General features: G+C 46.1%; 9 protein-coding genes across 12 annotated transcripts in view; 7 read left to right on the forward strand and 2 right to left on the reverse strand.

Moving 5' to 3' along the window:
• The window catches only part of slc30a6 (solute carrier family 30 member 6), a 46,461-nt gene extending 29,142 nt beyond the window's left edge, over positions 1-17,319 (reverse strand). Inside the window, exons 1-4 of the mRNA XM_076742893.1 lie at positions 17,122-17,319; positions 16,231-16,277; positions 14,861-14,947; positions 8,144-8,228 (exon numbers count right to left, since the gene is read on the reverse strand). Of these exons, the coding sequence (XP_076599008.1) occupies positions 8,144-8,228; positions 14,861-14,947; positions 16,231-16,277; positions 17,122-17,305 (403 nt within the window). The 5' untranslated portion in view covers positions 17,306-17,319. The remainder of the gene's footprint in view (positions 1-8,143; positions 8,229-14,860; positions 14,948-16,230; positions 16,278-17,121) is intronic.
• Positions 17,320-19,841: 2,522 nt separating this feature from the next.
• Positions 19,842-27,220, forward strand: sult6b1 (sulfotransferase family, cytosolic, 6b, member 1). 2 transcript variants are annotated; one of them, XM_076743380.1, is made up of 8 exons: positions 19,842-20,170; positions 21,300-21,412; positions 23,618-23,707; positions 23,833-23,959; positions 25,099-25,193; positions 25,558-25,711; positions 26,492-26,653; positions 26,999-27,220. In XM_076743380.1, the coding sequence occupies exons 1-7, from the start codon at positions 19,981-19,983 to the stop codon at positions 26,617-26,619; spliced, it is 897 nt and encodes a 298-aa protein (XP_076599495.1). In that variant the 5' UTR covers positions 19,842-19,980; the 3' UTR covers positions 26,620-26,653; positions 26,999-27,220. The 2 variants fall into 2 exon arrangements, with proteins under 2 accessions (XP_076599495.1, XP_076599494.1); XM_076743379.1 differs by having other exon boundaries at positions 26,492-27,220.
• A 351-nt stretch (positions 27,221-27,571) lies between these two features.
• Positions 27,572-36,341, forward strand: znf365 (zinc finger protein 365). Of its 2 annotated transcripts, none has more exons than XM_076742974.1 (6): positions 27,572-27,683; positions 28,855-29,543; positions 29,750-30,059; positions 30,587-30,758; positions 31,009-31,055; positions 31,463-36,341. In XM_076742974.1, exons 2-6 carry the CDS (start codon positions 28,865-28,867, stop codon positions 31,686-31,688), a joined length of 1,434 nt encoding a protein of 477 aa, XP_076599089.1. In that variant the 5' UTR covers positions 27,572-27,683; positions 28,855-28,864; the 3' UTR covers positions 31,689-36,341. The 2 variants fall into 2 exon arrangements, with proteins under 2 accessions (XP_076599089.1, XP_076599090.1); XM_076742975.1 differs by having other exon boundaries at positions 27,597-27,723.
• An 8,881-nt stretch (positions 36,342-45,222) lies between these two features.
• adob (2-aminoethanethiol (cysteamine) dioxygenase b) lies at positions 45,223-48,130 on the forward strand. Its single transcript, XM_076743210.1, has one exon. It carries the CDS (start codon positions 45,284-45,286, stop codon positions 46,049-46,051), a length of 768 nt encoding a protein of 255 aa, XP_076599325.1. The 5' UTR covers positions 45,223-45,283; the 3' UTR covers positions 46,052-48,130.
• Positions 48,131-50,405: 2,275 nt separating this feature from the next.
• Positions 50,406-52,940, reverse strand: LOC143328194 (early growth response protein 2b-like). Its single transcript, XM_076743209.1, has 2 exons — positions 52,366-52,940; positions 50,406-52,171 (listed from the first exon to the last, which is right to left on the reverse strand). Exons 1-2 carry the CDS (start codon positions 52,538-52,540, stop codon positions 51,102-51,104), a joined length of 1,245 nt encoding a protein of 414 aa, XP_076599324.1. The 5' UTR covers positions 52,541-52,940; the 3' UTR covers positions 50,406-51,101.
• Positions 52,941-62,412: 9,472 nt separating this feature from the next.
• On the forward strand, positions 62,413-73,328 carry kif11 (kinesin family member 11). The gene is made up of 27 exons (XM_076743219.1): positions 62,413-62,561; positions 62,824-62,914; positions 63,887-64,016; positions 64,164-64,261; positions 64,366-64,444; positions 64,530-64,715; positions 64,884-65,008; positions 65,165-65,255; positions 65,925-66,070; positions 67,228-67,324; positions 67,433-67,528; positions 67,614-67,702; positions 67,828-67,915; positions 68,216-68,289; positions 68,462-68,576; positions 68,969-69,040; positions 69,607-69,742; positions 70,207-70,379; positions 70,510-70,635; positions 70,728-70,883; positions 71,089-71,228; positions 71,392-71,552; positions 71,642-71,760; positions 71,925-72,147; positions 72,292-72,458; positions 72,595-72,705; positions 73,021-73,328. Exons 2-27 carry the CDS (start codon positions 62,841-62,843, stop codon positions 73,132-73,134), a joined length of 3,186 nt encoding a protein of 1,061 aa, XP_076599334.1. The 5' UTR covers positions 62,413-62,561; positions 62,824-62,840; the 3' UTR covers positions 73,135-73,328.
• A 5,573-nt stretch (positions 73,329-78,901) lies between these two features.
• LOC143328020 (uncharacterized) lies at positions 78,902-81,179 on the forward strand. 2 transcript variants are annotated; one of them, XM_076742835.1, is made up of 2 exons: positions 78,902-79,921; positions 79,991-81,179. In XM_076742835.1, exons 1-2 carry the CDS (start codon positions 79,021-79,023, stop codon positions 80,182-80,184), a joined length of 1,095 nt encoding a protein of 364 aa, XP_076598950.1. In that variant the 5' UTR covers positions 78,902-79,020; the 3' UTR covers positions 80,185-81,179. The 2 variants fall into 2 exon arrangements, with proteins under 2 accessions (XP_076598950.1, XP_076598949.1); XM_076742834.1 differs by having other exon boundaries at positions 78,902-81,179.
• A 31-nt stretch (positions 81,180-81,210) lies between these two features.
• Positions 81,211-92,039, forward strand: slc22a15 (solute carrier family 22 member 15). Its single transcript, XM_076742833.1, has 13 exons — positions 81,211-81,396; positions 82,539-82,688; positions 82,836-82,968; positions 83,262-83,426; positions 84,108-84,237; positions 84,390-84,450; positions 85,410-85,576; positions 86,147-86,287; positions 86,579-86,664; positions 87,185-87,293; positions 87,437-87,509; positions 88,982-89,140; positions 89,615-92,039. Exons 1-13 carry the CDS (start codon positions 81,313-81,315, stop codon positions 89,657-89,659), a joined length of 1,503 nt encoding a protein of 500 aa, XP_076598948.1. The 5' UTR covers positions 81,211-81,312; the 3' UTR covers positions 89,660-92,039.
• A 1,183-nt stretch (positions 92,040-93,222) lies between these two features.
• LOC143328077 (TBC1 domain family member 12-like) lies at positions 93,223-110,224 on the forward strand. Its single transcript, XM_076742993.1, has 13 exons — positions 93,223-94,959; positions 100,382-100,517; positions 103,085-103,224; positions 103,423-103,505; positions 103,656-103,773; positions 103,986-104,092; positions 104,314-104,397; positions 104,520-104,611; positions 104,695-104,766; positions 104,980-105,108; positions 105,345-105,454; positions 105,755-106,013; positions 106,098-110,224. Exons 1-13 carry the CDS (start codon positions 93,542-93,544, stop codon positions 106,167-106,169), a joined length of 2,820 nt encoding a protein of 939 aa, XP_076599108.1. The 5' UTR covers positions 93,223-93,541; the 3' UTR covers positions 106,170-110,224.
• Positions 110,225-141,218: the final 30,994 nt, after the last annotated feature.

Here is a 141,218-nt window from a genome sequence, read left to right on the forward strand (position 1 = left end):
ATGAAAGACACGAAGGACGCCACCTCCACGCAGGAGCAGCCAATGAGTGACGGGCAGGACGTTCGATCAGGGAGAAAATAAAATGATCTGTGAAGCATGTATGTTCGTCTCAGGTCTGAACGTGTTCTGACGTGGCAGCGTGTGATGATGTGTGTTTTGATGACGTCAGGCTGCACAGAGAGCAACAGGCCTGATGTTATGACATCACACAGCACGCCGACATGTTGCTCTTTATTCACAAAGTCAGATGTGTTCATTTTCAACAGAAACTCACAAGGACACACACACACACACACACACACACACACACACACACACACACACACACACACACACACAGAGCTACAGAGTGAACAGCTGAATGTGCTAACCACAGCCAATAGCAGCTTAGTGTCATTGGTTCCGGTAAACAGTAAAGTGAGACCCAGAAAACGCACACACACGCACACACTTATATACACACACGCGCACACACACACATGCACACTAGGTCGTGGTGTCAGGTCAGCTCTGGTGTGCTGCAGATGTAAACTAAAAGCTTCTATCGAACGCCTCAACTGCTGCGGTGAGGAAGCTCCCCAGAGAGGAGGAGTGGTAGGAGGAGGAGGAGGAGGAGGAGGAGGAGATGAACCAGTGAGAGAACGATGAAGGATGGAAGGATAAAAGAGGAGGAGGAGAAAGAAGGAGAGGAGTAAAAGAGGCTGGGAGCGCTGACACTGTGGACCACTACAGGACTGGAACTGACGGCTACACACACACACACACACACACGCGCACACACACACACAGGCACACACTTAATATTAGCATGTAAACCCACACGTAAATACACACACGCAGACAAAAGTACACACCTGACAGACACATAAACACAAAATGGGAAAAATGCTGTTGTTTTGATGAAACATCTGTCACAAACACGCTGCCCTTCCTCAAACAAACGCTTCCCTAAATCATCAGAAACGATGGACATTGAGCCGAAACAAAACCACGCTCAGACCCTAAAACACACGAAAACAAGCTTGTCCAGAAACGATTAACACACACACACACACACACACACACACACACACACACACACACACACACACACACACACACACACACACTTCGTCATCCTCAGATACGACAAGCAGCTTCTGTCGATATGAAACCAGACCGACGCTCCGCTGCGTCCATTTGCGAAGTCAAAGGGATTCTCGTGTCTCCACGTGGGATTTGAGAGGCAGCTGGCAGCGATATGTTAAACCAAACACCGCCTTCGTGCCCCTCGTGCCCTGACCTGTACCCCCCAAACCCCCCCCGCTGATGATAATCAATGTAACATCATCTGTTAAGACAAACTGCCATTAGGAAACTACATGCTGGTTTGTTCAGGCTGCTCCTTCTGACCTCGGCCCTGCGTTTACCAAGCAGAGAGGAGAGATTAGGTTTGGGAATAAAAGCATTTTATCAAGTGTCTCACCCTGAAAATGACTCTGGTCTCTGAGTTTAACGAGCTCCAGAGGTGCTCTAACCTCAGTCATCTCAACATTTCAGAGCAGCTTAACAGCAGCTGAAAATCTTGTTTTTACTGACCTCCAGTGACTGAACTTTTAACTCTAATCTGTGATTTAGAAACGTACTCCAGCATCTGTCGGTCCGCCGTGACGCCGCTGCTGCGTTTCATTACACCCACAAACAATTTTTCCGAGCTTCAAAAATTTAGCCTTGTATTTTTCAGCTGTGTCATCAGGCCCAGAGGTCAGGGACGCGGAAATCCTCAAACTTTCTGTCACTAAAGCTGTGAAACAATGAAGCACCGAGACCAAAAACTCAACAGTCGTGACTTCAGGATGTCACAACTCAGAAGACGATCAATAAGAAATCAAACTTTGATCTATTCCACATAACATATACAGCATGAAGCCATTGCTAAAAGGTTATCTTATTAAAACCTGAACGGTCAATTCGTCATAATTCATGAAAAATGTCTCATTTGCTTGTTCGTTTGTCAATGTGACCATTTGCAGCTTTTCTCTGTTTTGCATCATTTTGAAACTGAACATATTTGGACTGTTGCTCAAGAAGAAGATGTAAGATGTTTTTTCCGTTAGTTTTTGACATTTTATCGACAGAAAATGCATCCAAACCTCTTTAAAGACCATAAATCTCTGATAAAATGGATCTGTCTTGCAGCGGATCGTCCCTTTAAAGGTGAGACCCCACGAGACGGATTCACAGACATCATCAGTCAGATCGTGTCACACTGAGAGCAAAGCAGATGTGGTGGCTGTTTGGGGAGTAAGAGGAGCTGATCACACACACACACACACACACACACACACACACACACACACACACACACACACACACACACAGGGTTACTGTGAGTGTGTGTTGGCTGTACTGAGGCCCCCGTGGGACGCACTGCTTCACCAGCTGTGTTCTGACACACAGGAACACCGAGGGCCTGGGGACAACACACACACACACACACACACACACACACACACACACACACAGCTCAGATCACATGTGCACACTCGACCGTCTCTGGATGAGAAACAAACAAACTAATGGATATGCACACAAACACTGCAGCAACACAAAACACGACGACGCAAACAAAAAGGAAAAATCAGTCAAAGACAAACGTTTTCACGTCACGCCTCCTCCGTGTGCTGATGTTCAGATATTCATGCTGAGCTGCTGATTCTCTACGTTTATTTATTGATCTTCAATCTTGGATTTTTTAGGAAGTTCGTCTTTTACTCCTGATTGTCCATCGTCTCTTCAGTACAGTGATCAAGAAATGTCTCACAGAAAAAAATGTACCGACAGGTGTTTCTATTATTTTGTCCACCCTGTTTCAATCATATCTAATATTCCAAAATGAAATCTCCCATCTCCGGGTCAGTTTCAATCTACGACGAGGATGAGGAGGAGAAAAGTGAAGAGGAGGAGGAGGAGGAGGAGGAGGAGTGTTTATTCGTCTGTGGAACAGACACTTGACCTGGTTTCTCAGTGATGCTCAGGGCCAAAAAACAGCTGGACACACACACACACACACACACACACACACACACACACACACACTAAAGTCATTATATTTCTGCTGATATTTCTTTAATCTTTGCTTTTTGTGAAATTCTGGAAACTTTTTCCTCTCAAAGTGTTTAAAATGAAACAATCAGAAAAGTTTTAATTATTTACGACTCGACATGTGAGCGGCTCACGTCTACGCTGGGTACGAGCCAGTTAAATTACATCCTCGCATCTTCATCCCACTGAAGACGAGGAGAGACGCGAGAAGAGACGGAAGGAAAGACGAGTGAACGAAGGACGTTTTTAGAGAAATAAGAGCTCCCTTCCTCCGAATCAGTTTCTGCGTCTCTCTGTATTCTTCCCCTGTATTTATAGTCCGTCCACAGCCGGTTTGAGTGATGTGGACAGGTTTCAATGTCCACACACACGGAGGCTACGGAGACGGACGACGGTCCATCCATCCATCCATCAGCTGGGAGCAGAGGAGGTGACAGGAGGGTGGGGTCAATGAGTGTTGGGAGACAGACAGGGGTGAGAAACAGGTGAAAGAGAGAGAGAGAGGTGAGTTCAGGTGAAAGACAGCTGAGAGGTGTGTGTGTGTGTGTGTGTGTGTGTGTGTGTGTGTGTCAGAAAAAGAGACGGGAAGAGATGGGATGTCTGTGTGTGTTGGAGTGGAAAAAAAGGGAAATAGAAAGACAGACGAATGGACACACAGACGCATCGACTGCTGCAGTGTGTGTGTGTGTGTGTGTGTGTGTGTGTGTGTGTGTGTGTGTGTGTGTGTGTGTGTGTTTGGTCCAGTGAGACAAAAAGCTGATGTCTTTACTTTGTAAAAGGCTGAAAGCTGATCCAGTTGTCCACTGCACAATTTGATACAAGATGAATCGTCTGACTGCACGCACGCACATACACACGCACGCGCGCGCACACACACACACACACAGTGTTCTGTAGATTCATCACCAGCTTATGTTTCAGCAACAGTGCAACAACAACTCTGCTTAAACAGCACTTGGACACACACACATACACACACACACACACACACACACACACACACACACACACACACACACACACTACTGGTAGTAGCCTGACGTGTTCGGCTGAGTCAACACGAGCAGAGTGAAATAAAGGAAAGTCATCAGTGAGTCCATCAAACAGCAGATTTCAAATCACATTATAGATAATGGAAGTATTTCTCCCTACAGAGGACAGCAGAGGCCAGTAATCAGCAGCTTTGTGTCTAACACAGCGTGAGGTTTGTGGTGTTGTTCGGCGGCTTTCTGATAAACCAACCTGCCCAGCACCAAACAGCAGACAGTCAGAGACCAAAAGCAAACCAGAACCAGAGGGAGAGCGACAGCTGGACTTCTGCTCACCGTGTGGCCACAAACACAACCTCACTGGGATGATAATTCTGCTTTGCGTCAGCTGGATCACTTCATGAGCCATTGTTGGCTGATTTGTGCACCTGAACAATTTTGTGAGGTGATAATATGCAGTGTTACATAAAAACATCCATAAAAAACCTCATTAATGCAGCTTTAAGGGACTCAGACTCACATACACTTCAACCATCCAACATCTCCAGAAGCAACTCATCAAAAGCTCAAAGGATAAACGGATTATGCTTCAAGAAGTCAAACTGAGAAGGCGACTGGTCGATAAATGCCCTGCTTCCCATTCAAAGGGGGGCGAGGCAAGATCGGCCTCTCACATTCAGCTTGTCAGAAAGCTCGCTGTCAGTCCACGAACATCATCTTCTCACTTCACCAAACTTTAAACACATTAGTGAATCTCAGAAAACACGTGAAAATACTGTCTGCACCATGTTCCCTCTGAAGCCAGTGGGCTGGAAAAGATAATGACACACACACACACACACACACACACACACACACACACACACACACACACACACACACACACACACACACACACCACAATCTGGTCCCATGTTCTCTTATCAACTACTGTACACACACACTCACACACAGGGACCGACACTAGAACAGTGAGTCTGGATAAGCTGCAGCCTGATTATCTCTTTGGCAGCTTCACAGGTCGACGAAGGGTTAACCGCATCAGCGCACAGGGAGGGCATGTATGGAGTCTATACCACCGCGCGTGTGTGTGTGTGTGTGTGTGTGTGTGTGTGTGTGTGTGTGTGTGTGCGTGCGCGTGTGTTTGCAAACAGGCTTAGAGCCAGGAGGAGAACGCTGGAACAGATTGCCGCGTGTGTATGTGCTTGTGTGTATATGGTATAGTGTGTGTATTTACACGTATGTTAAGCCATTAGTCATGAGCTAATGGGGCCAGAGCAGTGTGTGTGTGTGTGTGTGTGTGTGTGTGTGTGTGTGTGTGTGTGTGTGTGTGTGTGTGTCCATGCATGTGTTCCTGCAGCAGAGTGCAGGCGTGTACAGTATGTCCATATGAGGCTTTGTCAGTGTGGCAGTTGCTCTAGAACATGGTATTAGACTTGCAAAGGGGGGTCAACGGGGACGTGTGCGTGTGTGTGAGTGTGCGTGTGTGTATGGGGACAGACTTATATGTGGGTTATGCTTCATTTAAACTAAAGGCAGAAATGCACTGGAGGCGTTGGATGTACACATTTTCTAGCTGTACAAACAGTTCCAACTGACCGACATGCAGTGGAAAAAACAACAGACGCTGCATTAAATACTCAGTTTGAAGCTATTTTAAGGTAAACTGAGTGGAAATGTAATAAAATACCTGCAAATGAAGCATTTGATTTTGTTACGAGCATGTAGCTATTCAGTGTTTTGGCCTAAACAGGAACACGACGCAGCTAATACAGCAGGTACATTAGTTAAATCCACCACGTTTGGTATTTACACCTCGGAGCAGGTCATGGGGTAGAACTGATCATATCTTTATCATCTCCAGACATATGTGCAATATAAATAATCCAATCAGTGTCTGAATGATTCTGTTTTTATCCAGAATGAAATAATCATTATTGAGAAAAGAAGAAAACCTGATTCCTGACTTCTGAACAGTCACTGGATCTTTATATCATCCAACCTGAACAAATATTCCAGAAAATAAATCAAATTCTGATTTACAGACACACAAAATACACTCACTTGTCATGTAGAAACTCCCAAAAATCCCCCAATTTACCCCCCAGGTTTACAGTTGATGCTTTAAAACAGGAACATCAGCAGTGAGCTGGGAGGAAACATGGAGACTGTCAGTCTCTGAAATGAAAGTCCATCTTTATGTATCATAAATAAATATGACCAGCATATCAGAGGAAACAGATGCAATTCTGAAAGCGTTAATGTGCAAACAGTGTTTTAATGAAGGTGGCTCAGCTGACATTTGGTCTGACCGTGTAGAAAAGGTTAAACTGTGGGATGAGGCTTCATGATCTGAGCCTCAGAAACTCTGAGTGTGTGAATGAACCACTGACTGCTGCTGTCACTGACATGAAGGACATGAAGTCTCCAAACTGGAGAAACTCCAGCAGCAGGTGGATGCAGCTGCTTCCTCTCTGAATGTGCGAACGCCGGCTCTGCTGATCCTGGATCAGAGAGGAGGAGACTTCATGCATGGCGAGGAATCTGCCTGACACTATTGAGACCGGGCCGCTGTCTGCTCCTGTTGTTCTCATCGGGTCCGGGTATTGACGGCGGTGTCGCCTTCCCCCCGTTTGTTCGATACCTGTCCTCCGCTTCCTGTCTGCGCGACACCCGATGCGGTGCGTGTGTGTGGCTTACGCTGCAGTATCTGCAGGCAGAGCGGGCGAGCGGGGATAAGGTTGCATGTTGTTCTTTTCATGGCAGCATTTTCCTGAGTGATGGAATCCCTGAGAGGATTTAATGTTGGTGGCAGACACGAGCCGCGCTGACCATAAACACTCTGTCTTACTGTAGACCGTCTCACAGACGGGCAGGCAGACAGGCAGCGCTGAAGCATGTGCACGCTTCAGTCCAATTAACTGATGATAAACTGACTTCGTTTAGTCTTTAAGCCTCAACTTAAAACACTGTAAATCACACCTGACCCAGCATCTAACTAGTGACGCCACAATTCACCACGTCTGATCTGTGTGTGTGTGTTTGTGTGTGTGTCTTTTACTGTCCTAAATATAAGCTCGTCACATCGTCCAGAGCGAAACCAGTGGACAGCTCAGCTGAGGCAGAGAAATGGTTTTAAGTGCTGCTCTGCTCACACAGCACAACACGAACACACACTCAGGGCTAAGACCAACACTGATATTCATGGAAGCCACTGGCAACCAATACTTCATGCACATACTCAAAGTCTTTAAAGGACAAAACTCTCAGCGCTTCATGTTTCTGGAGCAGAACTGAATTTTCTGCAGCAGTATTTGAACACACCACGGGACACGAATCTGTCTGCCGGGACAAAAACACAGCAGGCGACTAATAAACTGCAGTTTTTTCTATCAGATTAACTTTTCAGTGCAGCAGCAAACTAGCAAGAAACTGCCAGCGTAACTCTGGTTCATGACAACTTGGACCATATTTTCATGTTTTCGGATGTCTTCTATGTTCATCAGCGGTGATAACGGCAACTTTATTTGGAGGTCAAACTCAGCGTCAATACGACAGGCGTGTTCTCCGTGTTGTAGCACCGGAGGCTGAAACGAAGGACTCTGTTTCTTCAACGTGGCCTTTAAAGTGCCATACTTTGACCGCGGCGACCCCCCTCAAACACACACCCCCGTACAGCAGCAGCAGCAGGATCAGTGTGAACCCCTGTGGTGAGACGTCACCGCTAACACAATTCCTAAAGACTTCTTCAGTGTGTGCGTAAAGCTGCAGCGCACACATACACACAGACACACACACACACACAAGCTTTGGTGTGCATGTGTTTAAGTGTGTGTAACTGTCAATCTGTGTTTAGTGTGTGTAGACAGGCATCTCCACCTGTTAGCGTCTGAGTCCGCCTCTCAAACTGTGGTTTTTTTCCCGTGTGTGTGTTTCTGTCAGTCTGTGTACATCTGTCTGTCTGCCTGTGTGTGTGTGCGTGTCAGTTTGCATGTGTCTCTCTGCATTTCCCTCTGTCACTGTGTTTGTTGCATGTGTGTGCATGTGTGTGTGCGTGTGTGTGTGCTCACCCATGCTGTTGGTGGAGCTGCACCACATCAGCAGACAGCCGGTGCACAGCAGGTTGAGAGCGCCAAACAGCAGGATCCTCCACGACTGAAAACGACAACAAACAAACAAAATAACTGTTAAAGAACAACAACAACAAAAGGAGCAGAGTGGCTCAACCTGTGGCTCGAGGCCCGACAGCGGTCATTCGTTACGCACACGGGGATCTACTGTTTTTACGTTTGCCTTCGAAACAGAAAAGCACATCATGTCCGGTCGAAATAGTGACTCAGAACAAGCGTAACCACAAAATGAAAGTTTGTTTTTACACTAATAAAAGTTCAGCACGCACTGAAGAATCCTCATCAAAAAACCTGTCGGCTAATCGATCCTTATTGGGTTTCCCACATAAAAATGACTCAAAATGCCAAAAGATAAGCTGAAAACTTCCTAATGGAAGCTGGAAAGCAACTAAAGACCACTTCAAAAGTCAAAATTAAAACAAAGAAAAACAATTTACAGATGAACGTGTGCAATCAGAGGTGTGAACGCCAAACCTTGAGGGCTGATTTGTCAATGAATCGATTGGTCGACTGGTAGAAAATTAATTGTCAGCTAGAACTAAAATCCCAAACGTTCTCTGGTTCCAGCCACGAAAGCTTGAATGTTTTCTGATTTTCAGAAGGGTTTCCCCAACTGTCAGTCAGGGTCCTGTAACAGCCGCTCTGGCTGGTAAACCCAAACCTACAGAGCTGCTGGGGTTTCGACCAGCCGCCTCTGGGATTCGGTCGAATCGTCTGACTGAACGAGGACCGGCCATGTGGCCCGACACGTTCACTACAGTCTGAATCAGTTCAGAGAAATACCCGCTCCGGGGAAGGTCACTTTCAGAGGACGAGGGAGCAGAAAACAGGCTTAGTGCTGACAAAGAGCAGCTCTGCTCATCAGTAGCACCTGCAGGTCACAGAAAGTCCAGCTCTTTATTCCAGATGTCACCGTTCTGAACATCACATTTACCAACGTGCAAAGAATGGAGCGACAGCAGCAACTCCAAAACACGGAAACAATCAACTATTAGGGGATTTCTGGATAATATAGTATTTAAAAAAAACTCAAACAGTGCACTGTGTGATTGCTGAAGAGTGCAAACAGGGAGGAATCATTCGTCATTGCACAGGTAAACAGAAAAGTTTGCATCTTAATTAACCACCAAAGCCCTCGTGTCCACATGCCGGCCCGCAGACGCATGCTGGGTCTGGCTCCAGAGCTCATGGAGGATAATCTAGTCATGGCTTCTTTGGGTGTGCGTGGCCTTTCTACAGTTTTTGATAAGCTCTGTCTCAGTAACGACTCATACATGCATTAAACAGCACGCGTGCGAAAAGTGAGGGCTGTCTTTTGTCTTTAATGTGACTGCTGGGCTGCAGCAGCTGTGGTATATATTTAGCTGTATAAGTAATACCACGCGATTTGATTCATGTATGTGTGCATGCTGCACGTGCCGCGGCACCTTTTTTACCTTCTGTTTGTCATTTTTGTTTAATTGCAAGAGTTTTGTGCTATTTTCTGGTTGAATCTACAGAGACAGCGGTGTATTTTTAAGTGGTCGCCTGCTGAATGCGTAGGCTGCCGGTCGAGAGGAAGGGAACTTCGTTCGACCAAAATGTGAATGTAAAGGTTTAATTAGGCATTTAATACGACTTGTTAAAGGTTTGGAGAAGACTGTGACGTGGTTAAAAGAACGGACACTGACGGCTGGTAGGAGACAGGACGTGAACACGGTCTCTGGTGTGGAAGTCTGCAAGGTTTTATTGGAAGATGCATCAAGGTCACTGAACTTCCTCCTTTGCTTCTGAGAGACAGACGTCATTCTGTAATAACCTCAGCTCAGAAACGGAAACGCAGTTTGTTTCAGGTGTTTGGACAAATGACTGATGTGAGATCAGTCTTACAGAATAACAAAGGCCGCTTCCCTCTTCTCTGTGCAGTCTGAGCCCATTCAACGCTGCTCCCACTCCGACTGGCTGCATGTAAATTCAGCAGAATTTTCAATGAAGGAAAAAAATAAAAAAATAAAACCTTGTGTCTAAACTCGCCCTCTGAGCAGAGAGAGAGAGAGAGAGAGAGAGAGAGAGAGAGAGAGAGAGAGAGAGAGAGTGTGTCAGAGGGAAGAGAAACAAGAAATGGAACAAGGGAACGAGAGAGAGTGTGTGTGTGTGTGTGTGTGTGTGTGTGTGTGTGTGTGTGTGTGTGTGTGTGTGTGTGTGTGTGTGTCCTGGCCTGTCACTTCGTGTTGGAGTCATATGCCGTGGTGGGGAGCGCCGAGTGCTGTGAAATCTACAATTACTGTGGTGTGCTGTGTTATGACAGCACTGGGGCGTCTGGTGACAGCACTAGCCAGCGACAGGCATGGGAGACCCAGTGTGTGTGTGCGTGTGTGTGCATGCGCATGTGTGTGTGTATGCATGTGTGCGTGTGTCTGTGTGTGCAAACAGAGAGACAACACTTGGTCCAAAACATTCCCAACCCCCCCGCCCCCGCCCCCCCCCCCCATCACGTACACATACACTCAGCGCCTGGAGGGGCGTGCGCGGTTGCTAAATCCTGACGCTCTGCTGCCCCCGTCTGTCCGTCAGCGGCGTCGCCCGGATGTCCAGCGGCACGACGGCGTGCCAGCGTATTGAGGTTACATGTGACATTGGAGTGACAGGGCTGCAGCGCTCGTACAGCGGCTCAGTAACCAGGTACTGTATTAAACAAGGGGCCCCTGCTGACGCCAGGCCTGATTACATCATTGTTGAGCGCCGTGCCACATCACAGAGCAGCGCCGAGCGAATGTGTGTCATCGTGGTGAGCAGAGGCGTGACTCATATCAGCCTCTGAAGAGGAGACGAAGAGCAGGACGGAGAGTTTCATGGTAACAGGCTGCGAGTGTGTGCAGGAGCATTTTTTTGGACCAAACTGAAACCTGCCGCACGCCGCCGTCACAACCTACCGGGACTCACTTCCGGTGGCAACGACCACACACAAAACATCCTCTCCCACTGTTTGGGCCGTCAGGGCTCCGTGTCTCCAGGGCGGCCGTGTTCTCCTCTCAAAATAAACCTACTTACATAATGAAGCGGCGGTGGCGGCGGCTGAGGCTGAGGCAGCCCGTTAACGCAGACGGAGGAGTTTCCGACCGGGCTGCTGCAGCAGAAGTGACACGAAGCCCAGCCTCCTCGCTCTCCTGTCCTCCAGGCACGTCTTTCCTCTGCTGACGGCCTGATGTCCCTGTTCTAGTTTTATTAGGACATTTTGTTTCAGCAACAGTGGCTCATGGGCTCAAGCACCACTGTCCTACTGTACGAGTCTGCTGCGACTCCAGAGCGGCTCTGAAAACACCGTGTTTGACAATTCATGTAATAAACATGACAGCTGCTGTAACTCAGTGCATTAAGGTTACAGTATGAAAGTTAAATGGGAATTTTTATGCTGGGAAATTTAACTACTTGTCAAGTCAAGCAGGGTCTAATGAACAGACACCACTGAGCTGCACTACGGGAGGCGGAGGAGCTAAGTTAAATCACTCAGGGCGTCTTTTCAGAGGCCTACACAGTTACTGGATCTACGTATTGAATCAATATGAGACATGTGACCTGCAGTACACTGCCCTGGGTCTGAGCCCTGCAGAGTTTAATCATTATTACTGAAGGATGTGAAGGACAGGGGCGTCTGCTGACACTCATTCACTTGTTTCTTCTTAAAGAGAAACAATGTGGGCAAATCTGCCTTCAGCTGCTACAGATGAGGTCAGAAGCACATGAGCGCGCTGTGATCCTGCTCACATGCAAATTCTTTAAAAAAGATTTAGAGCCTAATCATCGTTCCTGGAAAACCAACGGGTGCGGAGGGCTGATTGGGAAACACTGTTTTTCCTCCTTTTAACGGCTTTGTTAGGGCCCGATCTTCACCAGAGTTTCCTCCATCAATGAGAGGGCAGAGGCGACACCTCGGACTTAAACATGGTAATCATTAACAACTGTCCTCAGACGCATTCATGCTCGTTCACATGAAGCGACAGAAGCAGTTTTGACCAATCAGTGTGTGAAGTGGGCGTGCCCGTCGGGGTTCTCGCAAAGGTGCGCGAGGACGATGTTTCCAGAGCTGTTTAAGGTTTTTTAAGGCTCTTCTTCTTCTGAGGCTCTTAAACTTAACAGAAAACACTGACTTCATCTAATATTTCTGGCACAAAAATGTTGATATTCAAAAACAGATTTCAGCACAAAATGTCACCAATCAGCGACTCTGCTGTAAAAATCTGCTGCCGCATCGGTCAGACTGTACCCGAAACCAGATGTTGACAAGACTTTGTGTCATTTCACAACACAGAAGGTAAGAGGAGACGTGAGGTGAGGGCGACGGGGCGCTGAGGAAGCACATCTCAACTTTCGCCGGTTTGAACTACGTTTGGCCTCTAAGCCGTGTACGACACCGTGTAATCTAATCCAAGGCTCTACGGAGAAGCGACCCCCCCCCCCGCCAGCGTGTGGTCAAAGTGGATTATAGTACAATAACGCTGACACACATAGACACAAAACAATCATGTCTGAGGTCCTTTCAGCTTCATTATCATGTGGCCAGAGTTTTCTCTGTAATTTTTACATCCCAGGGTTGTTTGGAAGCATTTTTAGCTTCATCTGTCCCCGTTCAGCTGTGACGCACAGAGCACCACTACATTTTTTCATCTACTCTAATTTTAGAAAAAAAAAATCTTTCCAACTATTTCAACTAAACGTGTTTTTGAGAGGGAAATTAGGACAAACTCTGTTGTTGCTGCCTGTTTTCAGAGCAGTGAGTTTAGTTGTTGCTGAGCTGGAATATTTAATTTATGTTTATCAGGCAGATCACAGCCTGCAGTCACAGAAGTACCTTTGCTGGCGTTTAAATCGTCCTAAAGTACTGCAGTAAAAGTGTGAGAGATGCAGAGTATCCACCAACCAAAGGCAGCACAGGCAGCCAGCACGCTCCAAAAGGCAAAAAACGATCTGGGCATGTGTATTTACTGAAGGCTGCAAACAGCCAAATCTAAGAAGAAATATCTTCAATTGAGGCAACATATGCTTGTTTTTTCGTCCTTAATTCATTAAATTAATTAATTAAAGATATGACAATGTCTGAAAGGAGAATTTCCAAAATTAAAAAGCTGTTTGAAGACCGACGGGTCCAAACCTGCTCTGCTGAAGTCAGAATTTCTCTGAATGTAGACGAATGTTCTTGTTTGTCGTCTGCACTCCTTTGAAGATAACTGTGGGTTCTTTGTGACTCCATATTGGTTGTTTTTTCATAATCCTGGTAGTTAAAATTTTTCAAATAATTTTGCTCATTTTAAGTAATATTTCCCCCATTTGACTCCATTCCTTTCTTGTTTTTGAGAGCTGATTTTTTGCAGCAGACAAATGGAAAACTTGTAAAATCTTTGACTTTTCAGAAGTACTACAAGCTTTAAACTGCAGTTTTTGCAGTAACATTAAAACATTAAAACACGCAGTGAAAGCCCTATTTTCACTGGACCAGAACTGTTATAACTTATTTAACCAGGAAAGCTCCTGGTGGAGATTAAAAATCTCTCCACAGGTTTCGTGGCCAAGAATTGCCTGCAGACTTTATAAGATTTAGTTTTGTGGGCTGCTTTTGCTCTGGAAAACCTTTACTGCCATGCTGGTTTGAGCTTTCTCCCAAAAGTGGACCCAAAATGTTATCAAACTATAAATAAGCTCCCTAATTTCTAAATAACGTCAAACTTCCTCTGCACTCTAAATAATTACTGACCCAGAAAGAAGAACAATAATCAGAAGAAGTCGACATTTCACCACAGCGAGTATTATTACTGGAATTCATTGTAGCTGACACGAACTCAAGACGACGGCGACCGGTGTTTGATTAAAAAGTGTGAGTTTGGGTGAAGAACTGCATTAAAGTGCCACCGTATTTTATTCTTCCCAGCAGCGTGAAGGGTTCTCAAGTTCCAACTTCAGATTTAAAGACGCGACAGGTGAAAAACGACCTGAACGAATCTTAAAGCACCTCGTCGACTTCAAGCAGCCACAGCCAATGAAACACAAACACAGAGAGACGACAGGAAGCTCCCGTGATGACAGATCAACCTGCCAGACAAAGTGGGGCAGCGTTCAGCTCGTGGCTGATGCTGTTTCACTGTGAGAGCTTCATCTCTTCTGCGTTCACTGGAACATTGTGACCTGCCTGGAAAACAGGATTACCGCAGGTGTTTGGGTTCGACTCTGCGTACGAGACACAAAATCTAACCATTTCACAACAGAATGGGATTACGGAGTGAGGATTCTCCAGACGCTAACGACGGGGTTCAAACAGCTTTTAAAGAGTAAAACCAAAGGAATTTTAAAGTACCTGAAACAGAAACCTGAAGCCTTTATCGTCACATTTAAAAACGTGGAAATAAAGCTTTCAGAATTCCTCTAAACCTGCACCAGTGTGTCCTGAAACTTTGTTTATTTTGCCAGATGTTCATATTAACTCTGACTGTATGTTTTAATCAAGTTATTTGGTTTGTATGAGTCATTGTGGAGATGAAACGCCAGATTACGATGGAAAATAATCATTTTTCAAGGAGTACAATCAAATTTTAGCGTGGGATCAGGTGGATTCAGCTGGCTGATGATCAAAAACATGAAGCCAAAACACACGCACACACACGCACACACACACACACACACACTTACCCGTCTATCTGAGGAGACCAGTCTGAATTCTTGCGCAAGTTTTCCAAAGATGGACTTGTGTGTCTTCCTGAATGGATGAATGGTGCCCTGCAGATTAAAACATGTTATTAAGAATTATCAAAAATGACTGAATTGTTGACATGAACACACAGTGAAGACACAGTGTGCAGGACAAAAAGCTAAAACCGTTCTGTGTGTTGTCAGGAACGTCATTTATTTCATTTGAGAACAATCAGCTTCATCAAGTCTCTGAAAGCAAAGCAGTCAGAGGCAAAACGTGACCTACACTGCCACCATGTGGTGAGTCGCTGCATAACACCGACTGAAGAACAACTTCTTTCAAAACTCTGAGTGAAAGAGGATTTTTGGGTTAAGAAGACGACGAGATGAAGGACAAAATAAACAACTACCGAGGGACTCAAAACCAACAGTCTCTTTACGCAACACACGTTTTAAAGACACACAAATGTCTTATAAAGTCACTGAAGTTCTCAAATTAATTCAAAATGAATTTGATGGATGTTAATAATGTCCCTCACAATTTAAAGTATATTTATTCCAACATAATGCATCTCTTTAAACCCCAGAAGACCAAACAAAAATATGAAGACGAAGAAACATTGCACATCGTGCTGGGCTCGGTGGTGATGTGAGCTCAGGCAGAGCTGTGATTCATCTGCGCTGATGCACGTAAAATAATAAGCATGTAATCACATGTGTGCTCTCTTTTACTCAACGACAGCAGAGATCTTGTACAAAATGTTTGCCATGTGTTTTTATTCCATGTTCACAGATGCAATACACACAAACCAAAAAAGTAAACTAGAATCTTGTTGAGGATGATGTTAAGAAGCTTCAGCATTACAGTATTAAGATGATTCACTGGATTACCTGCTTTACCGCTGCACATAAAGTGGGCACTTGCTTTTGAAAGTGACCACCAAACATTACAGGCGGCCATGTTGAAGCCGAGACTGAAGCCGAGACGATCACATGAGCATTACGTGACAGGTAATAGTACTAATGTTTGGATTGGATTTATAAAGACTATTCTTTCCTCAGGGAGGATGAAATGGCCAAAATCATGATAGAAAGTGGATAAGTGGCATAAAACTGATGATGTTTGTAACATCATCAGTTTTATGCCTCGACAAAAATCACAGTGATGACACTGAACTTCCCTTCTTAATCTTCACAAAAAGTCCAGGAAACTTCACCACAAACCACAACTACCATAAGCTGTACGAGCTCTGAGTGTGTTTGTGTGCTTGTGTCCTTAAAGATTCTAAGATAAAAGAGTCATTAAACCTGGAACCCATCTAATTGATAAAGCTGCTATCAAAACCAATAAAACTCCCAGAGGCACTCACCAAGACGTACGTGTCGTGCTCATGCTTCTTCCTGTGCATGTGGACATCTGAGGAGAAACACAGGAACCACCGTCAACATGGAGCGACGACAAAACGCAAGGCTGAGCTGGACAGAGACGACTCAGCTGACTATTTCTGTGTTGCCATATCTCAGTTTATTCCATATATACCATCATATACAGGGACCCAATAAAAACCTCTTTACTATCTAGAACTTCCACCATCATCAAAGATCAATCATCAGTTTCATTCTGATTAAACACAATATGCACAAATACTGTACTGTAAAATAACGTGTCCAATACATAAGATTTCACGCAGGTTACACACTCCTAACAGAGAAAATATGACGACTCAGCGGGTAACTTCAGTTAAGATTTACACAAGTTTTCACCTCACTGATAAAGCTGGACAAATTAACTGACAATTAAAACCAAAACCTGTAACGTTAGTTAACTTGTTGACGTGTTGTTGTAATAAAATTAAAATTGAACTCCAGAAAATAATCTCTGGGCCCAGAGTACCGCCAAAACTGCATCACAAATTGCTGTGTGCTGGAGCATTTCCTACCGTTTATGCGTTTTTGTTAAATTAGACGTTAGACTGCTTACATCGGTTGACACTACGATCACTGCTAACAAGCTAGCTGGATTAGCCTACACACACGTCAACGCCAACAAACAAGGTACGGAGGACCAGACGGAGCACGAAGCTGGTTTAGACTGGCCATTAAAGACAACATTAATGTTGCCGTTAACTGCCGTTATAGTCAGCTAACAGCAGAATAAAATGAAGAACTTAGAGCCTAACTAACTCAGAACCAGCTGTTAGCTAGCAGAGCCGCCGGTTTGACTACGTGTTGTTAGCAGTTAGCTTGTTAGCATAACAAACCTGAATCGCCGATGTTAATGACATCCACTGACACCATGTCCGGTTTATCCAGCGGACCCACTTTCCTCTCGGTCACCCCGGACGGAACCACGTCCGGTTTCGGGCCGAACTTTCTGGGGTAAAAGTCCCCGACATTGTGGTAAGCCAGACCCGAGGACGTGGACATCACTCCGTCCATCGCCATTTTTGACTTCCTGTACCCATGAGCCTTTTCTGCAAACTGTGATGCGCATGCGTTGTTCCACAGCTCTGAATCAGCGCCTGTTCACTCCTTGTGATCAGATTGACCTGTGTCAGAGGGAAACCACTGAGAAACGAGCCTGTTCATTTGCTATAGAGATCTCTTTTTTATGGAAAATCATTGGTTAGTTTCTCAGAATTTAATGATGAAATTATTAAGGACTAACTCTTGACACAAAGTCATTTGAGCAGCAAAACAGATAAGCATGACATCCGCCATAAGATAGATCTACAGAAATGCAAAATAAAATAAAACCGAGTTAAGGTAAGTTTTAAAAAGGTTCTAAATGAGTAAAACCTGCCTGCGTCACTCCTCCTAAGTCAGTCACCTGGATGCTGTCTCATCCCACCTGGTTATGTCCGTGACCGGTTTCTTGCAGACTAGACCTTTGACCCCGAGGACTCCCAGTACACTCCACAGTGGAGGTTCCAAGCTCTCCATCTCCTCCGCTGGCTTTCGAGGATGATGCTCTGATATTGTCCAAGCTTACACTTTGTGCCCTCTCAAAGCCTTTCCTCCCAGGGTGCCATCAGCTCCAGAAGAGCACAGCTTTTGTTGTTCTTGAGTCTGAGGACAGCTCTCACCTCCCAGTTGTTTGCTGTAGTGTGGATCGCTGTACCCCAAACCTCCCTGCCTGCCTTCCCCCCTGGCCCGAGGAAGCTGATGAGCTGAGGGCCTGTGGCTTGGATCTTCTTTCCCTTCCTCTCTTCCTCCGATTTGTTTCCTCTCCTCGCATCCTTCCAGCTGGACCTGATGATGCAGCCCAGCCTCAGCCTCCCCTGGTTCACTGTACCGAGCATGTCAGCATGCTTAAGGCGCTCTTTGTCTCTTTGCCGTCTTGTACTCTACCACTCCTGAAATGCACAAACCAATAAAGCTTTTGTGGACAGATGGCCACCGCCTACTGCTGACAAGGGTATCTGGTACATGAGCAGTGGCCACCAGAGCGCAGGAAGGACTCCATGCTGGCAGCCCCAGGCCTTATACTTCCCTGGAAGGTCACTCATCTCCAGAGCTCTTAGCCCCATCTCTGCTTGGTTGAGCATTGCCTTCACAGCCGTCTTGTCATTCAGTTCGGCTCTGTGCCACCTCTCTTGGCTTTACAGGCTTATCGGTGACAGATGGAGTGTCATCCTTGCCTGTGTTAAATCAAAAACACAGCCCTGTTTGAGGACCAGGCCTCTGGATTTGGATGGTTTGAAGTCCATCCTGGCTGCTTTGGTGAGCTCTACCACGTCTTCCACCATCCACCTGCTGTTTGGAGACTGTTGGGAGGTTTCCCTGCTGACTTTACAAGGAGGTTCATCGCTGCTGCGAACAAATCACAGACGAGCAGACCTCCAGCTGTCGACAGTTGATGGCGAAGTTGCCAGAGGTGAAGCTCATCTTGAAGTAGTCTTGGAGAAGCTGCTGGAATTTTCCAGGCACACGGTAGGCCTTCAGTCCTGTAGGCATTAGTTAGATGCCATCACAGGACTGTCAGGTCTCCCTGATTCCACTTAGCATCCTCAGGATCTTGGAGATGACGCTCCATCAAGGAAGAAATCACAGAAGACATGTTTGTTTGTTTGTTTGTTTGTTTACTCAGTGATTATCATTAACTGACTGACTCCAGAGAACTTTATGAAACAGAGTCAGTGAACCATATGAAATGATTCCTGCTTGTTGCCACAGATCAAGAGAGGATGTGAAATTAAGTCTGCTGACACACACAAGTCATCTGTTCAGGAGGCCACAGCCTACACAACAAGCTGCCTTCACTGCAACTTCTAAACTTGAGCCCTGTCAAAAATACTGACCCTGAACTTCTCTTAAAGGTAAGCAAAGGGACAGTTTTAGGATGATGTCATGGTGATGCCATCAACAGGTTGATCTGTACCAAAGAGAAACAGTCAGGATGTTGTTTTGATTTTGACATTTTTTTCAGAACCTGCTCTGCAAGTACACCAAAGGTAGGAAGTACAACAGTAAATCGCTGGCACACGTTTAAAGATGTGAGGAATGTGGAAAACATTCAGAATCCGGTCAAGTAAATTTCCACATACAGGCGGTTTGGTGATGGTAATTCAGTGCACAACAATAAGCAAAGGGAAAACATAAGACGGTCATAAGCTCTTCTCTGGAGAGCAATTTAATGATTATTTTATTGCTTCAATCTTGTAGTAAAGTACAAGAGTGCACAGTTACACAAGAGGAAGGCCTGCAGAAAGTGAGGGAGGAAGACTCCTCTGCACCCCGAGCGTCTGGGGATCCGGCTTTCAAATGTCCCCCTTTCTTTCCTAATGTCTGAAGTTTTTGTGGAGGAGTTTCTCCTCGAGTTCTTACACACGAAATGACAAAGTGAAAAAAAGTGATTGCTGATTGAGCTGAGTTTGACAGAATATTGTGTGTGCGTGTGTAGGAGGAGGAGGAGGAGGAGCCGGCCTCCTCCTCTTAAAGCACTGCACACAGACTCTCAGAGCATAGCCACAGTCACAGCTGCACCGAAAGTATTCGTCACTTTTTTCCGGCTACACCCTGTTTACTCTGTGAAAGCTGCTCTTGGTTTATTTCCTTTGATTTCCTTTGAAAAGACGCCAAAGTTTCTCGTCTGTGCTGCTTCAAATCACTGACTCAGAATGAGCGACTCAGTCGTCACCTTGGTCTCCAAGACAGAGATGGCGAAGAACGTCAGTGAGGAGGATAAGCTGTACAGATACAAGGGGGTGCTGTACCCCCACATCATGTGTCCCGAGGATCATCTGAAGCGTATGGAGAGCTTCCAGGCCCGAGAGGATGACATCGTGCTGGTGGCTTATCCAAAATGTGGTGAGCAGGGATCCAATTACAACATTTACTCATGAACAGAAGCTGCACAGGCAGACATCTGTATAAGTCATTGATAAAGTTTTTTTAAGACAGCTCAGGTGAGTGGAGTCAGGTGGGCAGGATCAGGAGTGGAGGTAGAAAAGTCGGGGAGCATCCGGTGGAGAGGTAAAGAATAATGAGTGTATAAAGAGAGGTGACGTGACAAATCTGCCTCCTTATCATCAGCATGTGAGCCCTTCACTGACATCACTTTGCAGGAATTCTGAGCACTGCGGTCATACCTGACTGACTTTGGTCATGATTTGATCTTTAAGAGCTCCATGTTAACACCACCTGTAACGTCGCAGCACTCACTGTGTACTTTTCACCTTCCTGCTGCGGCGGTGCATTCGAGGAATGTGGCATGTTTTCTTTTTGTTGTGTTACTTTTTGAGACGTGTTGGAACAAGAACTGACTAATGGAGAGACGACGTGAAGACAGATGAGTTAATCCTCTCTGGAGGAAGTTCAGATAGCACATCTCCATGCATGAGGGCCAGTTTGGACTGTGGATAACAGAACTGTGTATCTGTGGGAGTGTGACCATAGGTACGTGCCCTCCATCAGTTTAGCCAATGGGAGCCTGTTTGTCTCTTTCCATATAAAGGCTGCCTCTGTGAAACATGGAGGAGGTCGAAGAGGTTTAGCCCAACCTTCACCTCAGCACTCACATTGACCTGCTGCTGTTTACTGGCCTGTAATATTTCCTGCTGTCTGTGTGTGCAGCAGCTGGGTTTTGTCACCTCTTTCTGTCCCCACATCCCATTTTTTAAGCACAAACTAATTCTCACCACTGACTGACTGGAGATGCTGCAAATTCATGTTTAATTAGCCCCCAAATCACATGTCAAGGATGCTGTTTTTCACTTTAACCTGCCCCTAAACACGTTTAAATGATCCAGACTGATGTTTCCACAGCTGCTAAATGTGAACCATAATTGAAGAGCCGATCAGTCAGACAGACAGAATCAAAGAAGGAGTTTGGTGGTTTTTAACTGTGAGTCTGACTGCAGTGGGTCTAAGTATGTGTGTGTGTGTGTGTGTGTGTGTGTGTGTGTGTGTGTGTGTGTGTGTGTGTGTGTGCGTGCAGGTTTTAACTGGATGGTCGGGGTGCTGAGGAAGATCATTGCAGCGACCAAAGGGATGAACCTGGAATCCAAGATGCCTCCACTGATCGAGTTTTTTGGACCAGACGCCTTAAAGGTACTCACTGGAGGTGTGTGTGTGTGTGTGTGTGTGTGTGTGTGTTGCAGATAGTGTTTGCGTGACACATGCAGATGCACAGACAGAGATAGTGTGTGTCTGTGAGTCAGCATTCTGTTATCTGAGCTATAACTGACAGATTAAAGCGTCACTGATTATTTTTCTAATAACATTTCTCAGATAACTTTCTGTAGCGTGAACAGAGTCACTGACCATCGTACGGCCACATCAACAAGGTCAGAAACCCTCCACTGAGGATTAGAGGAGACGCTGTGGTGGAGCGGTGCAGGTGGAAAAGGTGTTGATCTGTGATGATGATTGATGAAGTGCTGCAGGTGAGCTGGTGGAGTCACGGCAGCTCGCTGTGGTTGGTGCTCGTCCTCTCTGCAGTATAAACCTCAGCACACTGACACGCGCTTGAGAAACCAGGTGTTAATGTGACGATACGTTCGCCTGCGCTGTGCTTCAGATCCGTGTGTACATGCAGGCTGACGGTCATGTTTCAGCTGCAGCAGCGCTGGGCTGAACCATCTCTCTACAGGACCATATAAAAGCTGAATAAAGCTGCACTCTGAGTGGATAGTGCACGACAAGATTCCTCATTTTGGTGAAAAAGAAAGAAATATGTAAACTTACGATCGGCATCAACATTTTGCAAGTCGCCGGGTCCATAAAATAACAGCATCTCTCACGTCATCACCTACAGCACAGCAGTAGTGGTGGTTGCTGTACGTGTACTTGTACTGTGATTTCAGTGTGCGTTTGTTTGCTCTAGTTTCTATTTAATCAGCTCTTATCTCGGCCTACTTACAATCGTTCACGTCTATCTGTACTCATTAATCTGTACTTTTTTTTCCCCCTGCGGTGAATCAATAAAACATTATCTTATCTGGTGTTTCTTCTCGAATGGAGCAAATCAAACCTCGTTAAACTCATGTTCCGGTTGTAGATCTGTTGACAGTCAGATGTCAGCCAGAGTTCAGTGTCGCTGCAGTCAGAATAGGATAATGTTCCCGTGTGAGGCGGCCATGAACGAACGCATCAATCAGACTCACACCTCATTTAAGAAAAATCAGCAACTAAAACAAGAAGAAGAAGAAGCCTTCGTCTAGTACAAGTTCAAGTACCACAGAAACAGAATATTTTCATATTTTCTTTCATTTTATATTGAGGAGTTCTCCAAAAAAAAAAAAGGCAATTCACCACGTTCACTAATATAAATATTCATGTTCATTAAATCTTGATGATCTGAGGTGATGAACGCTGTAAACAATCCACTGAAGTGACGTATCGGTGTCTTATGTTTAAGTTTCCAAGGTGGGAAAAGTCAGAAATAGTAGCTTTGTTTATCTTTGCTGCTGCCAGTGTGTACAGTGACACACACACACACACACACACACACACACACACACACACACACACACACACACGTGTCAGATTAGGTCTGTCCATCTGACGTCTGTTTCCTCCATGTTTGTTTTCTCTGTTCTCTTTCTTTCTGAGTCCTCAGACTAAAATCTCTTTATGTCAGTGGGAAGAAGCTGTCATATGTGGCATCTGTCGACCGTCTCTCCGCTTAGATTACGTTTAAACTCTTAATCTGGAGTCACGTTCAAGACTTTGACTTTAATCTGAGGGAAAGTTTGTGGTTTTATGTTAATAAAGTAAACACGTTGGTCACTGTTGATCTTTTCAGGATCAAACTCAGGCCTCAGTCTTTAACTGAGTACAGACACATGAAAACTGCATTTCCTGCTTCAGCGTTGAAGTAAAACAAATGAAATCTGTCTTCCTCTTCATAAACTAACCTGAGCAGCATGTTCTTTCTAACACTTGGATGTTGCTGTTGGTAGCCATCCTTTATTTTCTGTCGAACAAAATAATCTACAGGTCCAAACAGCCAGTGGGTGGATGTGAAGGCTTAGATTATTTTATTGATCCTCAGAGGGGAAATTCAGATGTTGCATCAGCATAAAGACAGAAATAATTACAGATAAATAAAGAAGAGTAAAAAAAAATGAATTCCAAATACATAGAATACATGAAAAGAATAAAAATAGAAGAGAAATAGAAAGTAGAAACTGTTCAAGAGGAATTTAAGTACCCACAGCCAGTGTTATACTGCAGTACTGGAGGGTGAAATGCAGTAATATAGAATAATAATAATAAAGCTGACTCCTCCTGTCCAACTCCAACCCCCCCCAGATTGTGGAGGACGCTCCCTCTCCGAGGTTTCTGGGGACTCACATGCACCCCGACAACATCCCGTCCTCCTTCTACGCAAAGAAAACTAAAGTAAGTTTATTTCTTGCTTTGGATGTTCTTCCCTGCTCCTCTGTCCTCGCCTGGTTCCTCGTCTGGTTCCTCGCCTGGTTCCTCGTCTGGTTCCTCGTCTAAAATGTGTTTCCCTCCTCGTGCAGATGATGGTGATCTTCAGGAACCCTAAAGACACTTTGGTGTCCTACTATCATTTCTTCAGAAACAACCCGGTCCTCCCGTCCGGACAGTCCTGGGAAACCTTCTACTCCAACTTCATGAGTGGAGACGGTGAGACATTCAGCAGCTCAGCAGTCCCTCTTTGTTCTGTGTCCGTTGGACCACGTTTGAGGACGAGGCAGTACGTTAAATCAAAAGTCTGTTTGTTCAGAGGAAAACTCAAAAACTTTCAAATATGGTGGAAAGTTCAGCCTGATGGCTGAGGAGCAAATTTTATTTTAATGACAAACAGAGAATTGGTCAAACCTGAAGTTGACTGATCCAAATATTTAACTCTCGACAGCTGCTGGACAAAGTTAGCAGGTTTTTCCTCCTCAACACTGAAATATCAGCGTTTGTGTTGCACGTAGTTTGACTTCATGAGTCTGAGCTCTGTTGTGTTTATGAGCTAATAAACGGCTGACTCAGCAGGGTCACTGCAGACATGCTGCATGGATTTACACCCAAGTGGAATTAAAACAACTGGTGCTTCATTCAGAGAGTTTACGACATCAAGACACGCAAGACGTCTCTGATCTTCTCGGTCACGACCTGATTCTGAAACAGTCCAGTCGTTCTGTGTAAAACATCAATAAAACAATCCAATCCTCTGTGACACTAACTCACCTGAAACCAGCACAAACACAATATAGTTAATGTTTGAGCTCATCAGCCTCACTGATTTTTGTAAATACAAGTATTGTAATGTAAAAACGCACAATTACAGGTAAGTGTACATAAATAGAGTAACTGTTAAGCGGACAGTGCACTTAAAGCAGAGCTGGAAAATAAATCAGTGCAGCATCCTGATGCAGATTCAGGGCTGTCTGAGATTTAGTTATACGCAGAAGCATCTTAGGAATCATCCTGTCCACGTCGAACAGGTAGAAAGCAGCGTGAGGAGCTGTGGAGCCTCTGTGACACGTCGCTCCAGCTGCCTGAACTGTGCTCCGTCAGTCTCCTGTAGCTGTGAGTCACCATCACCGCCCACAGATCACAGATCTGTACAGAGGTTAACTGTACAGCTTCACAGCTTCAGGTGCTGCCACTCCCAGCTGCTCTGCAGTAACCCTGACCCTGCCATTCCCCATCACCGGCCTTCAACGCCTGAACACTGCACAGCTATTCCCCCATCAGCCCTGCAGAAAACAGCATATGTGAGCCACCTCCTTCATTTCCTGACAGATTGTCTGCGTTGTTTTCTGCTCTAGTTCCCTGGGGCTCATACTTTGACCACGTCCTGGCCTGGGAGAAGAGGCTGGACGATCCCAACGTCATGGTGGTCACCTATGAAGAGCTGAAACAGGTAGATCAGACACACACTGTTTGGTTGCGGCTCTATAATGCAGAAGATTAATCATCTGATTTGAACCTGTGAAATGTTAAAGCATGTGAGACTTTGCTGTTTTCAGCTGTGATAAACGAGCACATGCTGCCTCCAGTCAACGTGTAATGTGATAAATTCAAATTGCTTTCTTAAAGTCTCTGCTGACTGTTTTTTAATCATCGTCAGTGTTTAAATAGATTTCCTTTCTTCCACTCAGCCGTCGGCTTCAGTTAATTTCTCAGAAAAATCAGCCTGCAGGGAGAAAATCGATCAGTCCAAAGCGTTTCGGGTAGAACTTCAGTGTCTGTCTGTGACGGCTCTGCTTCTGTTTCCCGTCTTACAGGACTTGAGCAAGGGCATCCGTCTGATCTCCACCTTCTTTGGCTGCAGCCTGACGGAGGCTCAGGTCCAGCAGATCACAGAGGAGAGCTCCTTCAAGGCCATGAAGCAGAGCTCCTCCGGCTTGCACTCTCTGGGAGACGTCGTGTTCAGAAAAGGTGACCCAGAGAATTCAAACATGTCAGGAGTTCTGTTTTTACTGGAGTTATGACCCGTTTCATCCTTTCTACTCTTCTTTATTTAAAAAACTCAAACTCTACTGCAGTGAGCACATTCACTGCACGTACAGCACATGTTCTGTGTTCTGCATCTGCATCACTGTCTGTCTGTCGTCTTTTCCTGTAATCTAACATATGGATATTTGTCTCTCTGGTCTCGGCTGCTTGGCTTTGCAACATGTATTTGTGTAATGAGTCCAAGAAAGCAGCAGAGTGTTCTGAAAGCAAACAGGTGGACTACAGGTCAAATAACTCATATTTACACACGTCTGCGTCCTGGAAGGTGACACCATGTTGAAAAGCATCATTGCTTGTTCGTGACCAGGTATTCTGTGAGTGCAGGGAGGACAGGTAAATTATTCACAGGGACTTCATGTCATAAAGTTCACTTATCTCATGCCTGTAGTAAAACAGAGCTGGAGCCTTAAAGAGTGAAAGGAGAGGAACACACACACACACACACACACACCTTTCTATACGTACCGAAACTCACGTGCTTAATCTCTACACAAACAGAAATGTACAGCCAGCAGTTTGTGGTTTTAATGGAGATACAGACTGGAACTGAATCAGTACTGATGTCAATCTTCTCATCTCAGAGAGTGAATCAGAATATTTGAACTACAGTCTTGCACATACAATGTTTTTGTTTTAAAGCTATATTTCAGGGAAAATCAGGACGCAGGAGTTTAACGGTGTGATGTTTTTGTCCCCGAGCAGGCGAGGTCGGGGACTGGAGGAACCACTTTACAGCAGAACAAAGCCAGAAGATGGACGACGCCTTCAACAAACACCTGGCAGGAACGAGGCTGGGAGCCAAGCTCAACTACCAGCAGCACTGTCAGTAGGACATTCACTGCGGTCAGCAGGAAGAGAGCAGAGGTTTGTGGAGTTCAGACTTTATGTGTCAGCTTCTAGAGGCAGAAAGTCCCGACTGGCTCTCAGAGTCTGGAGAGAAAACAAGGAGCAATGCAGGGAAGCGTGAGCGGCTGAGGGATGACTTTATGTAGGAGTCAAACTTTGGTGCCCCCCAGTGCTGGAAGATTGTTATGACATCTGAATGATTTGAAAGATGCTGTAATTAAACACAAATTCAACATTTTAGAGTTACTTGTGAAAAGAAGAATTTAACCTAGCTGATGAATTTTGAGAGGATTGGTCTTTCTCAATAACACGAACTGCAGCTTCAGGCTCCTTGTTCTGGTTTTAACAGCAGTTTTTTCTCAGCAAATGCAGATTTGTATTGAGACCACAGTTCATCAGATTCCCCTGTTCACCTTCTGGCTTGGATTTTCTGCCAATGACACCTGAGCGCACCTGACCGCTACTCACGGGCTTCACCTCTGGCTCTGAAGCTGTTCCTTTGAAACAAAACTTTGATGAGATAATGAGCTATTAGACATAGACACAATCACTGTTTGTGTGTATATATTACATACAGTACATCACTGGACATGATCATGATGAGAAATAAAACTCTTTTCAAACTGTTTGGCTCCATCTTTGTTGCTCAGCACTCTTCCCCAGAGACGACCTACCAAACAGTGTGCATGAGACCGGATTTATGTTTGATTCAGGGTCAGTTTGAGTGTTCCCATCAGGCTGGAGGATGAGGAGGGTGTCACTCTTCTTCCTTTATAACTTCTGATCGTCATGAATTTTTTCTCTGGGCTCAATTATTAAGAGAGAGAACATAAGAAGAAAAAAGGCACAACGAAATTAAAAAGGAAGTGGAAGTGTAGTCCACTGTTACGGCCTCCATTGTCTTAATTTTGAAAGGCTAACCGGATGTCGTGCTGCTCTCGCTCGGTGGCTAACCTGACGATGGTCCATGGTGTGTCTCCTGAATGAATGACATCATGCGGGCTCCTGTCTATCTCCATCTGCGACATGACGCTGCCAGACATTAACGGTTAGAGGTTTATTTACAATCCGCCGTTAAACCGCACGCGGTAAGAGCAGCACGTTCACCGTTTTCTGTCCGGTCGTGATTCAGCGATTGTTTCTCGCTGCTAGCTAACGTTAGCCTCCGCTGCCCAGCGGCTAACGTTACGGCGGCTAATGATGCTAAAGCCTGTGAGGGATGACCTGTTACGCAGGACTGAATGGACCCTGAAGGGAGAGTGTAAAAGGACAAATGTCCTGTTTGTTTCGTTTGTGTCCGGAGAATAAAGCCGCTGTTTGGCAGCTCGGGTCAGCTGCTGTCATCCGGGCTGTCCTCCTGGCTCACGGAGAGATGACACTGCTGTCCTGCTGCTGCTAACTGACGCTACTCTCACCCAGATTACAGCATTTACAGATTTATAAAATGTGCCTGTCAACCAGCTGCGCATCATTTGATTTGATGCTCATTTTTCGACAAGGTGCAGGTTAACGGGAGATTTTCACTTGTTTTTCCGCGTCAGTGTGTTTACCTGCTTCAGGTAATCAGAGGACTCCAGTCAACCAATAGCAGCTCAGTCAGTCCTCAGGTGTCTTTCCCTCAAACACTTTCAGTCTCTCGTGGACTTTGAACTGAATTACTCTCAGCATGCGGATCTTCATGCAGAGATTTGAGATTATGATGTATTAATCTGGATTAATCTCACTGGCAGCACATTAAAAGTTTCATGATGGAGGATGAATATTTATACCTGTGGTACCTAAAATACATTTTGTTTGTTTGGGTCACTGTAATATTTCTTTTTCATCCCCTTGTTGACATGATTGGCTCCACTTTCAGTTATTATCTGTAATTTTTAGTTTTTAGGCAGTTTTAGGGCTTCAACCAAGAAAATGGTCATTATTTGTCCATTTTTCTGTTATTTTTCCCAATAAATGTCAGAAAATAATGCAAAGTGAGTATTATCACATAACACAAAAACAGACAACATTGAACTAAAGAATATTTTGTTTTCTCAATGATCATCAAAATAATGAGGTTTCTGTTAATTGACAAGTTGATTAATCGGTTATGTTTCTGAGTGTTTTTGGTGTTTTTATTTCATAAAGGACTTAAATGAAAGATCAAATCTCAACGTCGTCTCTTGTAAATGGAGTAAACGCATCAGACCGCCGTCTTCTTCTGTGTTTCTGTGCTCCAGGTGTGGAGTGATGCAGCAGAAGTTGTGTTCCAGAGGTTCTGGTTCTTTCCTCTTGGAGAGGAATGGCCAGGCCTGCGGCGCCGTCACCGTCACCTCCTGCGACCTCCCCTTCCGCTGCCCCCGCTGTGGTGAGCAGGAGCGCTTCCGCAGCCTGGCCTCGCTCCGCGCCCACCTGGAGTACCGCCACTCGTACCGCTCACCGGACGTGATCACCGGCGGCTTCAGCATCACCGGCAAACTCCCCGACCCGTTGACGGCGGCGATCCCCTGGCACGACATGAGCCTCCCGACCCGCAGGGGGCAGCAGGGCGCGGGGCGGCCGCCTCACGCCCGCTCCCTCAGCGACAGCAGAGACAGCGGTTACCTCCACTCCTACAGCTCCGTGAGGAGACGCACCCAGAGCGTCGGGGTGGGGACGCAGGCTGAGGAGGATGACGAGGAGGACGAGGATGAAGAGGAGGCGGGCACAGAAGATGAAGATGCGGGAGAAGAAGAGGTGGAGGAGGAGGATGAAGCTGAAGAGAAAGATGGAGGCAGAAATGAGGAGGACTTCAAAATGTCCATCAGAAAGTCGAACACAGGCCATCACCTCAACCACCATCACCTCCCCTTCCCTCCTCCAGCTCCTCTTGGCCTCCCTTTAGACCCGGACTTAGACCTGGACCTGGACCTGGACCTGGGCCTAGTCGGTGCGTTCAGGTTTAGATGCTGGAGTCTGATCTGTGTCTTTGTTCGTCACGCTGGTCTTTAGTGTTTTCTTGGCGTTGAGCGGTCTCGTCTGTGAGCTGCCGTCTTGTGTGATATTAATATTTAATATTAAGAACAAGCAGCCAGACGATCAGACACGGTCGTGAGTAAGCAGCTAAAACTTTGTCTCCTTTCCTGTAACCACCAGAGCAGAACTCGTACTCTGGGCTGGAGACGGCCGCGGCCTCGGCCGCCGTGCGCCGACGGCTGGCCAGCATCCTGCGGGCGGCCGACACCACCATGCAGCGCCGGCTGGCCAAGGTGAGCACGGAGCTCGCCCAGACCGACACGGAGCTCCTGTGTGAGCGCGCCCACTCGCAGCACCTGGCCCAGGAGAGGCAGGAGGTCGCCGAGAGGGAGAGGTCGCTGAGCCGGCAGGTGGACGTGGCTGTCATGGTGATCGCCGCGCTGAGGGAGCAGCTCAACGCCTCGGAGAACGAGCTGGAACGACGAGAGAGGTAAACAGGGAGGCCTTAAAGGGGAGCGTCCGCAGCAGCTCGCTTAGAGGGTTCTTTCCCAATTAGCCTTCACTTTGTCTCAATTTGTCACGCAGAGGCCCAGTGGAACGCCGGGTCCCGGGTCAGGCACCCCGGACCCCCCGACGGTAGATCTGCTCATGCATCAACGCCGCATTGAAATGTCAACTCAGTCTGCCAAAAATCTTTGAATGTGACTTTAAGAGACGGCTGGAAGCATAACGTAAACCCTCAGCCGTGACGCTGCGGACTGAACGGCTTCTCCAGCCATTCGCGTGAAGTCGGGGCGCTCACGGGAGACAGAGTTTTAAAAAATGGTCAACATTGAAGCAGCAGAGGCTGAAATTACTCGATATTCAGTCTCCAGTGAGGGTCAAATGCCGTAACATCCACGATGAAGCTCAGTAACATGTTCCATCAGACTCCTCCAAACCGAACGCCTGCTTTTCTGTAAAGCTGAAACGTGTGTTTCTCCAGCTGCTGTGCTGAAGTCTGCTTTTGTTTTCCAGGGAGGTGATAACCATCCAGAAGTTTCTGGAAGCGGCGGCTCGACAGGAGACGTGCGGTAAAGTTCGAATCCAGCGCTTCATCGAGAATCTGCTGAGGCGCATCGCTCTGGCTGAGAGGCTGGTGGAGTATTACCAGGTCAACGGCAGCCCGCAGCAGTGCAACCACTACAAGGTACGACGCACACACACACAGGTGTGTTTAGTGACACCTGTGGCCAGGTGAGGGGTTGGTGGTGCTCAGCTGGAAGTCACAGGACAGGGTGACCTGGGTGAGGAGTTCCGGTGGTTTTTCTCTGTGTTTTTGCCCTTTTTTCTCAAGTAAACACTGAATTTTGAGCCACTTTCAGCTCGTTTTTGGTCCGTTCGTGAGCACTGGCCTGAAAACATGACCTGACCTTTGACCTTTTCTGTGTCCTCGTCAGCACCAGCAGCCGACTGATAATGGACCTCACAGAATCACTAAAAGCAGGTGAGTCCCTCGTCGTCGGCTCACGTGAGGTAGCACAGACGGGCTGAACGCTCGGCAGGTGAACAGCTGCTCCGCTCCGCCGTCGGCCCGAATCAACGCCAGACACCGACAGAGCGGCTGATCAATCATTGACGAGGGCCGACGTGTCGCCTGTCAGATTTCTGTCTCGCCGTCATGTTTAATTCATCGTTGAACATGTGACACTTTGTCCGTCCACTCAGGCACTGGAGTGGGATTACCTGTGTGTGTGTGTGTGTGTGTGTGTGTGTGTGTGTGTGTGTGTGGAGCTGAACGTAGAGGCAGTGGTCTTGTTCGAGCGCCCTCTGGTGGTCCAAACTGGTTTATATTCACTGCGGCCTCCCTCCTCTCCCTCTGTGTGTCTGTTCACGTTCGTTTGACATGTCCAGGTCGGCGGGATGTCAGCTCTCCTCGTCTGGTCTTCACGACAACAGGACCCAGTCCTCCTCCAAGTTCGGCGGCCGTCCTCTGTTGTCCAAAGCGGGCGGGGAGCGAGACCGGGAGCGGGAGCACCGGGAGCGGCTGGCCCAGTCGTCCCGGCTGTTCTGCAGACCCGAACACAGAGACGACATCTGGAACCACCAGCGGCGCCGGTCGGCCGGGTACGAGGCGTAGAACTGTGGAGAGGCTCCGAGGAGAGGGGGGGTCAGCGGTAAAACTGTATTTAACCACGACTTTGTTCCAGTGTGTGAAACTATGGAAAAGTACTGCGAGGGCACGTCGACAGCAGGCGTCTCTGCACCGATGCTCCCGTTCAGGCCTTTCAAAGTAAACTCGACTAAAATCTGTGAGTCGGCAGTAAATTCTGTCTCACGGTGACATTTTGAAATGACTGAAGCAGAAACAGGAAATGAAGTCGCTGTGAGTGACTGTCCTGCAGCTGGAGCACGAACGGAGCGACTGCTGAGCTTAATTTGACAAACTTGACTCGTTCTTGGCGTAAGTGTGAAAAATCCAACACATTTTAAGCTGAGAGGGACTTTTTGTCTGATGGACAGAAAACGTTTCCTTTGCGTGATCTAAAATCACCTTTGAAATATTTGAGTTGTTTGGAGGCAGCTGCTCCTCCTGAGTGACGCTCCCTCAGCAGTTTCTAATCCATTATTTTTATAAATGGAAGAAAAGCAGAGAAAATGAAAGTCCAGATGAATCGTGAGCGCGAGCTGTTCGGTTTGAAGCGATCTGATCCCTGATGAGACGATAAAAACTAAAAGCAGCAACAGTAACTTTTCCAGTTTCTTCAAATTGAAGAAAACTCCTCACAGTAAGTATTACTGCATAACAGGGTTTGAGATCTTAATGCAATAACAAATATTACTGCGTGGACACTTTGGCATCATGTTGTTTTTTCCGCCAGTCTTTGGTACTTTTCCATAGGTTACTGCACTGAAATGGAGCTTTGTGAAGTGTTACACTGGGCGTTTCCAGCTGGATGTGAGCGTGGGTCAACTTCAGTATTCAAACACAGAAATGATTGACAGCTTCTCGTCTTTTGTCTCATTTGTCAGCACAAAGCATCATATTTAGTGCAGTCTAACAGGTGATCAGTCGTTAGTGATCCTTCAGCGTTCTGAATCCTCTCCTCTGTATTTTAGAGACACTTCAGGTGAAAATGTGCTTTTGTATTCATCTTCTGATTTGAGGTTTAGTCACAGCTGAGGTCTGATGGTGGAAACAGTTTTCTTCCTGCATCAGATGGAATGAGGATCAGTATTTCCCGGTGACGTCGACGACTCGTCCTCTCCTCTGGTTGAACCTTCACGTCCCGGCCTGGTTCCCAGAACCTCCCGACCCGTCCGGTCATCTCGTCTCTGTCTGTGCTTTCAAGGCCAAACGGCAGCCATCGCTGCCTGCGATCGTCCGGATCGTTGACACGGATCCTCGAGTGACCAATCGTAGCTCAGCTTTGAGTTTGTCCACGTGTTGACGCAGTGAGCATGGGGCAGCAGAACGGGAGATGCTCCATGTATGGAGACTTTGGGTGGTGGAAGAGTGTGTTTGTCTGCTCTAATGTGAGCTGCAAACGTTAGCATGTTCAGCTAGCTGACTGCCTACGGTGATGAGTTTCCTCCGAGGCAAAGCAGCTTTTCATTTTCTGTTTATTAGTTCAGTCACGGCTCGCTCATCCAGCGTGTCGCATTTCCCCGCCGTGTGCGAGATGCTCCAGGATGCATGGATTGGACTTTAGGCTAACGCTAGCAGGTTTGTCGTGCTCTTTGCTGGATTCTAGAGAGTTTAATCTCCAGCAACCTCTCCAACCTGAAATACCTGAATGTCACAAACCATCAAACAAACTGGTTTATCCTGATCTTAAAAGTTTGAAAAGAAGAACTAGCAAGCTAACGGTTTCTTTGCTTCCATGGCTTCTACTGAGGAAGACTGAGGATGCTGACTTTTCCTGTTAGCTTTAGCCTCAGTCTTAGCATGTAGCCATCAGATCATCAGACGCATATCATGTTAAAACAAGTCAATTCTGAAGATTAAAAAGGCAGTCGGACACTGTGTCAACTCATAGATTTAACGTTAGCTTAATTAGCTTGCTAGCTAGAGATGAAGAGCCTGCTTTTATCCACAATTAACAATGTGAATGGTAAATCCGCCCTTGTTGTCATCATCATCAGCTCCATTTGTACTGAAAGCTCGGTAGCATGAAGTCCAGCCTGCACCACGTGCACCACCACCAGCATCAAGACTCCATCCAGAGTCCGGGGTCACAGGGTTCATCCTCACAGACGGAGTCAGTGAGCCAGAGTCTGTATCCACACATCACTGACATGTTGTGCACTTTTTGTCGCGCCCTCACAGCTCTGGTGGGTTTGTAAAGCACAGACAGGAGCTTGATGACACCAGACCTGAGTCAGATTAACTCTGCGTCTAATTCTTGGCTGTTGTTTGAAGAAGCTTCTAGGTTCACGACACGAGGACCAATCCAGCGACTGCCTGGTACCTGTACATAGAGCGAAACCTTAGATATATTCACTTGGTAAACTTTGTTGTGATTTTAATTTAGTGGCAGTCGTGGTCTTATGTTGCCAGCCAGCCACCAACCTGCTGCCTCAGCAGGGTGAAACCAGAGATGTAGTGAAGGATAAACTCTGACAGAAGTGAACCCACTTCTTGTTTTGTATAATGTTCCACTTTCTGTTAAAGGAGCAGTACAACATTTTGGGAAGTATGCTCCTTGTAGCATGTGTTAGCCTAGCTTAGCACAAAGACTGGAGAGCAGGGAGAAACTGCTAGCATAGCTCCATCACAGGTGAAAACAATACACCTTCAAACAGAAGAGGCACCGGTTACTTAAAGGGAGAACTGGTTTTATTCAGACTCAAACTAGCACTGAATGCTAACCGCTAACAGCTCAGTGTGTCACAGCTGATAGATCTCCTTCATCACCACGAACACACACACACACACACACACACACACACATCCCGTCCTGCTGCCACAAACACTCATTACACCACCACATGTGGATTCATCCGCTGCTGAAAATAGTCCCTACAAAGGCTCTATTTCCTCCTGTTTCCTCCTGATTTACAGACAGGAAGTCAGAAGGTATTGAGAGACAGACGGACACGTGGTTGGTTCTGGTCTTTAAATGGGATTTGTCGACAATAACAAAAAGAAACTTTAACGTCAGTCCAGCGTGTCAGTGAAGCTTATGGGAAGGTGTTTGTTTTTTCCACTTTTGGTGGCGCTCGGCACTTTTCTGCCTCCAGTCTTTGAGAAATGTTACCCTCCACTACATCGCCGGATAAAACAGGCCACGCCCGTGCAGGTGGAGCTGGCTCAGGTGTGGAGGACGCCACACGTATAACGAATGTACTCGAGTTAACGTATAGCTCATCCTGAAGAGCTGCCGTGCTTTAAGGCCTCGTCGTTCAGGCTCCAGCCGGCGCTCCTTCACACAGAAACGGGTGGAGATTCTCCGATCACACACGAATGACGTCGTATCAACGCTTTCATCCAAAGTGACTTACAGTGCCGTGAATGCAGTACAGCACAGTACATTTGCAGTAAACTAAGCAGCTCATGACGGCTTGTTTGATAGAATCATTCCTGTCTGCATCGTTCTGTTTACACGTCATCTTTGCACTCATCCAATGACATGAATGTAAATGTAAAAGATGGTATTCGGTGTAAAATGTATCTTTGGTGTCGGTGGTTTAGGTTTCGTTGACGGTGTTGATAGATATTTTGTATACAAAGCTATTCCGTGTCGTCGAGTGGAAGTAGTAGTCCTACAGTACTTTAACTTGGCAGAACATTTACCTGAGTCACATCCTTCATTTCTTTATTTTAAACAGGGTGTCTGCAGGTCCTGGAAAGGTCCTGGAATATGTTATGTAAATTCAAGGCCTTTCAGGGTTTGTCTCAGTGATGAATGCAGCTGCTAAACGTACCCGACGGTGGTGAAGTGGCGCCATGCAGACTCCTCTGATGGGTCACATGATGATCTTTGATTAGATTTTAGTTCATATTTCTAATTGGCATCAATGAAGATTCTAAAAAGTCTGAAACGTAGGTGAGCAGAGCTTTCAGGCACCTTTTTCAAAGACCTGACCAGTGTTATGATTTGTTCCAAATTAAGGAAAGTGGCCATCTTTGAAGCCAAATGTTATTCTCTCCTTTCTGTTATCAGACGGTCGCTGAGAGGCGTTAGCCAGCTTTATGGGCGTAAGCTTGAATTTTGTCAGGTTTACTCTCCGCTGCTTCTTACCACATGAAACCCTGATCCAGGTAGATCTGACAGACTGAGTGTTCCAGAGATCCACGTGTGATCAGAGTCCTTTAGCACTGATGATGGAAGCCCGAGTGTTACCGCTGCTGTCCGTTAAAAAGCCCCTTTCTGTTTTCTTTCCAGCATCGAAAGAACCGAGAACCAATAAACGAATCCTCTGCAGATATGAAGAGCATGAAATATGTTTGTTTTTCAGTTCATCGGTCAACGTGGGGTTTTTATGCAAACAGCAGCCTAACTCTATACAGGGTGTGTGTGTGTGTGTGTGTGTGTGTGCGTGTGCGTGCGTGCGTGCGTGCGTGCGTGCGTGCGTGCGTGCGTGCGTGTGTGTGTGTGTGTGTGCGCGCGTGTGCGTGCGTAGTGCTTCAGTTTGTCTGTGCTTCCTGTTGTGTGCTCATGGCGCTCAGTCATTGGACGCTGGTGGAAGATGCATGAAGCAGCCCGACTACTACTACTACATATGTAGCTGTTGTGTTACTGTGAAAGCATGCTTCATATGTAGCCAAAAAAAAAAAAAAAAAAGCAAAGTACTTATAAAATACTGTTATCTTGTACTACTATGTGTACTTTTGTAGCAGAGCGAGGTCTATTTTAATGGGATAGTATTTGAGGGAGTTGCACTAAAGCAACCGGCAGCGCTTGGCGTGGAGCTGTCGGACTGTTGCTCACTGGACAATCAGGGTTCAGGCGCACGTCTGGAGGTCTGGAAAACCCGTTTGAGTGCTTCTGTGTTTTGAAACGTTTTTGGAAAATGTGCAAAAGCTCTGAAACGAGGAGAGAAAAGCTCGAGAAGCGTAAGTGGAGTTAAGGTGGGCTTGAAGACGACACTACTACCTTTCATGCCGTGAGTCGGTGGAGATGAAGTTAGTTTTATGTGTGAACTGTTTCCGCCACGCGTTCGATATCCGTCACTCATCACGTTGGTCTGTAGGGATTTCCTTTGCAGAAGTAATCTCTAGTTTTGTGCCTTCACTCAAAAACTCTGTAGTCTGTATAACACTGTGCAAAATGCAATACTGTGAAGAACTGGAATACTTTTCATGTTGAAACTCGTCGGTCTGTGTGAAAACTTCGAAGATTAAAGAGCAAACATGACCCCAACGTTATGACCGCATTGGTTTTTATTCATCACTGAGAATGAATCCTAAAAGATGCTTTGACTTTTCATTTAGCGCCACCAGCAGGTCAAAGTTCCCTCTTTATACTTGACTGCTTTCGTTTTGTCCTGTTTTTTTTATTGATGATTAACCTTTAATTTCTTCTTTGTGTTTTGTTGTTCAGTATGAGACACAGTGATCTGTATATTGTTGAATGTCACTAAAGTTAGATGAGTTTAAAGAAGCTTTCTGTCATCACTGTGTGGTTTTTCCCCCTCTCTCTGGAGGCCTGGATTTTAATTGTGTTGTTGCAGTACCCACAAGTGACCAGGTGGTGTCGCTGTCCTGCTGCAGGAGTGCAGGCACAGGTGTGTTTCCCTGCTCATGAGGGGTCACATCGAGATTCACAGAGTTTTCTGCACTTTGTCTCAACATAACTCGACTTCTTCTTCTTCTTCTTCTTCTTCTTCTTAAGTAATTAATTTAAAATATTTCCCAGAATGCCTCCTGCGACCTTTTTGTGTCCAGCTGGGGTTCATGTTTGTGGATCTGCTTTGCTGTTGCCAAAGTTTGTCCAACACTTTGGTTTATGACCAAATGTCTGCAAAGCTGATGATATCCCATCAGCCTCAGCTGTACATTAGTGATAAAAATCAACTATTAACACGCTAAGCTGACATGATGAACATGGTAAACATTACATCTGCTAAACGTCAGCATGTTAGCATGCTGTTAGCATTCAGCTGAAAACATGCCTAAATCCTGATTGGTCAGCTGTGAGGTGACGAGGAAGGAGCTCTGAGCCTTCCTCAGGTGAAATACCAGGATACCAGCTGAACCCAGAGGCTCTTTAAAGGGTTTTTTAGAAGTATACAATTACATAAAATGGAAAGACTCAAGTAAAAGTACTTCAGATTTGTTTTTAAGCATTTACTTGAGTAAATGTACTTAGTTACATTCCACCACTGGGAGTGTTTCTGAGTCAAGACCTGTCATGTGTCTAAGAGCACGAGAGCGGCCAAACTTTTTATTTGGGACGATGATGATGATGATGATGATGATGATGATGATGATGATGAAAACAGCGTGTTCATCAGCAGACACAAACACAAACACCCCCCTCCCACACACACACACACACACACACACACACAGAGGAACCCACATGATGATGACGGCAGTGTGTCCACGCTGGCTTTATTTGCTGCTAATTATATGACAGCCCACGCGCACACACACACACACACAGACTGTATGGAAGTCAACGTCGTTCTCGGTTCTTCACTGACAGAACAAACAGGCTGCGCTTTGTGTCACGTGGTGTCATTTGATTTATTGTAACTTTATTGATAAACAGATCATTACAGCAACACATCAGCTGAAGAGTCACGGCCTTTAAAGAACATCAGTGTTACCTGAGTGTCAAAATGTGCTTTAAAAAACCAGGAGAGCAAAGCAGACTGTAGCTCTGAGATCAATACTGGTATTGATCTTTGACCGTTTGTGTTAACGGCTGATATTTAGGGTGAAAATATAAGAAACGTTACTGAGAAGGAAATTTAAGTTGTTCATCTTCATTTAACAGCTGAAAAATCATAGATAGACATAAGATGAAGAGCAAATACAACATTTAAACAGTAAACTACAAACAACAACAACAAAAATGATTAAGGTTGATTTAATTGATTAGAGATCAGAAAAATGAACCAATCAGCGTCAATCAGTCATTTTTCACAGCTTTAATCACTGGTGGTGTTTATCGTGGAGAAGCTTTTATTAAGAAGCTTAAATGAACTTCAGTTGATTTCTGATGAATTTATCCTCTGTGTGTGTGTGTGTGTGTGTGTGTGTGTGTGTGTGCGTGCGTGCGTGCGTGTCTGTGTGTGTAAACCTCAGTCAGTTTCTTCATCTCGCCCGCGAGGCCGTTTGTGGAGGCTTCCTCTTCTCTGCCGTGCGGCGTCAGAGCAGTTTGAAAACACTGACGTACACCGATTGTCACCTGCCAGGTGTGGTCGAGCTCCTCTTCCTCCTCTCGCTGAGCTTTTCCCTCCAAACGTCTGACAGCCGTCGGCCTTGAAGCGGCCTCTGGTCACTGCCAGGCTGGTTCTTCTCACCAGCTGTCAGCTTCATCTCTGCACGTGTGTTTTTATCTCTGTCTTTTGGCCTGATGGAGGAAACCGTCTGTGTGCTGGTGGGAGATGAACTCGAGGCCGCGGCAGAATGTTAAATGACTTGTTGTGTTACGGTTCCTAACTGCATCACAGCGTGTCAATAAACACTGCGGGCTGCTGTTGATCCTCCGTGGAGAGAGTCAACACGGTAACACGACGCTTTGACGTCACCGCGCTCTCAGTCCACACGCTCGGCCGTCGAATCGTGGCTCTGACGTCGGACGGTCGCTGCCGAGCAAAAATGTTTTCTGAAGCTGTCACGCGGTCGTATCAGCGTGAGCATCTACAGATTGTCGCCCTGCAGGCCGACCACCGTGCGGGGCCATGTGGGCCGCAGATAACAGACTTCAGCCAGCAGAGACATGAAGACAGGGAACCCAGAACAACACAGGAAGCAGTTTGTGGAGGCAGCTTCTGGACATCAAGCAGAAAACATAGAGGACGTACAGCGAAGCCATGAATGCTGTCGTCATTACTGAGCCAACAACTGTGCAACTGTTAGTGGGATGAACTCCAGTTCAGCCGGGGTTATGTGTGATGTCAGCGGCTGCATGTGAAGGTTCCCTGTGGGACTCTTTGGCCTCCAGATCCAGTTTCCTGTCTTTACCCTGTGGACTCCAGCCTCTGTCCAAAGACACATTTGGATCCAGTCAAGCTGAAGTGTCTGAGGGACAAAAGCACGCAGCCCCCCGATCAGCCTGTTCAAGAACAGACTGTGATCCGATCAGAGAACATCAGAGGAAGTGAAAGGGCTGCGTGAGGCGGCGCTCAGAGGCTGATGTGATGGATGATCGGAAATGTCTTCAGCGCTGCGACTTAGAAACTGGACTCTGTTTAAAGCATGAATGGAAACAGATTCAGTCATTAACAAACAAACTGTGTTCACTGACAGCAGTTTTCTGAAGCGTCCACGTCATTGTGGAACTGAGCTCCACCAGAACAGCCGTTACTGTGGCTCCTTATAGCACCTGAAGCACTAATCCATCACATGCACCTGTAAACCATCAGACATTTCACTCAAACCCACAAAGATCAGCCTGCCTCCAAACTGGTTGTGATGTCACAACACCCTGCAGGTGTGAAGCGGAGATTGAAGGTGAGCTCGGGGGAACTTTCCGTCTTCAGTAGATGAAGGTAAAAAAACAACAGAGCATTAAACCTGCAGCCACACCCTAAAGCTGCAGTGTGGCAACCATTGACTCACATCTTCACTCATTACAAGAAGATTCACGATCCTGCACGTGTGTCAGTAGTCAGGAGTCTTTATCCTGCTCCTCTTTGAGTATAATTTTCTTCTACAATGTTTGTGACTTTGGCCTTCAGAAAACCTTCCAGAGGACCGCCGTCACTGACAGGATGTCCCTCTCTGCACCTTTTACGACGCATTCATGGTGAAACAGTTCCAAACCTGCTTCGTATTAACACTGTTTTATTACGTGACTCAGATTTAAAGAGCACCTCTGCAATAAAACATCACCAGGAAGTGTTAACTATTAGCCAATCAGAGGCATCTGGGCCAACTTTCGAGCACGTGGACCAGCCTCTGGCACGGCACCATGTTTGCTTGCAGCGCAGAGGCCAGTTCATCGTGTTTCATCCACCTCAGGGTCATCAGCTCTGACAGCGAGTCCAGCAGCCAACAGCAGACTGAGAGACAGGAGGAGAGGACACATGAAGACTCACACAGCAACATCCAGAGCTTGTGTTTACTGTCGTGTTATAAATATACAAGGCTGTGTGTGTGTGTGTGTGTGTGTGTGTGTGTGTGTGTGTTTGGCCTGGCAGTGACAGCCAGTTGCAGCACAATAATTCATCCTGTTTGTTTGATCTGGAGGACGACCTTCCAGCGGGGCTTCCACAGCTTGGCTCCACATCAGGGCTAAAAGCGTCCGAGCTCTGAATCACGCCGTCTATTTTCAGCCCGCGGACAATTCCTGCAAAAAAAAAAAAAAAAAAAGTCCCACCATGTTGCTCGAGGACACCCGCGGCGTCACACACTGACCGCACACACACACTCGGGGGTGATTTTGGTGCACAAACGAGGCCTCGGTGTCACACTGAGTAGGTGGGTGTCGAGCCGGCTTTGCGAGATGCAGCTGAAGATGGTGGAGCTGAGGGGAAGCGAGGAGGTGAGCTGTGGGTGACGTCTCCACGGACGGAGCCGTGTGTGTCCTCATGTTCACTGAGAGCTCACGCAGCCTCGGTGCAGATGATCCTTTGATTGTGGGAATTAAAGAGTCAACATGAGGGCGTCCTGGTGGGTCAGTGGGCGGGAGGAAGTCCCACATTCTGGACTCTGTTCACACCACAGCAGGCCTTAGATGATCTGATGAGTGCACGGCTAAAGACCCAGCCCATCTGCTGGGGGGGGGGTTGTTTTCATCATTTGTGCCCTCAAATTTAGTGACTCTACTGACTAATTTAGTAAACTTAACCAGACTGTTAAAAACGTCACTGAACTTATTCTGGTGTGTGCAGGCTTCAGACCCTCCCTCCATGGATCCAGGTCTGAGTGGGGGTCTGGTCCCTGTGGTCACTGTGCACTGATGATCCGTTCACTGTGATAGAGTGACGGCTTGGTGCAGGGAGGCCTGGCTCTGCACAACAGGGGCCCCGAGGCAGGGTTTTCTTTCAGGGAGACGTTAACTGGCGTAACATGATCTGTCCATTGAGGATCCACCCTGTCCCGGTCAGAGCCAATGACTGGCTTCATGTCTCCCAGCTTCCTTTGTTAAAACAGAAAAGAAAAAGGATTTGCGGGTCCCTGTTGAACTGTGCTTAGTGCACAGGGGAGCCTGGCCCCAGGTACGAGGAAGGGCCGCAGCTATGGAGTCCACACACTGACAGCAGCAGCCATGTTTACAACATGCAGAGGTGTAAATGAGTCTTCACAGCAAGCGGAACATCCTCCTGCTCACTTCTCCAGTGGTGGAATTGGTGGTCTCACACTTTCCGTAGCCACATCCAGACTGCGCTGTGATTGGCCAGGTGTGAACATACCTTCGCCTGAACAAACCAGACTTCTCTCTCAAACTACTTCTATGATTTTCAAGCATACTGAGACCTTTGAAGGGCATCAGATGATCAAAGATCCTGGAGAAACCTTCAGGCTGGTGTGTGAGCGCCTGTGAAAACATCCCAAACCAACAAACACAATACAACTTCCTCTGCTAAACATGGCAGACCTCAAGATAGCCACTGCGGATTTATGGCTGAAAGGGAATGTGTTTTTTTCTTTTCCATCACAGATAAAACGAATCGAGAGGAGAAACACAGAATGCGATCCCTTGGATCTGGTGATTAAAAAAAATAAATAACTACAAACAGCCACATCAGCCCAGTCCCTCCCACTGCTTCCTGTTCCTCTCTGCTGTGATCACAGTATAAACGCAAACAAATATTTTAATAGGCTGACAAATTCCACCAAACAAATTTCTTTATCAGGTTGAATTTCCATAAAGTAGGTTGTCATCTCTCTCTTTTCATAAGCGTGTGTGTGGGTGGGTGTTTCCCAGCAGAAAGACGTCCAAATGAACTGCCTACGTCTCCAGAACGAAGCACGGATGCCACAACAAGTGAGTCACGCTCACACACATGAGTCACTGTTGATCTTGTGGGCACTAAAGTGTGTTTCTTACCCACATGAAAACAGAAATCATGCTGTTTTCTGAAATCACTCCTTTATCTCACTGGCCTTCCAGCTGGATCGGTGTGAAGGAAAAGCAGCCAGGTGACCTTCTGACCCCTAAACGCTCAGGCGCTGCAGTCCAAAATGTTCTGGATGAAGATGACATCCCCTCTGGGTGTGATTATTTTAGGGTCCAGTGTCTCTGCAGTGTTTCTCCTCTGTAGTAAACATCCAATCAGAGAGCTTCAGGTTCCAGTGTTGTTCAGCTAATGGTGGGGTGAAAAATAAGAACCAGAAAATAAGAAACCCTGTTAACTAAATACAAGATGAAGTTGTTAGAATAGTCTTCATGCAACCGAACAGTCATTAAATTTGACCTTTGCTTCTTCAGGGGAGTTTCACTGAGAGCGATGTGCTCCTTTCAGGTACAGCCTGATCACATTCACACCTGGAAGATGAAGAACAAGGAGTCTGGCCTGGGCACTTGGGATTAACAGCCTTGCTCAAGGGTACATCAGTTGTGATGTTATCCTACCAGCCCGGACGACTGACCAACGACCTTCCATTCACAGCCTCTGACCCGTAGGCCGCCACTGCCTGGTCGGTTTGGTCAAGTTTGCATTTATACCACGAGCAAAGGACTAGACATTTCAACAGTTTATCCAATTTAGCTAACTATTTAAACGTCTGTCCATCACTTTTAGCTAACTGTCAGAGTGGTCTGTCCGTTGTTTTTAGTTTATGTTTATCTAACTCAAAGGTCTCAAACTCGACGTACTCATCTATTTCACCTGTTTATTTATCATTTTTAGTTAAATATTCAACTGTTTATCCACTGGCTGTACTGTAATTGAGGTCTTTAATTCAATGTTGCTTATCTTAGAGTGACAATAAACATTAAATTAATTAATTTTAGCTAATCTAAATCTCATCCCCAATGGGCATTTTAGCACTAACACAATGTTGGTGGACTGCTGTTTTTCCGTGTCTACATACAGTCCAAATTAAATGTTTGCGCCTTATTTTTCTGCTCATTTATCTGCTAGCTTACTGCTATCACTCCAGATCTTATGAGAAAGGCTCAAACCGAGTTATGTTCTCCTTATTTCTCAGCCTGAAAATTGATTTTGTGTGTGTCACAATGTTCGAGATGTGTGTGGCTTGTGAAAAATGGGTCCATTTACTTCGTTGACTATTGGGCAAAAGAATTGGTCATAATTTATGCTCACATTAACTTCTCCCATTGAATAGACTCCTGCTGACTTTAACTGTGTGTTTGTCAGAAATCGACAGATGAATTTCAATTAAAACATTAAACATACAGCACAGAGAGCACGTGTCACCTCTGCTGCTTGGCTTTCCTCTCATTGTCAGTGCAGTTTGACTGTATTTGAATAATGACTGGGGGCTAAGATCGTTGAAAGTTAAACATTCTGTGGCATGCTGGGTATTGTAGTGCATTGTCCACGCAGTTCGTTGGATTCAAAAGTAATACATTCATTCACAGGGAGACCATCCTTGATTATATGCAGGAATGTGACGACAACAACAACTTTATTTTGTCAGTATTTGAATGAAACTTTAATTTGAGACAGTGAGCGCGGTGCCGTTGAATGATTGACTACATGCCCCACAATGCACAAGGTGTTAACTGTGAAGTGCCGTCTGGTGCGGACGTGTGTGACAGTTATTCAAAAATGGGGCACTGAATTCCCTGAAAGTGACCGCTTTTTGAGTCATGGCCGTTCCGGAAATCGCCCCCACAGATTCACGCTATCACCTCTCCTTGTGTTATTTTTCTACATGCAAATCCTCACGTGTTCATATGCAAAAAAGCACGAATGTGTGAACACGTGAAGGACCAGAAAGCTGACAGTTTTCAGTGTGTTGTGTGTTGTCGTGCCGACCGAAGAGGATGAAAAAAGATGAGGTCTCACTCTGCTGTCATTTCAGGCCACCATACCGTCATCAAAAAGCGCGACGCCCGTTCTTCTTGACACTTAATTTCTGGAGATCTGGAGCCATCACATAACATTTGTGTTGCAGGAGAACAACAACTAAACAGGCAAGATGGCGCCTTCAAATACTTCACCGACGGGAACTCACTGTGTTCCTGTTAAAACTGTTGTGTTCAAAATGTTCTTGGTACAGAAACTCAGTCAGCATATTTTATTCTGTTGCTCAATTTAGTTTATTTGACAGTTAAAGGCCAGATTTACATCTCAGCATGAGCCAACATAACACACAGTCCAGGACATGATTATTGATTCATTTGTTCTAGGACTAAGTTGAGTAAGAACTGAACTGTTTTATGTGGGCTTTTGTCAATGTGAAAACCCACCATTAATGATTTCTCATACGTACAGTGAGGAAAAAACTGTTTTTAGGTTGGTCCCATTTTTGTGTGACATCCGATCACAAATATTCCATATCACAAGCGCCCCAAGGGCCTAAACGTCCTTAGAATATCTGCGGAGTGAGTCGTCACGCTAAGAGACGATCTTTGGCGCTAGCTAAAAGGCTACGGCTAACGAGCGTCCTGAGGAGCCGGACGGCGCGTTCCTCGCTGAGGTATGATGCCAGGTGACAGCGACATGACCTCCATCGTCCAGAGAATAGCTCGACAGGCTCTCGTCACCTACAGGAACCCGCCCCGGGTCGGTGAGGAGCCCGGTAAAACCTTCATGGATAACCACAGTAAACTGAAGAGCCTGATGACGGAAGTGCGAGCGGCGGACCTGAAGCTCGTCCCGCGGAGAGCCGACGACAGCTCCGCCGGTATGCCCCCTCTGCTCCCGTACCACCACGGCGCGCCCCCGGTCACCTACATGCACATCTGTGAGACGGATCATTTCAGTATGGGGGTGTTTTTGCTGAAAAGCGGCGCCTCCATCCCACTGCACGACCACCCGGGGATGCACGGCATGCTCAAAGTCATGTACGGCAAGGTCAGGATCAGCTGCTTCGACAGGCTGGAGCGGCCGGCCGGCAGCCCGCAGGTGGCGCCTCCGCTCCCGCAGGCCCAGATGGACGCTCTGCGGCGCTCCGTGCTTCGCTCCACCGGGGAGTACACGGAGGAGAGCGGCCCGTGTGTCCTCTCCCCTGACCGGGACAACCTCCACCAGATCGACGCCGTGGACGGCCCGACGGCGTTCATGGACATCCTGGCCCCACCGTACGACCCGGACGACGGCAGGGACTGTCACTATTTCAAGGTTCTGACAGAAGCCGAGGCTAAAACCACAGAGCAGAAGGATGAGGTCTGGCTCATGGAGATCTCACAGCCTGCGGATTTCTGGTGCGGAGGGGAGCCGTACCCAGGCCCGGAGGTCTGCCTCTGATCCATCTGACCTCCTTCTCTCGGCCTGGTCTGGTTTATGCACCCTGTGGTGGAACAAGGCTGGGGCCTCTGGACTTGGATGGACTAATGAAGGGTCTCTAAACCATTAATCCGTGTGTCAGTATGGTGTGAAGCCACTGCAGGCTAGAAACAAGTTAGAGGGGTAATTCTGACCATGAAGGTAACTGCAGAGCCGGAGACCACCTGCTCCTTCAGGGAGGTGATCCAGCTCGGCGTCAGGACTCCTCATTGTTCGGTGTTGTTAACAGTGCTGCCCTGAACAGCTGCAATGTTTCCACAGTGAAATATAATAAGTCAAGTTTCCATTTCATTAGAACAACAGCTGGAGCCCCTGGCAGTCCTGAACCACATCCTGTTCTCCTGCTCCCTCCCGCTTTGTGTGGGAAGGATTTTACTGCCAGGGAAGCACATCGTTCACCCCCCGTCATCCTCTTTTAATGCACGTACAGGTTCTCTGTGTTCAGACAAATATCAGATATGACCCACCAGAAAGGGGTAAAATCGCATGAATTTGATCCGCAGACGTGAATTCTGTGGTGTGTTCACGTTCTGATCTCTCTGCTTTGGTAGAGAGGGCAGCAGTCTGCAACAACCTGAACAATGTGGGAAAAGATGTTTGAGTCCAGAAGAAAGTAACTCTCAGGACGCTGGTGTTGATGATTGACAGCTGAACCCTGCAGAGCTTTTTGGAGGAGGTGACCTGTCGCTCTGCCACTGAAGGCCTTGTTTATGTCCTGTAACATTTCATCAGCAGCTCCGACCTTTATAGTTTCATGGAAGGTGGTGGAGCTCGATCATCATCGTCCATCAGCTGAAAGGGTTAAAAAGTGAAAAGTACCAAAGTGGAGTCAGAAATGACGTGAGCAGTGGGCTGAAGTAAGACTCAAAGGTATTTTGGAGGAGAGGTGCCAAGAAATGACAAATTGATGATGTGCAGGGTGCAAATGCTGCGTTCAGGAAATGTCAGGAAGTCTGAATTTGCTTCTCAGTGGACGTCGAGTTTTGATTCCCAAATGGAAATTTGGCCAGATTTGTGACCCTCGATGTTTCATGCAGCCGTGCATCCAATAACCTTTAAACACACTAAAGTCGAGCTTTGCGTGTTGCATGACCTTCAGTGTAAAACGAGTCGTCGCTGGTCGTGAAGCTGCTGATGTCTATTTAAAACGTGCGGTCACACTAACGACGTGCTGCTTTAGGGATGCATCTCTCCACGCTGCAGCGCTGAAATATAACCACTGCTGTAATCTAATAGTTGGGAATTCCAGACTTCTGCCTGCATCTTGAATGCAGCGTTGAAAACCAGCGTGTCCTGAGCTGAGCTGTCTCTGTGGACGCTGCGGGGACCGCGGAGGGACTGTGTCCATGTCTTTTAATCGTCTTCCTGCTTCTGACCTTGGTTGCGGTCCGATGAAGAACTCTCTTTTGGAGACTCAGTCGTGTGTAAACCTGCAGATTTCCTCTCGTGTTGCGTTTAGGACTCTACAAACTGTCGGCCGCCTTCTGTTCTTCTGAGAATTTGATCCTCAGGGCTGTTTGTGATTTGTATCGTTGATTGTTTGAAAGACGTGCACTAAATGAAGCTTCTGTTTGACCGTCTTTACCACTGAAGGAAAGAGGGATTTTCACCATGTGGCCACGATGTCTGCAGTGTCGTTGTGATGAAAACATTTCTGCTTCCAGCTCAGTAGCAGACTGAAGCTGAATGAATTCTTTGCTGCTTACATTCAACATAAAAATGATGCTTGTTGTAAACTCGCCGTAGGATGAAAGTAAAGCTGATATTAAAATCTGCTCGTTAAGTTTTGGAGAATTGGATGTTTGAAATGATGCGTTTCAGATCTCAAACTATGTCGTAATTTGGTCCAACATTTTCATTTGACAGCAGTGAATAAGACAGATGTGCTGTATGTTGTGTCACTAAAGGTCTAATAATTAGCGGATCATCAGGCCGAGTCCAGGATGTGACTCTGCAGTCGGTGTTGGACGAACAGTAACTGTACTGATGTACTTTGCCTGTAATGAAGATTTTCTGTTCACATAAAATGTGCTGTTTATTTTGCCTAAACACGTCTGCTTTATTTTGTGTCATTGAAAGAACAAAAAGGTTCCAGAAAGCGACGCCGTTCCTTCAACTCAAACATCTCACAGTGAAATCTGCTGAATCGAAGCTTTTTCTCACTTTCAGTCAAACTTTGTGTTTCCAGGCCCCGAGCCGCCTGCAGGGCGTCAGTGTCTGTGTGTTTGTTGGGAGCTGAAAGGTAAAAGTGTTAAGTGGAATAACTGCCTTTCGCTCAGACGAGCTCAGGTGTTTCTACAACACTCTTAAAGGTGCAGTGTGTGAGAACTGACCACCTGTGGAAGGTTCTCCAAACCAGTAGAGGGCAGCATGTCAGCAGAGGAACCACTTCCTGCTGCTCACTGTACTCTCCTAGCTGCTGTTAGCTAGTTAGCTCAGTTAGCCGTGCAGCTAGTGGTCCTATTAGCTAAGAGCTCGGAGCACCGGGGTGGTTGTTGGTGTTCACACGGCAGGCCGGGACAGGAGAGCAGCGAGAGGAAGGTCAGTGATGGTTCTAGGAGCCAAAGACGAGATGGTTTGGTGAGTTTTGTTTCTGCTGGGTTTGAATGAAGGTTGTGAACGATGAGTTAACGTCAGAGTTTGGTAGAAAAGCTTGACTTCAGAAGGTGGATGGTTGTATTCTTCTGTTGAATAAGGAAAACAGGTGGGAGAATATTTCCTTTCTTGACATTTTGTGAGGTCATCCCAGCAGCAGCTATCATGAGGCCAGCAGTTAGCTGTTAGCATGCTAACTTCGGTCGATGTGTGTGCAGCACACAGACGTCTTTGACACCATCACCGTCACTTCACATTCTGTTGATAAAGTTTGTTTTTGAATTTTCACATTTCTGGCCATTTCTCAGACATTTCACCTTTGAAATCAAATTCCTGAAGCAGGAAGTGTTCTTCTGCAAAGGTTCATAAACTCTGAAGGCCTCTGCAGAGAGAAAATGAAACTCTGGGACTGAGCTGGACGTGTGAAGGCTTCAGTGTGCTTCAAACAATCTCATATTCATGCTCTGTCTACGCAGTGATTGACCAGCTGTGTTGAGGTGAGTTTGAACTTTTTTTTCCAGGTTTCTTTTCCTTCTGTCACCTTCTGTGAGTCCGGCGGTGTGAATGTGTTCCAGGAGAGTCTGAAAAGTCTGTTTTCTTCTCTGATCCCTAATGCTGTAGTTTGTTTGAAGCATACTGAGGCCTTTATGCTCAAAGTCCTGTCATTAATCCACATTTCAGCTGCGTTTGTGTCCCAGTTTATATCAAACACTGTGAATTGGCAGCGCCTGTATTTATCTCAGCTGATTTGACCGTAAACTTCACGGTATTTTACATCACTGCTTTAGATTTGGATCATATTTTCAACAGGAGCCTCCTTATTTTATGATCTCCTCCCTCACTGTGAGCGACATCAGCAGGTCCAAACACGGATGAGAAGTGTGCAGAAAGCAGCAACGACAGCCAGAAGAACTCGACAAGTCAACATTTATTTGCATCGGCAGAAGCGTCAGTCCAGCAGAATCAAAGCTTTAGTGCTCGACTTGTTTGCATAAAAATTATAAAACTCAAAAACAGAACTTTTATTTGTCCAGTGACTCTTTCTCTCACATTCATCAGGTAGAAATGCTGGTTGGATCTTTACAGTTATCAGCAGGTCTGTGCATACACCTGAAAGCAGCCAAACATGACGTCGGAGCCGACGTGACAGATTATCAGGTAACCCCGTGTGCTGTCTGTAAAGTCGACTCCTCTTCAGGTGCATAAATGAAACATCTATCATCCCTTCAACATTTCTAATATGATACAAAACCAGGTTTAAAAAAAGCTTCATTTTGCTGCTTCTAGCCAATGAAATTTCACTGGGATTCCCACCTTGGCCCCGCCCTGTTTGTGATGTCATCACTCTGACATCACCTTTACGTCACCTGTCCTTTTTCCTTCCTCCCAGCCTTTTTAATCATGTTTTTTATCTTTCCATCAAGCGTTCAGCGCGGCGCAGGGTGACGTGGTTTAGTGCCAACAGCGTGAAAACATCATTAGTGATATTTAGTTTGTGTCTGTCTCATGTGAGCCTGCAAAACAGCATTAAAGTAGAATGAAGAGTGATGATCAGATGAGCCCTAAACTACATCTTTAAAGTGAAACTGCTGATTTGGGTTTTGGGAGTGGGATGTTCCAGTGAAATTCTATTTCTGTGTGTTTGGGGAAGAAATGAGTGAAGGTCCAAAAGTCCCCTCAGATGCCACAGTGACCTTTTGTATTTATCTGAAATGAACAGTTGTTTTTTTTTTTTTTTTTTTCCATTTAACTGTAATTGAAAGCCAGCCGCCCACAGCTGGAGGCGGTGCAGCAGCAGTGAAGCCTCCAGCATTACTCAGCTCACTTGCAGGGTTTTGGTCTCATCTTTGCAGCCTGAATCGTAACTGAATCCCTGAGAGTATGAAGCATATAGAGACAGGTGCCTTGCCACAGAGCACTGAGGCAAGCTGCAGTAACTGACGGTGTTTTGAAGAGGACTTGCAGGCGGACACCAACTGCTGTCTCTTTGCAGTATATTGAGGAGTGGAAACCAAACTCCCTTTACATTTCATTTCATTTAACGCTCCGTTAGTGATCTGGATCATTGATTGAGGAATGATGTTTCAGCTGATGTGATAAATAATGAAGTCATGACCAAACACATCATTGCGAACTCTGCATGTGATTCTCCCTGATTTTTTCTTTCTTTTCTTCTTCTTCTTCTTCTTGTTCTTCTTCTTCTTCTTCTTTATTTTTTCTTTTTCTTTTTCTTTCTTTTCTTTTTTTTAAGATGTGGCCTCCAAACAGATTTCTTCCGTTTGTTGTGAGAACAGTATTAACTTCCAGGTGAGATGTGGGCTCTGATTGGCAGGCAGGCTGTGGCGGGAGCGCATCGAGCTCATGTTCAGATTCAGAGAGTTTACATTCAGCAGCATCGGGCCGTGCGGGGGGAGGATTAGGACGTGGAGGCTTTTTTCTCCTTCTGCCGGAGGTGAATCTTCATGTGCCTCCTCCGCTCGTCGCTCCGGGCGAACTTTCTCCCGCACTGGTCGCAGGAGAAGGGTTTCTCCCCGGTGTGCGTGCGGATGTGGGTGGTGAGGTGGTCGCTGCGGCTGAAGTTCCTCATGCAGATGCGGCACTGGAAGGGTTTGTGGCCGGTGTGGATGCGCAGGTGCCGGCTCAGCTCGTCCGACCTGGAGAACCTGCGGTCGCAGCTCTCCGCCGGGCACGGGTACGGCCTTTGATGGACGGGGGTCTTGCTCGGGCGGTTCGGGTACTTCCTGGGTCTTAAGATCGGCCTGAGAGGGAGGTTCTGGTGGCTGGGGAAAGCGGCGGCCATCGGCCCATCGGCGGCCGGCGAGGGCGCACCGAGCGTAAAGTTCCTGATGGTGTTGAGAGGCGTGAGAGGCGGCGGCACCCTGAGGGAGTCTAACGGGTACGGGAGGGATTTCCTCTCCGGGAAAGCCGTCTGGATATCTCTCTGGCAGCTCTGCTGGTAGAAGCCTCCGTACTCAGGCATGATGGACAGCAGCGCGGCGCCGTCAGCAGTCGGTTTGGGCACAGAGCTGTAGGACGGAGCCGGGTGGTAGGATACGCCACAGGTGGACGTCGCCAGGTAGCCCCCTGCCGACTGATCCTGGTACATGTCCCCGCTGCAGGAGTAGGAGGGGGCCGGGTGAGGGTGGGGATGAGGGTGAGGGGGCGCGTACATGTGGCTGATGTCCGGCTGGCCGTGCGCCATGGTACCGTCCCCCGCGTCCACCGCGTCTCCTCCTCCTCCTCCTGTGTAAATATCGGGGGATGTTGAAGGAGACTGAGGCACCGTGAGCGGCCCCGGGGTGACGATGTCAGCGCTGACCACGTTGATGACTTCCCCTGCTGTCCAAGATCCTCCCGCGCCTCTCGAGTCCACCGAGAACTTTCCGGTAAACGCCACAGGGTGCGTGCGCAAAGTTTCCACGTACTGTGCCAATTTGCCCTGCAGAAGCAGCTCAGGTGCGCTCTTCTCCACCAGCAGAAGATCACCTGGACAGGTAGAAAGGTACACTCGGTTACCATGAAAATGAAGAATCAAAGAAATCATTTTCATCTTCTGACATGCTTTTCATCTAACGCGCAACGCTTCGCGGTGATTGATTGATTTTTTTTTTTTTTTTTTTTTTTTTTACCTGTATCATTAGAGCAGAAACCGTTTTAGAAGAAATGACACAAAATCTTACCGCTTTCATCCTCATCGGGTTTCCCTTCATGCTCTTCCTCCCCTACAGCCTCCTCTTTAAAAACAAGCGACGCCTGAGAAGACAGCCCCCCCTCCGCCGTGTACACATCTTTAGGAATACTCTCTACAATACTGCTGAGAGACACAGAAACTTCGTCAACTACTTTAGCAGTCATTGCGTCTCTGAGCTGGAGATGAGACGATTTAAGCTAATTCAAGTCACGTTCTCCAGTTCTCTGCCGAACTGACTCTCACACATGATGAATGTTTGCGCTCATTTCGTCGGTTAACCCTTGTCTGCTCCGCCTCTCAGTTCTTGTAAATAGCTCCTGGATGCTGCAGTATGGTTATAAAGGGGATCTCTGGATGTCCCGTTACGTCATTTACCAAATATGGACTTGAGTTTAAAAAAAAAAAAGAGGGAACTCCAGAAATAGGAGTGGTGGAGCGCGCCGTGACGAAACGTGGAAATAAATAAAAATAGACCTTCGAGCTGGACGAAATGAACAAAACTCTGCTGATGTGCGAATGTGAATGTTGGGATTTTATTCCGACATTTATCTCAAACATCAGCTTCATGCTGCTCTCACACTCGTGGAGGGAAAAAAGCTCCATCGTTCGGAATTCCGGTCACACTTTCTCCATAAATGGATTCTCCGGTGAGGTGAGAGGACCTCGGTCTGCTTATAAGTCTGGTATCCGGGTAAAGCGGGTTCCATTGTGCTGTCTTTGTGCCAGCTGAGCCCACACACTGACTGCACAGACCCATTTGTTTTCTCTCCTGCCTTGTCAGGAACAGATTACTGCTCTGACTGAGTCCTGCTATTGTTGGCCCTTTGAGATAGATGAGGTGATTAGCAGAGAATAATCTTGTAAATCATTTCCTTTGGAAGCTGGTTTGACTTGATTGTGTCTCTTATTGTACATTAACGGACAGGAAGAAGCATTTATGCAGTCGTTTAGGTTTGATGAAGGCGGAGGGTAGTTAGCACTGCTGCATGGCATCAGATCCACCTCAGACATGTTGGATCACACAAACACACTTTTTAACATGAAACTCTTTGAAAATCACAAAGCTCTACTGTTTGAAATGCTAATATTGGTCTGTTTTTGTCCCAAAACAACAAAACTGTCATCAAATGTATCTTGTTTTCTTCTTATTTTTAGGAAATAGTGTCATCACTCCCCAAAATGAGCGTGAGATCACTGCTCATTTCTAAATTAGACAACAAAACAACAGAAATTGTCCCGGTCGAGTCTCTGACTTCAAGTGTTCCACATTTCAACGACGTTTGTGTGTTATCTCTGTTTTATTGGCAGGAAATGCTCATTAACTCTGTTTTCTGATAAAAATCTCTATTTTCTTTTCAGATTTGTGATTTTCTGTGGTCGAATAAAAAGCCTGACAGACACTGCAGCCAATCAGGTAACGACTCCTCCACCGCTTCAGCAGCATCTGTTGTAGCTCAGTTCTCTCTAAAACAACTGGAAATGAACCCAGAGCTGTTTCGCACCTGTGCACCTTCGTCACACCTGCTCACTCATTTTCACACACACACAACTGAAATAAATGAAATACGTTTTAGAAACCAGTGAAGCCGAACTCAGAAACAAAACTCGATGAGATCATCTCACTAATCTGCTGAAACAAACTGGCACAAACTGTGCACTCCACGATGAACGCAGTATACGTGCTGCACTTAAAGGTCCCCTGTGGAGCTTCAGTGACTTCGTCTCTGAGGATACAAACCACAGAGCCCTGCTGCTGCGTTCATGCTGTTCCTCTGGTGGACAGTTAGTGGAGCTAACGAGCCAACAGACAGAAGCAAGAAGAAGACGTTTAACAGCAAGCGTGGATGTAAATTATTCAATATTTAGATTATTTTAAAAGAAATCTGCGTTAATCTCCTCTAACACTGTCGGTGCAGCTGAAGCAGACGTCCTCTTTTTTAACTCACACGTTCTTCCTTGACAAAACCTGGTGCATGCATTACCCACAATGCAACTGGGCCACTGAAGGTTTGGATGGAGATTCAGGTGTGCTATGCTGGTGGCAGACAGCGAATGCAGCCTGCAGCTCCAGAGGTCTGTTCAGCTCACGTCTCTCTAACTCCTCACCAGCAGATTTCTTTTATTTGCGACGCTGCAGACGTCACTCAAGGACATTAATCAGCCTCCTTCTGAGACACTGAGGCTTCATACAGATATTAAAACATGCAGCAGAACAACGCCTGCAAACACATTTTAATGTGCAGCATCGTGTCCTGTGCAGATCCTCTGCAGAGATTCATGGTCCACAGAGGATGAACCTGCTTTATTCTGGACTCTAGAGATGATCCAGAAAGAAAAGGCCGAGTCCTTTTAGATGTTTGGAGTGTAAGCAGAGGATGTTCACACCGTGATGCTGCGTCTGTTTGGTTTGTGATCGGAGAGTTGATCAGGATGAAGCCTCCTGCTGCATCGCTGAGCTGTGGAGACGAGCAGAGCGAGCAGGAGGACCGCAGCTCTGCAGCCTTTTCAACGCCCACAGCTACAAAAATGTTGGTGTGTATTGTCGTTGTGTGGCGAGCCGCCCACCCTGTGGCAGATGGGGGTTTGGTCGGTCCTCACGCTCGCACACACACGCACACACACGCACACACACACACACACACACATACACACACACACACACACACACACATACACACACACACACACACGTTGTAATGACCAGACTCAGAAATCAAATGCACACATTTAGGATGCACGCAAATACAAACACTCCCACACACACATGCACTGATACGCACACACAAGTACACACTTTCAGTTGGTTTTTCACAGAGTCTCTGCAGCAAACACACACACACACACACACACACACACACTTTCTGTGTCAGAATCTGTCGAACAAACGCACACAAATCCACCCACACACACAAAATCTTTCTCTTTCCTCTCTCCACACACACACACACACACACACACACACACACACACACACGCACACACACACACAGCTCCGTGGGGACGGTGCCCTGCTTCCACCCTTCGCCCACGCTCCTCCAGGCCGGCGAGGCTCTGGGGGGTTTTTGGTTTTGTGTTTGGTGGCTCGGGGTGTCAGCCGGGGGTCCGGCGGCTCGGCAGACCCCACCACGCCGATTAATCATCTGTCATCTGTGGTTTTTGTTAATATGGATCTTTGTCTTGGTCCTGAAATGATGCTCGGGTCGGCCTGTTTACCGCCTGCTGCCCTCTTTTCCATTTTTGCAACCAAACGTCTCCGAAAAACAACAAAAACAACCGAACTGCAGTTTTCTCTCTGCGAGGTCTCGATGGCTTCATTCAGTCGTCGGCTGTTCGAGGAGAATCTGTGACCTCTGAGACGTCACGTCCACACTGTTCTAACATCAAACGAACTCGAGCATGAACAGAACGCTGCTTTGATCCCTTCGAACGAAGAAATGTGAAGATCTGCACCTCAAATTCTAACTTCTTTCACACAGCACTGCACCTTTGTCTGATGCTAACGGCTGCTAGCTGCTTCACACAGAAATCCACTTTTTCACCCACTTCTTCATAGCTGATCAAAGCTTTTTGGAATATTGGATCAACATTAACGTATCTGAGATGTTAAGAATCCTTTTTCTTCAGTCCTTGATAAAATTTGTTCATAGTTTTTGTTCACTTTTTTCATGTGTACGTTGATGTTTCGACCTGATTTATCCACATTAATCTCATCACTTCTTCTTTGCTGTGTGCTAACCGGGCTTCTCCACATGGATCAGTATAGCTCACCCTTATTTTGCCTTTTAAGCGTTTTCTCTTTTGACAAAAGCAAAGAGCAGATGATCTCTAAGTCTGGACCCTGAAAATACGTCAAATCCATCCCTGAAAGAGAAATCCCTGCTCTCTGAAAGATGTGATCCAGGTTGACATCAAGTTGAATAATTTTTTTTCAACAAAAGACGCTCCGACTTTAAATAAACACCATAAATCATCTGAATTTTCTGCTCCCCTTGGTGCCAGAATGGTAGGTGTTCTTTAAACGCTGGATGACTCATTTAGGAAGAAAACACTTCTCCTGGTTTCACCCTGCAGCACAGTTCGATTATGAAATACTACAAGTAAATGTTTGATAAATGATCCGCCAAGGCCTTGATGTACCTAATACTCTTTTATGAAAATACCCTCGCACTGAACTTCTGTTGAAGCCGTGGGCGTTGCTTGGTTTGGTGAAGGGAATAAAGCATCATAAATCATCCTGATTTGCTCCTGTGCTTCATATTAACTTGGTTGGTGTCTCTCAATTTTCTCATTCTGGGATGAAATTCTTGATCGACCTCCAGATGAGTCAGGGTTTGGGAGGTTTAAGCAATGAACCCTCCAACCAAGCCATCAATGGACGCGATTGCATATTCATGGGAAATGTATTGACTGCTGAGTGTCAGATAATAGACAGGCACATCAATGACCGCGGAGCTGCAGTCAATGACTTCAACAGTATCTCTGCGACCCAGAATGTGTCGTCGGCTCGTCTCAGAGCTCGTCGACCGAAATCAAATGAGGATAATTAACTTTCCGAAGGATGCGGATCGCTTTTATTGTAAATGAAGCCGAAGCTCTGCAACTTTCAGAGCCTCATCCAATAAACGGCAAGACGTCCAAACGATTCAAACACAATCAATGTTCATTCTCAAGTTTCAGAAGCACAAAATAAAATTAAGACGCAACCACAAAAGTACTCCAGAACTGCAGTTTGGAAATGTTTTCAAGTCCTTTCCCTCCATTAATTTAACATTTACATTTCAAATCAGCGTCGTTTTACCAGCCAAGTTCTTAACAGGGACAATCTCAGAAATAAGTTTTTAATCTGAATTTTAGCACAAATGTGTTCAGATTAAACTCTTCGTACTCATCAGCAAAAGATCCCAATCCAGATTAATTAAAAAGAATTCGTCCCAGGTTCAAATTAGGGCTGCAAATAACAATTATTTCCATTAGAAATTACTCTTATTTTCCCATCAATCATTTAATATTTGTCTGTATAGTTGCCAGAAAGAAAAAAGATTTTCTCAGAGCTTCACCAACAGTCCAAACCTTCAGACATTCAGTTTACCACCACAGACGAGCAAAGAAGCAGCAAATCATCAGATTTAAGAAGCCGGAACGAAAGAAAGCTCAATGAAATGATTCATCAATAGTTTTCTGTGGATCGATTGATCGTTTCAGCTCTGCGGTGAATCAAATATCTAAAAATTGCCATAAAACGTGATGTCTGTTCTTCTTGAATGCTGACTCATGAGATCTTCATCATAGAAATCTGAGCGTCAAGCTTCAATAGTGAAACACGAGAAACACACATTTCACCCAGAAAACACACTAAAGCTGCACAGAAACATGTTTTAGAAAGACAGAACATGAACGCTGCCTGTCAGAGAAGAAAAACTGACATTATCACTGCATTTTTGCACGATTTCCATTTTAAAAAACGCAAGTTAAATATTTATCTTATAGAATTTTGCAAACAGATCTTAAAGTCGAGCATCAGGGGACACAGAACGGCCAATACGAAGAGAAATCAAGCTCTTCAAGGAAGCCATCTGTGTTTTTTCCATCTTTTTGATGCTGCTCAGTATGTTTGTGCCATAAATTCATTTCCTGAAGTTATTTATCAGCTAAAACCTCTCAAAGTGAAACTCACTGACGTCCCTCCAGGTTTCCCTCCTGCAGCTCCCTGCTAACACTAACCTTAAGTGGATTTACATCCTCGTGTGACCAAAGCAACAAACTCACTTTAACATGCAGTGAAGAGAAGTCCTCCTCGTCCTCCGTCAGTGTCCCAGCAAGATGACGTCCGGCGGGCCTCCACCCCGGCCTCCTCACAGACAGATGAAGGAGAAACAGAAATAGAGGAGCACGATGGGGAAGGATCAGAGAGGCTTCAGGAGGAAGCTCGACGTTTGTCCGTCCGACCACAAAGTTACCCGCTCTGGATTTCTGGCTCGGCCCCCGGAAAGGGTCTTCGTCACCCGGGGTCTGAGTGGGCTGTCAATGACAAAAAGATAGAGAGAGGGAGAGAGAGAGAGCGAGTGTAGGGGGGGGAGAAACAATACGATTGTTCCCACTTTGCTTCCACCCTCGCAGTTAAAATTGTTATGGTAATGAAGTGGATTTTTTGCTGGACAGCAGATTGTAACAGAGAGATGCTTCTTTGAGGCCGGAGGTGTTCGAGCAGGGCAGCTGCTGATGATGGTGGTGATGAAGGTGTACGAACACTTTCAATAATGACGTTTTGTTGAAGTGAGAAATGCTTCAGTGTCCTCGTTTCCTGATGCTTTAATGTGTTAAAATCATCTTATTGCACTCAGACAGACGGTGTCACGCACATCTTCTGTCTTCTTCTTCTTCCGGTCTTCTGTGTGTCAGTGTCTCTGCTAGAGAATCATCAGCTGAACCTGCAGCTGCTCTCAGCTTTAAGGAGCTTTAAAGTAACTTTAAGCTCATTGTTTATCTGTTGGACATAAACTTCTCTGTTCTGCTTCGCTCTCATCGCGTCGTTTTCAGAATAAAAGCTGCAAAAGCCTCTGAACTCGACCTGCTGAGCAGCAAACAGCAGCAGACACAGTTAGAGATGAACTGGTGAACATTGTGCAGCATTTAGCAGCTAAAGAGCAGATGTGTCCCTCAGGAGGTGGAGGAGACCAAAAGCAGAGCTGAAGAGAGAGAAGACTGGACTGACACAAACACGACTTCACACAGATCATCGTGTTCTGCAGCAGCTGGAGGTGGAAATAAACAGCTGTTTGTTCAACATATCAACTTAAAAGATGAAGAGATCCTAAGGTGTCCACTGCTTGTTTCTGCAGTTGTTGTAGATGAAAAGCTTTAAATGGGTTTGAAAACAGTAATATGGTCACCGGACTTCCTCTTTTGTGTCGTCATAGTTTCCTCTTGTGGTCTTCGTTACCTGAACAGAGACAGTTTGAGCCGTTCGCTGAAACCACTGATGCTGTTCTCCTTGTTCAGGTAAACGATCGATACCCCAGTTCGTACTCAGGCTACAACTGTTTAACAGGCTAATTACGACAAACCATGATGAGTGAAATGACCTTTATCTGTGGAGCGATTGTCTCTGTGTGGACCTGCAGACATCATGTTATCCCAGTCGAACTGAACGTCAAACTGAACGTCGAACTGAACGTCTCGTGTTCGTTGTGCTCTGGTATCTCTGACAGTGACGACCTGATTCTGAAGGGAAACACAAACAGTTCCTGAGCCGATAGCACATTCAGAGGAGACTGAATTTGACATGGTTGTTAAAGCGTAATCGTGGGTTTTACGGCCGAAGAAGATGAACCTCATTAGACTTTCATGACAGGCTGCGCAGGCTCTTCAGCCAACACTGCTGCCTTTGGTGTCAGCTGTGTGTGCATGGTAATGTTAGAGCGTCGTAGGTGCTCTTCTCAGGTTGAGGAAGTCTTTTCAGATCTGCACTCACTGTGATTTATGAGCTCCTCCAGCTCACTGAACACACAGTCATTAGCTGTGGTGGGTTTAGGGGGCTTGCAGAGAACAAGACAAATATATCTTAATTTGGATAACAGTGTACTGTCGGCCTCTGGTTCAAGGCTGGAACTGAAACAGCCTGATGATGCAGATTCTTTCAGGATGACTGTTAGTCGTCATGTTCAAATCATCCAAACGGAGAGCAAATTTTAACCGAATTTCTAGAAAGCCAGCAGATGAAAGAGATGCTGCCTTGAAAAGAGCTGCAGGCGAAGCTCAAACGATGGAAAACAATGATGGAAATATTGGAAATATTTCTGTTTGCTTCACGTGTGAATGTGAGGAAGGTTACAGTCTCACAGATCTGATGCTTTCAGCTCCACACCGGATGCTTCATGTGCTACATTTATTAGCATTTAGCATTTTTTTTTAACTCATTTTGTTTTCATTGATATACCAAGTTTCCAACCTCAGCCAAGCGTGAATACTTTTTCCTGATAGTTTGAGTAAATTTAATATCTTTTCTTCAGGACTTCGGTGTCTTTGGTCCAAGATTCACCGATGAAATCGTCACTTTCAGTTCCGGTTCTGTGTCTAGTTGAATAAAACCACTCAAGAGACGTAAACCAGTATCCTCAAAGTGAGATCATTTGTGGAAGAGAGGACGAAAGGCTGAATTTATGGTGACGGGTGAGGAGGAGGAGACACAAAGACACATCTTTCTGGACAGGAAGAACGAACTTGAGGCTCTGAGCAGCTTGTTCAGGAGTTGGTGTAGCGAGCTAGCCGAATGTTAGCATATCTCCGTCTCTCTGTGTAGTTTCGTTACGACTGCGTTAAATTTACTTCGGATTATAAACTTTCTTTCTGTGTTCTTCGAGGGAAACAATGTTCTCATCTTCCTTCCACTTTGGCTTTCTTTTTCTTTTTTATATCATCTTTCTTGTCCTTTTCGAAGGAGCTAGCTAACACTGTCAGAAATGCTGTCAAGTCACGCTAAAGGATGATGATGCCACGGAAGCGTAACAATGTCGTGAAAGCCTTCGTCTAAACACTGAGGCAAGGAGACAAGCTACCAGGCTTCATGCTCCGAAATAGATATTTGGCATTTAGTTTCAAACGTCGGGTTGTTTATGAAATCAGCTTCTGCTCCAACATGGCTGCCAACGAGGTGTGATGACATCATGACTGTAAGATGTGAGAAAACAACAAAAGGAGCAGAGTTTTTATTTTCCCATGTGTTTTAATGTATGTGTGTGTATGTGTGTGTGTGTGTGTGTGTGTGTGTTAAAGGGGTTGCCAGAGCAAAAAGGGCAACCCCCCTCGCCCTCCTCAGGGGGCTGAGTGGGCGGACGGTCCTCAGCAGATGGATTGCTGCTCGCCACTGGTCACTTCATAAACCTGAAGCAGACAAAGTGCACGAACGTGAGAAATGGTTTCAGATTTGGTTTGTTCCTTTAAAACGTGTTATTTTTGATTGGAATGCAGCGTTTGAAAAGTGTGTTTGGAGAAAAGTGGTTTGTTGAAATGTCTGTTTTTTATGTGTTTATCGGCACGATGTTGGTCCTTCATGTGTCTCCATGTTTGTATATTTGCAAACACCAAACAGAAAATTGGTCCTCATTTAAATGTAAATTAATGCCTTTATTGCTTGTGCTAATGCAGTATAATGAATGCATTCATGCCATTATTATACATTTGTGTGTACATATGTGTCTGTTCATGAGGATGTGTGTATGTGTGTGTGTAATTGCCAGATTATCAGTGTGAATAGTCTTCATATGTTTACTGATTAGTTCAGTGTGGTAACAACTAATTTGTCTCTTTCTAATTTATCTTTTTTGTGTGTTTCTGTGCATTACAGTTTCTGCTTCAGCACATCAGAACAAAACATGACTGTGTGCTACTATAACATCTGGCCAGATTAGGCTATATTTCATATCTCATAACTAAACTCTCTTCCACATCATCTGTTTATTTTCTCATAGTTTTCTGAGAGCCAAAAATCATTGTCTCAAGTTTTATTTTATTTTAATTATATTTAGGTTTAAATGGCCTTCAAATACCAGTGTTTTGTGAGGATATTTGCCCTTATAAATGTAAATATGATGATGAAAGTCATATACACAATCTCAAGGCTAATGTTGATTTTACACAACTTGATTTTTTCTGTACATGTAAAGTCTCATCCTAGAAAAAAAATATTAATTTCATAAAAAGACTTAACTTAGCAAACAGAATAATTATAAAATGAAAAATGCCGTTTTTACTACATTTACATGTAAATAAAACGTTATTTAGTACTTGTAGTTCCTTCATATTAAATAAACGCTGTGAGTGCACTCAGCGTTCATTTTAATGTAAAACAGCTTCCAGAACAATGTCGCCATCTTGTGGAAACATGGCGATCACAATAACATGTCATTCTCCCGAGATGCTTTGCGCCGCAAACGTCACATGTCCTACCAACCAATGGCGTCGTTTGTTTGCCGGCACTCTTCTCTTATTGGTTCCGCGAATTTTAAAAGGACTTTTTGAAATGTGTTAGGTCGTCGGAGGTGTTTAGAGCGCCAGAAAAGAAACCTGTAGAAAGAGTTTGTGTTGTCGGAGGAGGCAGAATCTAAAAGTATAATTTATATATCGTATCCGTGGTGGAAACACGATAATTCGTGGAGGGAGAGGAGGAGAAGTGTACACCGACATTCGGTACGTTTGTTTGGATTAACGCCAGCTCTGTTTTGGCTAGCGATAACGTTAGCTGACATGCTAGTGTCGTTACGTTGGACATCACATCTTTACATGTTAACCAACCACCGTCGGTGTTATTTGTCAGTAAACAAGCTGTGAACCGGCAGATTTTGCCTCTGCTTCGTTCCCATCGTCTCGGGATTGTTGTTTTGTTTATGTGCTAGCGGTTAACGTGAAGTGCTTAGCTAACTGAAACGTTATTTACACGCTAATTTCACAGAGGACATCAGTGCAGCCATGGCTTCACACAACCTGAGCGGAGTGAAACGGGATGAAAAGGGGAGAAACATCCAGGTGGTTGTCAGATGCAGGTATGAGGAGAAAATCCACCTTGTTTATGTCAAGTATTATTGTTATCATTTAGATTTTTGCTGTTGTCGGTGGTGAACATTTTATCAATCGTTAACTGGTCTCATAGTCTGACAGAAGGTTTACATCTGTTAAACTATGTTGTAATTAACGCGGTACAGAGGTACACAACATGTATTATTTACAACCTTAAATAAGTAGAGAATATACAAAAACCCACGTTTTATATACATGTTTGTGAGCTGACTTAAAGGCATGTTTCTGTAAGCTGCCTTATCAACATGTGTAATTTGCCTGCATTGCCATTAAAATATCTCATTCCGGTCACCACTTTTTTTAAATTAGAAAATTAAAGTCAGGTTAAAAATCTTCATCACGATCCAGGTTATTAATCTTTGATAGATTCTTTGAGTTTTAAGGGTTGTTAAATGACCTTCAGGGTTTCTCAAAGACTATCTGGGATTTATCTTTAACAAAACCAGCTCCGGGTTCGATGATGATAAATGGGATATGAATTATGGCTTCGTTGTTTTGCTCTTTAAGGAAAGACTTTAGGATTAAAGCTTTAATCCCGGCTGTTAGTCTGAGGTCTGTAGGTGGGTTTTAAAGGGCTGTACTCGAGTGCAAAGTCTGTTTTTAAATCACACACAGTAACCTGGACATTCAGGTGTTGAGTAGCTATAAAACAGTCAGTTAATAATATGGAGTAAAGGAACGACACTGCTTTGCCTCAAAGTGTCTCAGTGCTTTTTTCCCACCATGTTTTAAATGTCAGCAGGAGGTCATGTGATGTTTCCTGTGTTGCTTATTTGTCCCAGCTTTCAGAAATAATGTATGTGTTGTTGCTTTTGGCTGTGGTTGGTAAATTATTCCATCTAGCCATCACCTGACAGCATCTCCAAGAGGAGTAAATTGTTAATTTGCAGATGTTATTCAGAGCAGTCAGATCGGTCTCCGCTGCCTTGTGTTTTCAGGCCTTTTAACACGATGGAGCGCAAGTCATCCCACGGGGTCATCGACTGCGAGCCAAACAGGAAGGAGGTGATGGTGAAGACGGGAGGGATAAACGACAAGGCGTCTCGAAAGACTTACACATTCGACATGGTGAGTGGATCCAAATGATTGCAAATGATTGGTCTCTCCACACTTCAGTGTTCTGGTGTTTTGCTGTAATGTAATTAATGTAAAGACAGAACTTCAGACGTCCACTGGAGGTGAATTACTTCTGTTATCTTTTCTTTTTTTCCACAGGTTTTCGGTCCAGCTGCCAAGCAGATTGAAGTGTACCGGAGCGTCGTTTGCCCCATCCTGGATGAAGTCATCATGGGATACAACTGCACCGTTTTTGCGTAAGCAGCTGTCAGAGCGACTCTTCAGCAAACAGATAAACGAACATCAGCGGCAGAGAAGAACAATCTGTTTTTAACGTGAAATAACTTGCTGTCTTGCTCAGCTACGGTCAGACCGGAACAGGAAAGACGTTCACCATGGAGGGCGAGAGGAGTCCAAACGAGCAGTTCACCTGGGAGGAGGTGGGTTCGGTCTGTTTAAAGGGAACTTCGATGTTTTCAGCAGTGAATGAACTGTAACACTCACGTGTTTGTTTTGTTTTTTTAGGACCCTCTGGCCGGCATCATCCCCAGAACGCTGCACCAGATCTTTGAGAAGCTCTCTGAGAACGGCACAGAGTTCTCAGTCAAAGTCTCCCTGCTGGAGATTTACAACGAGGAGCTGTTCGACCTGCTCAGCCCCACCGAGGACGTCAACGAGCGGCTGCAGCTGTTCGACGACCCGCGGAACAAGGTGACGAATGCCTGCTGTCAGGATCCTGGGATTTCACCCTCGAAGTGATCCTGCACTTCACGGTGCTCTGTTTGATTCATTGATCTGTTTTAAAGAAAACGATTTGGGAATGTTTGCTTTTCTTGTACACTGAATCAAAATCTGCTCCGCCCATCCGTCGTGTCACAGCGAGGAGTGGTGGTGAAGGGTCTGGAGGAGGTGACGGTTCACAACAAAGACGAAGTTTATCAGATCCTGGAGAGAGGAGCAGCCAAGAGGAGGACGGCCTCCACGCTCATGAACGCCTACTCCAGGTAAGCCGCTCTGACCCGTGTTGATTGGCTTCCTGCTAACGTGCCTCATAGAGTCACAGGAGCAGAACAGCCGGCTGTGACCAGTGTTTACGACCTCTGCTGGTTCGTTCACAGCTTTTTATTCTTACATTTGTTTTCCGTTTCCTTCTTCCATAGTCGCTCCCACTCCGTGTTCTCGGTCACCATTCACATGAAGGAGATCACTCTGGATGGAGAGGAGCTGGTGAAGATCGGCAAACTCAACCTGGTAATCTTTTATGTTTCTGACGGGAGGAATTCAAACTGTGTGAAGCTTTTCATGAGCCAGCAGAAAAGTATCACAAGTGCATTAAGACTGAGCTGGTCGACCACAGAGACACACACAGGCTGTGATTTGAAACATATTTACCAAAAAAAAAAATTATGACAATAATTTTAGGCCCATTAAAGACATACTGACCTAATAAAACTGACTCATGGGGGAAACGTGGTGGCTGATGAGGCCATTCAGACACACAGAGGGATAGACTAAGAACCATTGAAATAACAGTAACCATGAAACACGTCAGTATGGCTGTATTTAATATTAAGTGAGAAGAAATGATTAGATTATACCAGAAACAGTTGTCAAACTGGAAAACTACAAACACGTCAGCTCAGTTTGGCTGCTGCTGTGGCCATCACACCAGTCTCGTCTCAGAATCCATCCTATCGTATATCTCACTGATTATTAGACTGAATTAAGGAAAATATCAGCTGTGAGTAAAGTGTGTATTTTAACATTTGAAGAAAACACAGTGAACATTCAGTTTCTGTGTCACTTTCAGAGAAAGTTTCCTCATTTTCTACTTGCAGAATGATTAAAATGAAACTTGATATCAGAACATGTCGTCCACGACGTTTGCAGTGAAACGGTCTTAACGTCCCTCGTCCGCAGGTGGATCTCGCCGGCAGCGAGAACATCGGCCGTTCGGGTGCTGTGGACAAACGAGCTCGCGAGGCCGGAAACATCAACCAGTCGCTGCTGACGCTGGGCAGAGTGATCACCGCTCTGGTGGAGAAAAGGCCTCACGTCCCGTACAGGTACAGACACCTTTCACAACCAAAAAGCACTCTGCAGGCGGTGCGTTCAGGAAAAGGAGAGTGAACTCTGGTTATCTGTTAACAAGCCTGGAACGTGTTCAAGGAATAATTTCATCTTTTGGGAAATGAAGGTTAAAACTACTCGTGCGTCTGTAAAGTATGAAGCTACAGCTAGCTTAGCATAAAGACTGAAAACAGGGGGAAACAGCTAGCGTGCCACTGTCCCAATGCTAACATTCATGTAGCAGCACCAAAAAAAAAAAAAAGCTGTGGTTTCTTCCTGCCTGTGAAGAAACAGTGCCACATACAGAGCCACCCTCCGACAACCACAACACGTTTCTCTCACTTCCTCTTCTTCTCTGCAGCTCTTCTCTTTAAAGCGCTGAACGTTTGAGAGTCACAGATCTGATCTGAAGTCGAGCTCTGACTTTGTGCTCTCAGCGGATTCCTCTCGCTGTCCGGCCGACGCTGCGTTTTTGAGTCCATGATCCTGATCCTGATTTGGACATTTAACATTTTAAAACAATAATATTAATGCAGATCCCTTGGATTTAGCTTTAAGCATTGTGATTGAGATAATGCTAATGCTAATGCTAATGCAGTTAATACAACAGGTGTGTGAATAGCTTCATGAAGGTCACAGTCAGTCTGTCTGAAGCTGTTTTAGTGTTTGCTGTTGTTCACCCTCAGTCATATAACTGAGCTAACTGTCACTGTTATTGTCAATTAATATGCCAATTATTTTCAGATATCCTTCAGATTTCTTCTTTTGTCCAACAAACAGTCCAAAACCCAAAGACTCTTTGTTTACAGTCAGAAATGACAAAGAAAAGCATCAAATCTTTACATTTAAGATGCTGACTGAAAACGTTTCATGGATTATCAGGATGATTGGCGGTTAATTTTCTTTGGATCAGCGACTTGTTGCAGCTCTACACACTCGTGGAAACACCCGTCAGTGCGACCTGTCAGGCCTGACAGGCATTGGCTTCTGTTCATTTCATACATCAACTCCTTATTAAACTCTTTCTGTCTAAGTATGTTTGAGGTTGAATGAACGAAACGTCTGCGCTGAGCTAGCAGCGGCTGCAGTGTTGTCCTGGATGGCGTGTGGCTCTGATCACTGCCAAGATAAATTATGTGCACTCTGCCCACAGAGAGTCTAAGCTGACCAGAATCCTGCAGGACTCACTGGGGGGACGAACGAAGACCTCGATCATCGCCACCGTGTCGCCTTCGTCCAGCAACCTGGAGGTACGTCCTGTTGTCTGAGCTCGCGTTGCTTCGAGAGACGGAGGCTTTCGGGCTTCTCTCGCTCCTCTGGTTCAGTGTGTGTTTGTGACGTCTTCTCCACCCGTGCAGGAGACTCTGAGCACGCTGGAGTACGCCAGCAGAGCCAAGAACATCATGAACAAACCGGAGGTCAACCAGAAACTCACCAAGAGGACGCTCATTAAGGTAGACGAGTTCGCTCAGACGTCAGCTTTACTCTCACTCTGCGCTGGCGTTACCTGCGTTTGAAAAGGTTTACCTTCTTCCTCAGGAATACACGGAGGAGATTGAGCGTCTGAAGCGCGACCTGGCCGCCACTCGAGACAAGAACGGAGTTTATCTGTCGGCAGAAAACTACGAGTACGTCACATGACACAGTTTGTTTGACTGAAGCTCATTAGCATCATTAACAGGCTCCAACCATTGACTTACATTCATCATTCATTCATCGTAAAAGCAGGTGTGTGTGCGTGCGTGTGTTTCAGGAGCATGATGGGTCAGATCGCCGCTCATGACGACCACGCAGCCGAGTTCACCGACAGGATCGCTGCCATGGAGGAGGAGCTGAAGAAGGTGCATTGGTTTCGTCACCCGGACAGTCTGAATAGACGAGTGGGATCTTCTGCTCGATGACTCTATTGACTATTTTGGAGATTTCTGTCATTTATCACCATATTTATGTGTGAAGCTCTCTGTTGTGTCTCTCTGACTGTCGCTCATCAGAAGCGTCTTTCTCTCCCAAATTCAACCACAGATTGACATTCAGCCACTGGATCTGTTTTTTAAGGAGGAAACAGAGCAAAGAAACCATTTTTATGATATCTGTAGTGTCCTCATACAGCCGCCGTCCTCACGCTGTGCTCCTCCCTGCAGGTGACTGAGCTGTTCACAGACAGTAAGACCAGACTGGAGCAGTGTGCTGTGGACCTGGATGAGAAGCAGCAGAGGTCAGTCTTCATATGTTTGCAGTGCCTCTGTCCTGTAAGAGCCACGTATGTCTGAAGAGTCAGCCTGTCTTCAGCTGGGTGACGATGCATTTCCAGCTGATCCGAGGGGCTCTTTGAAGAGTTTATTTAGCTGAAGAAGACCTAAAGGGACACTTCATCCTGTTGATTTCAGGCTGGAGGAGGCCTGTCAGGACCTGCAGCAGACCAAAGAGAAGCTGAATCAGGAGGAGTTTATCTGCTCGGAGCTCAGCTCAGTCCAGGAGACCCTGTACAGCACTGCAGGACAGGTACAGACCGGCTCCACTGACGCTTTAATATACTCGCCTGCTGAGTCTGGAAGTGTGTTAACGTACTGATGTGCTATATTTAGATATCGACTACTTTGGTTTTCATTTGCTTGTTTTCCTTCTCTTTTTCTGTAATTCGTTCCTTTTTTCTGCATGTACTTTCCATGCTATTAATAGTGTCCCTTATAACGCAGCGTAACTTCCTGTTTTTTTGCTTTCTTTGACCAAACTTCTATTTCTGAAAATATTTTTGGCCTGTTTGAAGTAAAACAAACATTAATAAGTCGCTGTGATCAGCACCATCACACGACTTCTCTTTTCGTTCCTCCTGTGTTTCTGTTGAATAATATTTGGGACGTTTTGTTAAACTTCATGTTTTCGTCCTCGTCCAGCTGCTGAAAACTGTGGATGTCAGCACCAGTGACGTGTCGGGTCTCCATGACAAGCTGGACAGGAAGAAAAAGGTCAGAACACGGTCGCCGTGCATCTCCAAATCTGATTTTTGTATTTTTCCGGTGAAGTGAAAAAATAACAGTTGAGAAAATTCTCCTGTTTCAGAAGTTCAAATTAAATTAATTAAATTCCCTTTGGATGACCTGAAAAAGGCCACAAAGCAAATCTCTCTGAGCTCTGGAAGCTCGTTTTGTCCGTCCAAAAGTCGAGGATGTTCAACTTAAATGATATAAAACTGAAAATCAGTGAATCCACACAATTGAGAAATGGGAAATAATGTTTGGCAACTTCCTCTAAACAATGAAAAGTTCATGAGCATGCCTGCTCAAATCAGTGCTTCAGAGTTAGAAAGTCTCCAAAACCCAAACAATCAGTGTGTCTGACAACAGAGCAACAGTCACACTGACGTGCACTCGTTAACTCAGCTGTATGATTTTGGAAAAAAATGAACAGAAATGACTTTGTGGGAACTAAAGCACTTAAATCTGAATCATCTGAACAGATCAGCGTCTGTTTCCACCTTTGGCTGTGCAGCAGCGTCATCGGCACTAACCAATGCACCTGATTGAACCCGCAGGTGGAGCAGCACAACAGGCAGATCCAGCTGAGTTTCGCTCAGCAGATGGACGGAGCGTTCAGCAACATGCAGCGCAGCGTTCAGCAGCAAGAAGGCAAACAGCACGACATGCTGAGCAGCTACTCACAGGCCATCGGTACGACCAGAGAGCCGATTCAGCCCCCACACCAAAGTCTGTTCTCAAACTGAACACTTTTCAAATCCACATGAACCCCTCTTCACATCAGCACGATGTTTTTTTCTATTTTTTCTTTATTCAAATACAATTAAGCCTGGTGTGTTAACTGCATGTCAGATTAATCACTACACTCGAGGCCACGCTGCCTCCTTAACTACCATACGATCGTTTACTCAGAAGCCATGAATCATTTAATAGGCTATTATTTAAATGGAGTCTGGTGCAGCGCTCAGTTCACACGAAATGCAGCAGGGCTACTTTACGTCACTTCACGGAGAGCACTGAGGGCAAAACAGCATCACCGTTGATGCCGTGAGAATGAATGAAGGGGAAACACTGGTAACAAAGGTTGTCTCATGTTTCACAGTTTCTCAATAAGAGTCTGACTCTAATTCTGCCTCTGTGTCCTTTTTCCTGAGCAGACGGTTTGCTCGTGATGAACCAGGTGGCGCTGAAGGGAGCTCTGACCACCATGGAGTCCTTCACGGGTGGAGTCAGGCAGCTGGTGGCTGAGGGCGTCGGCCGCTGTCAGGACAGAGTGCAGCAGCAGGAGGCGCTGTGTTCGCAGGACAAGGAGAGCCTGCTGCAGCTGCTGGTGAGGACGGGACGACTTCGATGACGTGTTTGGTTTGAAGCTGCTGTCTGATGTGGAGCGTCAGTTTTCCTCAGACTTTCGTTATTGCGGGTAGAAAACATATTTGACTGCTTCGTGTTTGCGTCTGCAGGACGAGCATCGGCAGGACATGGAGGAGGTCCTGGTGTCTCGGACTCTGATGGGTCTGTCAGCTGTCCAGCAGCTCAAAGACAGCCTGAGAGCCACGGTGGAGACGCAGCGAGCTCTGGCCGATAAGGTCGGTCCACATCCGAGTTCTGTCGTCCAGTGTGTGCACCTGTCCTAAACCCGCTCATCGTCCTGATCGTTTCTGCCGTCTCCTCCTCTCAGGTGGAGGCGATGAAGGAGGTGGGTGCATTCTTCGGCGGCTTGGTTCAGGAGCTGGCCCGGCTGCGATTTGCTGCCGTGGAGGGCCTGAACTCCCTGCAGGCTGAACACGACAAGCTGGAGGACGAGGTCAGACAAGCCCAGGAGAGACACCAGACGGTAAGAGCTGATGGACGTGATGGAGGCAGAGTCTTCCTGCAGCGTCTGTCCCGGTTTGACTGCACAAAGAGAGCAAAGTTTAAACACCACCCACAAGCCGAGTTCACATTTCTTTAACACGTGGATATTTTCATCTCACGTTTAATATCCCGAACATCTCTGTGGATGTTAGCAAGCTGAATTCATCTCTGCTTCCTCGTGTCAGGGTATGAAGCAGACCATCCAGTGCCTGCAGGACCAGCTCAACCTGATCTCCATGGAGGCCCAGAAGGACTACACTGATCTGCGCTCTGCCTCCAAATCCCTGCAGAAACCTCTGCAGATCCTGCAGGAGAACATCAGCAGGTGAGTCTCAGTGAGAGGTTGAAGTCAAATTTGGGGCCGAACGTCATCATTCCCTGTTTCAAAAATCTAGAAAAGTCCTAGACTCAACAGATCATCGTGTGAAAGAATTATCAGCCATAAGATTTCTGTCACATTGTCTCATCTGGCGTCTCCCTTTGTGCAGCGGCTGTGTCACAGTCGAGCAGCAGGCCTCAGCTCGGGCAGACCTCCTCTCCTCCACCTCCTCCTCTCTGGCCTCCTCCCTGCGTCTGACCGCCGATGAGAACCAGCAGACGCTGGAGGAGATGACGGGCTGCTGCTCGCACATCCACAGCGCCGTGTCCGGTAAACTCATCGTCTCTCCAGCTGGCATTAAAACACGCGCAGTACATGCAGTTTACATTGTTGCTGATGCTGCCGGTCTGTGACTGCAGGTCTGGTCGAACGTGACTTCCGGTGGAGCTCCAGAGTCCAGGAGCATGCAGAGACTCAAGCCCAGGAACATCTATCCCTGATGGGGCTGATTTCCACTGAAGCTAAGACCCTCCATCAGGTAAAAATGGCCTCAGCTTTGTCTTACTTTTATTTGTACCTGCTGGTTTTCGGGCTCCGCTACAGTGAAGGTTCAGGTTTCACTGTCTCATCACAGACTGCAGCTTCGCCGGAAGGATGAAACTCAGAACCTGCCTCTCTCCTAATCCTTCTTCTTTTTACCAGAACGTCGAGATGCGCTGCACTGAACAGCTCCGCACAGCCGAGGAGGAGCTGTCCGGTCGGCAGGAGGAGGTGAAGCGGGCTCTGGTGGGCGTGCAGAACCAGACCTCCCTGGACAGGACCGTCCTGGACCAGCAGCTGGCTGAGCTCCGGGACCACATGGAGAAGAGCCAACAGCTGGTTCAAAGCTTCCTGCAGGAAGAGCTGCAGCAGGACGTTCCCACCGGTACCTGATTTAACCTGGAGGTCTAATTGTGTGTCTGATCCTATATTGTGTGTGCGTGCGTGCGTGCGTGCGTGCGTGCGTGCGTGCGTGCATGCATGCATGTGGAGATCTGAAATATCTCATCAAGCCTTCTGCTGCCTTCAGGTGCAACCCCTCAGCGTCGGGAGTTTGTATATCCGAGGGAGCTGGTGAAGTCGCGGAACCGCTGTGAGCTGCTGGAGAGCCTGAGGAGGCAGCAGGAGGAGCTGCACGCTGCCCTGGAGGAGGAGGAGCTGGAGGAGGAGGAGGACAAGCACAGCCAGGTTGACCTTGTACGTTCACTTCATTTTGTTCTCCAGGACGCAGCGACAGACTCAGTCAGTCACTGGTGTCTGTAGTGTGAGGACTAAACTAAAGCCTCGTTAATCTCTGCTCTCCTTTCACCTCGCTCCTCTTTTGTGTGTGCAGGACTCTCAGGAGGACGAGCTGAGTACTTGTAACGAAAGCACGGTCACAGAGCCGTCTTTCATCGACGAGAACCTCGTCTTCAACGAGACCAACCGACTTCCCTTCTTCAAGGTGGGCGGCGCACGTAATTAAAGGTTGAAAACTGTCTGGGGGCAGAGTTCGTTGAGTTAGCGTTAGCGTGGTATGCTAGTTAGTTTAGCCGATTCATTTGGTGGCTCGACTGGCCTAACACATGTTAGCAGGCTTGTTTAGGGTGACCACATTTTGAAACTCCCAAACCGGGAGCCTAAGTGTACCGCTCGCATCCACCACAGCTGTTCTCGTCAGGGTGGGGGACAATTACTTCACCGCTTGCAGCGTTTTCACTGGCAGGTACTTGCGCGTTGATAACATCGAGTCTGTGTTCCTGTAATTTCTCTTTTCCAGCATAAAAAAGGCGGAAAGAAGGAGACGAAGATCCCTTCCAGGTCCAAAGTGGCAGAAAGCGAAGCTGCGGCGTCGCCTCAGAGATCCAGACTGCCCCTCCGCTGCCAGAACTAAACCATTTCACGTTCTCTCACACTGTTGCTAATGTCTGTCTGTCCTACTTTTTAACTCCTTCGTCTTCTTATACATGTTTTATACTTTTAATTATTAATTCCCTTAAATAAAATGTAAGAACACGGTGATATGCACGTTCTTTATGAGAGCTGAACAGGATTTCTCATGTTTGTCCAAATGAAGCAGCAGGATCTGAGCTGACATCTGCAGCTCTGGAAAGAATGAAGAGACCACTGCGAAATGATCAGTTTGATTGATTTCACTGTTTAGAGGTATGTGTTTGAGTAAAGTGAACATTTTTGTTCTGCTCTGTAAACTACTGACAACATTTCTGCTAAATTCCAAATAACAATATTGTCATTTGGAGCATTTAAACACAATACTAATGTTTTAACTGAGGAAGAGTTCAGAAATCAATACTTGGTGGAAAAGCCCTGATTTTCAGTCACAGCTTCATGCGTCTCGGCACGCTCTCCACCAGTCTTTCACGTTGCTGTTGGGTGACTTTATGCCACGCCTGGCGCAATAATTCAAGCAGCTCAGCTGTGTTTGATGGCTTGGGACCATCCATCTTCCTCTGATCTCATTCCAGAGGTTTTCAGTGGGGTTCAGGTCTGGAGACTGGGCTGGCCATGACAGGGTCTTGATCTGGTGGTCCGTCGTCCACACCTTGATTGACCGAGCTGTGTGGCGTGGAGCATTGTCCTGCTGGAAAAACCAATCCTGTCAGAGCAGAAGGAAGCAAGTTTTCTTCCAGGACAACCTTGTATGTGCTTGATTCATGCGCCCTTCGCAAATCCGACGTCCAGCTTTGCTGAAGCGCCCCAGATCATCACCCATCCTCCACCTAATTTCACGGTGGGTGAGAGACACTGTGCCTTGTAAACCTCTGCAGGTCTCCCTGTAACATTAGACGACCAGGAGCTGGACAAAGCTGAAAGTTGGACTCATCAGAGAAGGTGACCTTACTCCAGTCTTCTATGGTCCAATCCTTATGGTAAACCTCAGCCTGGCTCCTACATGCTTCTCATTGATGAAGGGCTTTTTTTTTTCTAGCTTTACACGACTCGAGGCCTGCCCCTAGGAGCCTGTTTCGAACCGTTCTCGCCGGGCACTTCACCCCAGCTGCCATTTGCCATTCTTTTTGAAGGTCACTTGATGTCATCCTGCAGTTGCTGAGTGACAGTCGAATGAGTTGACGTCATCCCGGTCAGTGGAGAGTCGTTCTCGCCCTCTGCCGGTCTCTAACTTTGCTGTTCCCAATGTCTGCTGCTTGACATCGTTCTTATGAGCCGTCGTCTTAGAAATTTTAAGGATGGAAGCAACCTGACGCTCACTGTATCCCTCTGCCAGTAAAGCCAGGATTGAGCCCTTCTTTTCCTCACTCAAAACTTTCCTTTACAACTTGTCTGGCGTGGTCAATACTTATTTTACTACGAGCATTGTTTTAGCCCTCTAGCTGGTCCTACTGCAAGAGGATAGTTAACCACAGCTGTGGTTTTTATACTTTTCCTTGTTAAATCAGATTTGTTTCAGGTGATCACCTGATGAGTACCTCATTAAGTGGAATGAGGTGCACTTGTGTTGAAATTCAACAGACACTGGAATGGAGTGGCTGTCGTACATGTAGAGATGCTGATTTCAGAAAAATTTGCAGTGGTCTCTTAATTTTTTCCAGAGCTGATCCGTCATCTCCAAAATGGATTTATGAGAAATCCAAAAGAAATCAAACACAGATTTCATTTTCCAGGAACTTGACACGAAGTCTTAAACTGTAATTTAGATGTTTGAGACAAACTGCAGCTCAGCATTTCTATAAGATAGACTTTATTTATCCCACAATGGGGGAAATTCACATGTTACAGCAGCAGCAAGACAGAGTGCAAGAAGTCAGAGGACAAGAAGACAAAAAAACAAAAAAAAGTGTTTTCAATTCAATATTCCTTTATTAGTCCCGCAAGGGGAAATTCCACTTTACAGCAGCACCAATAAAGTGGATGGAGTAGTGAATAAGTATATACAAAAGAGTGGAATAAAAAATAAACGTCATCCTAAGAAATTCTAAATAGTATTTACAGACTGGTATGTTATATACCCTATGGCAGGGGTATTCAACTAAAATTCAAAGAGGTCCGGTTAGAGAAAATTTCCTAAAGCAAAGGTCCGGAACATCGTAATGTCATAACGTTATGATTTGTGTGATATATATACTGAAGTAGCCTAGTAGTTGTATCAACATCTGCATGTAATCAACATCTGATCAAATAAAGAAAGTACAATTCAAAAACATTTCAACAGTATTTATTGTCACTTAACATTAAACCAGGCACATTTGAATTTAAAAATGAAATAGAGAAAATAAAATGTTTTTTGAAAAATTGTGCATTATAAAAGAAAGTGTTTAATTTTAGAAAAAGTAAAAGTGAAGCAACAGCTTGAAAATTCCTTTTTCTTTAACTTTCACATCTTAACAGTCTCAACTAATTTGAAAATAACAGCTGAACAGTTATACAGTTTCTCTTTCTTTCCCTCTTTTCCCACTCTCCACACTTTTTGTTGTTCAGTGAGAGAACTGAGCTCGAGCTTGTCCTGCCAGGATTTTAAACCTGGGCTGGAATGGTGTCAAGGCCATCCTCATACACACGTGCAGGTGCTCATTGGTGAGCCTGGAACGATATTTAGTTTTAATTATGTTCATCGTGGAGAAAGCTGCCTCTCGCCCTGTATCGCTTCTTTCTTTTTCTATCTTTCTAACTTTCTAATTTTCTATCGTCTCTCCGTTCGCTTCTCACTCCTCATCTGACTGCAGTCAGAGTTGCTATGTTTATCGTCCGCAATGCAGAGATGCGACTGGCTGGGTAGCATCACGTGGGATGGCTTAACTCGCATGCAATAGGCTCTGTGCACAAGCCTCGTGACGTACTTCCGATTCCGCCTGAAATCGGCAAACCAGTTTCCGGTTTACTTCCCTCTCCAGTCAAAAGGGTTAGCGCTAAAATACATACAAGGAATGAAAAATGAATCAACATCCACGAAAGAAGACGAAGTATAATGTGAGGGGGACTTTTAAGTTCCAGAAGACGGTGAATGGCTCTAATGAGCACTGTTGTGTGCCACTTTGTGCCAGCTCAAGTCGCTATAACAGCGAGCTTAGCTTCCACTGCTTCCCGAAGGACACCGAACTTCGTGCACAGTGGCTGCAGAAAATATGCAGAACGGGATTTTCGGTAACTCAGCATACGAAGGTATGCAGCCGACATTTCGAAAATGCCCAAATTCGAAATACCCCCAAAGGTAGACGGGTTTTAGCAGCAAACGCAGTGCCAACACTGTTTGAATGGAACAGTTACACAGCAACCAAGACAAGAGCCGGTGTTTGGGATCGCCGCCCTCGACTGACATCAAGCCGAGAAACATCACCTGTGCCCTGATCTTTGTCTGACACTGAAATGGACATAAAGTCAACACAGTTAGCAACAGTAAAGAACATACGAAGCAAACACAAAACTAAAAAATTAGCACGTTGCTAACGTCAGCTAGTCAGCTAACGTCACCAATAAATCACTTATCCTCGTACTGGTGAACGTAACTAGAGATGTAGAGACGAAACCCTTTTTCCCGTTTGCTCTTCGGAGCAGGAGAGTGGGCATCCACGATACGATGAACATCGTTGATAGATATCTTTGACAGATTTTGCAGGCATCTTGTAAAGTTCATTGTGATGACTAGCTGACGTTAGCAACGTATGTTCTTTACTGTTACTTGTTGTGCTAACTGTGTTGACTTTATGTCCATTTCAGTGTCAGACAAAGATCAGGGCACAGGTGATGTTTCTCGGCTTGATGTCAGTCGAGGGCGGCGATCCCAAACACCGGCTCTTGTCTTGGTTGCTGTGTAACTGTTCCATTCAAACAGTGTTGGCACTGCGTTTGCTGCTAAAACCCGTCTACCTTTAGGGGTATTTCGAATTTGGGCATTTTCGAAATGTCGGCTGCATACCTTCGTATGCTGAGTTACCGAAAATCCCGTTCTGCATATTTTCTGCAGCCACTGTGCACGAAGTTCGGTGTCCTTCGGGAAGCAGTGGAAGCTAAGCTCGCTGTTATAGCGACTTGAGCTGGCACAAAGTGGCACACAACAGTGCTCATTAGAGCCATTCACCGTCTTCTGGAACTTAAAAGTCCCTCTCACATTATACTTCGTCTTCTTTCGTGGATGTTGATTCATTTTTCATTCCTTGTATTTATTTTAGCGCTGTTTTGACTGGAGAGGGAAGCAAACCGGAAACTGGTTTGCCGATTTCAGGTGGAATCGGAAGTACGTCACGAGGCTTGTGCACAAAGCCTATTGGTTTGTGCGTTTCCTGAGCCGCTAAACCGGTGCCGTAAAGACTAGAAAAGTTGCGCCGGTTAAAATATAAGTGTCCCGTCAAAATTTGAAATCCCTTAATAATTTACTGGTTATAGGTCCGGGTCCGTATAGGACGGTGTCTGGGTCCGGACTCGGACCGCGGTCCGCCTGTTAGTGACCCCTGCCCTATGGTAATGTACAATGTATACAATACACACACACTTAGGTAATTTAAAAATGACGATTGCACATGAAAACAGAGGGAATGTGAGGTGTGATCAGGTTATCAGTACATCTCGGATTTGAGTGGATGTTATTGTGTTCTACAGTCTGATGGCTGTGGGCAGGAACGACCTGCGGCAGCGCTCCCTCCTATTTTCAGATTTGTAAACTTCAAAGTTTGAAACTGTCAACAGAAGTTCTGTTATTTAACATTCAAGAGTCTCGTCAGTGAATCTATCAAATGTGCACTATTGACTTTTAGTTTACTTGAATAACACATTTGAACAAGGCAGTTTGAATTGCTTTTTTATTTTTCCATAAATTTTTATTTTATTTATGGATTTTTTAAAATCCATTTACGTCTATAAAAAAGAAGCATAAAATATTAGTCCTGATTTAAAGAATGGTTTGTTTTGATGCTGGTCCTTAAGGAAAACCGCTAGACTGAACTATTTCGTTCAGTAATGGTCAGTTTAACACTGGAAGTTTGTTGCTTATCCTTAGCAGCAAAACATTAAGACGCTCCAGAAAAGACACACGGCAGGAAAAAAAAGACGCATGTCAAGTTTTCAAGTTAAGGACCAGGAAATAGTCAAAATTCACTTGAATGCAAGTGTCAAAAACATGTATTTTTGTTGGAGTTCAGGGCTGTACGAGCAAAAGCTTTATTTAATTTGAGATTATTAACCGCTGGGTTCCTGCAAACATTATCCGCTCATCGTGTGTCGGCTCCATCTTTCACTTTCGGTTGCTCTTTGTGTAATGGAGTAAACTGTGCATACTGTCAACTCGTGACGCCCGTGCCTACCGGAAAGTTTGCTTACTAAAAGCTATAATTTACCAGTCAAAATAAATACCAAAAGGTATAACCTTAACGAGAATACTTGGTCTTTATGTCGTTCGTTACCAACTCAAACGCAACGGAATGCTAACGGGTCAACTAGCCAACGTTGGTATAGCTGGTTAATAATACTGCCGTAGCGCTTCGAAAGAAAAGTGTAATTAATCGATTCGAATTACAAATCCTACTTGAAATTTGCGAAATACCTGGTAGCTATGTAACAGATGGCTGTAGAAGTATGGAAAATTTGCTATTGCTCTGAGTTCTAGATTAACGTTAATCGAGTTTCAGTCCTGCACTGAAAAGGACGCCTAAAAGTGATCTGGGTCCTCGCCTATCTCGGCGAATACGTTCTCCGTCGAGGCAGTTCAGAGGAGGAAGTACGGGCGTGGACACATTACGACGATCCGAAAGCCATCGAGTTTGTCAAAATGAAGGTCGATTTTCTTTTCGTCCTGTATTGATCTGTGGACATGAAGATGGCAGGTTTTTGGCCGGGGACAGTGCTGCTGTTGGCGGCGCTGAGCTCTGCTCAGGCCGAAGAGTTTCGTAAACCTCAACCGTCCTACTACGAGATTGGCCATCATCTAACGTTGGACGTGAGGCCTACAGGCTCTGAACCCGTCACCAGCATATTGTGGAAATACAACAGCGATCTGCTGGCTGAGTGGGTGAAGGATTATGTGCCATTGGTTTTCTACGACAAATTTAAAGACCGTGCAACCCTGGACCTCGCTACCGGACGTTTGGTTGTCATGAAGATGAGTGAAGCTGACTCGGGTGAGTACACAGTGGAAATCAACAACAAGGTCCCGGGTCAGCGTTATGTGGCCAAAGCGATCGGCAGAGTGCCTGAGCCTTCAGTTTGGATCAAACCAGTGGGATGTAACCCTTCTTTGCTCAGCTGCACGCTGAGCTGTGATGGAAACACTTCAAATGCTGAGCCTGTCACCTTCAGCTGGAAGAAGGAAGACGAAGAGTGGGAGAAATTGGACAGGGACATTAACATTACCAAATCTGAGACAGCACATGTTAAAACGTTCTCCTGCCGCATGGAGAATCCAGTCAGCAAGGAGGACAGTGATCCCATAGACAATCCGTTGTTCTTAAAGGAAACACCAGGTGTCTCAATCGACGATGTGATCCAGGGTGTCCTCATCACTGCATTGCTGCTCGGCATCGGGAGTGTGGGTGGGTTTGTGTATGTTAAGAGAAACCAGATCACGAATCTTTTCCAAGGATATCGAAGCAGCCCCAACAACACTGGTCCACCTGGAAAAGAATCCTCTGGAGGACACTTGCTTTCTGGTGTGCAGTCGAATTCTGATGGACAGCCATCTCCTCCTGAACAGCCATCTTCAGTTGTAGAGTCGCCTCCTGTTGGACAGCCTCCTCTGGATGGACAGCCATCTTCGGATGTACCGTCGCCTCCTGTTGGAGCACCTCCTGTTGGACAGCCTCCTCTGGATGGACAGCCATCTTCGGATGTACAGGCGCCTCCTGTTGGACAGCCTCCTCCGGATGGACAGCTTCCTTCGAATGGACAGCTGCCTCCTGGAGGAAAGGCAAGCATGCTGCCTGAGGAGATACCACTCAACACCCCTGAGGCGATGACGGACGACACAGGAACTGCATGAAGTTGAGGAGCTCTTGTCCTTTGGAAGCAGGATCAGATCTGCACTCTGGTGCCTTTGTTCTCTACTTTTGCTTTATTATTATTTTTCATTTGTTTCCCTCATTGACTGTTACTTGCAGAAGAATTTTCTTCTATGAAAACATGAAAACATGGTTGTATTTTATTGCTTTAAAACGGACAATTGTATTTAGAGGTTGTTGGGCTGGGCGGTGTGGATATGATAGTCGGTGTGAGATCGATGAGACGGGGTGATAGATGGACAGGCAGAGGTCTGTTTTTCACACTAAATGGCAAAATAACGCCATTAGTGTCCTTTCAGCTACATTTCAGCATTTCATTTAACAGTATCACATCAGTCTCTTGTACCCAAACAATATACTAAAATAATGTTGTGTAATTTCTTATTTCTGCTCGTCTCGTGATGAACTGGACAGTCTGGAAGAAATATGTAAGGAACAGTTTGAAGCCGACTCTTCAGTGTCGATGAGCTCGAAGTGAAAGTGAAGTGAAAATAGAGTAAAACTGGCTTCCAATGATATGAACAAATTCAAACATCATGTTTGTAATGCTGTGAATGTTTTTATCCTGCTTCAGCACTTCCTGTTGTACATGCTTTTATGACTTTTTTAATGGTGGCATCAAGTGTATGTTTATGTCTAAATTCAAGCTGTTTCACAGCATTTTTGACCATCTTTGCACATGAACTCATACCAAAATATCTTGGATCATTTTTAAAGTTTTTTGACTATCATCTTTTTATGCACTGGCGTCTATGATTGTGTACTTTGTTTTTTCCCTTTAAGCCTGAAGATATTTGGGTTTTTTTTTTTTTTCTGTCATTTAATCATGTGCCATGCTGTTTGGATATTTTTAGAGATCAGGCCTAAAACACTTTATTGATGCCACTCTTCGTAAATTACTTTGTTTAGCTTTTGAAAGTTTGATTGGCGTTTTTTTTTTTTTTAAATAAAGTGCGTAAAAGAATAAATCGGTTACCGACACAAACAGACTCCAGACCAGTCATTGCTTTCCGGTGAGGAGGAGTGACGCGAAGCCGGAAGTGAGCGCGGATCACACTCCCACCTCTTTCCTTCCTTAGCCAGAGGGCCGCCTGACCGCCCTACCGGGGATGGATGTGGAGGAAGCTTTCCAAGTTGTCGGCGAGTTTGGGGCCTATCAGAAGCGGGCGGTGGCTGTTCTTGTTCTGACTCAGGTTAGTAAATCTAAAAATGTTCGTTTTTTACATGAGAAACAAACCCCGTGAAGCGTCCCTGCAGGCACGTTGCGGACGTAACGTTAGCGCTACGTGGCTCTCAGCCTCTGTCGGAGGGATTTGTAAGAGTTTGACTGTGGACACACAAAATAACGTTTAGTGCTAAAACATTTTAAAGTTGAATTATTACCACTAGCTTACAAGTTAGTAAGATACAAGCGCAGCAAGTTGCCTTTCCGATGTAGAGACCTTTACACCAGACTTCCTTTATAAACGGAGTAGTGTTGTCTTGATTATCGTCAAGCTAACAAGTGAGACAGCCCGTTACTAAATAAATTTTTATACATTCACATGAGCTACCCTTTTATTCGGGCCATACAAATCTCGTTTAATCACACTTCAATCTCAGCGAACCTCTTATTCCCGCACAGCGGACACCTCCATTCACACGCACAGCGAAACGTGCCGATGTTTGTTTGTTTGTTTTCTTTTGTTTATTTGTTTTTTATTAAAAAGGTTTTGCACATAAGCACATTAACAACATGCCGAATTCATCACAACAGCCAACGTCACCCAAAACTATTCAAACTAATGGCCCCATTGGTCTGAATTTTCACCAATATCAAGTTTAATCACAATTTCCGTCTTTCTTAAACGGAGTCTGTTAAGGCTAAATCCCTCTCTTGCTAGCTAGTAGTCGTTAAGCCTCACCAAGCTAAGGTCAGTAGAAGTTTCCACGATGCTTTCCTTTATACCATAAGGTTTTAATATCTTCTCACGTTAGATTTGTTTGCTGTCTTTCTTTTCCACCACTCAGCGTGCCGATTGTGTTTTATTAGTTTCCTGGTTTGTTGACCATGTTTACAGACTCGTAAGATATACATTAAGTCGCATGATCTGTAAAACTCGTTAAAACTGCTCCCGTTTGACGCCACTCTCACCGGAGCTCCAGTGTCATGGCGGTGTACAGGTGTGAAGGACGGTTGGATACAGGTGTTACCTAATGATCAGTCAGCTCATCAATGCTGTTTTACATCGTCACCACTTCTTAAACTTAAAAAGCCTGGATTCAGTTCTCTGTCCGCGGTAGATGAATATGGAAGCCTGGTATAAACATCTCTTCATGGGTCTGTGTGTTCCAGGTGTACATGGCCTGTCAGTCCATGCTAATTGTTCTAGTTGGATCTACACCAGAATACCGGATTGAGCAGCTGGATGGTGTCCCGTCCAGCCAGCAGGAGCTCCTCCAACGCATCATCTTTACAGAGGACATGGACACCATAGTGACTGAGGTGAGGGACTCAGAGCTCACCTGCATTTTCACTCTTACTCAGCCGAAGCCTCCGATTCAGCATGTGTGCTCGTTTGAGTGAAACTCGAGCCCACAAATACATTTTATGAAGACTCAGTGTTTTTCCTCCTGCCTCTGTGTTCTCCAGTGGTTTCTCATCAAGCAGCAGGCCTATAAGGTCAGTCTGGCTGGATCGCTGTTCTTCGCCGGGCTCCTGGTCGGGAACATCATCTTTGGGCCGCTCTCGGACAAGATCGGCAGGCGACCTGTGTACTTGACTGGTGAGGAAAACCACAGAAAGCCACTGGACAGACGTGTCTTAGTGAAGCTGTCCCACATGGTCGCAAATGAGAGTCATTAATATTTTGAGTTTGTGCTCTTCTGTATCACCTTTTTGTTTACCTGTGAAAACATAGCACGCACATATGTGGATGAAGGCTTTTGTTGCTGTAGAAATATTCTATTTGAGGTTGAAAGGACATCGATATGAATATTAAAGGACCTGGAAAGGCCTCTCAGGGAGGATCCTGCACCTCCTCCCTCTCCTCATCATCGTCTCTTTCCCTTCCTGCAGGTCTGTTTTTCGAGGTGCTCTTTGGTTACATGACCGCCTTCGCGCCCAGCTATGAGGTCTTCGCCGTGTCTCGTCTCCTGGTGGGGCTGATGAACGGAGGCATCGGCCTCGTCTGCTTCGTCCTCGCTCAGGAGTATGTGGGCAAGTCGTACTGGGCCATGACTGGTACGAAAACACCAACCCGGTCCCGTCGTAGTCCGTTTACAGCCCTGATTCCAGAACAGTTGGGACACTGTGGAAACATAAATTAAACCTGTGATAGTCTGCTGATCCAGTTTGACATAGTCTGCTCATTTTCGAGGTAACTCATCCATCAAACATAGAAATCCATGTCCAGTTTGTGCCCGTGTCACAGATCCTCCTTTTACGCTGCTCAGTAGGGTCTCCATTGAAAGCAAGGAGTCAGTAGTGTTTTTTGCAGCATGGGATGGTGGGGGTGGGGGTGGGGGTGGGGGTGGCGGAGCGGTCGGTAAGGAGCTCCACATGTTTTGCAGAGGTCAGTCTGACACCTTCAGGAACCCTAAAGAGACCCACCTCCTAACATTCCAGTCCAGAGCATCTCTGCACCACCTCCTGGCTGGAGTCACAGTCTTGTTGGAACAGGGCGTCCATTGACCCGCCTCCCGGTGTAGCTCGCCGTTCATCAGCGAACTGTCGCCTGCGTATCAAAAGTGTGGTTTTTGATTTCGGTAGTGTGTGGATTAAGTTGTGGTTTTGGGCCTGAACAAGTCGTGTGGCGCTTTCAGGGATCAAACCTGTGATGTTTCCATCACAGGGCGGTCCCTCTAACCGCTAAATGACCCTGCTGCTCCTTCACTGTCGGGCTCAGTCTGTTTCTCTCTGCAGGGACGTTGACCAGCATGTCTTTCGCGGTCGGCATCGCCCTGTTTGGAGCTCTGGGCTACTTCATCCAGCCGTGGAGGAACCTCGCCACGGCGGCCAACTCGTCCGGCGTCCTGTTCCTCCTGCTGTCTGTGTGAGTGCAGACCTCACAGAGACGAGTCACCGCCCGCGTCCAGATAGAACCAAAACCTGTGAAATGCACTGCTGGTTTTTAGAGGTTTAATGTTTCATGTTCACATGACATATTTCTTTACAGCATTCTCTCCTCTGCTCCTCTTCCTCCAGCACTCTTCCAGAGTCTCCTCGCTGGCTGTACTCTCAGGGTCAGACGGAGCGAGCTGAGGAGGTAACGACAGACGTTATGTCACAGGTTCAGTCTGGGGCACAGATGTGGCCGTTGAGACTCCTCCTCTGTTGTCGAGCTTTGAAGGACAAGGAGGTCACTGAATGTCTCTTTTTCCTGAAGTCCTGATGTGAAATGTATGTTGGATGCTGGCGTACACAGTCTGGCCTTAGTTTTCGGTCAGAAAAACTGCAGCTAGTCCAGAGAGTTTTGCTCTTCTTCTTTATTTGCTCCACACATGAACAAGGTGCAGGATGCTTGTATTGCTTTAGGTTGTGGTTTCCTGAAGTATGGAACAAATACACAATACAGCTATTAACATGTCTGTAAGATAAACACACGAATGGTAGCACACAAAGAACGCAGTAAAACAAGAACTTTGGTCTATTAATACTTCTTAATGGCCGCACGGGGGGCGCTTCAGGCTGCGTCATTACACACAACGTAACATACATATCGTCAGATATTGCAATCATCCATGCATGAAACACTCAACCACAACAGACCCACACGGTTAAAACACACACATGGATAAAGACGGACGCATTACCGGCCCGTAGCAACATACGTCACTTAGAAAAAAGTCCGTGAGCAAGAACATGCATCAGGTATGGTGGTGCGTTACAACACACAATAACAACAAATGCAAACATACTTTGTACTCACGCACAACAGCAAATAACGACATGGATGGCCACAACCCGGTTGTTTAGCGCTGTCTCTCCTGAACAAGACGTGCGCAGCACGCTACACGTAACTTGTCGGTCGTCCTTCGGGACTACTCGGGTCTTTCCAGTGACGTTCGGTGTTGCGACGGTGACGCCCCAAACTTGGCAGAGCAGGGAAGTTTGCACACCTGACTTGTGCTTCATGTGGAAATATTGTAGCAAGGAATTATGGGAGAGTAATATTTCTTAGTTATGACTTAATGAATATTAATCAGGAACGTCTCGTCTTTATAGGTCCTGCGCTGCATGGCGCTGAGGAACGGCAACGCTGCCAAGAACCTGATGCTGCAACGCGTCGGTGCTGCTAAAGCTGGTGACCATGCCCACAGGGGGGCGGGGATCCTGCAGCTGGTGATCCATCCGGTCCTCCGGCTGAGGACCATGGTGCTCATGTATGTCTGGTCAGTATGCCACCACAGAAGAAGAGCAGAACACTCAAGCTGTGCTGGTGCAGCTGCTGGAGCCCAAAGCTGCTAAAACAGATGCATGAACACAGATTTCTGGTTCAAATCCTGCAGCCGAAGACTCAAATCAGGGCCATCACTACTACTACTACTACTACTACTACTACTAGTACTACTGCTGCTGCTGCTGCTGCTACTACTTTAACTGCAGTATTTTTTACCATAAATATGGCTGCTTGCATCATTTCTGTCATTGCTACCCACGCTGCCAGATGTGCTCATGCTGAAAGTACCCGACTCACCGCTGCTGATGTGTTTTTACTGTCACAGCTGCTGTTAAAACCTGTTTCATAGCTTTGTTTGTGTTCGAGCAGCATCACAGCCTCGGCGAGCTTTTTGCCGTATGAGCTCATCTTCACACGCAGAAAGTACCTTCCTTTCTTTCTCATTTGAGAGCCCGTTTTACCAAAACTAAAACCATAGCCTCTTAACGTGTGTGTGTGTGTGTGTGTGTGTGTGTGTGTGTGTGTGTGTGTGTGTGTGTGTGTGTGTGTGTGTGTATTGCAGGTACGCGTGCAGTCTGGTGTACTACGGTCTGACTCTGGGGGCCAGTCAGACGTCTGGAAGCCGTTATGTGAACGTAGCCATGTACGGCCTGGTGGAGCTGCCCGCCTACCCGCTCTGCATTTACTTCATCAACAAACACTGGTGAGGGACACACACACACACACACACAGTAATACACACTATTTAGTTCAGTGAGCCTGTGTCACACCTTGCACCTGCTCACACCTCAGTGGTTGATCTTCAGAAGTTGATGTGTGAAAAGTATTAAATTGTCTTGAATCCAGTTACTCGTGGTCTTGTTTTGAAGCAGCTAATGACAAACTAGCGCCTGCTCCCTGCTGCCGTCACGCTCATGTTTCTTGGGCTTAAGAAATCATTCGAGGGTCCTGGTTTAAGCCTCCGCTGTTGAATTGTGTTGGTGTTGTCGTGCAGGGCTGGGAGGAGGAAAAGCATGGCCAGTTTTCTCTTTCTGGCTGGATCTGCCTGCCTCTGCACCGTGTTGATCCCTGAAAACACAGGTGAGAGCGACGTGCACCTGCACAGAGGAATGTACATCCAGGCACAGCTGCAGGGGCTTGAGTGACTGTGGCAACAGCACAAACCCAACAGGTCCTGTTAACATTCAGCATGTTTCAAACCAGAAAGCCTGCTCGGCGAGGCCGACTTCACTCAGTCAGCTGGCCGTCTTCAGACCTGTCGTCTGATGGCGGTGACGGCACTTTGAACATCCGAGTCTTGGTTTTTAATCCGTCTTATTTTAACATTCTGCTCTTTGGTCTTGAACCTGAAATGAAACATTAGATTAAGATTACATTTATGCATTTTCAGCCTTACATTGAGTCGACTGTTCAGGGGCTCAGAGCTGTAGTTTCTGATGTTCCTACGACCTCTTGAAATGATGATACTCACAGGCGGTGAGTTTGGATCCTGAGTGAAGCGCAGACATTTGCTCCCTGTCGTGCGCCTGATGGTCGTCAGCTCTTGTTTTTCTGGACAGTATTTTCTGTGGAAGTGAACTTAAATGTGGGCCGTTTGCAGGAGCTTTGCTGAGCGTCACGTCGTTGGCGCTCCTCGGAAAGCTGATGGTCAGCGCGGCGTTCAACATCGCCTACGTCTACACCTCCGAACTCTACCCAACAGTGATCAGGTGAACTGACCCGAGTCTGCCGCTTCACGTCCTCGCACACATCACGCTGTCTGTTCAGCGGACTGAGAGCCGGTTTGATTTTCAGTGTTCTTGTCAAACATTTTCTGTTTCTAATGATTTTTTTTGGTGTTTTTGTGTTTCAGGAACGCTGGTTTGGGAGTTTGCTCCATGTCTTGCAGAGTCGGAGGAATCCTCGCACCGTTTGTTCCCTCCATGGTAAGGGTGTGCACACATGCACAAAGCATGAGTCAACGCCAGCAAGCGCTCAGTAATCTTCACCTCGAGTCAGAGCCAGAAGGACTGGATTGTAAATATTTTGTTCCAAGAAGGAGAAAATGCTGGAATGTGAGCAGTGAAGGCTGTTTCTTATAGCTGAGGAGACGCCAGGCTAACATGAAGCTAACATGATCCAGCTGGCAACAGCAGCGATTCAGGACTCAAAGACAGGAGCAGAAAGGCAGAGTTTGACCAGCGGTTACACATGAGTGATTTCAGGACGCTGAAACATAAAAAGCAAAGTTCAGCTGATTCGAAAGAGGAAATAGTGATGTGATGATTCATGTGGAAAACCGGCCAAAGTGACGAATCGGCATCAGCTTTCAGCCACGCCTCGCCGCTGAAAGCCTGATCATTGTAGCACAATGTTTGCACCACTTTCCCTTTATATCTAACATCAGTACTTTCATTGTTCCCATGATAAGACTTAGTTGACGCATGCTTGCTCTGAACTGGTCGTGCTGACAGATGACACTTCTTAAATGAAGTAAATAAAACTGCGTTTGTTTCACTTTTACATGCAACAGAGTTAATCTGAACTTCAGCAGCAGGAGGACTGAAAGCTGCCGATACAGCGACACCTGGTGGTGGTTTAATAGACTTCAGCATGACGTAGCAGCTGAACCAGCGTGTGAACCAGAGCGTCTGATAACAAAGCAAACAGATCTGTGGCTTAAACCAATGAGAAGCATTAAAGTGCAGCTGAGAGGGAGTGACAGCCGCTATGAACCATGTCAGGAGTTTGAAGAGACAGAAGAAGAAACGACACGTCTGTCCTGTCATGTTGGTTAATGTGATCTGCACACTGGAAGACTTCACTCTTTATATTAAACGATAGTTTTTGAAGAATGTACACTTTGTACTGTTTGTGTTGCCTTCAGTGTACTCAAGCAGTCCTTGAGTAATACTTGAGTATACTTGAGGAGTACATAGTTGCTAAACTTGCTAAAAAGGATTCATGAGCCTTCAAAATACACCCGCAGTACAATTGTATTACATTATCAATGTGTTGGAAATATACTTTAATTTCACTTTGTTTGAAGTATCTTTAAGTACACTTTAGTGAAGCGTGCTAACATTGTATTACAGAGGACTTGAATATAAGAATACTTTATTACTATTGAAACTACTACACTTGAGTACATTTTAAAATACACTCACAAAGTACACTTTTTATAAGTACTTTGAAATACCACTTTAAGTACTGCAGAATGCGTTTGATACATTTAAGTAGAACTAAATGATTTTCGTCTTTTTAGAAGTACGCTGTTTAAAAGTACACATCAAACGTACTTCAAATGAAGCACAAACAGTAAAGTGTACCTGCAGTGACTTTTCTGTACTTGGATGATATTTGTAATGCGTCCCAGGATGCTGCTGTCTGACCCGTGCTGTCTGTCTGTGTGTCGCAGCGGGCTCTCCACGCCTCCATGCCCTTCACCGTGTTCTGCCTCAGCGGCCTCTCTGCAGGCTGTCTGGGCCTCCTGCTGCCCGAGACCCTGAATGGACCCACAGCGGAAACCCTGGAGGAGCTCGGCAGCCCGACGCGAAGCCGCGTGCTGGAGAGCAAGGTGAGGCGAGCGCCGTCTGTCTCTGAGGTGAAACGCTGTGTGTGAGGAGGAAGTAAGATTAATGACACGGAGGGCAAAGGTCAACACACAGTGTGTCAGAGGTCTCACAGACCACAGTCCAAACATCTGGACAGGAAGTGTGGCTGGTTAGGAGGAGAGGGCGACACCGCCGCCATCTGCGATCTTTACATAGTTGAGTGGCACCTGGAACGAGCCAATCAGGCACCTCAGCTTTGCAGGGTTTCACTCAGCTGCCTTGTCCAGGTGAGAGTGATGATATTTACTGACTCTCAGCAGCGTCTGTCACTCTGCGTGTCAGCGTTTGAGTGGAAAAATCCAGCAAAATCAAGCTAATTTAGCCTTAAAGTGTGGAGGAAGAGCTCCGCTGCCCTTCATCGCCTGCTAAGATTTGCATTCTGCATCATTTGTCATTCTTGTCACTGATCAAGGCCTCTTCTTCCTCTTTGTTCCCAGGCTCTGCTGTATGAAGACGAAGAATGGAAATCAAACCACAAATGAAGCCAGCGGCCTCGTCTTCATCGCCGGAGCCGCTCAGAGACGGTTTGTCCACACCTCGTCCACACCTTGTTCTTCAGGAGCCGCTGCTTCAAAGCGCCGTAGACGCTGAGCAACGCTCCACCTTCAGGAAGAAGACGTTCTCGACTCGTCTGAAGGTTCCTGCCGGACGTGATTTTACAGAAGAGTCAGACAGTCGCTCGCTGCTTTTTATTTCGTTTCCTGAATGTGGTGTTTGTGCCTTATTTGGAAGTAACATCTGAGAGAGACAGAGGACAGAGATGCTGGGAAGTGACTGGGCGTTTGTTCTCCTAGTGACCAGAAATATGAGGCGACTGCAGCAGGATACACCCCACACACAGACTAGACACACTCGCACACTGACTGTCAGGAGGAACTGTGCTCGAGCTCAGGGCTCCACCCGACTCAGATGATCCTCTTTCATCTTGACACCATGCTGAGCTCCTGTCGAGGTTCATGTTTTACCCCTAAGACTCACGGTTCTGCATCATCTGTCATGTGAAACCATCAGATTTGCACCTTCAGAGAAAGTCAGTGTGCAGCTGCTGCATCGCTCTGTGAAACCTTTAACATCATCAGCATCCTGTTAGCACACAGTGCTGTCAGGGCCCAGAGGCAAGCCGCCACTGTCCACCGCTAATCACCGAGAGTCTGTATTCAGGTGACACTTCATCTGCTGTGACGGGAGCTGAAGCTCTTTCAGCGTTTTTCCAGACAGACTGGACGAGAACACGCTGAGGTCAGAATCAAAACTTCCTCGCTGCTACGGACACGTTCAGACACCACGCACCTTAACCTGCTGATCCGTTAGGACGCCGTCAGCTCCGACGGTGGAGGCGTGAAGTGAAAACCAATGAGCTGTCAGTTAGTGTCAGTGTGCTGAAGGCGGGATTGTTCAAAGCGCTCGGACTGGTTTTGGTAACAGACTTGTTGGTTGCTGTGCGTTTATTCACCGTGCCTGAAAATCCACCAATCAGAGTCAAATAGCGTTTCATGCAATCAGACCTTCACATGTCACGACGCACCGTGACCATAAGTCACACTCTGGATGTTAGTGGGGCTGAATGAGCTGGAAAAGATCAAATATTCTTATGTAAATCAGAGCTGAAGTCGTGAAAAGCGTCGTCTCAGGTTGAAGCTCAGCACACACTCTGAAACTGCGCCATGCTGCCGAACACTGAAGCACTGCAAAGTCTAAAGAAAGAATTGAATTTATTATTCAATAAACATCCAAGTCAAACAAGGCTGGCAGCTGTTTAATAAAACCAGTCAAACCTTTAGGACCATTTCCTCTTCATCTGGGTCAATATCATGACGTGTTACAACGTTTTTGTGTGTAATCAATGAAAGAGTCAGACACACATTGAAGTGACGGAGAAGCACAGAGCTGCTGTAACCGTCAGCTGAACGTGTGCCGTGAACGCATCCCACCAGGCTCTTCAATGAGCTCGCCGATGCGAAGCGATAAGGGACCGTGTGTGTAAAACAGGCTTCAGAACGGTGATCGATCAGTAATCAATCAAACGCCTCCATCTGACACCTTTTTGTGAGGCGGAGCTTGAACGACGTCCAGTCTGAAGGTTTTCTGTGCCTTTAACTCCGAAGTCAAGAGTTCAGATGTGAAGTGTTAAAAAAGTTGATTAGACATTACTGACATGTCTTTACAGATGTGAAGATGTTAGAAAACATGTTGCTGAGATGTTTTACAGTCACGTGTTCCAGCGTGCTCCTCGTAGATTTGAAGTGTCTGAAGCTCCTTCAGATGTTAAAGGATCTCTTCATGTTAAAGGCAGCAGATCCAGTTTGTACACGTCTGCTTTTCTTCATGATGACACAGAACACGTTGTTCTCTCTGCTGAATACAGTTTAACTTTGGCTTTGATGTCCGACTGTCTGTGTGGCTTTTTGATATCGTCTCGAGGTGAAGCCTCAGCCGACCGCCTGGAAACATCTGGAACAGTGTACGAGTGAAGACACACCTGAAGCTAAACTTCCTGTTAACTTAAAAAAGCCAACATAAGACGGAGGCGGCACACGCTGTGAGCTCCACAGCTCTGAATCACCTGAAATCTGCGTTCAGGTACTTTAAACAGAACTTAAACAGAAACGTTCACAGAGCGACGCGCTGGATTCAGTGCAGGGGATCGTTCGTCCATAGGTCACATAAATAACTGAAATATAATGTGAAATTGCAAATATCTGAGTCAGCGCCTTCATTTGGAGCTCCTGAACACATTTTCAGATGTGGTAAAAAGTCATTTGGGTGGTATTATTAGAAGTGGGCACAGTTTTAAAAAATGTTCATGGGCTTCTGACAAAAACTGACACTAGTTTTCAAATAAACAATTGAATCATAAAGCTGGAATTACTGTGTGTACTGTGTTCTGACTGGAGCGAAGTAAGTGAATAATACTCAAACAAATTACGGAAACAGTTTGTGTGAACATTGCTTTGAACAATTAGAAGTAAAATTAAGAAGTCAGAATAACTTAAATGAAGTAATTTGACCACCAAATTAAGTTGGACAAAGTGAATCATATTGGTTGTACTGAGCTGTTGGTGTAACTGTAAAAGCTTCATGGGGAGCCTGTGTATCTTTTTTTAGAGTGTAAGTATAGTTTCTAGGTACATGTACTTTACTTGAGTATTTCCAGTATTTTTCTACTTTATACTTATATTCCATTACACGTCATCGGGAAATATTGTACTTTTTAACCTGTTTATTAGATAACTGCAGTAACTTTGCAGATTCAGATTAATAAGACAAAATCAAGAAATTAATTAGGATGCGTTATTATAAAGATGAGATTTCATTGATCTCTTGGTGAAAAGAGATCTGTCAGCCTTACCAACACGGCCCGGAACCCCCCCGACACTCTTCACATTCCACCTCGGACTCATTTTGTCACAGTGATATAAATACAACTCTATGCGTTACATTAACGCTCAACTTGGACTTCTTTCTGAAAAACAGACTGTGTTTCCGGAAAATAGCAAACAACAAAAAACAGACTTGTGTATATATATTTAAATTGTTATGTTTTGTGCTCTTATTTTAGTAGATGTGTCATGCACCAATTTCACCACAACAAATTCCTCATATGTGTAAAAGCGTACTTGGCAATAAAGCTTTTCTGATTCTGATTCTGATTCAAAATATACAGTAAGTACAAAATTAGCTCCACTTTAACCGGCTCCAACATTAAAGTCGTATAAACATGAATGCATCATCATTAAGCAATGATATATAATTCTGAAATAGGACATTCTGCATACATTTGTACTGTTACGTGTACAATTTTGCACGCATGATTTTTTTTTTTACTTGTACTCGAGTATTTTTACATTGCAGTATTGCAGCTTCTACACAAGTACACCCTGTGAATACTGCGTCCATCCCGGCTGTGGTTGTTTCCGGGGTCAAAGGGGTCAGGAATCCCTGATGCAGTTACACACAGTGACCAGCGGGCGTCGCTGCAAACCCTTCAGCGAATTAAAACAGCGAGCGAGCTGGGGGGCATGACGTCATTGTTGGGGTATTTTCAAGATGGCGCTGGACTGTAGCCGGAATGCCGCTGCTGCAGCCAAACGCCGAGGGATTTAATTAATCTTCAGCCCGGCAGCGACGATAACTTCGAAAGACGGAGAAAATATTGTTGCGTTAGACATCAGAAATGAGCACGTTACATCCGGTGGGTGTCAGGTAACGCTGAAGTATCCCTGGCTAAAATGGTAGCCCCTTCCTCCAAGAACAACAAAACCTGCTGCTGCTGTTGCTGCTGCGGAGCTCGGCCGACGGGGCAGGAGGACTCGTTGCAGGAATTTACGCCCGGGGCCGAGGCTCGCTTGGCGGACTGAGTGGTCATGGAAACGACGAAGGAGAACGGAGGGTCGTTTGCAGTCGACTTGAACGAGAACGAAGAAGAAGGCGGAGGAGGGGGTCTCAAATCTTACATCGCAGTCAAAGAGCGCAGCACAGCGCTGCGAGCCGGTGTCAGCGGGGGTCAGGAAGCCGGGAAGGGTCACGGCGATGTGACCGGTAACAGGAGGAATGTAAACAGAGACGCCTCCGCACCGCCGCCCACACACAACACGGAGATTATGCTGGACTTGGTCGCGGCGGAGCGGTACCTCCCCGGCCGGTTGACTGACAGATGTGTGATTTCGGGGGTTTGCGACGACCACGGCGGTCTGAACGGATTTACTGAGTCATTCGGTCAGGAGGAGCCGACAATGGTTGGGCTGGAAGGAGGAGGAGGTGGAGGGGAAGGAGGAGGGCTCGGCCTCGCTTCCTGTCCAGCTGTGCTGCTGGGTCGGGTTTCGGCAGAGACGGGCCGACAGTTGCGGCAGCATCCTGCGGGGGAGAGCGAAGGGGAAACCCCGGAGTCTGACGACGTTACCCCGGGAGAGGAGTCCACCGACGGCTGTATCAGGACGTCTCTCCCCCTTGATCGGCTGCCATGTGCGGGGAAGCACCAGCGGAACTGCGCCTGCACCGCGACGGCCCTCCCCGGTCCAGATGTAAACATGCCGAACGGAGACGCTGACAGCCCGGGGTACGAGGCGGACATCGCCTACTGCCAACAGGCACTGCTGGGCCAGAAGCTCGGTTTGTGCGACGTGGACTGTGAGGAAGTGAAATTAGCCAACGGTGGTTTGCACATAGTGAACACCGCCAGAGCAACATGTGACTGGCCCGACGCGGACTGTTCCCCTGAAAACAACCCCGATACTCATTTCGACCTGGGGCCAAGGCGAGAAAACGGGTCCGGGTCCGGATTTTGCGCGAGGAGCCAGAGCGCCTGCAGCGGGACATTGTTCTCTCAGTGCCCGGGGGAAGATGCGCCAGCTGCGCCAGAGCTCCCTCACTTCTCGGATCCCTCCGCCAGGGACTCCCCCACCCTGGGATCAAGTGCCAAACTCCCCTCGCCCTGCCCGTCAACCCCCTCCGACGTTAACGGTGGCAGCCCGCTGTCTGAACCCAACATCAGGGAGGATGAGGAGGATTTCAGTGACCTTAGTTTACCCGTCAGACCTCAGAGTTTGAGGACTAACCCCAACCTCGCCGTGTCCCTCAGCTGCGATGCCACCCCGCTGTCCCCCGACGAGTTTGGGGGCTTTTATTTTGGAGACGAGGGGTGCAGGGAGGACTTACGGAACATCTTGGAGGCGGGCCGGAGGCAGAGCGCCCCGGACACACTGCCAGACCTGACCGAGCACACAGACAGCTCGGACCCCAAGCTGATGCCAAAGAGGTTCGGCATCGCTGATTTCTTCACCAGGTAAAGTGAACACACACACACACACACACACACACACACACACACACACACACACACACACACACAGGTGCTGTCCATCCAGTGATGTGGTAAAAGCTGGTTTAGTTCGCCCTGTACGGACCTGTCCTCCTGTGCTTTCAGCTGCATCTTATGAATTACAAAATATTAAACCCTGACTTCACTAACATTTGTAAAGACTGCTCTGTTCTGCAGAGCAGACGTGGGGGTTGTTGTGCTTCTCCACTCAGAAAGGCTGCAAGTCTCCATTCATTTCAGGGTCATTTAAACAACCAAATTACAGAGCAGCGCCTGAGTGGTGAGCTCATAGCCCACTTATGTCATTTCATCTGTCAAGATCCCAAATAGCCCAAAACACACAGCTGATTCATTTTTATAATGATGCTAAACTAAGAAATGCAAAAAAATCTCAGAGGCTCTTCGTGCAGGCAGGACACTCCAGACTCGATGTGTTTTGGCACATTTGTTGGCAGGTTCAGTGTTTGCAGTGGAAGTGAAGAGCTGTGTGGGTCGGCCTGCTGAAAGCTGTGGTCGGACCCAAACTGATGGAGGAATGTACGCTGGGAGAGGAGCCGGGAGTGGAAATAGCATGACCCGAGCTTCTGAAGCTAGCAGGCTAACAGCAGCAATCCACCAGCAGAACAAATGTCCTCCTTTACATCCAATCTTCTTCATCCTCACCTTCAGCTCGTCACCTGATTGGTTGACTTTAAGTCCCTTTGTGTCTCTGGCTCCCAGCTCCACTCCTAACCTCCTCCATCTGGTCCGGATGTCATTAAATGATCACATCTCACGCTGGAATGACGATCTGGCAGCTGTTTGGTACCTGGACAGCGTTTGTGAGCGTGACAAGCTGATTTTAGCTGTTTGTGGATGAGCTCTGTGTTCGGTCTCTGTTCAGTCCAATGAGACAGAGACGATGATTGGAGAAGGACTGAAGGAAGATTTGTGTGCAGAACCTGTGACCTTCAGGTTCACATGTGGCCTCTGTGACTCTATCACGCACCTGCGTTGCTCACCCTCCTCTTCCTCTCGTGTCCGAGCAGACATGCAGAGGACGAGGTTTTGGTAAATATGAAGAGTGTCGTCACTACAGGGAGGCAGAAGCAGCTGTGATTAAAACAACTTGATTCATTAAGAAAGTGCAGAAATCTTTTGGCAAAATAATCAAGAAAATGGTGTTTTTCCAAAAGACAGCACGACATCAGAGATTGACAGATTGATTCAGTGATCGCTCCGATCTGCTCTGAGTTCAGGCTCATCAGAGTTTGTGTTCTGCTTGTTGGACAGGTGTTTGACGGACCGGTCAAGATGTCTCTGCTGTGTCTCGCCAATTGACTCGCTGCCGTCGCGTTCAGCTTGTTGTAATCGACATAAATGCCTTACGAGATCGTTTTATCACCCCGTTCTTGGAGAAACTATGCAATGATTTCAGAAGAATAAAAGAAGGGAAAGATCGTTTTGTCTCCTGATCGCTCTGATAAATTCATCCTGTGAGCTTTTCTGAGGGTTCTACTCATACTTTGGCCTGTTATTAAAAATCCTTCAGGTATTAATCACAACATTTCTTCATCCTCCAATCAGAGCCCCTTTCCCTCCACACACCAGCACGTTATATTCAGCCTCCAGCTGTTCAGACTGTGCGTCGTCTGACATCAGTGTGAACGTTGTTCCTGATCCTTCACACTGGAAACAGAAACTCATTGATTCTCACACTTTTGCTCCGAGCAGAGATACTGCAGGTTAATTCATATTTCTTATGCCTTTCTGTTGTAATAGAGGGATTAAAGAGGATGTCTGACGTGTATCTGTGTGTCCTGCAGCCTCAGAGCTCAGTCTGCAGCCTGTATCTGTGTAATGGCTTGAATGTTAATGGTGGCCCAGTTGCGTACGTTGGCAGTAAGTGATCCAGCAGGGTTCAGCGAGCATTGACTCAGTGCAGCCTCTTTCCTCAGGGCTTAGCCCACATTCTCCGCTCCCTCTGCTCCTCTGCCTTCTCTTCCTGAATCCGATTGGTCCATTGGGCTGATTCGTGACGCCGTTCAACCTCCGCACCGTGGCGACCCTCCGCCTGTCAGGCGTGAAGGAGGTTAGATTTTCTCAGTTCCTGAAAAGAAGATATTTCAGACATGTCACGGTCACACCATCTTTTCCATCTTGAACATCCACGCTCACAGGTGGCCGGACAGAAATATCAGATTTACACATAAAAAAGGTGGTTTGATCTCAGGTGAACAGGAAGTGTGGATTTTTAAACTCATTGTTCTGCGGCCTCATTTCCCTCAAACAAAAGATGAACCTAAAACATATAAAACACATCAAGCATAAAATCTGAACAAAGCAAGTAACTACAGAAAAGTCAAAATACACTATTAAGCTGAAGACGTAGAACCTGCGAATCAGTAAAACTGAAGCTACCTGTTGATGCCTGCAGAGTTATTCTCACTGCTACTACTACTACTACTGCAGCATGGGTGCAGAAATACAGCGGTGATGGCGTCAGGCGTCTGGCCCGTGCTCTCTGGCGCTCAGACAGACACCAGGAAGCATTTTTCAGGAATCAGAGAGTCGAGCTGCTTTGTCGGCTGATGACTGAAGAGCTGCTCCATCAAACCTCAGAAAGCTGCTTTTACAGCCGCAGCAGCACTTTGTGCTTTGGTGTGCAGGTGTGTGCGCAGGGCGGGCGCACCTGGCTGAGGTGCGGTGTGCAGTTCACTGGCAGTCGGGACGTCCGGATCAGACCGGTCTGGTGTTGTGATCATTGATGATGATTGGAGTTTTGAGTTTTGGGATGAAGAAGGACATCATCTTCATGTGCCAGAACCAGAAAAATGTCCACCAGTGAGGAAGAGATGGACACAGCTGTTCAGGCTGTTATACGTCGACTTACAAACTAACTTCTATTTCAGTCTTATTGTCACATTAAAAACTGGATGTTTGACAGCTGATAGAAAGACAGTTGAGTCGTTTTCACAGTGGTCCTTCAGTGGTTTCTGTCTTATTTTGTCGTGTGTTGACGACAATACAACGATTGACTTGCAAATTACTAAATAACGAGCAGGACTAAATTCAATCGTCAAATTCACACTGAGCTGATTTTCCTTTGCTGGTCGTAACTTAAAAACACAAACAGCAGCACCAATCATTTATTAATGAGCACCTTTAGCGATGCTAACCAAATGTAAGCTAACCATAGGCCGGCGCTGTTGTTGTTTCAGACACATGTTCATGAAACAAAGTGACAATGGGAATGTGTGAACTGAACTTTAACCTTTAGGTGTTTTTAAAAGTCTCTGTTTTAATGGGACACAGAGGACAAATGTCTGTGCGTGTAGTCGAGGCTGTAGCCTGAAGTCAAGTGATGGCAAACGAACCGAGCGCCAACATTTCATCTACTGAACCGTCGAGTGGAGCTGCAGCCCGACAGCATTCCTGTGAAAGACGCCAACAGGAAGTGAAAGCAGAAGCTGAGCACTTTCTGTCCTGAAAACTTTCCCAGAGCCGGGGGGTATTTTTCTGTCCGGTTACTGAAGCAGAGAAATCCCCCCTGACTGGCAGGTGCTGGAAAACGTGTGTTTGTTAAATCTGCGTCAGGCCTGGTTTGGGTTTGGACGCCGGCCTCGGCAGCTGGCTCGCATGTCACGGCGTCTCAGAGGAAATCCAGACAGACGGAGAGGAACGGCGAGGAGAAAACAGCCCAGGGCGGCGAGGGCGGGACGCGAGGGGCCGGGAGCAGAGACGATCACATCCAATCAGAAACTGCAGCTGCTTCAAGGTTCAGTTCATCCATCTGTGAGACGACGGACAGCAGAGCTCTAACGTCCTGATCCACCAGCTCGCTTCCTGTTTGTAGAGCCGCACTGCGATGGTTATTGTCACCAGTGGAAACAGGGAAACTGTTACCAACCCCCCCCCCAATTAAATCAGCTGTGATCACCTCCATGGTTAATTATTTACACACAGACGTCCTTTCCACTCTGCTTTGGTAATTAGGTTAGATCCTATCACACACACACACACACACACACACACACACACACACACACACACACACGCTGTGCTGCGTCTCCCTTCGCTGCTCTGCTGAGTGACGCTGCGTTCAGGTGTCACCAGCTGCAGCACGAGGCGGCGTCTGATCAGAGGAACAGCCGACACAAAGCGCTGTGTTTGATTGTTCTGCTGCTGGAGGACGAACAGCGGCGCGCTCACCTGCTGGGTCTGATCTACCTGCACCGTCAGCTGAGACGTCTGTTTACTGTATCTGAGCGTGTCTGTGATGCCCGTTAGTCTGGAGCAGTCGGGGGGAGCTGACGCCGTGCTGCCTTCAGGGTTTGATCCTCTGGACCTTGTCATCTGTGATCTAAACGCAGCAAAAAGCCTAATTTGACTGATCTGAGCGGTTGGTAAAAGAAGACCAAGCGGGCATAAAGTCACTTCCTGTTTTCTATTTCTGGTGTGTTGTTTCTCTCTTGTCACTTGTTGCTGTTGAGCAACAAGTGAGGAAGAAGACAAACATGCATCTGAACCAGTGTAGGTTTGTTCACTGACATGTCCAAAGACGTCCAAAACCCAAAGCCAGCAGATTAAAACCAGCCTCAGGTCACAGTGAGAAGCAACAGAGCAGCAAAGTTTGAGCATTTTGGTTGAAAACAATTAGTCGATTATGAAAATGATGATGAAGGCACACGATGAGACCTTTCTGAATGCTTATTGCGACGACCAGACGACCTTGTTTTGTGCGTGATGATGTGCGTCCATCCAGTTCCTCTCCCTCCTTCCCTCTTTCTCGTCCCGCCGGCTGACCCTCCCTCTGAAATGGACGTGAAACTGTCGATCTGGCAGCTTTTCTCTGCAGCTGCACGGCTGCGGTCGCAGTGACGATGAGGATTAACTCGCCACATTACGTCTGCATTTCTTCTTTGTCTGTTTAGGGAACTGAGCCGTCCGTCTGCAGTTTTTTGACGTCGACAGCTTTACATTTTAGATTTTAGAGGCGTGATTGATGACAGTAATCTGGAAACGGATCTCAGAACGTTTACAGAAGATCAAACATGTTATTATCAGCCTTATTCTGAAGGTCTCGTCCCTCTGAAACAGACCAGAAAGGCTTGGGAAGCTAAGCTAAGCTAAGCTAAGCTAAACTGAAGGTGGACTCGGTTTTTCTGGTGCTTTCCATCCCACAGTTCCCCAGTTGATGGAGTTTGCTGTGTTGTCTGATGCGGTTTCCTGCAGTGATCGTATTGTCCACAGCAGAATAATGTTTGGACAAACGGGGACAGATGTGTCTCAGTTGTCCACAGTCAGTGGACACCCACTGCATTGCTTCCAGCTCTTTCAGTCATGTTGTTAAAGCTGAGCAGATAAACAGTAACCATCAAACCTCTTCTTTCTGTCTGTCCTCCAGGAGCCTGTTTTCTAGGAAATCCAAAGAGCCCAAGGCGCTGTCCCATAATGCAACAGGGTGGCGACTGTTTGGCAGGACAGCAGCCAAAGAGGGTGATCCAACTAAAGACCCCGCCTCCACATTGTCCACACAGCAGGTTGGCTCTTTAAGCACACACATCATCATCATCATCATCACCATCATCACCATCACCATCATCATCACCACCATCATCATCATCATCATCATCATGCTCTCCTGTGGTGTCGTTAGCTGAAACACTGATGTAAATGTTTGTTACAGTAAATCAGCTCAGCTAGCCTGATGCTAACAGTGTTAGCGTTAGGTGGCTTTACTGAAACTGTAAAAAGGATTTATTGTGTGTATGTGGTCGCTAGGCAACCTCCACACACTGCCTGCAGCTGAGACACTAATTATTACCCCCCCACACACACACACACACGCACACACGCACAATTCACCCCTCTGTCCCCCGCTTGCTGCGTTGCCAGCTATGACACACTCACAGCTGTTCATATCCTGTCATCTAGAGCAGGTGGTATTCTGGACACGCGCACACACACACACACACACACACACACACACACACACACACACACACACACTGCAGCAGCAGCAGCTTCTTTCTCTCTGGTTGAATTTAATTAAATGAGGTTTGATTTTTAGCATCAGACAAACACTGAACGCCGTCAGGAGGAGGCTGCGTCGCACTCGTCAGTGCAGTCGTGAGCTGCAGGCCACAGTCCCGTCCTCCTGAAGTGCCCTTGAGCAAGACACGACATTCCCGCTGTCTGTCCTCCAGCTCCAGGGTGAACCTCTGACAGCCGACAGCCTTCTGCTCACATGGTGGCAGCCTGAGTCAGATGACTCATCGGGAGAAGAGCCGGCCAGATGTGGTTTGGCTCCAGTCGGCTGACACGTCAGAAGAAACAAAACTGGGGAGGAGGAGGAGGAGGAGGAAGAGGAGGAGGAGGAGGAGGGCTGCCTTCATTCAGACTGCTTCCTTTGAATTCAGTCTGCGCAGCAGTCGGCTCAGAGGGAAACGAGGGATTACCGCCAAAACGCTAATCCTGTTCATGTGTAGTAATCCTCATTATCAGCCTCTACGATTTGACGAGTGTTTTTCTACAGTTTGCTCTTTTTTGCATTTTACTGCTAAAACCTCCAACAGTTCCTCCTAAACGCAGCACACGGTGCAGCCAACAGCGTGTGGACGGCCTTGTTCCTCACACCTGTGGAAAACTTACCTAAAGCCACCGAGTGTAAAATAACATCAACACCTTGATGAGCTGGACCACCGACCGTGAGCCGCCTATCACCCAGCCTCAGTGTGGGACCTCTGGGACTAATGAGGTTATTCCATCAATTAATGGAAACATTTATTTCCCATGAGCCCTGCCGCTTCCTGGCCACTCCCCTTCCCCACAGGGGACAGAAATAAGAGCAGTGCTTTCAGTCGCTCTGCCTTCGCCATCTGCCGCCGTCATAAACTCTGAATCTTTACAGTAAACGATATAGAGCAGCTTCGGTGGCGCAGTTTACTGGGAAATCACTGGATGGTCACATGATTCTCTACACATGACTTTCACCTCAGAGTGAAACCGACGGCGGCAGCAACAGGAGCTCTGTCTCCCCCTGCTGGTGACGCTCACAATCAGTTTATAAAAGCTGTGTTGTTGACCCACAGCTGCCCTGCTGCAGTGAATGAGCTATTTATTGTGCAGGCCACACACACACACACACACACACACACACACACACACACACACACACTCTGTTAGACTTCACATACATCAAAGACGTACTCACTCATACATGGACATATGAATGTGTTTATCAATCATATATGTGAAGCACACATACGTGTTTGGTAGCTTTGAGGGTGTGTGTGTGTGTGTGTGTGTGTGTGTGTGTGTGTGTGTGCGCGTGTGTGCGTGAGTGTGCACACACACACACACTGTGACCCACAGAAGGACGTTTATTCAGACTCAGTGATTCTTTCTGCAGAGCCGACGTCCTCTCTGCTTATGAACAATAGCTCTGTTTGTGTGTGTGTGTGTGTGTGTGTGTGTGTGTGTGTGTGTGTGTGTGTGGAGGCCCATTGTACAGCTGTTTGCAGATCGTGGTTTGGTAGAAGTCTCTGTTGTGTTTATTTGTGTTTACGTCACAGCTAACAAACATTTTGTGATTTGTCAGTCAGAGTAAACAAACTTTAAAACTTTAAAAACAGAGACGACGTCGCAGTAAATTCATTGTAACAGAAAAACTACACAGAAGTTCCCTCTTGACCTTTAAACAGTACTTGACTATCACACAGTTTGCCCAGTTGTCACTTTCGGTGTTAAACCTCAGTTTTTCTGAGCACTTCAGAGGCTTAAAGTCGACAGTCAGAGGTCATTGCCCTCACAGCCGCTCTGGGTTTGGTTATGACACTCAGAAAATTTGCCGCTAAAACCTGAACAGTTTAAATTCTGAAATTCTGCCAGCGTTCATGTTGATAAACTGATGAAATACTCGTCATTTGATGTGTAACTTCAACTGAGATTACGCGAGTTCAGAGCTGACGATGGATGAGAGGACGCAGACTCGCAGAGCGATGGACTGTTTTGTGTTAAAATCAGTTGTTCACATTGAAGGAGAACCTGATGGAGCTCAGAGTCGAGCAGCTTCGCCTCTAACAGTCTCTGTCTTTGGTGTGGACAGGGTGAGGAGGAGGAGGAGGAGGAGGAGAAGTACTCGGGTGTGTCCTCGGGTCCCCATGTCCCCCTGGCTGCAGTGAGGAGGAAGAACCTGGAGTTTGAGCCTCTTTCAACCACAGCTCTCATCCTGGAGGACCGGCCGGCGTGAGTACCAGTCAGAGCCAATCAGGAAGAGGCGCCTCCTCAGCTCCACCCTCTCGTCCGAATATGGTCACCTCTGGCTTCAGTAAACCAAGATGGCAAACTGGAGCCTTAAAAACAGCAGTGATGTTACGGTGGGTTTACACTGTGAGACATGGCTGACTGTCTGTCTGTGTGTCCGTCTGTCCGTCCCTCCCTCAGGAACCTGCCCGCCAAGTCACTGGAAGAAACCCAGAGACACAAAATGGAGTACGAGGAGATGGTGGCAGGAGCCAAGAGGAGAGGTAAGAGCAAGAGAGGTCAGCGGCAGAGCCAGCGCTCTGCTGTGATTGGCTCGCCTCAGACAGATGTACGCTGGCCAGCAGGGACAAAGCTGGTTAGCAAGAGGACACAGCGTCTCTCAACATCTGTCTGTCTCCGTCTGTCTCCATCAGAGATGAAGGAAGCTCAGAGGAAGAAGCGTCAGATGAAGGAGAGACACAGGCAGGAGGACAGCATCTCCAACGCCATGGTCATCTGGAACACCGAGATCCTGCCGCACTGGGACACCATGTACGTCTGTGCTGCTCTGTGTGTGTGTGTGTGTGTGTGTGTGCGCGCGTGCGTGTGTGTGTGTGTGTGTGTGTGCGTGTGCGTGTGCGTGTGCGTGTGTGTGTGCGCGCGTGCGTGTGTGCGCGTGTGCGTGTGTGCGCGTGCGTGTGTGTGTGTGTGTGCGCGTGCGCGCAGCATGTTTATTTGACTCATTGTTGTGTGTGTGCGTGCAGGAAGGGAACGAGGCGGGTCAGGGAGCTCTGGTGGCAGGGACTTCCTCCCAGCGTCCGAGGAAGAGTGTGGAGCCTCGCCATCGGCAACGAGCTCAACATCACACCAGGTACACACTGAGACACACACACACACACACACACACACACACACACACACACACTCTTTAAACAGCAGTATTGTGTGACATGGATCATGTGATCATATATTAGTGTTGCTAACAGTCGTTGAGCTCCATCACATGAGGCTGCAGTTCAACAGTCTGACAGCTGTTGGACGAAGGTCTTTGTTGGACCGTCTCAGTCCCGCTGTGTCTTTGTCTCTGTGCAGAGCTGTATGAGATCTTCCTGTCCAGAGCCAAAGAGAAGTGGAGGAGTTACAGCGAGACCAGCTCAGTGAACGACAGCGAGAGCGGTACGACCGTCTGAACTCACTGCTGCTCCGATCACGTTTACGCTCCGTCATCTGCAGAAGTGCCGTGAAACAAAAGCACAAACAGCCACCTGAAGCTCTTCTGTCGTGTGTTTGTCTTTCAGAGGGGGCATCTCTGGCTGACAGAGAGTCCAGCCTGGACCTCATCAAGCTGGACATTTCCAGAACCTTCCCCTCTCTCTTCATTTTCCAGAAGGTAACAACTGTTGTGTTTCTCTGTCGTTGTGAGATCCTGTCATAAACTGATAAACTGACACGGTCCATGTTCACTGTCTGCAGGGGGGTCCGTACCACGACCTCCTCCACAGCGTGCTGGGGGCGTACACATGTTACAGACCTGACATCGGCTACGTGAGTTTGCTTCTTCTTCCACCTTCAAAACCAAAACAGTTGACTAATATCGACAGTTTCGCTGCCTTTGAGCCATTCGATGCCTTATGGTCAAGAGGACGTTGAAACGGTCTCAGCACGACGCTGAGAGCTTTGAATCAGTCAGAATCAACTCACACACACACACATTGTGTCTCTCACGCTGATCTGGGGTCTGTGTTCGTGCTGCCTCAGGTCCAGGGTATGTCCTTCATTGCTGCTGTGCTCATCCTCAACCTGGAGGAGGCCGAAGCCTTCATCACCTTCGCCAACCTGCTCAATAAACCCTGTCAGATGGCCTTCTTCAGAGTCGACCACGAGCTGGTACACACACACACACACACACACACACACACACACACACACACACACGCACACACTTAGACTTACCTGACCCTTAACCTCAGTCTTCATCCCAAGATTGAATGGTTTACATTGTGGGGACCTTTCTGTCCCCACAAGTTAGGTGAGTCCCCACAATGTGAGTAATACATGGCCACACACACACCCCCCCTCGGCCTGTTGTCTCTCCTTCATCGTCTCCTCTCCCTCTCTGTCAGATGTTGAAGTATTTTGCAGCCTTTGAGGTTTTCTTCGAGGAGAATCTGCCTCGTCTCTTCAGCCACTTCCAGACCAACAGCTTGACCCCTGACCTCTATCTGATCGACTGGTGGGTTTTTACACACACAGTGAACATCAGTCCATCTGTGGCTCGCGTTTCTTCTTAAGGCAGATCATTATTATGAGACCTGAGAGCACGATAACATCACCGTGATCAGCACGGATGACAAAATGTTAAAAATGACGACTGAAAATGAACGTTTCATCACAGACAGTCGATTGAACTCTTAATGTTGTATAAGTGAATGAGTGCAGCATCATGTAAATAAACAAAGATTAACTTTGAATGAGAGCCTTGTTTTCGTACATTTCCATATTTCCAAGTTGTCTCTGGTCTGTCTCTGTCCAGGATCTTCACTCTGTACAGTAAGTCCCTCCCGCTGGACGTGGCGTGTCGGGTGTGGGACGTCTTCTGCCGGGACGGGGAGGAGAGCCTGTTTCGGACGGGTCTGGGGATCCTGCGTCTGTTCGAGGACGTCCTGCTCCAGATGGATTTCATCCACATCGCTCAGTTCCTGACCCGCCTGCCAGAGGACCTGCAGTCCCACACGCTCTTCACCGCCATGGCCAACACACACATGATCAGCAGAAACCGCCGCTGGGCTCAGGTCAGAGAGAGTCGGTCACAAAGACGTCGTTTAAAAATGAAAGTTAGAATGTTTTAATGATTCGTCTTTGCTGTCTCCTCTCAGGTCTTTTCTGCTTTGATGAAGGACGGAGCTAAAGAGACGGACAAAAGCACCAGCCCGGCTTTGAGAAGCTAACACTAGCTAACCTTGACGCTAATACCAACTTTCTTCAAACTTTAAACTCAGCCACGAACATCACAACGGTCAATGTTAGCTCGCCATGCTAGCGCTGCAGCTAACAGCGGAGGCTAGCCTGAAGCTGAAGTCTCCCCCCAGACGTTTCGCTACGGAGCTTGAAGCGAAGGCGAGCCGACCACGAAGGCGGAAGCTGGACGAGCCGAGCTGTTAGCCTGCGCCTCCGCTCGGCGAAGGATTGTTTCCTGAAATCTGTTGGTGTCAGAGCGGGAAACCAGAGCGGTCGGTCAATTTGAAATTTCAACAGCCTTTGTCAGTATTTCAGAGAGATTATACAGAGAAGAGACTTTCAGACAGTAATACGTCTTATTTCCCGGCTGGCTGGGAGAGAAACTGGCCTGGTGGTAATCCTGCCTCCATGTTGGACACAAACACCACTAACACCGAGCGTTACGCCCTGTGTAATTCTCAAAGACTCCAACTCTAATTTTAGGTGCTAATGATTTTTCTAAAGGCTTCAAAAACCCTCCGTGGTTTAATTATTAATGTCGGTCCTTGTGGTTTCGACTTCACACTATTATTCATGTGCTGCGTTTTTAGCTTGAACCAGGCGTCTGGATCGAAATGAATGGGAATCGGCAGTAGCATGGCTCATGCTAATATGCTAATATCCTGGTTGTAGCTGAGAAATTAGCCTCCTGCATTAACAAGCTTTTTCATGTTTTCACTCGTAGACAAAAAACCCCCTGAACATGAGGTTTGGAAGAAAAGACAAAAAGTTTGGGGACTGGACTCGTTTCCTTTAACGTCGTCTTTCTAATAATTACTAATTAATAACGCACATCAAGCAGACTTTGTGATTTTGATGTTTTTACAGGAAACGAGTGATTCCATGCTCCCTTTGGCTCCAGAAGTCTTTCCTACACGCGTTCGATCGTGTGAAATGTCACAGACGACATCGTGTTCGTCACAGTTCGCTCCGCCGGCAGAAGCGTCGGCTTGTCGCCACGTTGTTCGGGTCGAAACGATCCACCAACAGTCAACGAGGACGTGTGGACTGTAAATAGAGAAATGTGGGGCCATCGCAGCTTTCAATCAGTGTTTCAGGGATCCAGATCGACCCTCAGAGCACTTTATCTCTGCAGCACTGAAGCTACATCACCAACACTGGCTTTAACGGTGCAGAACACTTTCAGACCGAGCGAACGGGCATTAAGTGACCAAGACTTCACGTAGACTAGGTAGAAACTCGTAGAATACAGCAGCAGCAGCGGCAGCTTGGCTTTTAGATTTTACTAGTTCTGGCTCGAGAATGAAGCTTTTTATTCTTTGCTGCAGAACTTTTCGCGCTCGTTTCGTCGTCTGTGAAAATGCAAAAAGAAAACAACGGACTGGAAGTTTATATCGTAGCATTTTCGTACAAAATATTCACATTTTTTACTTAATTTTATTGCGTGAACCGCAGAATATCTCCCTCTACAACTCCTTCTTTTGACTCAGATTTCCTCCATTATTGTAACGTTTTGTTGAGTCTGCTGCTGATCCTGATGCGCTGCCCCCCAGTGTTCAGTGGCTGAACTGCAGACATATAACTCAAACTCAAACATTTAGCTAATTGATCAAGTTTGCTCATCGATTAATCGAGACTCAAACAGTCCCAGAATCAACTTCTTAAATGTGTTTTTCTGCTTTTCTCGGGACATTTTTAACATTTTCTGACATTTGTAGATAAAACAGATGAGGCTGAGGATTAATTATCGGCTGTTTGCCAGAAAACTTCCCAGAGCACAAAGTGATGTCTTCAGACCTCTGTGATGATCAGTTTACATCACAGAGGTCTGAAAACACAGAAAAGATTCTCATTTGAGAGGCTGGAAACAGAGAGTTAATTAACTTTTAATTGTCAGCTGAAAGAATTTGTCGATGACAGAAAATGAATTTGTTATTTTGCAGATTAAAAACGAAAATGATTTTCTGCACAGTTCAACACTCGAAGGACGTCGTGTTCACAAAAGTTTTTTCAAGCAGCAGAGGTCACGTGATCTGCCTGATTAGACAGCCCGTCAGGTCATGTGACCTGTTGAAGTGCATTACATCACCTCTGTCTCCGCTCTGAACACCTCGTGTTTGACACTCCTTTGATTTACACACTCTGTAAATGTGACACCTCCATTTCATCCCTACCTCTCGATAACCACGCGCACACACACACACACACACACACACACACACGCACACACACACACACACACACAGCTGGTGATGCACGCTTTGCACTCGCCCACCAGCAGCTGAGCGGGCCTTAAACATGTGGACCAAGCAGCCAATCCGTCGTGCTCTCGCAGCAGAAAACGAGCAACCTGGAGGAAGAGAGAGGAAGAGGAGGCGTCAGTGGAGATGAAGCAGCTTTACTTTTTAAGTTCCACCCACCTTTGTTTTTAGTGAAGCTCGTCATTGCTAAGTTATTGATGCCATTTCAGCAGAGCCACACAGAGACATGAAACCGCAGGAGGAAGAGTTACAGCACGCCCCTCACCGGCCTCTTCCTCCAGGCTGCGTCTTCACCGTTACACCACATGACTCCATCAATAAGAGCTTCTTGTCGTACATCGACCAATCGGAAGCCAGAATCCGCGTGCGCGAGCTGATGAAGCGGCTCTTTTTGTTTGTTTGTTTTTTTTTTAACATGTTGATGTTTGTATTTGTTCATTGAGTCACTCAGAGTTGATTCTTCCTCACACTAATTCATTAACTGAGGAAGTGCTGTGTCTTTTCAAAATAAAACGTGACCAAAGTGTTAATTAAGACTTGACAGACAGACAGAGACTGGGAAGGAACAGTTACTGTCCCGTTAACCGAAAGTCTCACACTCTCACACACACACACACACACACACACACACACACACACACTCTCTCTCTCTCTCTCTCTCTCTCTCTCTCTCTCTCTCTCTCTCTCTCTCTCTCTCTCCTGTTTCCATGATGGGGAGTCAGATAATTAGCACTTTGTGAACAGGAGCTGTTTTTTTTTTTTTACTGCAGGTACACTAATTAACCTGAGGTCAGTGTCGCTCAGTGATGACGCTGCTGAGAAAGTTCACTTCTCGTCCTCGCTGTCCTCCAGGTTTCCGCTCATCCACCTTAAATCATGACATCGTCCTTCAGCTCTCTATGAAAACACTTTCTGAATCCTCATTTCATGCACATCTGTGAGTTTGGGGCGATACGTGTTTAACGTGTTACGCCTGGGCACAGAAAACCTCGTATCTCCAAAGTGTCGACAGCCTGTTGATGGAGCCTGAGACGTTTCACTGATCCGAAGCATCTTCTCAGCCCTAAACGTTTAACTTGAAAATGAAATAACTTGTTTGATCTCAAATCAGTTTGACTAAAATGTAAAAGTTGTGGTTGAACTCTTTGATAAAGTGTTAATGTAAACGTTCACTTTGAGTGTTTGTCAGAGAATTAAAGGTTTGAAGCCTGTTTGGTCAGAATGAGGCACTAAAAGGTCAAAGTTCAGACAGATTACCTGCGAACGATGACTGAACGTTACAAAGAGAGCGAGATGCTGTGATGTTTCTCAGTATTGATCCGGCTCATTCTGATCAGCTGCTGTCGACGCATTTTCAGTATTGAGACGTCAGACGTCACCTGTGTGTCTGACTCGTGTTCACGGTCCGTTTGGGCAGGTGATCCGTGTGATTCAGTGTGATCACCCAGAATCCTCAGCGGTGGGTGTCGCGCTCCCTCGTCTCCCGTCACTCCAGATTGTTGATGAGCTGTTCAGAGAGAAGACCACATTAACGTGACGTTTCCTCGTGTTTCCTCGTGCTCGTTGTATTTAAGTTCAGCTTCGCTTTTGTTGGATTTTATACTTTCATGTAAATTCATTTTGCTTCTCCTTTGTTTTCTGTGTTTTATCGTTTCTGGTCAAACTTCAGTGTACAGTTTTTTTCATAATGCCTTACAGGTGATGTAAATAAACTGTAAAAATGTTCTTTCTTTTCATATAATGGCCACTAGTTAAATGTGTAAATAAATATCTCAGCAAACTGAGTTCTGTGTGTCCTTGAAACCTTCAGGTCAGGAAACCTCACGTGAGCGTGAGAAATGTTCGTCTTTACGGACTGAGAATGTGATCAAACCTGCAGAGCGGCCAAATGTTTTCTCATTCACATGAAACCGTTGTTGAAGCATAGTTTTAGCAGATAATTTAATGTGCAGCTTTATAAAGTGCTTCACATTATGACAGAGAAATTTAAGTTAATCACAAAACTTTGCTGTAATAAACAGATCGATTCCAAAAAAAGCTGTGACTGTAAAACTTAAATAAAAACAGATTATAACGCAGAATGCAAAGTGTTCTGAGTCCAGGTGTCACAAGAAAAAATATTATTATTATCAACAGCATGCAGTCAAGTATGAGAAGTTAAAGTACTTATTCAGCAGTGTTGTATTATATTATTGGATCATTATCGTTGAAATATTAATACGCAGGTCGTATATACATGTCGTCTGTCGTCTGCTTGTCAGAACTGTTGGGTTTAATCTAGAAAATTGCCTCTTTTTGTCTGTGAAATCTCTATTTAAAACAACTACAGATACAGCAAAAAGAGCAAATATTTGAAACTAAAAGTAGAATAAAATGACATCATCTATAAAACACTGTGTTTAGATAAAGTACCTGAGCAAACTGTGTCTGACATTTAGAGCAAATGGAGCCACTTTAATCTGATTTATGGCAGAACTCCAAATATTTTCCATGTTGTTTTGCAGGAAGTTGTGCTGCGTGCAGCTCCGACCACTAGATGGCGTGTGATGATCAGCGTTCAGTCTGTGGGCTTACATCGATCACCTGTGTGGAGCTACAGATCTGCAGAGGTGTCTGTGAATGATGTTCTGCTTGACGTCCATGATTCACATCTGATGTTAACTTTTAGATCAATTTTTTTTTTATTATTAGTTTGTGAGCAATTAGATCAGAAACTCGAAGTCTCAGCACATTCAGCTAAATGATGAAAGTGTTTCATGTTTATGAAAATGAGGACATTAAAGGAGCCTGCAGATGCTGTATCCTCTCAGTAGGAACTATTTATTCTATTTTCTTAATAAGTGGGAGCTCAGCAGCTCTTCTCTTTCTATCTGAGTAACTACTGATCTGGACGAAGCCCCTCGGCTGCAGTCACAGTCCCTTTATGTTCAGAGCTTCCTCTGAAGGTTTCATCCCAGAACAGATAAAATCAGCGTCCAAAGCGTCAGATTTGAGCAGCGATTTAAATCTGAGTGTGAACATCTGTGGTTTGAACCTCCTGACTATGAAACTCGGTCAAAGTGGGGCAGATAAACGGCGACCACACTCAAAGTGTCTCAGGTATTTCCGAGGCCTGCGGTGGAAGCCAGGCGAAGCCGCGAGGGGCCTCTCGCCGCATCTGAGCCAGAGGAAGAATCTGAGGCGGCAGTCTGGGGGCTTTCCTGTGGAGGTGGGGCTGGAGGGGAAGAAGGAGCCCGGTGCCCCAGGGGCCTCTGGGATACCACAGCAGGAGGCGGGGAGGCCGAGGTCAGGCCAAAGGAGGCGGCGTGGAGGGGAACGGACGAGTGTTTGAGGAGCTGAAAAAACAGCAGCAGAGCGCAAATCTGTGAAGAAAACGGCTCTCAGGAGTGAAGAAGAGGTCAAAGCAATCAGCTGCAGCGCTGACGGACGCAGAGCTGAAAGATTTTATAACAAGTTTACCAGATAAAACGATGTATACACGCCGCTGCATGACTGGACAACGAGGCCTTCTGAACATTCGCTTTTAATTCAGGCGCTTTTGACCCGTCAGACCAAGAAGCTCCAAACATGTTTTAGTTTTGTAGCTTTGAGGGCAGCACATTTCAAACATGCTCCTGCTTTCTTTGCCAGTTAGAAAACATGTTTATTTATTTCTTTACCCTAAAGAATTTATTCAATCTGCAGGAAAATGTTTCACTTTGTGAAGTTTCCAGATTTGACTTTACGTCTCCAGTTTTGCTCCAAAGTTTGGGGTCTGTTGGCGAATGAACGGTCGCAGCACGGAATCTGTTAACATTCATTTATTGTACGACAACATTAAACGAAGGTTTATTGTGAATATTATTAATGCAAAGTGTGTATTTTATCTGAGGTAATGTTTAACGTTTTCAAAGCTGCAGACTGTGATGCATCTCCTGCAGTTAATCTAAAACGTCAAAGAGAAGAAAAGATTTACTTTGAAAATTCAAAACAGGAAATAATTTGAACATTAATCTAAAAGCAACTTCACAGAAGCAAAAAAAAAAAGATCTTGTCACTTCTCGGTTTGCTGCGGTGATGGAGGGGTGTACTCCGGGGTGTGTCAGTACATCATGACATCACTGCTGGGTGTGGCCACAGGTGATATGGGGCCTTTAAAAGGAAAGAGTTCGTCAAAAAAAAAAAAAAAAAAAAAAGGTTAAAACTGCTTAAATTATGAGTCTTGGCTGGCTGAAGGTGTCATTTATCACATCCCAGTTGAACGAAGCTCCATGACATCTGCTCTTCAGGCCTAAAGCTGCCAGAAATTAGTAGAAGAAGAAAAAAAATACGAGATGCCCAAAAGCACTTTGAAACTGGATAATAATACCTGGTAATTGGACTCTGATGTATACAAACGTGTAAATGAGTTTTACCTAATTACTGAGAGCAACATAAACAGAAGATGATGATTTATTTTTTCGATTTAGATCTTCCGACATTAAGGAGGAGGTGGAAAGGAGGAGCAGGAGGCAGGAGGGCAGCAGACTGGATCACTCATCCCTCCTCCTCCACTCATCACTCCGTCACCACAGGCTGTTAGGTCTCCATCCACATTAACCTCTGCACAGGGCGACCGAGGAGCCTCAAGTCCAGCTCTCCTAAAGCTCAGGAGATCATAGAGGCTCCTAAATCAAAGGTTATTAGTAAAGTTCCTACTGAAGCGAGTTTATTTGGATATTTGGAGGTTGAACAAGTGGATATCTGTTTTTGAGCTTTTCCTAGTTTCCATTTGGCACTATGGTTCCCATCATGCCTTGGGTGAGGAGCTATGGGCTCATGCTGATATTTTCAGCCAGAACTTGATAATATTTTTGTAGTTTTTTAATGCATTTATTCTGAAAAGACATCAGAGAAACAGGAAGGAGTCGGTCCAATAAGAAGGGGAGCGACGCTTGGAGCCAATTGAATTCATTGGCTACTGTCGATTAAACCTTATTCCCATGAATAAAAAGGTTGATTGATACGTTGACAGAAGGAAACGTCGCCTGAGCTTCACCTCCAGCTACGGTTGGAGACGCTTATCACTCCATCTAAACAGCCGTCATCAGCCATCATCCACGACGGAGATGACAGAAATCTAAACACCACATTTGAATTTTCACAGACCTGATGATGGATTTCCTGTTTTGACAGCTATCACCTGATCTATTAATAACACAAATAATGATGTGATCAACTTCCTGTCCACTGAACGTCTTTCCATGTGACCTCTCACTCAAAGCAGGACGACCCTTCACACAGGCAGCACTTGGCTGTGGCTTCGTTGGGTTTTGCATGAGTAATGCGTTGGGCTCGGCGGCTCATTCATGTGTGCGTCACCTTCCCTGTTTTCCCAGCGTCGTGCATGTCGCCATCCTCCAGCACAAACATGCTGAGGATTAACCTGAAAATCCCGCCGCTTTGAGAGCGACATGCAGTCACTGAGGGTGACGCACAGCAGACAGGAAACAACATAAAGGTTAAATTTACATTTACATTCAGGGTATTTAGCTTATCGCGAGCCTTCAAACTGACAAATGACATCTTTTTCTCTCTTTTATTAATGGCTGCAGGTGTTCAGAAGATAAGGCTGGTGATGTTACGACAACATCGCATGAACCCGCCTGTGGCTCTCAGCTCTGATGAAGAATGAAAGTTTCAGTCGTTCTTAATGTAGTATTTGGTGTGCTGGCGAGTATTTCTGATGAGTTTTGAGCAGCTTTTGGACATGAATGGAGCTCTATGGCACAGACGAATAAGATACACCAGGGTCTGGAAACAGATGTTAGCAGGATTCTTCATCACTAGGTCAAAGGATCAGACTCCTTTCAGAAGAAACCTGCATACGTTTTGGTTCTACCGAAGCTCAGACGATGATTCCTGGATTAGTTCTCAGTTCAGACTTTTAGGGAGACTGAAATACTTCAACAACCGTTGGATGGATTTGACGGACATTTACGGCGCCCAGAGGATGAATCCTGCTGAAGCTGGTGGTGATGTGACTGTTCTGCTCGCGCCATCAGATCACTGACATTGTTTCCCGTCAGCTGCTACTGGATGGATTGGCTTTTCATCGATACATCACAAATGAAGACCTTGTTGGAGACCCCAAATTTAAAAAAAGTAAAAAAAAGAGAAAGCGGTATTAAAAAGGTACTGTTACCTAAACTCATGAGGTTTAGAAACTACGGGAGGTGTGACCCGGGGCGCCCCACCTGTGGGAAGGCTCACGGCTCCAACAGCAGCAGAAACCCACGTCTGAGCTGGTTTCCCATTAGGTCAGTGGTCGCCCGGGGAGGCCAATTCTCTTTAGCTCCCCTTTCAGTCCTCACGCAGCATATACTGCCGGGTCGGACGGAGGGAAAGCCGCGAGGCGCCGAGTTGCAATTAGACGCTCCATTATATAAAGGCATATTCAGATAACAGGGGCACCAATGAGGTCAGTATGTGCCTTTTGTTGTGGGATTAATGAGATTTTTAATAAAACAAAAAAATGCCCCCTTCCTTATTGTAATGACCTAATGAGTGTGCCGATGGCGCCGGGCCATGTTGGTGGGAAAGTCCCGCCGTTGCACCAATCTCTCGGTGACCCCCCTCTGCTTCATCCCTACATCCCTCCGACCTTTCCCTGCACCTGCACCCCCTCCCAGCGCCGCCCTGTGCTTTCCGAACCCCCCCGCCAGTGTTTGTATTCAAAGCTCGGAACCAAAGGAGTGTTTAATTACCATAAAACGCTATCAGCATTTAGCCCTCTGACACAATGCATGCCAACATAGAGCTCATTGAGGTTATCAACAAGGGGACCACTGGTCAATTGGGTCATTGATTTGGATTGTTTGACAGACCCGGAGCCAAGGCCGCAGGAGAAAGCAAAGTTCAAAAATCCCCCTCAGTCGAATCGCGAAGTTTGTCACAGAATCTGTTGGAAGGGGCTGTCAGGAGCGATTAGGGGGCATGAAAGGGCTCAGTGATCAAACGGGGCCTGTCCCAACGCTGCACATTTAATTAGAATTTGCATGGCTTTGTTCCTGACCCTTCAGCAGGCATGATCTGATTACAAGGGTGAACAGTTAGCACCGGGAAAGAGGAGCTCGCAATGTGCAGCTTATTTATCATCACTTTACGATGAAGACAGGTTCTCAGCCTCTCCGGACTCCCCAGCTGGAGGATGAGCAGGGATGAAGATGAGCAGCGGGAGGACGTCGGTTAAAGGTGCTGCTGGACGGACTTCCTTTCTCTTCTGCTTCATCGTTGTCCCCCACTGAATTGTGGGAGTTTGGGGAGTGGAGAGGGGGACTGAGGGGCTCGCTGGCTCATTAATTGGGAGGCGCGGCGCCCTTTGACCCCAATGATGCAGGGTGACAGGGCAGACGGGGAGAGGTGATTGGCTAGCAGCTTCAGCGGTTGAACGTGCCACCAGTGGTGTCTCAGAGTGGAAAAGGGCAGCGCGAACAAAACGGCGCTCGCTTCTTCGCCCTTTTCTTTCTTCTCTTTCTTCTCTGAGCTGATCTGAAGGGCTGCAGACTGACACCAAGTCTGCTTTTAATAATAGGTTTAAGGATTTATATATAATATTTATACAACAATACACTGATCCTCTGAAATGAATCCTGCAACCTGTTGGTCCTCTTCTCGTGTTCCACTTGACGTACATGAAGTCTGACACGCCGTCGGTTATTTGTTCATTATCATAAATCATCAAAATAAAAAAAAATATACAGAAAGATTTAATTTCCAACATCTTCGTCAAACTGTCACCAGATCTGAAATTTTTTTGAACATGTCAGCGATTATTAGACTTCAATTTTTCTAATTCATAGATACTAACAGCTGTTTTGAAATGATTTTTTAAATAAAAAATTTTAATATATATTTATAGTGTGTGAATGAGCGTCCTGCTTGAATAACAATCAGATAAATCAAAAATATTTTCACCTTTCTTAATGGAACTGAAACTTGTTTCTAAACCATATTTAACCTGTAAAATGACACTTTTTTTTTCTCTCCACTGTTTGTTTATATCGGCATTAACATTTGGGTGATTTGATCATTTCTTTAGGATTATTCACGAGAACTTTCTTTGTTCTGATGAAGTGTTCACACCTAAATTAATCTGAGTTTTATCACTATGGGATCTAAATTAATCTCGTATCTAATCTGTCAGCCTGCGTCTGAACGGCTGTTTGATCGTAGCATCGACGCTTCGCTTTGACCTCTGAACTCGCTGCTCGGAGATTTTCAGAGATATTGAAGTGATATTTGAAAATCTGTGATGTACGAAACTTCCTCAGTACAAACGTCACTCCTGTCAGCTGCTGGGTTTTCTGTTATTTATATGTTAATTATTGAATAAACATTAACAAATTACATTGACAAATTACATTTTTTCTTAATAATAATAATAATAATAATAATAATAATAATAATAATAGTTTTCAAAATTAGATATGAGAATATTTGAATACTAATCATCATCATCATCATCATCATCATCCAGTTTTCACTCTGTTACTCTTTATTATTTCTGTATATTTAGCAGCATTTATCATTTCCCTTTTTATGAACTTAATTTTGAATTTTTCAACATTTTATCGACTTCAACTTTTTCACGTCTTCTTTCGCCTCTGCTCTTCCTCTTCTTTTTTCTCTTCTTCATCATCCACGGCTCTGTGAAAGTCCCGATCCAAACACCAACAGGGACACCGCTCTGGGAGTGGCGTCCGTCTGGGGAACGTGTGATCTGATGTGATCTGAAGGATTCCGCCTTCGGCTCGGACCTTCTGTGACTGTCAGGCCTGTTTTCTGCGTGATGAAGGTCATTAGTGTGTTGTGTTTGCATGTCGTCTCCTCTCCTGTCTTTGTTAAAGTGTCTCCAGTGTGTCTGGGATGGAGGCACGCACCCCGTTCTGCTCCCACGTCTCTTCACCTCCACCCGCCTCCAGAACACCACCTCCTCTTTCTCCTCGACAGACTGCTTTGCTCTTCCTTCACCTCCACTCGTCTTCCTCCAGACTCTATGTCTTCTTATATCTCCCTTTCAGCCTCCTCCTGTTTTCTTCTTCATCCGGCTTCCACCTCCAGTTTCCCAGTCCTCATCTTTTGTCCTCGATCGTCTCTCTCCTCCTCCTCTTTTTACTCGGCCCGATAACCACACTTAACACCTCCTTCATCGTCTGAATCAGAAGTGACTGACATGTCATTGATGTTATTTTTAAGGAAACACTGAATTCATTGGATCAAATAAATATATTGATTTGATTTGATTGACGGTAACCTGTACAGCAGAGGATACCGCCTCTGAGCTCTGATTGGTCAGTTGTTTCAGTTGGGGGAAAGCAGTCAGCCTGTTTAAACTGCTGTAACAGACATGTGATTGTAATCATAAAACAGGATTTCACTGGTCTTGCTTCGTCTACTTACTGCTCTGATTGTCCACTTTGTCGTGGTCCTGCACCACGTCTCATCCACTGGATCTAATGGTCAAAAAGCTGAGGAAGCCGCCTCCCTCCACGTCTCCACAGTGTCAGATCAGAGGTGTCCGACCATTTCTGTAACTACTCTAGACCAACCACATTCACGCTCACTTCATGCACTGATTGGTCGGCTGTGAGAAAAGATCCAGACGCTTTTCACGTGAACCACCGAGTGCAACAATCCAACCTGTGTCAGTGGCTTCTTCTCCGTGACACTCCGCCTTCCAGCGTGGCCGTTTGGAAAATGAACAGTTTTGATTCACGATGACAAACAGCATTTCGTACAAACTTGTTCCGTTAACCCGACCCCAACCTTTCCTCTTCCTGTTTCTTCTCCTTGTCCACCTCCTCTCCATGTACGACCGTCCTCTTTCCCATCTTTACCACAACTCCACCACTTCCCTCCTCATCTGTTTCACTGACTGAACCACACCGATCCTTCGCTGATCGTTCAATCAGCACCTCTCTTTTCCTTCACCAACCATCTTAGCTCTGAGCTTGGGAGCGAGTTACGTCTACCTCTGGTGCCTTTTAAAGACGTACCTGCTCGAACTAAGATGGCAATTTCTGATGATTAGACTTAAAATAATCTTCATGAAAAGTGATGGTATCTACGTCTTTGTCACAAGTTGCCTGTTGGAGCTGCCAGTCTACTGATGCATTCAGATCTCAGTCCACTGTTCCTCTCGACGTTTCCATTATGCTTTTCGCTTGACTTTGATCATGAAAACGTACTTTGGAAAAAAATTGCGTGCATGTTGACATCTCTGAATCTACGTCGTCTCGACTCGCCACCTGTTGGAGCTGGCAGCCTGCTGTCCTAACCAGACGGCTTTGGTCCGATGTTCCTCTTGTACTTTCCATTGAGAATTTCACTTGATTTTGATAATGAAAATGTACTTTTTCAAAAAATGACGCGCGTATCTACGTCTTTGAATCTGCCTCACGTCGTCACAACCTGCCATCTGTTGGAGCTGGCAGTCTGCTGTTGTATTCAGAGGGTCCAGGTCAACTGTTCATCTTGTACTTTGATTACGTTGTTTGTTTTATGAACGTTTCACAGGAGCGAAAGACAGCAAGCCTGGGAATCACTTTATAGCAGGTCATTTTCCCAATGACAAAGGCTGACGTTGGAATGACGAAAGTTGAAATGATATGATTTCAGTCGCCGAGCTCGGTGCACCGAGGCAGAAAACGGGCTCCTTGTGCTCTGCCGCGTTTTCTGTACTCCCTGAACCCTGAAATAATGACCCTTCCTTGTTCATTAGTGTCTACTTGGTCAATCATAACACATCAGAAATGAGTTTAGCATTCAGGCGCAGGACAATTGACCTTGTGTGTGCCCTTCCTCACCAGCGAGCTGTCACAGGGCTTCATCCAAATTGAGGCAATTAGCTGCGATGTGTCTCCCCCATTAAGCTGAGTGTCTCCACTGTGTCCTAATGACAGCAGCAGGACATGGCCTAATCAGCTCCAGCGTCTCTGGCACACCCAGGGAGAGAGGAGGACTGGGGGCACCAGCCAAAAACCATCTGCGGCCAGGCAGCATGAAGGAAATGTCCAGAAAAACAGCAGCAGTGAAGCCAGACGAGCGTCAGAGAGATAAATACGAGCGAAAACAGGTCTGGATCAAAGTCTGAGTGGTCCAGCAGCGTACGAGTGGAAGGTAAAACCACTCTCTTCAGTAGTTCAGTTCTCAATTCTGATGCAATAAAAGCACAACAGTTGTATTGTTTTGTCTGTTAGAAGGCACATCAAGTTCTCTTTGAATGTCACTGGGAGCTGTGAACCCGGTGGTCCTGCTCCCCTCCCTCCCTTTGCCCTGACAACAGAGGCTCGCAGTCAAGGTTGAATGATCTATAGGTGCTTTGCTGCACTGCCAGTGAAGCATGGAAAAGTTTGTGAAACGGACTGTCGAATAAACAATGGACGCACTTTAACTGCTCAGAAACAAAGCGCCATGAGGCTGGATTCAGACAAGTCGAGCTGATACATTCTAAGGCCTCATTTCCTGCGGTTGTGCAACATCCAAATTGATGGCTGCCATTCGAGACAATGTGAGCAATTCCACCGGGCGCATAACGTCCGTGTCGAAGCGTCCCTCCGCTCTGTGGACAAAACACACAGAGTCTATTTCTGACAAAAGATGCATCGATCTGCACAAAGCAGATCGAGACAGAGAGGAAGTCAAACACAGTAACGGTGCAGAGATTCGATAAATTTCAAAATTTAACGTCTTTAGAAACCTGTCTTAAAACATGTCTCATCATAAACCTTTTGTTAACACTTCAAACGTGTCCTCGTGTTAACATGGTGCTGTTGTCAATTTAACTTTTCTGTGAACTTTCTGAAATTTCTTTTGTTTGATTCATATTTTTCTTATTCATGCTTAAATTTCTTTTGGTTTTTATTGCATGCTTTTTAAGAAAACGTAAAAAATTGTATTTCTTGTGGTCATTTAGTAAGTTTTGATGCTAAGCCTTAACTGAAACAACACACAGTTGATGGTGAGAATAACAATAATGCAGCGGTGAACTGGACCAGAGCGCTGTGTTGGTCTCTGAGCATCCTGCACATCCAGATTCTTTGTTCCAGCTGGGAGATCTGAACTGGCAACGCTCCAGCCACAAACCCACTGCTGCAACCTCGAGGCCACCGCCTGAGCGCCTGAATGGGATCTGCGCCGACCATCCAGCTGACCTCCCCTTGTCCCCATTCCGTTGAAACATCCCATAATACACCTCATTTGTCGTGAGCTCACATGGACCGAGGTTGTCGGGTTATGTAAACTCTGGACTGAATTTAGACTCAGCGTGTTCAGGAGCATTGATCTCAGTTAAACTTAGCATGAAAAGGCGTCACAGCAGCGTTTGCACTTTTAACAAAACACCAACTTTTCCACCTCAGCCAAGAATAAAAACTTTTTGGTAACCTTTTGATTTCGGGTGTTTCCACTCAGGTTTTTGCAGCACAAACTGAACAAACTTATAGAAACAGGTGGTTTAGTCTTACACCTCAAGCTATGACGCTGCAGGTCGACCTCTGCTGTAATGTTCTGATTCGCTGTCGAGGTCAGGTGATGTAGGCCGGGTTCATGTTCCTGTGACACCAAAGTAAAGGTTGATGTCTTTTTAACTTACGTACATCACGTGAAGTTACGTAACATACCTGACGTACTTACTTTAACCAAAACTGGTGCCTGAACCTAAACAACTACATGTTTACTTCTGTTCTCTGTAAGTTTTATTTTGAAAGTCTATCCAGATGTTGCTAACTGGATGCCGTTGTTACTGCAGGTTTGTTCCTCTACCTCCTGGACCTGATCCACCCTGAGGAGAGGACGAGAACTCAGGGATTATAAAAATACAAAAAAACGTAAAAACTGAGCTGGGAAAGTTTTTGTATCACGTCTAAAATTCATGCGCCTCCTCCTCCTCCTCCTCCTCCTCCTCTTGGTGCTTTGACCTTTGAACATTATTTAATGAATACAAACCTCCATGTTTTAAAGAAAGCTCCAGCTGTCAGATCTGTTCTTTAACTGCGAGCTCACACATCCTGTGTGACCCTGAGGTCTGATACACGGATTCAGTGGGAAGCTTGAAAAACTTCCTCTTAAGCAAATTGTAGTACCCATGATCCTTTGCAATGATTAGATCATTTTAACTCCATTACTAAACAGAAAGGTTGAAAGAGAAGAACAGAAATAAATCAACAAAGACGAAAGATAAAACAGCTTGTTGATGTAAAAACATTCATGACTGCCTGGTTAGTGTGTGTGCGTGTGTGTGTGTGTGTGTGTGTGTGTGTGTCTACTATGAATGAAATAAAAGCCTGTCTTGTTTAGCGGGCCGCTAACAGTGAAAAAGGCTAATAGGGCTGACCTGCCGCTCACCCCGGAGCAGCAGAAACAGAACGAGAAAGAAAAACAGAGGGAAGAGGAGCCGGTATTCTTCTTGTGCACGAACGAGGGGTGAACGAGGGAACGAAGCAGCGCCGGGTGGCAGATTAGAGCGGGCTGTGCCCCTCTGAAGAATGGAGGGAGGGAGGGATGGGAGACTCCTGTCAATAGAGCTGCTGATGAGAACAGAGAGCAGAGACAGGAAGTGTCTGCACGTGGTTCTGTTTGATGAAGAGTCTAATGAGGCGTCGGCAGGAGTTTTCCAAAAAAAGCTTCAGCAACAAAAAACTGCTCATTTCATAGTTTCAAATCAGTTAAATGTGGATATTTCACATCTATCAAAAAAGCTAATAAAGACCAAAAATGACACCAAAACATTAGCTGCTAACTTTGGGCATCAGCAGACGAAGGAGCAAAGATCAAATCATAAAAACTGAGCATCACTCGTCGCAATCTGGACACTTGGAAGAGTAAATGTGTGATTTTGGGCTGTTTGAATGAAGTCAAATTGACTTATTGATCTTATTTTCATAGTTCTGTCCGTCATCAGCTGAGATGTGGAAAGACGCTGATGCAGCAGGTGTCTTTCACTCTGAGTCTGAAGGTTCACATTTAACTAAATCAAAGAGATTTTCTGTGTACGGTGGCCATTTCAGGACATCTCACGCTCTTGCTAGGCTCACTTTTCATCAGTCTAAGATGAACTTGGACTGAAAGCTGCCCCATGCCGGCCTCATGTCTAAATAAACACCAGAGTCACATTTATATAGAAGTGATGAGACTGAATCTTTAACTTTGCCACACAGGTCTGGACTGAAAGCTTCAGACCGAAGTAAAAGCTGCAGCAGCACAGTCAGGAAATGTTAACTAAATCTTGAAACTATGAAACACTGTTCAAAAGCAGATTTTAAGCTTTTGGGGGCTTGTGCATGTTGGATATTATTAAACAGGAAGAAGAATCTACTTTGAAATAGCTTTAAATAAATGAACCCGATGCAAAAACACATCTGCGGATTGCTCACAATGATGGTTATTAATAAAGCTTCAACGTAAAAAACGTCCCAAAGTCCATCAGTGATGCAGCCTGAGGGAGAGGAAACACTCTTCATCACACACACACACACACACACACACACACACACACATACACACACACACACACGATGACGTCTGTGATACATATGAACCACCAGTGAAAGCGCTCACAGACGAGATGAAGGTCAGCCTGAGGAGAAGTGATGGACGGTGAAACAGGAGCTTCGACTCTCAGACTTCCTGCTGCCGTCGTGTTTTTGTTGTTCTCATCTCGTCGACTCGACACACCTCAGAGGTGACTGGCGCCTGCCCCGCCCCTCCTCTTTAATAGTTTTGGTGGTTTGTCGCCATGGGGATGCCAAACCAGGAAGCGACACCTTATAATAATCACTGACATGTTGTTGTGGAAACAAGCTGCAGCGCTTAATGACGGCCTCTCTGCTCGCCGCCATCGCTGCTGTCAGAGCAACCACATCACTGCTTTCATCAGCCTCGAGGTGGAAAGAGAGAGGGGCTGCCAGCTACTGACAGAGCAGGACAGCCTGGAGTGTGTGTGCGTGTGTGTGTGTGTGTGTGTGTGTGTGTGTGTGTGTGTGTGTGTGTGTGTGGAGGGGTTAGACATGTAGTCAGGTTAGTTAGGTATGTGTTTGTGTGGTCCGTGGAGAGAGCCAATCACAGAGCTGCTGCCTCCTGTGTTAGTGATTGACACACTCTGACCCTAAACACACACACACACACACACACACACACACACTGACGCTCCTGTTATTTGTCTTGTCAAAACTGTTAAGAATCACTGTTTCCTGTCAGCTGCAGAATCAAAGCCTGCGGTGAATCCCACCTTAACGTTCAGTATTTGTAGCTGAGCACCAGAGGAGTCGATGGGTGCTTTGCGGGCTGCAGTAGGTGCAGTGTGACCTGTTGGGATGTAAACGGAGGACCACACAAACATACTGTACCATCACAGCTGCACAGTGAATGTCATCATCTTCATAAATGGATGAGATGAAGAGCTCACACACTCTTGTACAGTTAATATGTACATGTAATAAATGTAATACCTCAGAGCTCTTTATGTCTACAGAGGGATCAGGTCCTCTTCCTCAGAGTCCGCCATCTTTCTACAGCAGCCCACAACAGACAAACCAAACACTGGCTCTACAGAGGGACTTCCATGTTTTTAGCATTTTTAGCAGCCACCATAGGTCCTCCATGGACGGGGAGGATGAGGTGAAGGTTGGGGGTAGGTGCTTAGTTGCAATCTGCTCTCTCATCACTAGATGTGACTAAATCCGGCACACTGGTCCTTTAAGAAATAGTCGATTAAAAGTAAAAATGCCTGAAAGTCAAGGTAATCCCAGGATCTGTACTCAAACCAAACACACGAAACTCATCAGTATGCTCCATAAGCAACTGACGGTGAGTGAATATACAAATATTTCTATCAGCATCATGAAGATGACGAAACTGAGCTGCAAACCAACAAAACTGTGTCAACTTGGTATAATTCAGAAGATTAGATCCAATCGGATTAAACTGCTCAGATTAAATATCCATGAGACGAAACACACACACACATACACACACACACACACACACACGCACACGGTGGTCAGTGGTAACCAGGCAGGCTTACTGGTGCGGAACAGAGGACCAGTAAGGAGGTCTGAGATGCTAACTGACAGGCCCAGTGTCTGAGGGGGTGGGGGGGGTGTGGAGGGGAGGTGGTGTTCTTATTAGGCAGCGCTGCGTGGGCTTTGACCTCTCACACACTTCATGAGTTCACTTAATGAAGGCCGAGCCTCACATGTATCGCACAGTCGACAGTCAGCAGATGATGTTTTTGAAGCCTCCGTCTCAACGAGCCGAGACGCCTGAGGCTTTTATTTTGAAATTCCAGCTGTCCAGAGTTGTGTTAATGTCTAACAAACTATTTTAACTATTTCAGCCATTTTATCAGTTTCAGAGTCAGAACGTGTTGAACGACAGAACTGTGACGCTGACTTTGACTTTCAGCTCTGGAAACATCTCCTGGATCCTCTCCACCTCACAGGACAGACGTCAAGGAGTTTTTCCTCCAAACTTCACACGAGTATGTTGGGCTGTAGCTACTAGTTAAATAATTGGTGGATTTTAATAGGAAATATGACGTTATCTCATTGCTTGCTCTCTTTATTTCTGTCTCTTTCCGTCCTTTTGCATCTTTCTTTTAGCTGGACCACCTCTGAGTTTCACTTCACAGTCTGAACACACCTCAGTGGTCGGACCCAGGACCTCCTGGATCAGCTCTCCTATCAGGTTAAAGCTTCAAACATTGCACATGTGAGCATAATAACAACATATTTGTCTTTTACAGGAGATGCTCTGCGTGAATATGTAGCCACAGCTTGAACACTCAGCTGACGGTGGTCGTGTTTCCTCTGTGATTAACATCGTGAAAGTCGACATGCAGACCTGCTTCCAGGTCAGCAGAGCGTTTTTTCTCCTTCCCCTCTATCTCCTCACCCCCTCTGTGTCAGCCAGGTTATGTCAGCTTAGCATGAAGTTAGCTATGTTGTGTATTAAAAAGGACTTAGCAGCATGCCAAGCCCTTCAGTCTAGAGCCATGGACACCCCTCGCCCCCCCAGTATGGCCTGCAACTGCTGAACTGGGATGAAGGATTTGACTAGTGTAGGGTGAAATATGGTCTGAAATTTTTGCTTTTACAAAACAGGTTTGCACAGAAACTCTTTATCTAGGAATCACATGGGAAAATCCAAACAAACCCTGATCCTGCGCAAAGAGCGATTCAGAAATAGTTTTTCTGTTTTATATCTTCGTCTGCATCTCTTAAAACATAAACCTGACAGCACCCAGAGAGCTGGCAGATCAACCCTCTGAATTTGTTATTGTAATGATAAACATCATCCTCTGTCAGGTTAGAAGTATTGGTCTGATTGGACTGAAGGGTTAACCAGTGAAATGTGACACGACACGACAGGAATGCTTCATCAACGCCAGCTTCGATTTGCTCCAGGGGAGGGGTGGGAGGGTGATACGTGCTGCAGAGGACTGACAATAAAAAAATCTCTGTCAGCTATGCATTGCACAACAAGTGAATATTTGGAAATCAGAGCAAACGTCAAGTGAAGGGTAACTCATCATAACCAGATACGAGAAGAATGATGAGTGATGACGGACTTCACAAACTTGTTGCCTGATTTTCTTCTTTTTGGTTCACAGCTCCTGAACATGAGGAGGACTGACCTCAGCAGCACTGGAGCTTTCATCAAATACATAAAGGTGTATCATGCAGGATGTATAGACTCATATAGAAGCATTTATCTGCGTCTTGCCCTCTGTCTGTATTTTTGTATTTCGCTGTGTTTGGGACATTTCTGGGCTGCAACCATTGGGCGGCGGGTGTGTAGCCAATAATAGTGCACAGGTGAGGTCAGAGCAAGACTGTATGCAGCACAAAAAACAAACTTGTTCCATAATGATTCCTTTCTCCTGCTGGCAAGCATTGAAGGAGAGGATGAGGATGAAGAGTGACAAGGAACTGGTTTCTGTCAGATAGGACGATGGTGGTGGTGGTTAGCTCAGCTAGTTTGCTAAAACAATGGTGGCGTTGAGTTTAGGGACCAAGATTGAATGGTCACATCCCACATCTCCATCTCACTTCAGCTGACGTTTGTCAGTTCATGCGAGCATTTCCTGTTGCCCTCATTTTAGTTTGGCTTTAACCTGCGGTGTGACTTCACCGAACCAGCGTCACTCCCATCTGGGACGGTGCCCGACTTCCACTGCATCTGCTCTGCTACCAACACTTGAGGTGGAAGCAGCAGAGGACTGAAGGGACGTTTAACCAGCTGTTCGACTCATATTGACCACCAGCGTGCTCGAAGAGCTTTCCCAAAACTACTTGAAAACACGTAGCATTAAACAACGTTTGCAGCTTTACCACGTTTAGCATGCTAACACGCTAACAAAATTGCAAGTGTTCATTCACGATAAATCCCAGCAGGACTGCAGAGGTCTTAAACCAAGTTTGGGATCTTCTCAGTATGTAAATTTCATGTGCTCGTGCTCTCTGGAAACAGCGTGACACATCAACATTATTGCTAACATCTACCAGCAGACACTGACAAAGTTAATTCTCATTGGTGGAGTTTAGTGTGCCAGTTTAGTCTGTCAGTCAGCGTTCCCAATGCAGAACACTGGAATGCCAGCGATGTGTTGCAGTGGTTGGTGGTTGGAGGGCCTGAGGCGCAGGTCGTGCTTGTTTTCACTCGCGTATTGTTCAGAGTAATCATCCACTGCCTCATCATGTAAATTCAGCATTAAGCCTACAATGGATTCAGCAGCAACTTTATTTGTGATATAATTACTTTACATTTTCAAGTCACTGCGCCTGACCCTCCTCTAATGCAGCCGCCTGTAGCTGATTAAAAAGTCATGTCAAGTTTGGAGGTTTTCCGATGCTGGTGGAGTTTATTAGGCTGTGGCCATTTTACCATTTTTATTATCCGGATTAACTTTAGAGGATGCAAAACCAAATGTCCCCCACAGATGGCGCCAGTGAGCCATAGTGTTTTCAGTCAGTTCCTGGCAGTATGGGACTGGCAGTTAATTGGACCAATGGAAGAGCAGCACAGCCACACAGCACAGAAGCCCCGCCCCTGGGACATATGTCTGTTTACCATAAAGAAAACCCTCAAAAACAACACAGAAATAAAAACTAAAAGGCTCAAAAGCAAAATAACAAATGAGATACGCAATTCACATTTCTTTGCTCCTCATGCTGTCGCTCTTTGTCACATTTTGTTATCAGATTTATTTTGTTTTGTCAGACGGAGTCACTCCTCAAACATTACGGCCCATCGACGGGCTGCAGGCAGTTTAACAGCCACAAACTATTCGGTTCTCCTCAATCCGCTGATACAAACCATTTTTTAACGATACAACCACAACAGCAGGTACAATCAACGGCAGCAACAAACAAACAAACAAACAAACAGCAAACTGAGGCAACTCACCGAGGAAGTCTGACAGGAATCCAGCGATCGATAACAGCCAACACAAAAAAAGTCCAGAGGATCAAGTCCAGGAAAATGTTTGGTCCGAAAGTCGACAATAATCCACAGAAAGATGTTTCATTGTTTCAAACTCGCCACTGAAATATTTTCTCCATTATGAGCACATACACACAGGTGGCAGGCTGGTCTCAAGATGGCCGCTGCACTCTGACCTTTTCACTGACCAATCAGGATCTTCCATTTCATGGCTAGAGCAGACGAAAGCCAATGAGAGTCAGCGCTGGCAGGAAGTACCTCCCTCTCTAATCCAATGTGATGATCCAGCCAATTTTAACCAAGTCTAGAGATGATTGGCGTTTGGTTGAGCCAATGAAATCCTGAAAATGACAATATGAAGCTTTGGTGGGTATTTAAAGCCAAATCAAGGACTTCAGTGCCAATAGGGAAATTACACAGTTTTTAATATGATAAATACAGTAAATGACCTTAATATGAAGTTATATAGCCTAAATGAGAGTATGGATACCCAAAATATGAATATAGATAGACTAAATATAGATTGGTTGAATAGAAATACAGATAATAATCAAGATAAATATTGTTAAAGGCCTTTTTTGGAGAAAACCTTGACAAATTATCAGAAAACAACATGTAAAATATTCATTTTCTGTGGTATTGTCATTTTTTGTTGAACTTAACCTGCTTTAGTGGCACTTACAGTGATTCTGACTGCTGGAGATAAAAGTTCACACGATTAATTAAGAGGCTAAAGTGGATCAACTGAAGCTTCACAGACGGATCATTTTGATATCTGAGGAATACAAACATCGTCTGAGGGAGGACACATTTAGTGACACATTTCATGTCAGATTCACGGCGACAGAATTAGGACCATGTAGCTTCGTCGTGTTACTGGAGCGCCGCCTGTTGTTTTTTTTATTATCTTGTTTGGGGACTTTCATAACTTTTGTGAAGGCATCAATTATCCAAATAAGCACCTTTCAATGAACTGGATTTACAGGAGAAGAACTGGCCCAACACAGCTTTTATTTTTCCACTGTGGTCCTGCCACCTTTATTTCAAAGGCCTTGTGTCCTTCCCTCTGATTGGCTGGCAGACTGATGGGGTTACACCGGCAGCCGCTGGGTGGCTGCTGCTACGCGCTGACATCAGCAGCAACCACAGGAAGAAGCCTCGAGGTTTCAGAAAAGCGGCTGAACTTTCAGCGCACTCAGGCATTTATGACGATTAAATTATAGGCTTTCATGTTGGTGTGGAAGCTGGCACGAGCAGGTGGATCCTGTGTGTGTGTGTGTGTGTGTGTGTGTGTGTGTGTGTATGTGTGTGTGTGTGTGTGCAAACGTTTAGATTATCAGCAGCATTTATTCTGTGATTCATCTTTGTGTGTTTTCATTGCTGATTATATGTTTTTGTGTCTGCATGTACAACATGTCTTCTTGTTTATCTGTGTGTGAATGTGTCTAATTTGTGTTTCGTTGCTTGCTTGTGTGTGTGTGTGTGTGTGTGTGTGTGTGTGTGCGTGTGTCTGTGTGTGTGTGCGTGTATCTGTGTGTGTGTGTGTATGTTGTCAATCGCTGTTGTTATTTGCCTCGTGGCTACAGGTGTGAACTCTTGTGCCCCCGCCGTTGTGTAATACAACTGTATGGAAAAAAGGATGAGGGAGTGTGTGTGTGTGTGTGTGTGTGTGTGTGTGTGTGTGTGTGTGTGTGGTGAAGGAACAAGTGAAATCCTGAAATCCTTTCATTAACACTGGTAACAACAAAAGATTATAAGAGAAAATCCTGCATTTAAAGTTTTACTTAAGTAAAAGTAAACAAGTATTGAAAGTAATGTGATAATAATAATTATTATCTTAAGCTGGGGGAGGGGGGGGGTGGGGGTGGGGGGGTTGGTCTGAGCTGGAAAAATCAACTTTCAATCTACCAATCAATCTTCTTTATTGTCCCGCTGCTGCAGCTCAACGAGGAGGCGCCACCGAGGCGAACATCTCTTCCATTAAATCACGCTCGGATGATTAAAGTGAGCAATTTAATACTTTAATACTCTCAGTTAATACTGTGCTCACATGCACAGAGACTGTAGAAAGAGGCACGCTGGCTCCGTCATCCAGCACAGTCAGTGTTCCTCTCCGGTTTATCCCGAGATGCTGGAGACAGCGAGCGATGCGAGCGGCGTTTGTACGACGTGATTTCATCCGCGTGTGGTGAGTTTTGACGCGGGCTGCAGACATGAACGAGTCGGTTTGCCTTCCTCCAGTTTTCAGCATGGAGTCAAGAAAGTTTCTGTTATAAATGAAACTGACTGAAAACCACAGTTAGCATCAGTTAGCATCAGTTAGCATGAGAGAGGAACCCGCTTTTGTTTGTGTTGAATCAATGTTAAACGTGCACGTTGGTGTTTGTGCTTAACTCACTTAGTGTGTGTGTGTGTGTGTGTGTGTGTGTGTGCTTAAAACCTGTTTTGTGTGTCTTCTCTCGTATTAAATCAAACAAACCTGTGTGTGTGTGTGTGTGTGTGTTTGAGTGGCTCAGATCTGTCAGCAGCAGGGTTTCCGTCCCTGGAGTCTGGGGGGATTTGGTGCCCGGGTTTGTTGACTGACCAGTAGGTCTCAGGCTTAAATCCCGCCTCGACCTTTGACCCCGACACTAATTACATATAGTCCAAGTGCTGACGGCTATAATACACCCCGGGCTGAATAGAAAGCCTCCCAAGGTTGTCTACAAAAGACACGGAAGCTGCTGAGCCGAAGACGCCTTGAACCTTTAAGCCCGGACTGAGACCCTCGACTGTGAGGAGGAATGGTGACCACTGGAGGGACGGAGGTGTTTCCCACAGCATTAACATGACCTTTGTTCTGCCGTAATCCCACAGACAAATAATGATGTCAGTGATAAGGTGGCGTTGGGAAAGCGGATGGTGATTGTTCAGGATCAGAGGGGCCGGCAGCACTCTGGGGCCTCAGTGAGAAAAGAGCCTCGTGTAAAAAACTTGAGCCCGTTAAATCAAATCCAAGAAGAAACAAGTCGAAAAAGGTGACGGTGACGCTCGTGTTCACAGGCTGCTGACACATTCACTCATATACACACAGACACACAAGTAGAAATACACACAGATATGAAACATAAAAGCATCAAGCGTCTTTGAGCGTCCTGAAAAACGCTGAAGAAGTATAATGTAGTATTATTATAAAGATCACAGACTGCATTTGGCAGAAGAGGGAAGACAAAATTCTCTTTAAGGGAACAGAGAGTTTCTAAAATCATGACGTCGACTCTTCAAAGGTTAGATTTTATGCAGCAGCTCCACTAATTTGGAGTTTTTTAAGGAAAGTCACGAGCTGTTGAAAAGAATATATTACAGAAAAAGTCTGACACTTCAATTTCTAAAAACATTCATTCATTGTGTTATTAGTTTGCTGTGTTGAACGTTGTTCGTCTTATTTGCATCATTTGAAACACAACATGTGTTACCTTCTTCTTCTTCTACTATAACAGACAAATCAGCGTCATCCAGCTGCCACTCACTCCCCCAGAAAACAAAAGTAAGAAGAGCAGGAGGTGAATGTAACAGCAGCATTAGAAACCTCGTGAGACATCGAAACGAAAACATCACGAGAGACAACTTTGTTTTAAATTGGAGCAGCTCCAAGGACGCACATCCCCTGAGGACAGCGTCCTCTGGAAGAGGAACCCTTTAAGGCTCTAAGCTGACTGTTATTCTTACGATAGTTAATCATTCATTGACTTCTGTGCGCTTATTTATGGCATCCTGTGATGTTTTGTGTCTGTTTATAAGGTGTTTTATCGTCTGTTTGTAATATGAGCTCAGCTTCTTTTCTCCTGTCAATAAAGTTCATTCAGCTCAAACACGAAGACATAACGTGATCACATAAACACACGTACGCAGATGATGTCAGACGATGAGCTTTATCACTGTGCTTCATTCGGTAGTTGTCCAGAATCCGAGCCCTGAAGGCAGTAACACGCTAACAGGCTGTAACAATAGCTCATTAGGAAAGCGTCCCCGGTGGAGGTGTCTGTGTTTTCACAGTGATAAAAGCTTTCAGATTAGCATGCAGAGAATTAAAGCCGCCGTCCAAAATCAACACAGACAGCGTGGAAAAGAAAGGATGACTGTTGGAAAACAACGAGGAGGAGAGAAACTGAAGGACTGAAGCTGAGGGCGGACGAAGGCAGAGCTCAATCCAAAACCAACCACAGGATAATTCCATCACCTCTTGTCAGAGCGATGACAGACGGCGGCCATCACAAAGGCGGGACGGCCTGCGACGAGGTCACGACCTCGCCGCGAGCCAACCACGAGTCTCACATCTTCACCTGCCGAATCTGCACGTCACTCCGAGAAGTGTTTGTTGACTCAAAGCTGCGTTTCATCATGCACTTATTTTCCAAAATTGTGACTGAGCCTCTGTGTGGGCGAGCATCCACCCTGCCCAGGAATGAATCCGTGAATTTTAGCCCGCAGGCGTTTTGACATTATGTGGAGAAAATTAAGCCTTTACATCATTTCTGTTCCTGTTTTTCATCAGGTGACACAAGTGGAAACACTTTCATCCCGATGACCTCTTTTATTGTAAAGTGCACGCAGTGTTGGAGAGTAACAGCTCCATGTAAGAATATTATGTCAGTAAATGACAAGAAATGCAACTGTAATCATTACAGTTTCTGAGAAATGAAGGTAATTAAATCACAGTTAGGAATCAAACTGTTGGTGAGTACAAAGGGGTTACAGGGGAATATAAGAAACGCTTCTTTCTTTTGGAACCTTTCTGCATATTTCCATTCATTGGACAACATCAAAATCTGAGCGCTGTTTTTGATTGGCTCTCTCTGAATTAGCATCACGTCTCATGGAGTCCACAGCACGTCTGTGAGCAGCCGGCCACGTCGCTGACGCCTGTCACACCTGAAGAAACATCTCCAGGTAAGTTAATGTAACTGCAACCAGTCACGTAAAATAAAGTTTAAAGCATTTGTTAGAAAAGTAATCAAAAAGGAATCGAATGTAACGAGCTACATCACTTTGACTGAGTAATTAAAATAGTCATTTTTCACATTTTTAACTGGGTAACTGTAATCTGTGACCTTCCCATCACGATGAAGTCAGACGCTCTTCAAGAAAACAAATATGGTCTGACAAAAATGAATTTCTGCATTATTAATACATGAAGACCCTTTTAGTCTCACTGGCTGAGCGTGTTTCAACTGCATCTTTGCTGGTATTTAGCGAAGACGTCTCAGTCTTCAGTCTTCAGCCTTCAGTCTGCAGGTCATTCACTGAGGCTGCAGATGTCTCCACCTCCACTGGACAGCCTGTACGCAGCCTGACAGGCTGAACCCAGGGCGAAGAGCTCTGATCACTGAAGGTGTTGACTGTTTTTTGTCTCCTCTCATCTGGATTTTGGACGGTAAAATCCAGATTTTAGAGAGTAACTCAAGCTGAAGTGGCAGTGAAAATGGATTTTACTCAGGGCCCCAACCAGCATGTGTGAACGTGTGTGTGTGGTTTGTATGTGAGGGTGAATGCATGAGACACCGCAGCATGTGTGTGAGCGTGTGTGTGTTTAACATAATTGTATGAAGGTATGCTGAAAGTATGTCAGAGCTCAGTGTTGGTGTGTGATGTCCTGTACAGCGGCGTGTGTGTGTGTGTGTGTGTGTGTGTGTGTGTCACATGTCGGTGTGTAGCATCCTGCAATATCGCTGTTTGCAAAACACGCCTCACACAGCAGGTATGTGTCTTCTGCAACGTCAAACAGGTAAGAACAAATCTGCAGCATCCAGCGGAGATGTGCTGCGTCTGCCGAGGAATCCTTCACATTCTTTCTTTTGTTGTGACTGAAACACAAAAATAGGCTTTAAATCACCTTCATGTCTCCACAGACGAGGCTGGAACCAGCTGCATCTCATGTTTGACCACAAATATTGCAGAAGAGCTTAAATATTTAGATAAGAGCATAACAGTTTTATTCATTTTAATTTGTTGGGCGGTGAGTGAGCCAAAAGTCTGGAGACACAAACACAAACATGACGCTCCACGTTCAGCCAGTGTCACGACGGGAACAAAGGTGTCTCAGAGGCTCGCTCGCCAAGCAAAGCTGCAGCTTCACTTCACAGAATCAGACAAATCATCGCCATATTTGATATCAACAAACATCCATTTTCAGTCTGAAATCGTTCCCTCCCCCTCCACAGACAGCAGAGGATCAAATCAGAACAGAGAATTTCTCCTCTTTCTCCTCCTGAAATGCCACTGGGTCCATAGGTTTTGTTCCCAAACTCAGATCCTGGTCTGAAAACTGAGATTTGTCTGTTCAAACCCTCGTCGCAGCTGCAGCTGATGTGTTTGCTGAGGTTTGGAAAATCAGGAGACGAGTGATGTTTGGACTTCATGTCAAACACACCTCGAAGATTAAAACATTGTTTTAATCTCAGTGAAGGAGGAAACTGACATGTCAGTTCTGTGACACGTCAAAGAGTCAAACTTTCACCATTTTCTGCTCATTTTAGTGAATAAACAGTGTTTATTTGGTCACATTCTGGATAAAATATCAAATATATCCTGTTACTGAATGATCTGTGGCGTTTTTCTGTTTTATATGACCCTGAAATTCAGTATTTTTAATCTGAGGACAGTAACTCAGACAGAACAGGACACTGGACGATGAAGAAGTGACATTTTTCATTTTCACACCTTCAGACTCATCGGTTGGTTGAAAGCCTTCAGTTCATGGAGCCTCACCGATCTTCCTCTGTATATGTGCTGCGTACATCCCTGCTGTGCTTTAATTAGAGCTAGTTTGATATCAGGACAGACAGGTAACCCCCCCTCCAGCAGACAACACACACACACACACACACACACACACACACACACACACACACACACACACACACAGTGCTAATCAGCACAGTTAGCCTGCTGTCGCCTGTTGCTAATTGCAGGTTTGTTGTGTAAACACTTTGGCAGAACCGGCCTGATTCAGCCGTAACCTCCGCTCGTCCCTCCCCCGCCGCTCTTCCCTTACATTCCACCTCTCCCTCCTCGCTCGCTGTCGGCCATGTTTGCAGACTCGCTGGTTTGTGCCATCTGGAGCTAAAACGTGGAGGACTGACGTCCGTCCACGTCCAACCGCGCTGCAGGGAAGGACGAGGACGGCGCAGAGGACAACACGACCTCTGCTGGTGAGGAAACGCTGAGGCCTTTTGAATTTGGTGTCAAACAGTGACATTTGTTCATCCGTCCATGGCTTCAGGTGTGAGCGGTGAAGCAGCTGATACCTGGAGCTCAGGATGGAGAGTAAACACAGACAGCAGGCGATCATCAGCGCTATCAGCTCGCTAACTGCTCCGCCGCTGATAACACTGATAACCTGAACACACTCATTAGAGGAGAGCTGCTGCTGCTTATTTAGAGGCTGAGAGACACTTCACAAACATTTAAATCATCATTTTCTCAAGACGTCTTAATGCTCGTCACTCAAACTGTAAGTAAAACGAAGCTAATGTTAAAGTATGCACATGTCCGTGCTCAGGGGGTCAGCAGAGACACAGCCCTCAGAAGAAACAGCGTCATTCTCACTAATTAGACTAAATGTAATTAGCTGAGCTCCCCTGAACGTCTCCCACCCAGATCAGCCTCCTGCTGCAGATGTTTTCACCTCCTCCACAGTCACTCCCCTCACTGACTCAGTCAAACGTTGACAGTCACATCAGTGGGTTTGCATACTGGACTGAAATGGATCTGAGCTCGTTGAGACAGATAAGTCTTTAAATGGCTGCTCAAACCACACACACACACACACACACACACAAATCATTTATGAGCTGCTGATCCAGATCTTTACATCCAAGAAATTCAACTTTCTTTGTAAAGGTTTGTTCTGAAATTGGAAAAGCTGAATTAAAAAGACAAAATATTAACAAATCAAAATGTAAAAACTGAAGTTTAAAGCATTTTAGTGTTTTATATTCAGATTTCATGCACATACTTCATATTCTTTGTTTCATTTGTATATTTTTACCTTTTTTTAATGTAGATTTACAATTTTAAAGGAGGATTTCTATATCTATAATTTATAATCTCTACTTTTTACACATTAAAATAAATTTTTGGGATGTGTAGATATTGTAGAAAAGATCTTTTTTCCTTTAATAAACATACGATGGTAAAACGTGTCCCTGTAGGCTGATTTGAAAAGAATCAAACTGAAACAAAAAGCTGGCTGGAAGTCAGGAAACAGCCTAAAATGTGACGCCACGCTTTAGAAAGTGATCCACAATACATGAAAGCTGCAGCGATATTTCTGAAAGCAGAGTTTGGTCCTTTAAGCCATAAAGTACACAGACTCAGTGTGAGGCCTTCAGCTGCACCTTCAGCACAGGTCAATGCAGCTCTGAATCAACACGGTTCAAACACAGCCGGAGGGCGGCAGCACAAGATATGTCGAGTAATTGCTTGTAATTAGTGTCATTAGCGTGTGAAGATGTGTATGAGTGTGTGTGAGTGTGTGTGTGTGTGTGTGTGTGTGTGTTTGGGGGTTACCCAGAGGTAAGAAGAAGCACAGAGGAGGAGGAGGAGGAGTTTTTCAACCTTTCATGTCTGCGGTCAGTCTCCTGAAACCCTGGAACCGAATCAACCGTCTGCTGATCTGTGTGTGTGTGTGTGTGTGTGTGTGTGTGTGTGTCTCTACTATAAAACACTGCTTACTTCGACCCTCGTTGACATAAGAAGTGCGGATCAGACCAAATCGTCACTCTCTGAAGTCCGTCCTCACTTCCCAGCGTTTCTAACAAAGTTCTCACTGTTCAAAGATGTCGTCACGTCTTCACTTTCAAGGTGTGAAACTCCAACACGACCCCCCCCCCCCACACACACACTCACTGAGCTGATAGCACGGTACCTGAGGCAGTTTCACCCCCCTCTTCATCAGAGCTTCCTGCTGTTATCATGTCACCTCACATTAATCTTCTGTTTGTCTAATCAGACCCGTTACAGAGATGCTGTTATTATCATATCAGTTTCACAAAGACCCTGCATGGCAGACAGACAGACAGACAGACGGATGGACGGACAGACGTACAGACAGACAGAGAGACGGACGGACAGACAGACAGACGGACAGACAGACAGAGAGACGGACGGACAGACGGACAGACAGACAGACAGAGAGACGGACGGACAGACAGAGAGACGGACGGACAGACAGACGGATGGACGGACAGACGGACAGACAGACAGACGGACAGACAGACAGACGGATGGACGGACAGACGTACAGACAGACAGAGAGACGTACAGACAGACAGAGAGACGGACGGACAGACAGACAGACGGACAGACAGACAGAGAGACGTACAGACAGACAGAGAGACGGACGGACAGACAGACAGAGAGACGGACGGACAGAGACAGGTTAGATGTACATGAACACTCAATTCCACTGACGGACCGGAGTGTGACAGACAGAGTGTCTCAGTGGCAGTGGTGGATGAATGGACCACCTGGAGCTGATGTTCACAGGAATCGCTCCTGTGTTTCAGCAGCTTTATGTAATTGTTGTAAATGTCAGTAAAGCTTTCCGTGACTTCATGATCTGCTAATTATTGTTGTGTCCAGTTTGTGTTTTTGTAAGAGCAACCTGAGCAAACGCAGCCCAAAGGTCAGAAAGCTGCTTGACCACGCTGCTGTCTCTGTCCCGCCTATCGTGGACGTGAGAGCGAAGGCGCACGTGTGGACGTCTGTAAGAACCTCACTGACACGAGCAGACGACCACGTTCATGTCATGTGGACCTGGGTGCTTCTCCCAGAACCTAAATCACCGAGGTCATGCAGGTTCATGCAGCTCCTCGTTGAGGACTTTCTTCAGTGTGACTGCTTTTGAAAATCTCCACCTGTTGCTTCATAATTAGACAAGACGGACTGTTTTCCTGCATCTACAGTGAGAAATGAAGGAAGCATTTAGTGAGAGTATAAACACACGGTAAAAAGCTGCAGACCTTTCGTTCCCTGGAGGAGCTCAGTGACCTCGGCGAGCGTTAGCAGTTGCCCAGCCGGCAGCTTCTGGCAGCTTCCAGCCGCACGGTTGACTGGAGGCCTGAACCCGCCACACCGCTGGGCTCTAATCCTGTTAAGGAGGAAAGAGACAATTACTCTGCTTTGCTTCGGTTCAGTGCTCAGATCCGCTCCCGCCGACCGCTCGGAGCACAGTCACCTCCACCACCAAACAGCTGCAGGGGAGCACGCTGTAAAAACACGCTCTGGTTCCACCTGCACAGGTGCCGATTTTCCTCTGCGTTCATGTTTCACTGTTACGAGTGTTTGCTCCAGGTTTCAGTGTGTGGCACCATGGAGGCGTTCATGGAAGCGTGTGGTCGGGGTGGCAGTTAAGTTCTCCCAACCTCACTGATGCTCACCAAGACTGCGAGGAGGAGGAGGAGGAGGAGGAGGAGGAGGCTGAACCGAAGCTTCATTCCTCATCATGCGGCCTTCACTGCTGGCACCCACTGAGTGGGCGGACAGCAGGTTGCAGCCTGGCTGCTGAGATACTGTGTGTTTGTTTACGGTGAATGAAGGCTGGTTTTATTCTTTGTGAAAATGAATGAGATGATGAGTTCTACCTGGATTCAGAGCTCCAGCCTCGCTACACAAACAGCACATCTCGCCCACACGGCCGCACACGCCGTGAACATCACAAAAAGAAGGGTGGATGTTTTTTTTCTTGGAGACAGACAGAGGGTGGAGTTTAAAGACACAAACGCCGCTAATCACCACTTGTCACAGCTGCGGGTTCGCTTTCAAAAGCTGCGTGTCGCTGCATCAATCTCCGTGATCCCCGGCTCACCTCGCCTCGGCTTCAAAGGTCCGCTCTGTCTGTCTGTCTGTCTGTCTGTCTGTCCGTCTGTCTGGAGGTGTGTTCAAGGCTGCATCACTCAGGCACGCAGGGCGTTGGTGCTCCACTCGTGGATATCTTCTGTAAAAGAAGTGGAGGAGCTGTTTGTGAGCTTAGGAGCAGCATCAGGAGCGGCGGGAGGGATTGAACCTGTGAATCCACATTCTTAATGACGATCCTTCTCATGGTTTAGGCTTGTTTTTACATTTCTTTTAGACAGAAACGTTGCTTCTGCTGTCAGCTTTAAAAATCCTTCAACATGCTTCATTCATTTTTAGAGTTTTTCATTAATTTGGATCTGAATAAGACTTTTCCTGAGAAACGATGAGATGAACTGAAAACTTCACAGATGGAAAACAACGCAGTGGATCTCACCGTGGACCACACACACACACACACACACACACACACACACACACACACACACACACACACAGGTGTTAACACTGAATAAAGCTGGTGTCATTTTAAGGTAATTACTGGGATTCAACAATATGACAGGAAGAGACGCTGCAGCTTTGTGTGTGTGTGTGTGTGTGTGTGTGTGTGTGAGTGAGTGAGTGAGAGAGAGAGACACCAGTAGGGGGACGGCACCCTGCTGCACATTGTTAGGATGATTGACGGCTTTAGGAACCCAACTGGCAATGAAGTGCCAGCTGTGGGGCACATACACACACACACACACACACACACACACACACACACACACACACACACAGAGCATCCCCACCATGCTTGTGTGTACCTTTCCAGGTTGATGAAGCGTCAATCAAAAGTGTGTGTTAGAATGGTAGGGCTCTGTCTCTCTCTCTCTCTCACACACACACACACACACACACACACACACACACACACACACTGCATTCCCCAACCCCTTACCCTAACCTTCACCACCCATCGGGCCGCGGCTCTGTGCTGTGTTTTGTTCTGTCGTCCACGTTCATTCTCCACCAGCAGCTTTTCAGAAGGTTTCTGAAGGTTGTACTTCTGTTTGACTTCCTCAGATTTAATTGATTTGATGATGTTCCTTTCATGTTTGTAGTAAAATAGTTTCTTTATTTATCCATGAGTGTGCACAGGATGTTTTATTTTGAAAACTGACCTCTTTCCCTCAGCTGTCCCTGTGTCTCTGCAGCCTGACGCAGCTTCCATCAAAACCAGACTATGAGTGTGTTTTTTGCCGAGCAGAGCAGAGAGCTGCGTCTGGGATGTCCAGCGCTAACCTGAGCCTAACTCTAACCTGAGCCTAACTCTAACCTGAGCCTAACTCTGACCTGAGCCTAACTCTGACCTCAGCCTAACTCTAACCTGAGCCTAACTCTGACCTGAGCCTAACTCTGACCTGAGCCCAACTCTGACCTGAGCCCAACTCTGACCTGAGCCTAACTCTGACCTGAGCCTAACTCTAACCTGAGCCCAACTCTGACCTGAGCCTAACTCTGACCTGAGCCTAACTCTAACCTGAGCCTAACTCAAAACCAAGCCTGAACCCTCAAACAGCTTTTTGAAGGTCCGTCTGAAAGTGAACATCAGCCAAAATGTCCTCTCTTTCCAAACATGTCCTCATTGCCAAGGTCTAAAACTCAGACTGGTTCCCATAAAGATAGATGTACGCACACACACACTGCCAGCCCCACTCTCAGTAGCTCAATGCTAAACAAATTAGCAGGATCGTGGTCATATTTCTCGTTCAGAATGCGCCGGCCGTCCCTGAGCGCTCCATTAATCATACTGAGTGACGCGGCGGCTCATGATGAAAGCTACCTGTCACGCTGTCCACTTGTGGCCGTCGTTCACTTTAACTTCTTCACTCCCTCTTTCTTCTTCTCCTCTCTCTCTTTATGTCTTCTCCTCTTTCTTCCTTCTCTCTTTCTTCCAGGGTTTTTGTTTTCTCAAGCCCCAGCAGCACCGACCGCCCCCCCGCCCAGCCCCTCCGCCTCCCATAAGAAGAAAAGAAATGAAAGAAAGACAGAAGCTCAGGGGGAAGGAAGGAATGCATTGAGCGAGTGTATGATTGACCCCTTCAGTGGATCTTTGTTGCCTTTCAGGAGCTGCATGTGTCAGCAGAGTCGCTGAAGAAGCTGCAAAAACTGCAACTCTGCTTGTTTTTCTTTCTCTTACCTGAACTGAAAGTTGACCCGGTCTCTGCCTGTTGAGTGAGTTCTGTGACCCCATCAGACCTGTGAAACCCCCACGAAACCTTCAGTGAGAGGGTCCATTAAGAGACGAGGGTCTCCATCGAAGACTGCAGGGACATTCTTTCTCTTCCTTCTTCTTCTTCTTTTACTGATTTATCTGATGATTATTGCTTGTTTATGATTGTTTGTCTTTCTTTCAGATTTTGACACTGAGCTTAAATTTGTTACATGCAGCTGAATAAAAGGTAAAAGAACAAAAGAAATAACAGGCAGCAAAAATGT

Source organism: Chaetodon auriga, chromosome 11, assembly GCF_051107435.1.
Source record: "Chaetodon auriga isolate fChaAug3 chromosome 11, fChaAug3.hap1, whole genome shotgun sequence".
NCBI lineage: Eukaryota > Metazoa > Chordata > Actinopteri > Chaetodontiformes > Chaetodontidae > Chaetodon > Chaetodon auriga.

Coding starts and splice junctions, on each gene's coding strand:
- sult6b1 (XM_076743379.1), top strand. CDS start 19,981: ATGAGCGACTCAGTCGTCACCTTGGTCTCCAAGACAGAGATGGCGAAG. Junction 21,413..23,617: donor TTGGACCAGACGCCTTAAAG/GTACTCACTGGA, acceptor AACCCCCCCCAG/ATTGTGGAGGACGCTCCCTC. Junction 25,712..26,491: donor AGACGTCGTGTTCAGAAAAG/GTGACCCAGAGA, acceptor GTCCCCGAGCAG/GCGAGGTCGGGGACTGGAGG.
- znf365 (XM_076742974.1), top strand. CDS start 28,865: ATGCAGCAGAAGTTGTGTTCCAGAGGTTCTGGTTCTTTCCTCTTGGAG. Junction 30,759..31,008: donor AGCAGTGCAACCACTACAAG/GTACGACGCACA, acceptor TGTCCTCGTCAG/CACCAGCAGCCGACTGATAA. Junction 31,056..31,462: donor CACAGAATCACTAAAAGCAG/GTGAGTCCCTCG, acceptor TGACATGTCCAG/GTCGGCGGGATGTCAGCTCT.
- adob (XM_076743210.1), top strand. CDS start 45,284: ATGATGCCAGGTGACAGCGACATGACCTCCATCGTCCAGAGAATAGCT.
- LOC143328194 (XM_076743209.1), bottom strand. CDS start 52,540: ATGACTGCTAAAGTAGTTGACGAAGTTTCTGTGTCTCTCAGCAGTATT. Junction 52,172..52,365: donor ACCCGATGAGGATGAAAGCG/GTAAGATTTTGT, acceptor CTACCTGTCCAG/GTGATCTTCTGCTGGTGGAG.
- kif11 (XM_076743219.1), top strand. CDS start 62,841: ATGGCTTCACACAACCTGAGCGGAGTGAAACGGGATGAAAAGGGGAGA. Junction 64,716..64,883: donor TCGACGACCCGCGGAACAAG/GTGACGAATGCC, acceptor GTCGTGTCACAG/CGAGGAGTGGTGGTGAAGGG. Junction 68,290..68,461: donor CTGGATGAGAAGCAGCAGAG/GTCAGTCTTCAT, acceptor TGTTGATTTCAG/GCTGGAGGAGGCCTGTCAGG.
- LOC143328020 (XM_076742834.1), top strand. CDS start 79,021: ATGAAGATGGCAGGTTTTTGGCCGGGGACAGTGCTGCTGTTGGCGGCG.
- slc22a15 (XM_076742833.1), top strand. CDS start 81,313: ATGGATGTGGAGGAAGCTTTCCAAGTTGTCGGCGAGTTTGGGGCCTAT. Junction 81,397..82,538: donor CTGTTCTTGTTCTGACTCAG/GTTAGTAAATCT, acceptor TGTGTGTTCCAG/GTGTACATGGCCTGTCAGTC. Junction 82,969..83,261: donor GCGACCTGTGTACTTGACTG/GTGAGGAAAACC, acceptor CCCTTCCTGCAG/GTCTGTTTTTCGAGGTGCTC.
- LOC143328077 (XM_076742993.1), top strand. CDS start 93,542: ATGGAAACGACGAAGGAGAACGGAGGGTCGTTTGCAGTCGACTTGAAC. Junction 104,612..104,694: donor CTCTCTTCATTTTCCAGAAG/GTAACAACTGTT, acceptor CACTGTCTGCAG/GGGGGTCCGTACCACGACCT. Junction 104,767..104,979: donor ACAGACCTGACATCGGCTAC/GTGAGTTTGCTT, acceptor GTGCTGCCTCAG/GTCCAGGGTATGTCCTTCAT.